At 42.6% G+C, this 144,011-nt stretch overlaps 1 protein-coding gene across 4 annotated transcripts; it reads right to left on the bottom strand.

The window, feature by feature from the left end:
- Positions 1-56,337: 56,337 nt before the first annotated feature.
- On the bottom strand, positions 56,338-121,575 carry HUNK (hormonally up-regulated Neu-associated kinase). 4 transcript variants are annotated; one of them, XM_063447873.1, is made up of 11 exons: positions 121,434-121,575; positions 96,838-97,081; positions 72,765-73,057; positions 69,336-69,391; positions 67,847-67,982; positions 65,919-66,046; positions 65,002-65,137; positions 62,911-63,079; positions 62,474-62,557; positions 60,193-60,364; positions 56,338-58,940 (listed from the first exon to the last, which is right to left on the bottom strand). In XM_063447873.1, exons 1-11 carry the CDS (start codon positions 121,532-121,534, stop codon positions 58,273-58,275), a joined length of 2,187 nt encoding a protein of 728 aa, XP_063303943.1. In that variant the 5' UTR covers positions 121,535-121,575; the 3' UTR covers positions 56,338-58,272. The 4 variants fall into 4 exon arrangements, with proteins under 4 accessions (XP_063303943.1, XP_063303962.1, XP_063303952.1 ...); XM_063447892.1 differs by lacking the exon at positions 121,434-121,575 and adding an exon at positions 97,496-97,593; XM_063447882.1 differs by lacking the exon at positions 121,434-121,575 and adding an exon at positions 97,496-97,591 and having other exon boundaries at positions 96,838-97,418.
- Between the last annotated feature and the right edge of the window lie 22,436 nt (positions 121,576-144,011).

The following is a 144,011-nucleotide window of genomic DNA, read 5'->3' on the forward strand; positions in this document are numbered from 1 at the left end:
ATAAGGGAGGAGGACCTAATATCCTCCCCCCTGGCCCCCACCCCTGAACGGTGGGTGGGGGCCCTAAATTAGAATAGGGGGGGACCTAATGTCCTCCCTCTTGGCCCCCACACCTGAGCGGCGGGTGGGGGCCCTAAATAAAAAAATAACCCCCCCCTCCACAGGTGACTAGGGGTCCCCAAACCCTTAGTCACCCCCCTCCCCCAAAAAACTAACCCCGACCTACTCCCCTCACCCTAAATATAATGAGGGGGGACCATTAACTAAGTACCTGTAAAAAACAAACAAAAAAAATGTACCATTTGAATTTTTCTTTCTTCTAAAATCTTCTCTTTTCAGCCCCCAAAAAGGCCAAATAAAAAATCCATAACAACTGACGCAGACTGAGCTCTGCAGGGTAGGGAAAGGCTTATAAAGCCTTGCCCCGCCCTGCAATTAGGCTCAAATCACTCTGATTGGTTGGTTTAAGCCATCCAATCAGAGTGCTCTGACAGGTAAATGAAGAGACTGACAGGTAAGTCTCTACATTTACCTGTCACAGCACTCTGATTGGTTGGTTTGAAATCCACCAATCAGAGTGCTCTGTGTCATTTTACACAGCGTGGGAAAGTTCTTTGGAATTTTCCCACGCTGTGTAATTTGACTCATAACTCTCTGATTGGAGCCCTCCATGGGTGAAGATGGATAATTTTTTTTGCGCTCGTTTTTTTTTTAAGTGCGCTTGTTTAATAGACATGCGGTATAGCGAGTAGGGGCAAAATTTACAAATACTAAGTAATTTTTACTTAGTATTAGTAAATTTGGCTGAAAGACCAATTTAGGTCTTTCAGCCTCTTGGTAGAATAATCCCTAATACCGTGGGAACTAGGGAGTTATCTACTAAGCGGCTGCAAGAGAAGTCACTAAGTGCCGAAGTTCGAAATTCCGAAATGCTGAAGTTCCAAAATTCCGAAGTTACGAAGTGTCAAAGTGCCGAAGTTGCTGAAGTTCCGAAGTGCCGAAGTTCCGAAGTGTCAATGCCGAACCGAACCGAAAACTTTCCCCATGCACATGCCTACTATCAACATGTTTCAATATGTGCATACACATATATAAAATACATAATGGCAAACCGTGTGTTACAATTTTTTGTGTATGGTGTAACGTTAAGCAGCGTGCAGTATGGGGATGAAACCCAATCTGGAACGCTACAGATATTGGACAATATTTATGTATATATGTCCACGGTTGACCACAGGTGTGCACACAAGCATTACTACAATCACACAAAAAATACTTTAACTAAAGGCTGGCTTCTCCCATGTTCTCGAAAATGCTGACAGTGTCTCCAGCTGCTTTCTGTCTGCCTACACATGCCTTCTTTCATGATAATTAACAAGATCTGCTTCAGCTTCCAACCTTTAACCTTATCTCGGAAATGTCTCCAGGCTTTGGCTAAGCCACTTCTATGATACATGAGGCACAGAGTCTACATCGTACTCTCATGTTGACATAGTTCCTTTCCTTTTTTACAGAGGTTCGATTTTCTTGCCATGAGGCATATTAACCAAGTGCCAGAAACAGTCAAATATACACTAATTGCATAGTTCAAATGCCATTGATACAATAAAGTCATTGTGATCATATTTATCTTAAGAAAAAACTTGAATTCGTATCTGTAGGGTTGTATATGTACAGTAGTGGTTATTGAATTTGGAGAGGGTGAGGATAGAACACTATCCCTGGTATTTGAATCTGCCTATTTAATCCTATGTTCTCAGCCTTTGACTCAACGATACATAATTCCTTATGTTTCCAAATTGAGGTATAATTCATTTGGTGGAATATGTATAGGATTTGGGACAGAAGGTGAATGGGTATTATCCTAAAAAGATATAAGATTATTGCAGTACTGACATTTTTGTAGAATTTATTCTCTTGATCCATGACCATTCTAGTTTGGACCTCGTATGCAGGGAGGTTTTACATTTGAGGCCCAAATATGTAATCATTGAAATTATCCAATCCAAATAGTCGTGGTGGCTAGCTTTGGGCTACGGATAGCCATAGGATGTCTTACTGACATTGTGCTTGTATTACAACACTTGGTCATATATATTATTCCAAACTGGAAATTATCATCTGAGTGTTACTGAGAGAGAAGAGAATGTCACCTGCAAACAATACAATATAAATGAAGGGTTCTATGCCTAAACCAAAAAAGTGGGGACAGTATGGCACCCTTGTATGGTGTCATTAGTTATGCTAAAAGCATTGGGAAAGAAACACGAAAATAAGATTTTTACACTGGGAGAAAAGTAGAGGACATGAATAGCTATTCGGAAGGATTGAGGTATACACAATATTATTCTTCCCATATGATTATATATCCTTTGTAGTTTGGAATTTTTTGAGAAAGTGGAGTTATTGCATGTTTATATGTTCAACAATAATTATAAACCCCTCATCATTTTCCGTGAGCTTATTTTAAGAGTAAAGACCCAGGTTTTTTGTATCAATATGGAGAACCCCATGCACGTAGAGGGGGCATAAGATCGGTAAGTATATGGGTACTTAGGAATTTAAAAATGAGTGTATTTCTTTTATTTTTTACACTAACATTTACACCAATGAAAAAAAAAAACTGCTATCTAGGAACAAACTCACTCCCACACAGAAGAGACCCAAAATGACAACACAAGTGTCCTATTTGCATATTTTGAACAGAATACTGAATTTGTTAATTCACGACTGTGTTTACAGCTGAATACAATGATATGCAGATATTACATCGCAGTGTATCACAATTTACCTAAATCAGTGTTGAAATCTGTCACTTGTGTTATAATACTTTAGCTATAAATTACATTAGTGATAGTTGTAACAATTTTTATTTTAATATTGTTGTTAAAGTAAAGACAGGAATTTTATGTAACTGTCAACGTGTAAAAGAATCTGCCTCCAGGCATGGTTGTAAGCAGGGCCGGATTAAGAGCCCAGTGGGCCTGGTGCTGATAATTATGATGGGCCTAATTACAAAATCTTATTGACCAACAACACTAAAACATTCCTACCTCCTAAGCGTCATGTATCTGATGGAGATGATGCTGTAGGGAAACTCATAGGATGCAACTATGAGAAAACACATACCCTTTGCTAATGCTCATGCTTTCATCTTTCAAGTAAACCCATACCCCCTAACAGCAGTGTCCAGTAAAGCAGGAAGTCTATGGATGTGGTAAAAGGGTGGGCTACTGACACAAATCACATAACCAGAACGGCCGAAAGGGCGAACATACACAAAAAGGGGGAATGCCTGTGTCCCTATGTCTCCCAGTCCCTTAGTGTTTGTGTCCTCAGGTCTCCCAGTGTCCCCATGTCACTAGGGGACATTGAGAGACATTGGGACACTGGGAGACATGGGGACACAGATACTAGGGAACACTGGGAGACCTGGGAAATCTGAGACTCTTGGGGACACTGGGTGACAGACACGAGGGGACACGGGGAGACATGGGGCACTGAGACACTGTGATATATAGGGGACACTGGAGACTTGATAAAAACCTGGGTACAGGTCAAAATGTTGCGGTGTCCAATAAACCTGCTTAAAGCTATCACAGTGAGTGCCTGAGATTTTTTCTTTTATACTAGGGGACACTGTGTCTCCCTGTGTCTCCATGCCTCTGAGTGTCCCCATGTCGCCCAGTGTCGCCTAGTGTTTGTATCCCCATGTCTCCCAGTGTCCCTTAGAGTCTGTGTCCTCATGTCTCCCAGTGTCATGATGTCAGTAGGACACTAGGGGACACTTAGAGACATGGGGACACTGGGAGACATGGGGCCACTGAGCCACTAGGGACAGTGGCTGGGAGACATGGGGACACAGACTAGGGGCCACTGGGAGACATGGGGCCACTGTGTCCCTAGTGTCTCAGGGTCATGGGCGGCCGAATGGGGAGGGTAAAGGGGGGTACTTGCCTCTCTCCTCCCCCCCCCCGGATTTTTCAGCTTGTGCTGCTATTTTTCGTTTTAGTGTGAGAATACAGTGCAATACCAGCGCTGGCCAGTAGGAAGCTACAGCTTATCCCTACTCTCTCATGACTAAAAGTGCAGGGGAGCAGCACAGAGGCAGCCTACAGAGCAGGTAAGTGAGGGATGGGGGGTGGGGGAGACCGCATAGAGGAAGGTAAAGTAGAAGGAGCAGAAAGGTTCTGCAAGGGGCATGAGGGGTCAGCAAGGGTAAAGTAGAAGGAGCAGCAAGGAGCAGGAGGGGTCAGCAAGGAGTAGAAAGGGTCTGCAAGAGGCAGGAGGGGTCAGCAAGGAATAGGAAGGGGCAGCAGGAAGGGGAAGGGACGGTCTGCAAGGAGCAGGAGGGGTCACCAAGGAGTAGGAAGGGTCTGCAAGGACCAAGAGGGGTCAGCAAGGAGTAGGAAGAGGCAGCAAGGAGTAGGAAGAGGCAGCAAGGAGTAGGAAGAGGCAGCAAGGATCAGGAAGGGGCAGCAAGGATCAGGAAGGGGCAGCAAGGATCAGGAAGGGGCAGCAAGGATCAGGAAGGGGCAGCAAGGAGTAGGAAGAGGCAGCAAGGAGTAGGAAGAGGCAGCAAGGAGTAGGAAGAGGCAGCAAGGAGTAGGAAGAGGCAGCAAGGAGTAGGAAGAGGGAGCAGGAAGGGTCTGCAAGGAGCAGGAAGGGTCTGCAAGGAGCAGGAAGGGTCTGCAAGGAGCAGGAAGGGTCTGCATGGAGTAGGAAGGGGAAGCATGGAGTAGGAAGGGGCAGCATGGAGTAGGAAGAGGCAGCAAGGAGCAGGCGGGGTCAGCAAGGAGTAGAACGGGTCTGCAAGGGGCAGGAGGGGTCAGCAAGGAGTAGTAAGGGTCTGCTAGGAGTAGGAAGGGGCAGCAAGGAGAAAGAAGGGGCAGAAAGGAGTAGGAAGGGTCTGCAAAATGCAGGAAGAGTCTGCAAGGAGCAGGAAGGGTCTGAAAGGGGCAGGAGGGGTCTGCAAGGGGCAGGAGGGGTCAGCAAGGGGCAGGAGGGGTCAGCAAGGAGTAGTAAGGTTCTGCTAGGAGTAGGAAGGGGCAGCAAGGAGAAAGAAGGGGCAGAAAGGAGTAGGAAGGGTCTGCAAAAAGCAGGAAGAGTCTGCAAGGAGCAGGAAGGGTCTGCAAGGAGCAGGAAGGGTCTGCAAGGAGCAGGAAGGGTCTGCAAGGAGCAGGAAGGGTCTGCAAGGAGCAGGAAGGGGCAGCAAGGAGCAGGAAGGGGCAGGAAGAATCAGAAGGAACAGAAAGGATCAGCAAGGGGCTGCAAGAAGCTGGAAGGGGCAGAAAGAAGCAGGAAGGGCAGTAAGAAGCAGGAAGGGTCTGCAATAAGCAGGAAGGGTCTGCAATAAGCAGGAAGGGTCTGCAATAAGCAGGAAGGGCCATCAAGGAGCAGGAAGGGATCAGAAAGAGAAAGGAGCAGAAGGGCGCAAAATAAGCAGAAAGTAGCAGAAAGGTAAAGGAGCAGAAGGAGCCTCAGAAGACAAAGAAGACTGTGTCAAATGAAGGAGGAGAAAATGAGATTGGAGCACTTCATTCTGGACACCACATCATAAGGCGTTGGTATCTGGGCCTGGCAGGGAAACTTTGTACCTTCTCATCTCCCCAGGTAAAAACAAACAATATCAGTGTTAATGTGTTCACTTTTATTTACTGAGTGTCAGGAAACACAGAAGGCCGCTGGGTAGGGGTGCCGCTGATTGGCTAGATTGGTCAGCTAGCACTCTAAGCCAATCAGTAGCTCCCTATTCATAAAAACGTAAAACATTTTTATGAATCGGGAACTAGCGATTGGCTTAGAGTGTCAGCTGACCACTCTAGCCAATCAGCGGCACCCATGCCCAACGTCAATCTGCACTTCCTGACACTCTGTTTCAGAAGTCGAATACCACTGAGCGACCTGGAGATCTGGAGCTGAAGGAAGCCTTTGGGGGTAAACCATTTGAGAGCGGTTTCCCCCCTTCAAAGAAAGAGCACCCAGGGGCCTCCTTGCATCACAGCATTTTCATTTAGATAAAGTTGTTATGGTGACCAGAATGTCCCTGTAATTTGATGAAAGGAACACTATAGTGTCAGGAATACAAACATATATTCCTGACACCATAGTTGTGAAAAAGCTATTCATCCTTGCTTTATGTGAAAATGACTATGCTCCTTCCCTTTCATGACACTGTCAAAAAGGGGCCAAGCATGGATGTCATTACAATTATGCCCTCCCCACCCCCCCACGGAAAAATTCCTGCGGACGTCCATGCTCAGGGTCCCCATGTTCCCCAGTGTCCCAATGTCTCAGTGTCCCCATGTCTTGGAGCTGCTGTCTGGACTCTCTGTGCAGAGCTGCTCCCCCGCGGATCAGTGAGTAGAGAGAGGCAGGGAGGGAGATGCCGTAACTTCTTATCACTGCCTCTCTCCACACAAACAGCGACCCCTACTGGCCGGCGCTGGTATTGCAGAATAATCTATGTTTATACTGAGACAGACATTTGTATTGCCGGTATTACTGCAATACCGGCACCGGCTAGGCAGCCTCAAATACCTGAGAAATACTTCTGAGAAATACCTGGCAACCCTAAGAAATACATGAGAAATACCTGGCAACCCTAAGAGTAGTGTGTAAAAAAAAAAAAAAAAAAAAAAAAATTTTTTTTTTTTTTTTAAACCAATGGGCCTATTCCATGGGCCTGGGCCTGGAGCTGCAGCTCCATCAGCCCCTATGTTAATCCGGCCCTGGTTGTAAGGCATTTGGCAACGTTGATAAAACATCTGTTTTCTGTGCATTATGTATTAGTTTTATCTATCAGTCCAATTAGTACTTCAAGTACTATAAATTCTGTATAAATTGTTGGCTCTATATACGGTACATAAATGTTAATTATTAATGAGACCCAAAGGTTTAGGTAGTGAAAACTTTCTTAAAAATCTTGAGCTTGCAAGACAAACTTGACTCTTGTTTAATAAAAGTCGCCACGAGGTGCGTTATGCAATATATTATGTAATGCATAAGCATTATCGTACGCCACTCCATTTTCTTATTTTAGAAGAAACATATATGTCAAATTAAACATAAATAGTAGATTGTAAGTTAGATCAGGGTTATCAAACTCTTGCCCCTCAGAGGATGATGGACTATACCTCCTAAAATTCTTTGGAAGCACCAAGCAAGGACAGAATTATGAGACTTGTAAGTCAACAATATCTGGGGAACTCTAGTTTCACAGCCCATGTTTAGATTCTGGTATTTTTTAAAGAATATGATTCTAAACACTGTCTGTAAAGTACTAAGACCAGATGAGTCAAAGGATAATGTTAGTGGACATTAACTGGCTGACTGGCTAGCATTTTTTTTTTTTATCTTTGTATTTCAATCAGCTCTGCCACTTAGAAGTAGGGCTTCAAACTCCTTTTCTATATCATCTCTCCTGATCTCCTCTAAATGCTCCATAGTACATTTGATCTCATAAGCTCATAATTTATAGCTCTGTTGAAAATTATACTATCTTTTACCACTTGTTGAATGCTATTATCATCCCCTTCTTCTCCTCCATAAAATATATGCAGTCCCTTTCAGTGCATACTTTTGCTAATTTACTCATACCTCACGTTGGAGGAATCTTGCTCCATTCTAAAATAAAGTTTGGATAGAAAAAGTAGAACAACTATGGGACTTGGATTTCTTTGTTCCACAACGCTCAAGGAGCCTCTTCTTTCCCAAAAATATAACTGTTCTGTTGGGTGGTATCCTTGTAAGTTACCAGTGGGATCTCTATCAGAAAAAAGTAAGATCTCAAGAAGGTAGAACATCACCATCGCTTATCCTTAGTCCTAGGCTGACTAGAAGGTGAGGTGCCCTTGATGTTACCCAGTGCCATGACTCTTCTACATAACTTTAGTTGGAACTTCTTAAATTATAAAAGGTCAATTGATTTTTATTAAAGCAAATACAGAAATGGGTCTGTGAGCATCAGATGAATGTATGTTGGGTAAAGTCAATTAAAACATTTAAAGGTGACGGGAAAAGTTCAGTGACAGCAAAGGTATTGCCCGGCCAAACTCTGGGGCTCCCAAAGAATTCCAATTTGCTCGCTAATGGAGTCAGAACACTGGATCTTTACATTGAAATGCTATTACCACAAAGTGTTAGAAATTAACATTGTTTACTTTTCTCATCTGGGCCTTACACTTCTGAATTGCAGGCTTTATGTGTTTTTCTTGTAGATTTATGAAGTTTTTCTAAATGTATCAAAATGGCATTCAGGCCTACAAAAATGACGCATTTCCCCCTATCCAGAAGTTTAACAGAATGTGAGGCTGCTCACTGTTTAAAAAAAAATACAAGGCCTGTCAGCTAGGGACTTAGCGGGGCTGCTAAAAGAAGGTGGTGTTCACTATAAGGTTCATGGTCCTTAGAAATGCAAGAATCTTCACTAAATTAACACTTTCTCTGCCAGAGACAACGTGCAATATGAGAGAATATCCTAATGCAGATCAATTTTTTACAAGGTCCTAATAGTGTTTTTGGGGGTGTTTTTTTCCAAGAACTATGATTTGTTTTTAACTTGATCCTCCCGTAAAGATGTTGAAATAATTAACTTATTATTGTAAGTAATTACTTCATATACTAAAAGAACTGCCAACTAAGCTGAGAATTTACATCCGATATGCCAAAGTAGGGTATAATAGACAATTTGGAGGGAAAAATCCAATTCAATTGGTTACTATGGAAATTAAGCTATTGGCCACAATCTTGCATGAAAACAGATTAAAATGTCAATTATAGGAATTCTGCTACTTATATATGATATCAAGCTGCAAAGGGAAATTCATCTGAATTTTAAAAGCAAAACTCACCCTAAGTTGTATTAATAGTCTTGTTGTAGATATCCTATCTTCTATATCTTCTATATTCTGTTTCTTCACCTGGACAAGAGAGATAATCCTGCGATAACCTTAAAATATCCCCTTAAGGACACAGGTATGTGAACAAACACTACAACACAAAGGCAAACCTTATGAGGGATCAAACATTTGTCACTAATGCCAGGATCAGATGTGGCTTGAAAGGTTAAACTGTCATTACTTGTAGCCATTTTACAGAAATATGTATAATTGCGACTTGGTTAGCATTGTTTGACTAAGATTCACATCAAAGTGTTGCAAATAAACAAGAAAAACAGGAGATTAATCCTTTATTGTGGCAATTACCCCAAAATACATAAAAAAAAAATTATTTTCATGTACTATTTCCCTTTTGTTCATTTCAAAATAGTAAAAAAAAAAAAAAAAAAACTCAAAATCAAGTGGGCTTCATATGGGCCCATTCAACCTGCCCATTTTAAAAACTAATATTGATCTTTTAAAAATATATTTGAATCATTGCTTAATGCATATTATAATACTTGCCCTTTGTAAAAAAAAAAAAAAAAAAAAAAAAATATATAGAACGATAGAGGGTAAGGTGTTTTTAGATTGTAAGCTTGTTTTGGCAGGGCCCACCTCACCTACTGCTCCAGCATGTCAATCATGCTTTGTTGGAATTTAGTGTTTTGTTTTTTTACCTTTTGTACAGCGCTGCGTATTATGTTTGCGCTTTCTAAATAATTGTAATTGTGTAATTTCAAACATCTAAGCTATGTATTAATGTATGCTTCCTTCTTCTACCTCTTCTTCTAAGTTCCACTTGTTATTGAACATGTATTGACATGTCACTCACACATTTGTCGATTATAAGATCAGACATCTCATAATTCTCTTTTTTAATAAAGCAATTATAAATCAGAGAAGAAGGTGTTACCAAGAGTATCATAACATATCTAACTTCTCAGAAAACAGAAACATAAGCGATACATAATTTTGTTGTGTTGTTATACTAAAAGATTTGCGTTCTATTACGCTAGGTAAAGACTGATAGACTCACTAAGTAGATAAAATGCTGGGCTGTAAATATATAGTGTGGTTGGCCCATCTGCAAATAAACAAATATATAAAGGGTAACAGTAAAGAAAATAATAAAAATCAACTGTTTAAGGATATACAGTGGCACCTCGTAATGACCCATGGCCAGATAATCCTGTTTAGTTACGAGTCCCTGCAGAGTTAGCCTATTCAACCTATGCCTGTGCTTGGAGAAAGTGTTGGGTAGATCCCAGAGAGGTGAATGACTCACAAAAGTTTTCTTCCCACCACTTTATATTCTCCTTCTCCGGGAGCACAACAGAGACACGTACATCATCCATCTTTGATGATCCACTTACCCCCTAAAGAACCAAGCTTCTGGTATAAAAGGGAATCATGACATGTCACACATGTCATGTGTCCTTAAGGGGTTAAAGGACCACTATAGGCACCCAGACCACTTCAGCTCAATGAAGTGGTCTGGGTGGCAGTTCCCTCTAGGGTTGACCCTGCCGGCTGTAAACATAGCAGTTTTAGAGAAACTGCTATGTTTACAATAGGGTTAATCCAGCCTCTAGTGGCTGTCTCATTGACAGCTGCTAGAGGCGCTTCCGCGCTTCTCACTGTGATTTTCACAGTGAGAAGATGCCAGCGTCCATAGGAAAGCATTGAGAAATGCTTTCCTATGGACTGACTGAATGCGCGCGTCTCTTGCCGTGCATGCGCATTCAGCCGATGACGTCTGAAGGAGAAGGAGAGTCCCCAGCGCCGAGGGAGTCCGGCGCTGGAGCAAGGTAAGTGATTTAACCCCTTCCTCCTCCTACAGACTGGCGGGAGGGGGGCCATGAGGGTGGGGGGTACCTATTAATACTATAGTGCCAGGAAAACGAGTTATAGTGGTCCTTTAAGTCCCGGATCGCTCAATTTTGCCCAAGAGCTGGTAAAAAATAAGAGCTTTATTGGTGGGGAACGGGATAACCCCACCGGTTCAAAGGGAGGAGTGCAGGGCCCAGCAGTGTGTCTACAAAGCCGTGGTTGTCCCAGTTGGAATGTTAGGCCACTTCTCCCCACTAGAGAGTATACTAGGCCACATGTACTGAAGACCAAATTTCCTCCGCTACAGTGTCAAGATGAACTTGACCTTGCAAGTCGGTTGCCTGGTGGCATAGTGTAGCGTAAGTCGATATGCTGCATAAAATAGCACTTTAGAAGCTTATATGTTGAGACTGCTTAGGAGCACACGCTTGCTGTGACTATTCAACATGGCGGTCTGAAAATACTCTAAATGCTTGACATATTCTGAACATTTACAAAGGAAACTGATACCTACCTGCGTAGAAACAGGTCTCGCCAATTATCTAAAAAAAAACCTCAAAACAAACGTGCTCTTATATTTGTTACTGTATATTAAAAATACAGACAAAAAATTCTTTAAAAAATTTAAATTGTAATCATATTATCACCAGTATTTATAAAACATATTCCGCATTGCAGTACAATGGGGTAAAAGAGACTGTAAAGTATAGACAAACCTATACAAAAGGAATGGAGGAGCCTGTATATTTTAATTGCAGTATCTGAAATAATGAGTATTTGATGGGTGAGTACATTTTTAAGTGTAAAAATTTTTTATTTCATTGTTGTTGGATCTAACCTGCTTTTCCTGGGCCTCGTCTTTGACGTGTACCTGATAAGTCTCTAAGCATAGTGAGCATGTTTTTGCTTCAATGTATTTGCACTGCGTCTTCCTAAGTTGAAAAGGGGTATCTAGAATCTAATCTGTGCACAGAGGAGTATCCGTCACTCAATGATGAGCCCCAAAGAAGTCTGAAATTATTATTTGGAGTTGCGATATCTCTCGTGCAGAGGAATCTAAACCACCCTGGTAGGAGGGGATCAGTCTAACATGCGTTAGGCCTAGGTTCTCTCTGTACTGGCACATGTAAGCTAACACAAACAATGTTGTTCTGTTGGAATGTCCTGAACTCTGAAAGGGTAAGAGCTTCAAGTTCTTTAAAGCCCAATTAAGACGTATTGTTCTGGATAGAAATTGTTATGTTGTGCTGCATAAATCAATACATTTTCCCCATACAACTGAACACGCAATATTTTTGGTGGCATTACCCACGCTTTATATATAGAATTTGAAGCTGGCTGTCATTCCGAGTTATCTTTTGCTGTGCAAGTCCACATGCCTCGCAATAGTCACTGTAAGATACACTCATCGAGCTGGTGGCATCAGTATTGCCTTAGGGAGACTGTAGTCCGTCTAATAAAGCATGTTTAATGGAAATAGACGGTTAACACGCAGTTTCATGCACTGAGAAATGTGCACTGTGAGAACAACATATTTTACAATTAAGACATGGACTTGGAGGCATTTAATGAGCACTAATGAGTTTTGCTCTTATATAATAAACTTATCACATTCTAAAACCTCTGATTACCTGTGGGTAATCAAGCAAAATTGTTTTGTTCAGCAAGTATTAATTGAATTTTCAAATAACTTGTGATGGTTTCAAGTTTGTTATAAACCGATCTAAATAAATTCTTCACTCACTGACCCTCAAATATTAAAGGACCAGTAAAGGCACTATACCCACTTCATCTTAATGAAGGGGTGGGGGTGCGGTGGTTCTGTAATTTTAACCCTGAGATGGAAAACACTGCAATTTTACAAACAACCACTAGAGGCGCTTTCTCTACAAAAACTTTGTAAAACTCTGTAACAGTGTAAGACACTTGCACCATATAGGAAAACATTGAATTTAATGCTTTCCTTTGAGAAGCATTTGGATGCTCACGTGACGCTCGCCATGAATGCCCATCAGTATCCAATAATCCTCTATGAAGATCATTGGGTTGGTCTTTGGCTTAGGAGCTGGATCACATCACAGTAGGAGACGCAGATGGCAATATTGAGGGAAAAGGTAAGAAAATGTAAAATTTTAGAATTTTACTAAAAAAAGGGGGGGGGGGCTAACACTAAAACACAACTACGGCACTGTAGCATTAACAATACAGGTTTGTACTCCTAATGCTACGGACTTTCTTTAAATGTAGCTCTTTTTAAGATTTAGTATAGACTACAGGAGTCTAAAGACTGACAGGGCAAGATGACCCTCTTATATCGCATATATTTCAAGTCAGAACACTTAGTTATTTTGTAACACACAGCAATGAATGACAGATGCAAAGGCCTTAAATAGTCTCTGTCCATGATATGGATTGTAAAAAGTGACTGCCTGACATCGAAGTAAAAAGGGAAGGGTGCAGATTAAGGGGCTAAAGGTCAGCGAGCCTGTTAAAAGAAAATCTTACCTCTAGCTCAGAAGAAAGAGGTAATCTCCCCCACTGCATGATGAGAGCTACAATTATATAAACGTTTGTCAAATCTTGGTTTAACAAAAAAAAAAATATTCACTAAATGATGAATTATTAAGAAACGGCAAATGAGAGCATACAAACTATAGGACAGAATACACAGTGCCCCAATTTTGTAGGGACAGTCCATATTTGGGCCGAAATCCCTATTGTTGGTGTCTGATTGTAAAATCCACCACAGCAATAATGCTCACAAATTGGGTCTTTAAACTACAATAAATGTGTTTAGAAATCAGTCTGTGTAAATAAGATACATTGTTCTTGTCAAAATTACATTTTAGTTGCATACATTTTTTTATTAAGTCACCTAAAATTTCCCAGAACAGCCCTACTCCTGGCTACATCCCAGCTCACATTCCTAAAATTAACAGGTCACTCCAGACTCCTAAACAACTTAAGCTTGCTGAAAAGCTTTATATGTGAAGAGTGTTTCCTCTTTTTTCATTTTGCATAAAGTGCAGATTTTAATAGAATTGACTTTTATAAATTAACCTGGTTACAACCCCTTGGCTCAATGCAGCTGACCTCAAGAGACAGCAATTGCCCAGAGCACCTGCCTTACAAAGACTTCTCATTGAGCTGTATTGGTAAGTCTGTGATTGGACAGTCACAGAAAGTCTGGGCGGAGTTAGAAGGGGAGGGCTGGCAAAGGCAGCAGACAAGAGAACTGCAGGTCTTGCAAGCTGATTTTAGATATAAAAGATGTAAAAAAAAAAAATACTTAAATGTATGCAAGGTTTAATTTGTGGTATATCTGCTAAACAGTGATTTTTATTTATTTTGTATTTGGGCAGTGGAGTGTCCCTTTAAAGTGTCCCTCTTTGTACATTTAAAATTTTGGGAGGTATGCACATCTGGAGTTTTTCCTAAATTTAAATATTGCTGCGTAAAATTGCATTTTTGTCATTCCTCCACAATGCGACTTAGTGAATATGCCACCATAACAACAAGCCTACATATTTGCATGCTTTTGTTTTTAAATGTATTATAGTGATGTCACATCACTTCCACCTCTGATGCTCGCCTTCAAGATTTCTCGAGGGCTGCACCGTTCCTGTGGATCTCGCTTCCCTCCTCCGTTAGTTGCTCACCCAGTCTCCACTCCTTCAAAAAAGGGAAAAATGTATCCCACACATTACAAATATAATGATTAGATTTCACTCAAATTCCACATACTGGATACAAAAACTAAATAGAATATTTAGAACACAAATACAATATGTTTTTCCTTTAGAAACCACATGTTGAAAAATAAAACACTTTTTTTTTTTTTAAGCCTTTTTTTTTATATTTAGGTCTCGCCTTTCTATTAAAACATTTTTTTTAAATTAAAAAGCAATTACACTTACCTTACGCCACTGCCTAGAGAGACTCCCCAGTGCAGTCATCCTACCACTTTGAAGTCATCAAGCTTGATAGCTTAAAGTGAAGCATTGAAAGTTACACTGAGCCCGCACATGATGTAGGTTTTCACATTTCAAACACACAAATTTACCCCCTTCTCTCAAACTCCAACTACTCCTGGGCAGCAGCAATGGCTACATTATTGACCCAGCAGTGACATCTCAGCTCACAGTTAATTTACAACATGCAGACGCTGCGTTGAACGCTGTCATATTGTCCTTGATGACGTTGAATGTGAAGTCCTTAAAAATTGAAGAATCTGAGGGAGAAAGCAGCACTAGTGACTCCCCGATTGACAGCCACTAGAAGTGCTCCCCCAAATGAAAATGTTCCTGTTTCTCAGAAATGCCAGTAGTTATTATCAATGTATCTAAGATGCAGTGGTTTTGGTGCTTAGAGGGTCCCTTTAAAAAAAATTAAAAAAATCCCTGTAGGTATTCCCATCAGGATATAACACAAGATTTACTAAAATACTATATTTACTTTATACTGTGCAATTTCATTTTCTTCTCAAGGAGGTTTGTATTGTAACAGAACTGAAACAATAATTACTACCCAGGTTGGAAATAGCAATGCGTTTTAAATCATTCCAGACGTCTAATCTAAACTACACCGCGTAGACCTATTGAGCATGCGGCAATAACAGCGAGAGGGAGAGTGATAATGGACCATATTCCCGGCTTTTATTCTGCCAGTTGAAACAATGTGAGGAGATTTCCTTGACAGTAAAGGCTACCATTTATATTACGCCCCTTCTTTACACCAAGAATACGCTTTTTTCTTCTATTGATAAGTAATGACATTTAACTGAACCGTCTCTCAGCCAAGCAATTAATCATCTTTCCTTTGCTGTCACAATACAATGTGACACACGCAATACTGTGACCATGCACTGAAATCGTTCTTTTAAAGAGAAATGCTCAAGGGATAAACACGTTTCTCTTTTATTCGGTAATTTTAGAATTGCCCTGCACGTCAGGAATGTACTGACCATTTAAAGAGATTCTGTCATTCAAAACTTAAAGTGCTTATCTCATACTGCTGATAAAGAAAGCCAATCGTCCTTCAGATAGATTTCCTGATTCTGTAGGTTAAACTATGTTCAGACTCTGCAAAAAGATAGCTCACTAAGAGTAAGTGTGATAAAGAGCTTCAGCAACCAGTAAACAGTGTAAATTAAATGAGCATCTCTAAAACCCGCATGAAGGGATACCTTCCGTCCCTTACCAGTAAAATCCAATAACAACAAGTGAAAAACTTATAAAATAAACAATAAAAATGCAGGCAAGGGATAGTCTTATCTCTGATTAGACATAGTGGTATAAAAGTCTCATAAAACATGTACGTCCGATAAGAACATAAAAAGCATACATAGTGCAAATGGTATTCAACACAGTGATACGCGGATGAACTATGGTATATAGCTCAATAATCATTAGGCATGTGCAATTAGTTTCGGTCCAAATTTAAATTCGGCCGAATTTCGGCAATTAGGACATTTGAATGCTTCCGAATGTCCGAAGTGGCGAATTTCAGAAGTGCGGAAGTGGCGAATTTCGGAAGTGCGGAAGTGGCAAACTTCCGAAGTGCTGAACTGAACCGAATTGCCAAAGTGCCGAATTTCGGAAGTGCCGAACCGAATTACCGAAGTGCCGAATTTCGGAAGTGCCAAAGTACTCGGATTTCTGAAAAGTGGCAAAACAGGAGAGGGAGGGAAAATGAAGGGAATGATGACAGGAATCTAGCCCTAACCCTACCCCTAACACTACCCCCTAACACTACCTCTAACCCTGCCCCCTAAACCTAACCCTAACCCTACCCCTAAATCTAACCCTAACCCTAACACTAAATAAGGGTCACTGGCCACCCAGAGCCCGGCCCCTTCAGGTGGTGTGGCCATAGCAGAGATTACATACTTCCTTGTATGTATACACTCTATACCAGCAATGGGCGATCTGAAAGCAGTCATCTGATACTCTTAGCCAATCACAGCTGCCCATTGCTGCTCAGGCTAATACTTCATCATTAGCCAAAGCAGCACAGAGGGGATAGGATGCTGGAGATGCTTGTTTAGCATTAAAACATAAAACATTAAAAACTTTTTAATGCTGAATGAAATTATGGCACTAGAGCACTCCATACACTATTACCAGTTCAATGAGATGAAGCAGATACATTGCCTACAGTGTCCCTTTAATTTCATCCCCCTATTAAGCAAAGTTAGTAAAAAAATGTTAGCTATTTCGTCAAAGACTGAAGACCATCTTATCATAATCCCGTTTTCCGTAAAGCTGAGTGCTTTGCAAGATTTTTATATGGGATATAATGCGAGCATTGCAAATGCATTAGTAGCAAAAACAGATGCCAGTGTTTCGAACATGAGTCGAGGGTCGCTCTAGGGAGAAATTACTGTATGTAATGAAAACATGAAAAAGCAATTGTATGCCCCTGCTTTTTACAGCCATGCAATATCCGAATGAGCAATGTGTTGGAAAATATTAGGAGAGTTAATGAAGTTGGATTTGCATTTTAACAGGTACCGTATGTCAAATTCAGCCGAGCACACACATACTAAATCCGATCTGACAGTAACAACAAAATTGGCTGATGCCCTGAGAGCCAGTGGGTAGATATGGGGATACACTGTATATCTTCATATGTAATAAACACACCCGTGGAAAAACAGAGAACAAAATCAGTTTGTGCTTCTTGAAATGAAGAGCTAGACAGAATTTAAATAATTTTATCAGCGTAACCATGACAACACATCGATACACGTGTTGTTTTAGGTACTGACCAGTGAGTCTGGATCCGCTGAATTCCCAACACAGATATTAAGACCATGAAGTGAAGTCTTTATGCAGAACAAGGAGGGTGCTTTATGGATAAAGTCTTGTAAAAAAAAAACAATATTTACAGTTAATAAAAATAAAAATGATTCTGAAATTATCAAAGCCAGCATTTTTCTGCTACTGCAATATGCACAATGGATAGAGTAGAATCATTCAGCAGGATAGATACACTAACCCAGACTGTTGTTTCACATACCTCCGAATATTTAAAATGAACAAAGAGAGACACTTTAATGTTAGAGGTGTTATTGGGGATGTAGCCAGGAAAATTGTAGGTGACTTTCTGATAACAATTTAAGCAAATCAAATGTAATTTAGAACAAAAAATAATGTATCTTAGTTACACAGACTGATTTCTAAACACATTTATTGTATGTATAACCCCTTCACGCCATTAGGGCTTCCTGAGCAGGCCTGCAGGGCTTTAACGCCGTTAGAGTGGCACACCCTTATGATCGGTAACGCCTCCCCGGCCCAGATACTTACCATCAGTCGTAATTGTGATCAGGGGGGACTGCCTGACAACCAAGACTGCCCCCCTCCAACAAATCCTGCCCATCTGCGCCATGTCATCGCAATGTCATCGCGATCAGGATAGTCAGGCAGATCCTCCAATTTTTACTTAAATGGACACCAAAACAAATTTAGCTTAATGAAACAGTTTTATTAAATTCTTTATTTTTGTAGTGCATATGAGAGTAACATACAGGCACATGGTACCCCAAAGGCAATCCACATGCTTATTTCAGAACAGAAAGTACATAGCATAAAGAGCATTAAGGAATGGTAGTACGGTGCACTATTTTTGTATATATAGATATATGGTCACGTTTAACTCACGCTGTTTATGCATTATGTAGATTAAGATTCTAGTAACATCAAGATAGTATACAGGAAGACAGCTTTACAATAGCAGTGTACGATTATTTTGCAGGAAATATGTTAGTTTAAGTAAGTGAAGGGCTTGCCACGTGTGTAGTCACAATGGATCTCATTAGCCCTCACATGCATAACATACAGTGGTACTAACATTTTTGATAACAAACGTAAGGTCTATTTTCTTAGCTCATGGTATTATCTTGCTTAAGAATTGTATTATGTATAAGAACTGAACAGGGACTGAACAAGACGTGCCCTCAGTGGTAGTGGCATCACATGAATAAACTACTCAGTAGCTCGAGCATAGTATGCACAAATGCTGTAGTTTCAAGCATGGTAAGCATTAGTGGTATTTACTAATTTATGAGGGAAACAAGCCTAGCATTCATTTTTATGTGAGTGTATGCCATAGTCCTCAGTTATCTCAGGTGGTCATAGAGTAATGCTTGTCATTCGCTTTACCCACTGCCTGCTTGCGTGTGTACAGTGTCCTGCTGCCCTGTTGCCTGCCGCATGTTGAACCGGCTCACAGTGAATCGGCCGGTGGGAGCTGTCGATGGATGAGTTCCACCTAATGCCGTCCTCTGTGGGGTCCCCACCGATGTCGTGCTGGTCTTTCAGGAGGATTCCCGTCTTTTGCTCCGAGTGTTTAAGCAGGGTTGCGAGCAGGCTGGGAAAGGCTTCAGCTCCGACGCCATTTTCCCGCACTTTCCGCTTAGTGATGTTTCGTCGATGGAGTGTGCTGGGTGAAGCCTGGTCAGGTAAGGCGGCTTTCAGTTTGCAGGGTTGTTCCTGTTCCAATCTGTCAGCCAGTTTCAGGGTCAGGGGGTGATTGTCTGAGTGGCTGATGTGAGCTAAGTTAGCGAGCGTCGTTTGATGACGGTCCCCTGTGGTAGTAGCCGGCTTGGCGCCATCTTCTGAGGCCTCCGCCATCTTGAAAGCTATGCCTCAATGTCAGCAGCGTCCAGAGCTCAAAAATACGGACCGGGATCACCCCCCCGGTCCAGATGAAGGGGGGGGGGGGGGGGGCCTTTTCGTCTCGGGTCTGGCCCTTGGTTGAGTACCGGTGGGCGGGATAGCGGAGCAGCGGCCGTCTGCTCCACTCACCGCCGGATTAGGCCCCGTTTGTGCCAGTGAGGATTCTTCCTCCAGGGGACTGAAGCCCTTCTGGCCAGCCTCACCCTGGGTCTGGTACTCTCCACCCGATGAGGGACACCGTTGCCGGTCGGTTTTTATGTCTAGTATCCCAGTCGCATGCTCGTTTTTTGTTGAGTTTTCAGGAGCTGGTCTTACATGCGACCGTCCTGCTCGGCGGTCCGGCCCCGCCCCCCTAATGAAACAGTTTTAGTGTATATATCAGGCCCCTGCAGTCTCACTGCTCAATTCTCTGCCATTTAGGAGTTAAATCACTTTGTTTATGAACCTTAGTTACCCCTCCCTGCATGTGACTTGCACAGCCTTCATAAACACTTCCTGTAAAGAGTAATCTAATGTTTATCCTTCCTTTATTGCAAGTTCAGTTTAATTTATATTATCTTATCCCCTGCTATGTTAATAGCTTGCTAGACTCTGTAAGAGCCTCCTGTATGTGGTTAAAGTTCGATTTACAGAGCAAGAGATAAAATTGTTTACGGTAAATTACATCTGATTAAAAGTGAAACCAGTTTTTTTCATGCAGGCTGTGTCAATCAGAGCCAGGGGAGATGTGACAAGGGCTGCATAAACAGAAACAAAATTATTTAACTCCTAAATGGCAAAGACTTGAAGTGAGACTGCAGGGGCATGATCTATACACTAGAAATGCTACGTTAAGGCAAAGTTGTTTAGGTGACTACAATGTCCCTTTAATAAAATAAGACAAACATGTTAAAGGACCACTCTAGGCACCCAGACCACTTCAGCTTAATGAAGTGGTCTGGGTGCCTGGTCCCTCTAGGACTAACCCTTTTTTTTTTTTATAAACATAGCAGTTTCAGAGAAACTGCTATGTTTATACTGAGGGTTAATCCAGCCTCCAGAGCCTCTAGTGACTGTCTGATTGACAGCCGCTCGAGGCGCTTGCGTGCTTCTCACTGTGAAAATCACAGTGAGAAGACGCCAGCATCCATAGGAAAGCATTGTAAATGCTTTCCTATGCGACCGGCTGAATGCGCGTGCGGCTCCTGCCGCGCATGCGCATTCAGCCGATGACGTCTGAGGAAGGAGGAGAGGAGGAGGAAAGTGCTGGAGAAAGGTAAGTGTTTAACCCCTTCCTCTCTCCAGAGCCCGGCGGGAGGGGGTCCTTGAGGGTGGGGGCACCCTCAGGGAACTATAGTGCCAGGAAAACTAGTATGTTTTCCTGGCACTATAGTGGTCCTTTAAGTACACATGCCGTCCCACTGCCTGCTTCGTGTTTTACAGATATTGTGGTATGCTTTGGATCATGGGCAGTTCCAAGCCTTCTCCATACTTTTTTCTTTCCATCATGCTGTTACTGGTTGATCTTGGTTTCATCTGTCCAAAAATGATGTTCCAGTACTAGGCTGATTTTTTAAGATGTTTTGTGGCAAAGTCTAACCTGGCCTTCCTACTCTTGAGGCTTGTGAATGGTTTACACCTTGTGGTGAACCCTCTGTATTTGTTCTTGTGAAGTCTTCTCTTTATGGTAGACTTTGATAATGATATGCCTACCTCCTGGAGAGTGTTCTTCACTTGGCTGGATGTTGTGAGTGTTTTTTTTTTTACCATGGAAAGGATCCTACGATCATCCACCACTGTTGTTTTTTGTGGATGTGGGGAGCGGAGCCTAGCTTTCAGGCTGAATGGACCTGCTATGCATCAGCTCCTGGCACAAACCACTAACCAAGGGGAAAACCCCCAGAAAAGTGGCACGTACACCGCCTGGAAGGTGATAACTAAGACGGGAGAACTGATCGAGACCAAAATCGCAACAAACGACAACCGAAGATCCGCAAACACAGCATGGGGCTGTCATGGAGCCAGGGAGAGGCGGCCGCTCTCCTCACCGGCAACTCCGGCAACTCCGCACTCCGTCCCCGCTGTGCACTCACCACCTACCCCTCCATCCCCCCTATGGACCGACGGGGGATATTTCTGGGGGATTGGCTAAAAGAGACAACCCACAAGCCCACAAAGCGCTCATCGTTCCAGTAATGAGCAGCTACTGCAGCTAGCCTACCTGAGAGGCCTAGCATTATTGTAATAATGTTTTAGCACTGTTTAGTTACCAATGATGTACAAATGCTATCACACTGCAGCTCCAGTACAGTACAGTAACCTACAGGCATAAGCCTGTAGCGTAGCCTGCATAGACAAAGCCTGATGCATGACAAGTTTAGCTAAATCTATGTTATTGTCTATATTCCCAGAACCAAATCGTATAGCTACCCTAGCGAACAGCAACAAGCTACAAAGGCTAACATATATTTACATATTTGCCATTTTGACATTAAGTGATATAATCTTTAAGTTGCTCTCAAGATATTAAAATTGTGCATGTTCCTGCAACTACCCTAATTGTACCACATGATGCACTACAAAAATATTAAATTACTTATTAGTTTTTTGTGGACGCCCAGGCCTTTTTGTGTTGTGGAGCTCACCATTTTGTTCTTTATTTCACAGAATGTACCAAACTGTTGATTTGGCCACTTCTAATTTTATTGCCATTTCTCTGATGGATTCTTTTTTTGCAGCCTAAGGATGGCCTGTTTAACTTGCATTTAGAGCTCCTTTCATTGCATGTTCATAGCAACAGCTTCCAAATGTGAATGCCATACCAGGTTTAAATTCCAGACATTTTAATTGCGTAATTGATGAAGAAATAACAAGGAATAGCTCATGTGGCGGAACCAGTCTCGCCACTGGGCATTGGAGAAGACTGATTGCCAGCCTCCTGCCATGTGACTATGTCCCCTCGGATGTATTGCCTGCTCTCCTGTACTGCTGAGGATTGCTACCAACTAGGTGGATTTGGCTATGGAGCTTGTGTAGTGCCCTCTGTTGGTAGCAACAGTAATATGCACTACCTGAATAGCAAGACTGGTAATTTGCATATTCAGGTAGATTTGCATATCGCTAATTCTGCATGCAGGAGAGACATTTTGTGTTAATTATGGTCTTCCCCACCCATTTATAAATATATAATTATGTTATATTAAGTCACTGTATGTTGCCTGCTATGATTTGACTGTTTGTAATTTTATTGAGATTTCACAGCAATGTTAAAGGACCACTCTAGGCACCCAGACCACTTCAACTTAATGAAGTGGTATGGGTGCCAGGTCCAGCTAGGGTTAACCCATTCAGAGAAACTGCTATGTTTATAAATTGGTTAAGCCTTCCCCCTAATCCTCTAGTGGCTGTCTCATTGACAGCCGCTAGAGGCGCTTGCGTGATTCTCACTGTGAAAATCACAGTGAGAGCACGCAAGTGTCCATAGGAAAGCATTGTAAATGCTTTCCTATGCGACCGGCTGAATGCGTGCGCAGCTCTTGCCGCGCGTGCGCATTCAGCCGACGGGGCGGAGAGGAGGAGGAGAGCTCCCCGCCCAGTGCTGGAAAAAGGTAAATTTTACCCCTTTTCCCCTTTCCAGAGCCGGGCAGGAGGGGGTCCCTGAGGAGTATGTTTTCCTGGCACTAGAGTGGTCCTTTAATGTAATGATCATATGGGCTAGTCCCAAGTAAAATAAAGTTTTAGTCAGTTCTACTTCACCCTCAATTTAGAGTCCTGTTTTTTATTGGGGGAATCGGCTACAAGGGATTGCTATGCTCTGCATATTCCCTTGCTATAATCACTCCTAAGCTCTTTTAAAAGCTCGTTCCTGCTTCCCTCTGAAGGAAGAGAGGTTTGTCCTGCGGTGGTTGTGGTGTCAGCTAGAGTGCTTGGAATCCTCAAGAAGCGCTAGGAGCATCCATCAACGAAGGTACCCAGTCGGGGTGCCAGGTGATCTGTTACAGCCCACGTCCAGGAAACAGCTTTTGAGTCAATTGTTCAATTACTTTTGGTCCCTTGAAAAAGAAGGGGCTACGTATTAAAGAGCTCTAATTTCTATACCCTTCCTCCAATTTGGAGCCCATTGTCATTATTTAACTGTAGCTTAGATATTGCTAAACAGTCGCAATCAGGGACGGACTGACAGTGGTTTGGGCCCCCGGGCAAAATTAGGATCCGGGCCCCCTGCAGATCAATATATGTGCTGGTGTAGATGTACCGTTTATCTGATTGTATGTGCATGTAACGTGAATGTATGCTTCTGTGTGTACATGCACTGTGAACCATGGTGTAATTATATATGTATGTCTTTGTGTGTCGTGTCAGGATATGTGGAATTAGAGTTTATTTAAAGGGAAACTATAGTGCTAGGAAAACAAGTTGTTTTCCTGGCACTATAGTTACCCACAGATAAAAAAAAAAAATCCTTCTGTCACTTGCCTGAATCCAGCGCTGATGTCTCTCGGTGCTGGTTCAGGTGCTGCACTCGCATTAGGACTTCCCACATAGTAAAGCATTGTATAAAGCTTTCCTATGGGGTTTTGTATGAAGCTAGATGTCCTCATGCATAGCGTAAGGACGTCCAGCGTCACTTAGGTGACCAAAAGTTGCCTAGCGAAGCAAAAGTCTCTAGTAGCTGTCTGGTAGACAGCCACTAGAGATGGAGTTAACCCTGAAAGGTAATTATTGTAGTTTCTCAAAAACTGCAAAAATTGCCATTGCAGGTTTAAGGAACCTGGGAAACTGCACTCAGACCACTTCAATGAGCTGAAATGGTCTGGATGTCTATAGTGTTCATTTAAATATATTTAAATGGATAAAAAGACCCCACAATCAAAAATGGGGCTGTAGCGTGTGCAGGGGACATGGGGGATAAACGCTGCAGTGGATGCCAGGGGCATAGAAGCTGTAGTGTTTATAGGGACTTTAGTGGGGACAGGGAGTGATAGAGCCTATAGTGGGGGTAGGGGTAATAGGGGCTATTGTGGATGTAGGGGAGGGATAGGGGCTGTGGTAAGTGCAGAGATCAATAGATGCAGTAGTGGGTGTAGGGGAAATGGTCTGTAGTTTGTGCATGGGGTTCATTGGGCTTTAGTTGATGCAGGGAATATAGGGGCTGTAGGGAATATAACAGTTGTAGGGTGTGCGGGGATTTTAGGGGCTGTAGCGTGTAGGGATGCTGAAGGGGCAGAAGGGCTGTAGGGGATAGAGGGGCTGCGGGGGGTAGACGGTCTGTATGAGGTAAGGGTCTGTAGGGGATGCAGATATTTTAAGGGCTGTAAGAGGTGCAGGTATTTTAAGGGCTCTAGAGAGTAGAGAGGCTGTAGGAGGTTTATAGACTGTAGGGGGGCTGCAGTGGTTAGAAGGGCTGCAGGGTTTAGTATGACTGCAGGGGATAGAAGGGCTGCAGGGGGTAATAGGGTGCAGGGGGTAGAGGAGTTATAGGGGCTGCACGGGAGTTGTAGGGGCTGCAGGGTGTAGAGGAGCTGCAGGCGGTAGAAGGGCTGTAGGGGGTAGAGGGGTTATAGGGGCTGCAGTGCTTAGAATGGGTTCAGGGGGGCTACAGGGAATAGAGGTGTTATAGGGGCTGCAGGGGTTAGAATGGGTCAAAGGGGTAGGTGGGCTACAGGGGATAGAGGGGTTATAGGGGCTGAAGGGATTAGAATGGGTCCAGGGGGTAGGTGGGCTACAGGGGATAGAGGGATTATAGGGGCTGCAGGGATTAGAATGGGTCCAGGGGGTAGGTGGGCTACAGGGGATAGAGGGGTTATAGGGGCTGCAGGGGTGAGAATGGGTCCAGGGGGTAGGTGGGCTACAGGGGATAGAGGGGTTATAGTGGCTGCAGGGATTAGAATGGGTCCAGGGGGTAGGTGGGCTACAGGGGATAGAGGGATAATAGGGGCTGCAGGGATTAGAATGGGTCCAGGGGGTAGGTGGGCTACAGGGGATAGAGGGGTTATAGGGGCTGCAGGGATTAGAATGGGTCCAGGGGGTAGGTGGGCTACAGGTGATAGAGGGATAATAGGGGCTGCAGGGATTAGAATGGGTCCAGGGGGTAGGTGGGCTACAGGGGATAGAGGGGTTATAGGGGTTGCAGGGGTTAGAATGGGTCCAGGGGGTAGGTGGGCTACAGGGGATAGAGGGATAATAGGGGCTGCAGGGATTAGAATGGGTCAAAGGGGTAGGTGGGCTACAGGGGATAGAGGGGTTATAGGGGCTGAAGGGATTAGAATGGGTCCAGGGGGTAGGTGGGCTACAGGGGATAGAGGGATTATAGGGGCTGCAGGGATTAGAATGGGTCCAGGGGGTAGGTGGGCTACAGGGGATAGAGGGGTTATAGGGGCTGCAGGGGTGAGAATGGGTCCAGGGGGTAGGAGGGCTGCAGGGGGTAGGAGGGCTGTAGGGGTTAGAAGGGGAAGGGGATGATTATATTAATCTGTTTATTTTTCCCTTACCTGTGGCATGCTGTATCACATACTGCTTGCTGTCTGTAACAGTGCAAAGGCAGCTCCGCACAGCTCAGTGAACTTATGACACATGATGTCATTTCCTGCTTAATGAGCAGTACGGAGCTGCCTGATCTGTTACAGACAGCTCTCGTGCTGTTTATATTTCAGGCACACTGAGAGGCAGCTTATTGGGGTCTTTGGAAAGACCCCATTAGCTGTCTCTCGGTGTGCCCTGCTGGGACCGGCAAAGGGGAGATTGTATTTTGTAACAGGGGCCCGCGGAGTGCCGTGCGGGCCCCTTGCTGTGTACAGGCTGGCTGGGGAGATGGTTAACTCCCCAGCCCAGCTGTTACTTCACTACAGAGCGGGCGGGCCCCCCAGAGCCTCGGGCCCTCGGTCCATGACCGATTTGCCCGAGTGCTCAGTCCGCCCCTGGTCGCAATAGCAATCTTGTATCGGTGTCATAACATACATTGAGATTTCTCTTGTTTTCAAGTATGTCCTGTACAGAATGCAAACATCACTAACCCCTTTTTTATCTTCTTGTGCCAAAACAAATCTAATAGATACCTTCCATGTGTCCCTATTTAGGAGGGACAGTCCCTATTTTGGACCCTAATCTCTGTCCCTCTTTTCTATCCTAATGTCCCTCTTTTCTAGTAGCTCCATATTGTTGGTGTGTCTGAGTGAATAACAGAGCTCCGCAGCAATACATATATGTCCTTTCTTCTACACATCCATGAGACATTTATGTATGTCCTTTCCTTATCCATGCCCTTACATCCATACTGCATGTTCCCTTAACTTAATCTAATTATCCATACCCTTTTCCTACACCATTTCTGAAGTCCCCACCTGCTTGCTTCCTAGAGTGGAAAGGCATTGTCCCTGATGTATGGTGGCATGTGGAAGCTGCACTTTGGCGGTTCTAAACACAGCTCCCTCAGAGCTCACTTTACTACAACAAGACCTGCTGGGAGCTGTGTTTACAGCCAGCCCAAGTACAGCTCCTGGTGGCTGCACTCTGTTTAATGGCGCGAGCAGGGGCTCTAGTCTACAAACTTCCAGAGCCCTTACCAGCTTCTCGCGGAGGCTCGATTTCCGCTCGCCTTGTGTGAGGAGGCAAGTGGACATTTTGAGCCCTGATATTATGTATACTGCAATTCAGTTTTCAGTCTACTAAACTTGACAAAGGAATTGTGGATTTTAGGACACAATAACTGAATTGGAAAAAAAAAAGACCAGTGTTTATACTTGGAAAATGAAAAAATAAAATAAAAATAAACATGTAAATGAGATGTTTTTTGGGCCAAAAATGTACATTCCCTTTCCATTCTCCACAATGTCTGATTTCGTTGTACATTTTAACAAAATTATTGCAAGCGCAGCCGAGGAGCAAGTTCTGATTCTTGAAGTTGTGCGCAGCCTTAAAGAGTTATGATCTCTGTGTATTTATGGATCCCAGACAGCTTCATGTCAGTACTCTAAGCAGGCCCTGATCAGCAACTCATGTGAACTTGAGGTTTAAATACCTTGAATCTGTCACCCACAACAATATGTGACATTACTGGGAAATTGAAAGGCTGCAATCCATCACGCGGACTGGATGAAGAACTTTATGTAACACTCCACGTTTATATAAATAAAATATAAAAGCAGACAGCTGGAAGACGATAGCACAATTACTGGAAACAACAGAGTTTTAACATATCACCCAAGACACAGTACAGAGTCAGACAGTCTGGGTAATGGAGCTGGACAGAAGAGACATTTAATCAGCCACTCCTCGCTTGGAAGTTTAACAGATGAGGGGGTTGGGATTCTAGCAGTTTGTACTGAGTTGTGATCCTCAACCTAGAGAGCAGAAATACATACATTTTATCTGTTTCTTAACATTTTGCCATAAATCGTAAATCAGGAGGGATAATATGTATGTGTCCATATTGTCCTTACTCTTCATAAGATAGAATGTAGCCCATGAAACAGCACAGCTAAGGGGAGTGGGCCTTGACAGAACTAGGAGGCTTTTTGTCTCCTCTGCAGGTTTGCAGCAAGATGGAGGATTAGCTGACAGGGGTCTGGGCAGCAGTGGAAGAGAGGGGCGTCGAGTGGCTGAGAGACCGCCTTGGTGAGGCCTTGCCGCCGGCTCTGGGAGCTCCCTGGGACAGAGGCCGGTCAGGAGGACAAGGCACCCCCCTCCCTTTCAGAGGTTGAGCCTCAGCGTGGTTACAGGCTCCCGGCATCCACGGAACCCTTCTGGAGGCGGTGGGCAGGAAGGCCGCAAGTGGAGGAGGTCGCGGAAGGTGTCGCAGGGCGGGCGTACGAACACGGCGTCGAGTGAGGTAGGAGTTGCAGGCTGCTGGTTCGGGAACAGAATCTGAAACTGCCGAACAATCGGGAAGTGAAAGTGGAGGTAGGAGAAGTAGCGAAGGGGCTAAAACTGCCAAATGTGGAGGTAGCCATACTGCCGACCGTTCGTTTGCCGAACGGGGAGGTAAGAAAACTGGCGAAGTTCGGTAGTTGAAAGTGGAGGTAGCCATACTGCCGACTGTTCGTTTGCCGAACGGGGAGGTAAGAAAACTGCCGAACGTTCGGTAGTTGAATGTGGAGGTAGCCATACTGCCGACTGTTCAGCTGCCGAACGGGGAAGCAGGAAAATCTGCCGAACGTTCGGTTTTTTGCTTCCTCTGTTGCAGGTACAGCAGGAGAGGTGGCGGATGGAGACAGGAGTTCGGGCAAATGGCCAGTACAGAAGGGGATCTACAAGGAAGGGAGGATCGGTACGGCAGGCTTGGCAGCAGGACCTGGGAGTGCTGGAAGTGCTGTTGGCAGTGGCGGAGTTAGGACAGCGGTAGTTCATCGCCCGGGTGAGTCGACCTCTGACACCATTGCCCCTCCGGTTATAGGATGATCCCGAAGTCCTTTGGCAATTGGTTGCGAGCATTCTGCATTTGGGCTCACAGCTCACAGCTCTTTTGTTATTTAGACGGCAATTGGGAGGCTCATAGAAAGTATGGGGGTCTAGCCTGGGGGCGCTATGACGAGCAGCTGCGGGAGGGTTTCCCACACGGTTTTGTTCCCCCCTTTTTCTGGATCGCCGTCCGGAATGTCGGTTGCATAAATCGAAATCGGTGGCGGAATTTCCAGAGGTAGTGCGAGTAAAACTTGCTAAGGAGGTCCAAATGGGTAGGATGGCGGGACCCCCTTCACCGTCCCGCCCTTGGTGGGTCTTTGGGTTCCCCCCCTTTGGGGGTAGTGCCGAAGAAGGAGCTGAGGAAGTTCCGGCTCATACATCACCTTCGTACCCAAAAGGGTCGTCAGTCAACGACGACATTGACGAGGGTTTATGCTCGGTGTCTTCTACATTATTCGACACGGCTGTCGAGTTGGTTTGGCACGCAGGGCAGGGGGTGGTAGTGGCAAAAGCTGATGGGGAATCAGCTGGCTGTCTGTTACCCATACATCCGGACTGTTGTCACCTTTTGGGTTGTTGGGTTGATTGGGCATTGACCTTTGTTTGCCCATGGGACGTTCCATCTCGTGTGTATTTTGAGAAGTTTAGTACTTTCTTGGTAGGAATAGTTAAAGTGGAGTCGGGTAGCAAGTTTAAAGTTCATTATCTTGATGACTTCCTCCGTGTCGGTCCCGCCGGTTCGAAGGATTGCCGCTTACGGTTGCGAACTCTGGAATGGGTCGCCCAAGTGTTTGGGGTCCCTTTGGCGGCTGACAAAACAGTGGGACCGACCTCATGTCTCAGTTTCTTGGGTTTGGAAATAGATTGGATGGCAGGGGAATGTCAATTGCCGGTAGACAAATTGGTGACATTACGTCAGGCTGTCCGGGAGGCTGGGGCAGAGCGTAAGGTGACGTCGAGATCAATGCAATTATCGCTCGGGCGTTAGAACTTTGCTTGTAGCATTGTGCCAGTGGGGCGGGTTTTTCAATAGGTTGTTAGCAAACATTAGGCGACATGTGGGTTTAGTTCCTCTCATCATTATTGGTGTTACGATCCCGATGTGGGATGATTTGGAAGTGCGGGATGTGTTCCTTAGGGACTTTATTGGCAGGGTCTCTTCCGGGAGCCCACGGGTCAAGCTAAGGAATTGGAACTTTTTACAGACGCCTCGGGGAGTGTGGGGTTTGGAGCGTATTTTGCGGGACAATTGGGTGCGCAACCGTGTCTGGAGGAGTGGAAGGCGGACCCTATAATTCGTAATCTGGAATTTTGGGATCGTCTCCCTTGGTAGTTGCGTTGGCACTATGGGGTCCTAGGTTACGGGATACTAAAGTGAGCTTTCTTTCAGACGACATGGCGGTCGTGTCCGCGGTTACTCATTTGTTGGCCTCATCTACTCCGGTTATTCGCTTGTTGCGACATTTTGGGTTGTTTTGCATGCAATTTTAACATTGTTTTTAGGGCACGTCATGGGCCCGGTTTCTTGAATGTTGTCGCTGACGCGCCGTCTTGTTGCAGTGGAAGAAATTCCGGACGACATGTGGCAGCTAGGGACCTGTTTGGACGCCTAATCAAGGAATCGTTAGCCCCGAGTACTTGGAAGGCATATGTTAAGGTCAGGTGGGAGTGGGAGGAGGTGTGCGGATGCGCAGGTGGCCATCATTCCGCTGAGGTACGGGCGGATACACTATTGTGGTATTTGCGCAGGTTGTTTGCTGCTGGGGCCTCTCATCTCATGGTGGTTAGGCACATGTCTGCCTTGGCGTTTTTGTTTAAGTTGAGTGGCAGGCAGGATATTTTCGTTATCTACCAAGAGTTTCGTTATCTACCAAGCTGTCGGAGGACGCCTGATCCCAGGAGGCCGGTGTCGATAGGGATTCTGCGGCAGCTGGTAGGGGTGCTCCCGGGCGCCTGATACTCTTGCCATGAAGTACTTTTAATCTCGCTAGCGTTTGCTTTAGCCTTCTTTGGGGCGTTCCGGGTAAGTGATTTAGTGAGTGGATGTCCAGCGGGTAGTGGAAGAATCCAGGTGGAGGATGTTGACGTGCGGCAGGTTCGCATTTGTCGCGAGTTTGAGGTGCTCAAAAAATAAAAAAAGATGTTTTGTACGGGGTGCTTGGTCACACTTTATGAGTTTCCGGGGTCCTCAGTGTGTCCGGTTGCCTGTGCAACTGCATATGTGCGGGCCCGCCCAAAGGGGACGGGCTCCCTTCTCACTCATGTCATTATCGGAGTACCAGTTTTCAGGGTTTTCAGTAGGGGTTGGGTCCTCGGCAGTTTGGTACACATTCGCTCAGAATTGGGGCTGCTGCAGAAGCAGCCAGGTTGGGCCTTGGTGACGAGCTGGTTAAGCGGATTGGACAGTGGGAGTCCATCAGGTTCCGGTCATATGTAAGGTTAGACCGTATTAAAAAAATAAATAAAAAACGAAATGAAAAAACAATGTTGGATGTAAATGGTACAGTTACGCTTACGGGTTGTGGTTACATGTGATTAAACTGTTGGGTCGCCTGGTTGGTGGGCAACTCATTCATCCATTGGGCGCACAAGAGAGCTGCAGTTCGACCCCAAGGAGGACAGCTGGGCTTTCCACAGGTTGTCAAGTTATTGTGGTTTGGCTATAGGGATTTTTGTTGGACAGAAGTCTGCTCAGAACTTTGCTGCTTTATGCAGGTGGTAATGATTTTGGGAGGGTACCCCAGAGGGAGCTAGTGCACCATAGGTAACAGGATTTAGACGGATTGAGGGCTCGGGTGCCAGGTGTAATCTCGATTTGGTCGGAATGGGTGCCCCGGTTCCTTGGGCATCGCGCTAGGGATCTGATGGCAGTGTCTGGGAGCAGGGGACAAGTTAATAAGCGGTTGTCCATTTTCGTGAGAGGTATAGGGGGAGTGGTTGTGCGACATAGAGATCTGGAAGCTAGGCTCCATGGTTATTATAGGTAGGATGGGGTGCACCGTTCCGATGTCGGTAATGAGTTTCTTAACTTAGGTTCAAGAAGGCCTGCAGCGTGCGTTGTTTTCTGCAGGAGGGGGGGGGGGGGGGGGGCGCTCAAATGGCAAAAGATATTGGAGGCTAGGTAGTTTTGCTAGCTGGAAGCTTGGTTGGTTAACAATATTTACATGGTTGAATTTGGTATTTGGTAGGTTGGAGCCCGTAGGTGGTTCTCAACCTGGTGGTGTAGGGGGTGTCTCGGTATGCCCCTGCAAGCAAAATTGGTAGGTTGGAACCCGTAGGTGGTTCTCAGCCTGGTGGGGTAGGGGTGTCGGCGGTATGCCCCTACTATCTAAATTTGGAGGTTGGAACCCGGAGGTGGTTCTCAACCTGGTGGGGTAGGGGTGTCTCGGTATGCCCCTACTACGAAAATCAATTGGTATGAGGCCTGTTGTGGCCATGTTGGTTATGTCAATTATGTATGGTTATATGTTATTGTATTATATGTTAGGGGTCATTGCCGGTGGGTCTAGTACTGTTAATAATTGGGGTAAAGTACAGATTATGTGATCTTGGGAATGTTTGGCAATGACCCAAATTATTATTTATATATTTATTATATTTAATAAAACCGTGGCAAAGTTTTCTCCACTTTAAATCTGTGTCCGTGTCTTATTGGGGGGTGTAAGGTAAAGTTTTGGAACATATGCCCAAAAGGTCGACTATGCGCATGTCATGCTCGCAGCTGACATTCTTACTGCTTGTTGAGAACTGGAATCCTATCTGTGCATAGAAAGTTGTGATCCTTGCAGTGTATAGAATGTAGATATTATTGCAGTGTATAGAATGTAGATATTGTTGCAGTGTATAGAATGTAGAGATCCTTGCAGTGTATGGAATGTAGAGATCCCTGTAGTGTGTAGATTTAGAATGTAGAGTTCCCTGCAGTGTATAGAATATAGATGTTATTGCAATGTATATAATGTAGATATTGTTGCAGTGTATAGAATGTAGAGATCCTTGCAGTGTATAGAATGTAGAGATCCTTGCAGTGTATAGAATATAGAGATCCTTGCAGTGTATAGAATGTAGAGATCCCTGTAGTGTGTAGATTTAGAATGTAGAGATCCTTGCAGTGTATAGAATATAGATGTTATTGCAGTGTATAGAATGTAGATATTGTTGCAGTGTATAGAATGTAGATGTTATTGCAGTGTATTGAATATAGAGATCCTTGCAGTGTATAGAATGTAGACATGGTTGCAGTGTATAGAATGTAGATATCATTGCAGTGCATAGAATGTAGATATTGTTGCAGTATATAGAATGTAGATATTTTTGCAGTATATAGAATGTAGATATTATTGCAGTGTATAGAATGTAGAGATCCTTGCAGTGTATAGAATATAGATATCATTGCAGTGTATAGAATGTAGAGATCCCTGTAGTGTATAGATTTAGAATGTAGAGATCCCTGCAGTGTATAGCATGTAGATGTTATTGCAGTATGTAGAAAGTATAGATCTTTGCAGTGGATACAAATGTAGATATTGTTGCAGTAGATAGAATGTAGATGACCTTGCAGTGTGTATAAATCAGTGCAGCACATACCCTGTTTTCCTGACAATAAGACATCTCCCATATTGCTCTTACAGCCATAATGCTGGCAAAGCATCAGGAGAGATATCGTCCACAACATCTGGAATGTCAAAGGTTGCCTATCCCTGGTATTGAACACAGTTACCCTTTCTGTATACAAACTGGGGAGCTTTCAGCTGTCATAAGGAGACCTCTTCAGACACTCTGCATGTTCCTAAGAGATTACAATAACATACTACTGTGGCAGCTGTGCCTATGCCACGAGCTCCTGGAGGAGCCTGCTAGCTAGCCTCCTGCCCAAGGACTATGGGCTGTATCCAAAGGCTGTAACCCGCCAGGAGAGAGCTTTTCTGGAGGGAAGGTGTCTGAGACTAAGGGAGACAAACGTTACCTAAGAGCCAGCCAGCCACAGTACCCTATATTTCGAAAACAGGAGCTCCCGAAAATTGACCGGCCAAAGCACCAAACGCCCTGGAACTGTTTTGGGCATAGGACCACGTGTGCGACCGATCACAACTGTATAGATCTGAGTGCTATTTGGAGAACTTGGGCGCTCAGATCAGGGCTATTTGGGGATCTATTATTTTTTATTTTATTTTATGTTTTATGAGGTTTGGGGGTATTTTTGTGTTTTATATTTTTAGGTTTGCCTCTCTGTTCCTGGGAGATAATTAGCTTACCGGTCTTTAACGCAATTATGTCCCAGGCTCAGAGATTTATGGTAGGGGCTTGTCTTGCATTGCATGGAGACCCCATGCTGGGGGCTGTTTATAAAAGCAGGCAACTTGGCCATAATAAACCAGCTCCTTTACACCCTTCACTCAGTCTCAACTAGTGTTTGGGTGTACCAGCTATACAGCTATACTCTCTGTAGGAGAGCTTTAATCACTAGAAGTTGGATCCAGGACCCTGTTCCAGGGTGGGGAGAGACGGCAATACCCCGGGCAAGCTGCGGTGACAAGGGGCTGAAGTGCTGATGGTGTCCCGGCAATAGCTAGGGAGCATGTTCGGTGAAGGTACCCAGTCGGGGGACCAGACAGTCCACCACTACTACACTACTATAACTTCTCCTCATCATCATGGAAACAGATATGTCACAACTCTTAGATCAGATCTGTAATGTGACATCTAACTTCAATTTCTGTTAATGAACTAGGGCATATTGCAGATAGAAAAGAGTGAATATTAAGTGAACAAGTGAGCAATGCAAACACTAATGTCAATGTGATTGTTTATAAACCATTACTGTACTGACAAAAATCTACCTCCCAAATCTTAACGTGGCCAAATCGGAACACCTCCTTAACTGTAACTGTGATTGTGCCTTTAAACCCATTTCTTAAAGGTGTCATGGACTGATTTACATCTTTTTTTTTAAAGCTGAATAGGTCATTTGTAACAAGGGGTAGTGTACTTTACTGACACATTTTCATTTAATGCTACATTTACTGCAGTTTAAACATGTATTTACTGTGACTTTTATTACCATTGAGCACAGTTAAAACCATACACAGTGCTGTATTAAACTTTTCATGATCCAGGAGATAAAAATGTACATAATGTGTCTAGTTATGGGACTAATCATCACATATGGCATTTGTTGTCATCACCTTTTTTGCAGTTAAATGGACACTACACAGCCCAAGTAAAAAAACAATACATAATACATAATCAAACTCACTCACACTACTAGCACTCACTGAGACCTGGCTTTCCCTCTTTGATAGTGCTACTCCAGCCTCTTTATGTTTCGGTGGGCTACAATTCTCCAACACTCCGAGACTCAACTGTAAAGGAGGTGATGTAGGCATCCTTCTCTCCCTTCAGTGTACCTTTCAACCAATCTCCACTGCCCCTGCCCTATCATTTACTTCATTTAAAGTTCACACTGTCCGCCTATTAAACCCACTCCTTTAAGAATTGCTATCATCTACCGCCCCTTCCCGGTCATCTAAGGCTATTTATTGAGCACTTTTCTTCCTGGATACCTCACTTCCTTTCCTCTATCACTCCTTCCCTCATACTTGGGGATTTCAATATTCCAATCAACAACTAGTGATGTGCATGAAAAAAAAAAATCGGTTTGACTTGGCACTTCCGAAATGCGGGATTTCTGAAATTCGGGACTTCGGTTTGGTTCGTCTCAGTCCACATCTGACTTTCTCCACTATAGATTTTTGCTGTACTCTTACAGCTTGGCTCTTTCCTCTGCAAAAGTAAATTACTTCAATACTCTCATAACCACACTCTCCCGTGAACCCAAATTACTATTTCACACTTTTAACTCTCATCTTTACCCCGTTGCTCCTCCTCTTCCAACTGACTCAACCACCACAAACTTTGCACTCTCACCTTCCCCTTACAATACTTCCACCAACCTCACTCCCTCTGCTGTTCTATGTTCATTTGCACCTGCTACAGCGGAAGAGGTTTCCGGTCCTCCCACCCCACCACCTGCCCCCTTCATCCTATTCCCTCGCATCTCATCCATACTCTGTCTAATTCTCTTGTTCTGCCTCTCACTAAAATTATCTCCCTCTCCTCTGGCATATTTCCATCACCCTTCTAACATGTAAGTGTATCCCCGATTCTAAAAAAGCCCAACCTGGGGCGGGGCTGGACCACCATGCTGAACAGTTGCAAAATGGTGAGGCTCCTGCAATCTCTCCCAGTTTTTTAGCACAAAAACGACTTAATAACTACCTGACAGCAGCAACCCAGTGCAGGAAGCCACCCTGGTTCCGAGGGTGCTTGCTGCAAAGTTCTAGTCCCTTGGAGGTGCGCTCTCCGTCACCCACGATGGGGACCGCTCGGGCAGTGAGTGGAGCGGACGGCCGCTGCCCTGCTATCCTTCCCACCAGCGGTATGAGCGAAGCACAAGACTAGGTGGAACTGGCCCTGTCCCCCCCTCTGGACCGGGGGGGTGATCCCGGTCCCCACCCTAACCCTGCCAGCGTGCAGCAACATCAGCACTCCAGGCTGTGACAGAGAGGCCCCAAACCTCGAAGGCCGTAATCAAAATGGCGGAGACCGCATGTCGAGTCACCCGAGACATACGGAAGACGGACGCACTCACCTCACAGTGGCAGCAGGCCGGCACGAGCCACATGGGAACTGGCGGGCACCTGCAAAGACCCACCCAGAGCCTGGCCAAACTGGCGGAGAAGCCGGAGCCACTTCAAGCCTCCCGCCCGAGACAGGCACTTGAAGGAACCGCAAGTACACTACGTCTAACACGGCGGTTCCCGGGCCCATGCCCTTCTGCCATTTTTAAGCTACCCAATCGGGTCTCCTGGCACAAAACCATCGACTATCATCTTGCTGGAATGGGGGTAACCCGGGGTGGAAAGACTCAAAGTGCAATCACACATACTTTAGCGAAGATACCTTATTACATATACCCTAGACTTGCTAGATAAATCAGTGCCTAGGCTATATTCTTTAACTGCATTAACTACTCTAAGGGATAAGCATTGTACTATTGGAACACTACTAGATCTGATCAGCTAAGATAGGACCACACACTACTTACTTACATATGGTATTGTTTAAACGTGATTGATGTTAACGCTTTCATGACTGAGCATGTTGATGTTTTAATGACACAAATGATTAAGCGTGTTTACACTGAGAACTTATTATTAATGTTGAAGCTTCTTCTTGTTTAAAATTGCATCTCATCTTGTGACTCAACCTTTCCAGTGCTGTTGTGGCATCGCAAGAAAATGTTCACTGTCTATACATGCACAAGAAAAATAAAGAATTAAAAAAAAAAAAGCCCAACCTTGACCCCCGTCCAACAACCACCCTATCTCGCTACTGCCTTTTGCATCCACGATCCTTGAAAAACTTGAATATGTGAGATTAACAGACTTCCTCGAGTCCAACTCTAAACTTGATCCACTTCAGTCTGGTTTTCGCGCTCAGCACTCTGTGCAAATGCATTTTTTCATTTAAAAATATTTACATATATTTTATTTAAAGTATATCAAAAATCAGCTTGCAAAACCTGCAGATCTCTTGTCTGCATCCTTTACAACCCCACCCCTTCTAACTCCACCCAGACTTTGTGTAGCTGTCCAATCACAGACTTCCCAAGGCAGCTTAATGAGAAGTCTTTGCAAGGCAGGAGCTCTGGGCAATTGCCTAATTTTGCTCCTCTGAGCTAAACAAACCAGGAAGTAACATGACTGGTTGTTTGGTTGTCAGCCAGGGGGGGGTGTAACCGGGTCAATTTATAAATGTGCCAATTTCTGTTGAAATCTATGTTACATAGGAAATTATTTCTTGGGAGGAAGCATGGACAAGCTCAAGGCCTATTGATAATATATCCTTGGCAACAGTGTACTATGTCTTTGCATATGTAGATAAAAGGCGTGAAACAATATAAAATCCTTGCTTCAGAAAGTTCTTTACAAGTCAAGACCCCTTTCGCCAGTACCAATCAATAAAATGAAATTGGTCAATTGAAAGTTGGACTCAAACATCTGCAAAGAAAGTTACAGCAAATCTATCATCAAAATGCATATTAGTATTTACATTTTTGACAGTGTGTCGGAAGACAGAGAATGAGTTAATAAAGAAATGGCTCAATAAGACGCTGACAGATCTTCGTGAAGTCGGCCTGGATCTCAATGGCACTTCTTCCATGTTTATGTTTGAGCGCCGTCTAATCTTCGTATCGGCGCCAATGTTCGTTCGATGTTATGTTTTTTTGCCAGTTATATGCTGGGATTTAAGCGATTCGTGTGGTGAAATTCACAATTTTCTGCATAGCACTTAATAAATCTTTCATTAGACTTACTTTGCAGTAAAAAAAAAAAAATAATAAGCAGTTATAACATCATTAATATGCTGTGTGTTTGGCTCCATTTAACCTTCAAGAGAGGATTATTGATTCAGGAATAGATTTGAAGCAGGAAATTTAGCTTCAAAGTTGGCAAATTAAGTACATAAAATGTGTTTGAAATGCACTTTAATTGGTAATTATGGTAGAATATAAGAACGGAAAGCTTCACTCACAGTAAACAGTGCAGGACAAATGGAAAACAATGGGTTACAAAAACCTGTTTATGAGACCAAGACATCACCTTTTTAAGTGATAAGGGCCACACTGCACATTACCACCTTAGCCCCTCTTCATCTGAAATCTATGCTGTGCATATGTTCAAGCGTATTTTTTGGTGGCTGACTGTCATCTACCATCCGAACATTGTCCTTACTTCTACTGGCTTTTATTTATTTATTTTAAAGGTAATGCTTTAATAATATGGATAAATGTAATTTAGAAAAAAACACAAAACAGATGCTCACCAGATACTGCATCTTTGAAAGGGGAGAAGGAAGGGGATGTACGTGGTCTGCACTGATCTGCCTGCCATCTCTTCCCCAGGTAAACACAACGTACACGTACCCAGCCATCCACCTGATCGAAAAGAAAACGTGATTCCTCAGATCAGGCAACTTTCTTCCATTGGTCCATGGTCCAGTTCTGAGCTCTCATCTCCAGTGAAGGAGCTTTGGGCGTTGGACAGGGTCATCATAGACACTATGAATGCTCCATGGCTATTCAGTCCCATATGCAGCAAACTGCAACGCACTGTGTTTGCTCATATCTTATTATCATGGCAAGCATTTCTTTCAGCAACTTAAGCTACAGTAGCATTTCTGTTTTCAAAACCCGATGCGCTAGCCTTTTCTCCCCACGTGCATCAATGAGCCTTGGGCATCCATGACTGATGCCAGTGATCCTTCCTTACACCAATTTTGGTAGGTACTAAACATTGCATACCGAGAACACCCCACAAGGCTTGACATTTTGGAGATGCTCTTACCCAGTTGTCTAGCCATCACTATTTGGCCCTTGTCAATGTCACTCAGATATTTTCGCTTGCCCATTTTTCCTGCTTCCAACATGTTGAATCCAAGAACTGATTTTTCACTAGCTGCCCAATATATCCCACCCCTTGACAGGTGCCATTGTAACGATATAATCAGTGTTATTCACTTCACCAGTCGGTGGGTTTTAATATTGTGGCTGATCAGTGTATTTACCTGTATGTTTTCCAAAAAGGCAGATGTCCCACATACATTAGAAGTCAACCTTAATGTAGCCCACTGCTTCCTTCTCCTAAAATCTCCTACAGGTTCCTTCTACTCCTTGGTTCGGAATCTCAAGCTCAATATAAAGACAACAAAGCAGCAGAGCATTTTCTGTCTGTTAAACTTCTTTAAGCTTCTTGAAATTAATTCCTTTTTTTAAAAGTAAGATCAATGCACATTTTATCTCCTGTGTAAATTCCTGCATGTTTTCCACCAAACAGAAATGTTTTTTAGAATTTCCTACAGATTCCTCTTACAGGGAAATTGATCATGCTCACATTTTTTAGTTTCTGTATTTGGCATGAAACTGTGTTTATCCTTATCCAATACCCTATCACCACCATTTATTGTAATTTCAAAGATTATCCTCCATACCGTTATGTGAACACTGGCATCACATGGCTTTAAAAAGGGACAATATAGGCACCAGAACAATAACTTTGACTTTATGGAGTAATGTTGGTGCATAGATCATGCCCCTGACATCTCATTGCAAAATTATTTGCCATTTTTCACATTAAATCACTTTGTTTATGGAGTCCTAGCCACACCACCCTGCATGTAATCTACACATTCTACCTACACATTTCCTGTAAATAGAAATCTAATGTTTAAACTCCCTTTATTGCACAGTTTGTTTAATATAGAATTTCTGAAAAGAAAGAACATTTCTAAAGTAAACACGCTTGCAGCGTGTAGGATTTGATTGAAAATTAATATATGCTAACCAGATTTTTAGTCGCCTGATTCAATTTTCTACATTATATTGGTGGACCTTCAAGTCTGGAAGCACACACGATATATGTTTGGTGGTAAGAGAGTATGTAATTTCCATAGGCGTGCGCAGCCTATTGCATTAGGGTGTGCACCCTAAAGCACAAACACACACGGTTGGGGTGGTGGTGGTGTGTGTGTGTGTTGGGCGGAGCTGAGCCAGCGCCAAGGGACCCAGGTAAGTGACAGAAGGAGTTATTAATGCTTTCTGCACCACGGGGGGGTGGGAGCCATGACAGAGGGGGAAGCTATAGTGCCAGGAAAATTTGTTTGTTTTCCTGGTACTATAGTTTCCCTTTAATGCAGTGGTGTGTTTTTACGGTAAAACAATGTGTGTGAATTCAGAGGGAGCTAATCTAAGATTCACAGCAACTACAAAGTGCTTTGCTTAGAGCAGGCCTTTAATGGACATCACTGTAAGAGTTCTCTTTTTTTTTTTTACTTTTTGTCACTTCAAATCTCCCTATTACAATAATTCACCTACCTACTTTTATCTCTGATTACCAGACCCACTTCTCTCTATCTTTCTTAGCTCTGACTTGTCTTTTTCTCTTTAGTAACTCACTTTATCAGCTCTCAATTTCTCTCTTTAGTAACACACTTTCTCCCACTGCAGTAACTCACTCTTTCTCTCTAGTAACTTATCTCTTTTAAGTAACTCACTTTCGCTCTAGTAACTCCATTTCTTTCTCTCTAGTAACTGACCTCTCTCTTTCGTAAGTCTGCTCTCTCTCTCTTTAGTAACCGTCACTGCGGTGTGTCTCTCTTTCACAGCCTCTACTTATGTCTCCTTTCCAAATCCCCTCTGCTCTCTTGTCTCCCTCACCATTTATATCTTTCTCCCTGTGTCCCTCTATCTTTGCCTGTACCTTCTGCATGGTGGCTGGGGGCTGCTGCCTGTCCTCCATCCTCCCTGCACACATTGCTGACGATCCCTGGAGGAGCGGTTTGTGGAGTGGGCGGGGCTCTGATGTCAAATCCTGTCCTCACACAAACAGCAAGTTCCTGCAGTACAGAGCACTCCCTGTATACCAGTGGGCAGGGTAAGCAGTGTGAGATAAAAGGAAAGAAGAGGGTTAGCGCTTTCAAACAGAACAGAACAATGCAGCAACTTAAAAAGGGGAATCCCTCAAAACCCTTAAAACACAATAGGTAAAAGAAAAGTAAAAGCTGCGCCAGACAAATCAATAAAAATAGAAATAATAAAATAAATAAAATAGTCCAAGTAGGAGAAATCCAAATAAAATAAGGTAAAAGTCAGTTTTGGCTGGGTGAATCTTCTTTAAATAAGATAAGTTCTACAATGGTGGTATCCTCGTAGTCCTTCCTCAGGTAAATCCAATAATATGAAAAGATAAAACAGATATCCAAAATAGTGTAATATGTTCTCTAAAATATAATATATAAAAAGAGAATGATATAGCACTCACATTTGATAGAGCTATAACCAGCTCTAGTGTAGAAAGCGTACAGCGGTATAAATCCCCGCTAGTGGGATACAATGCGATTTCCTTCTCTTCAGGGGTAAGTGCCACTCAAAGAGAAAATAAAAAAACAATAGTGTTCTCTGTAAAAAAGCAGTAGGAAAATAAAATAAATAAATGAAATGGTACTCACAAAGGTGGAGCAGGCAAACTGCTCCTTGATGACAGCGTAGGTGGAAAAATCCCCACCAAGGATTACTTGGAGTCCAGAAGTATAAAATGCCAGGTGATGAGGTGTATATAAAGATTCTTGGCACAAGCAAAATAGTGACCAAAAAAAACTTTAATATATAAAATGTACAATTAAATGTCCATAAACGCCACAAATAGTGGCCACAAATATTAATTAATCAATTAGATCTAAGTGATATTACACTCATGATAGAACAGTTATTTAATACTGTATATTACTGAAATAACATAAAATACAATAAAGTGAAATGGAATCCTTGCTAATACTGAGGAATGTCACAATCACAATTCAAAAATAAAGATAAAGGATATGATTGAACATTGTGATTGAATAATTAATTTATCCTTCTTCACAATATTTAAAGAAACTCGGTTACATTGATAGACATTAATTTTCTAACCTTTTCTAATTATCAATAACCTGGAGAGGTAATGAGCGTGACATTAAAGTGATACTAAAAAACTAATATATAACTCACATAGGCACAATAATGAAACAAATGGTCAAAATATATACCAAATCAATATATGAAATTCCCAATCAATCCTCCCTCACATAAGGAATCTAGAACTTAAAAAATCCTCCAATACACAATTATTCCAAAGTAGGGGATATACACTATAGATCAGATTTTAAATATTACATTCCACTTCTTCGTTTAACCCATAGGGAGTGAGAGTATTAAACCTGAAGAGCCATTTGGTTTCCGCAATGATCAGGGCTAATTTTCTATTATGAATCTTCTCCGCACGGAGAAGATTCATAATAGAAAATTAGCCCTGATCACTTCAGTAATATACAGTATTAAATAACTGTTCTAGGGGGGCGTGGTCTGGCGCTGGACGGTGATGGCTGCCTAAATACAGAGCTCCGTCCCCAGGTGCCCCAATACAGCGAAAATTAAGCGATAAATGCCATCCATGGGTCGCACCAAACGCACCCAAATGACCCCCTCGACTCCTCGATCCCAGGGGGGACCCCCATCGGCCTCGATCAGGGGCTACCTTCAGACACCGGCAATATTGGCGGCAAGCCTCGAGGCCTCCAACATGGCGCCGGCATCTCCCAGCTCAAGTGTGTCGGAGGCTGAATCCGTACCGGCAAACGACACCCTGACACCGCTGACACCAGATTGGTATGCTCTGTTTGCCTCCTTACCTAAGAAAGAAGACTTTCAACAGATGGTGGAGGAGGTGAAGGGTACGCTTCAGGCTGAGGTCACCTCGATCCGCACGTCGATAGCAACGCTGGAAACCTGCGTAACCGCGCTGGAAGACCAGAGGGCCCAGATACAAGGCCTGGAACCAGCTGCCGCCCGGCAACAAGCGGCGCAAATAACAGACATGCGCATGCATATAGAGGACCTTGACAACCGCAGCAGAAGAAATAACATAATGGTGAGATGCCTTAGGGAAACCCCTGAACAGGAAGACCTGAGAGGGATACTCACCCGGCTATTCAATAGGCTACTGGGCAGGCCACCGGAGGCACGGATGATAATAGACAGAGCACACAGGGCCCTGCGCCCGCGCCCACCACCGGATGCACCGCCAGGAGATGTGATATGCAGACTACAAGATTACCAATTGAAATCGGATATAATGCAGAGGGCGCGAACGGAGAGAACATGGAGATTCGAGGGCCACATAGTAGAGCTGTTTAATGGCCTGTCCCATCTCACACTCCAGACCCGAAGAGCGCTACGCCCGGTCACACTACTGCTGCAGCAAGAACATATCCGCTACCGATGGATGTTCCCGTTTGCCCTCTCGGCAAGTAGGGGTAATACAGAAGCCACTATCCGCACACCGGACGACGTCCGCCCCTTCCTAGAGGCACTAGGGCACACAGATCCAGAACTGGCTAAATTGCCCCTTAAACGAAAGGAACACGGGACAACCGGTGAACCGCAGATTGCAAGCAGAGGGGGTGAGTGGGACGGACTTCTCCTCACTCCCCCAGGCCAACCCGGAGGAATAGCCATCAGGATGAAGGCGGCGGACTGGTAAATGGACTGTGACTACCCGAAAACTGGCAGGGACACTGGGACATTATGATTGATTAAAAAATGTGACTTACTATATGATTCCCCTTAAGGCAAAACAAGTAAGGCTTATGCATATTATGTAACCATCAGCACCTGCCACGCACCCCTATAAGACATTAGCGCCACCAACACCAGATTACATTACGCCTAACCGGCTGACATAGCTAATTTACCTCGAGACCCATCAGAGGCCTACACGAAGGGAGGGGGGGGGGAGGGGGGAGGGGGGAGGAGGGGGGGAGGGGGGAGACGGGAGGGAGTACCATACACCGGAACCGGAGGAGTGGGAGGGAGAAGGAGGATGGAAATGTCCATAGGGTGTTACTACCACTGCTGTTCACTTTTACAAAGAAAATTGTCAAATACCTGAAAATTTAAGAGGGGACAGATGAATCTAAACAGAGGGTACAAAGGACACTTCTTAGTGGTAGGATCCTTAAATGGATGTTGCTATGAGGGAAAGGAATTGACCTGACCAGACATGTTTTAGAGCGGTTCACGGAGGGGAGGGACAAACATACACAGCCCCCCCCAGCAGGGTTCTGAGAGGTGGAAAGAACAGGAAGGGAGCGGGATAGGAGCGCAATATCTAAACCCCCAGATCGCACACAAGAGGACGTGGGGGGTAGGGGACAGGAGGCACCAGATGACAAGACATCTCGGGATAAGCTGCCAAGCCACGCAAATGACACTATAATAATAAAAACACATGCAAAGGAGATGCAACCCAGGGGACCTACCAGGGAGCACAGAAGCCAGCTCACGCAATACAAAACATCCTAACACCAACACTCAGCAGAACACCCTTAGAATGTACGCTAGCAGTGAGACTGAGGTGAAAAGGGGACTTCAGACTTAGATAGCATAGTCTAGGGGCCTTCCGACAAGAGGAGACACACAGGGAGACGGGGATGAGGGGGGGACAGAAGGGAGAGGGAGGACAGGAAGCGGAAAGGAGGAACGGAAGAGAGGAGGGGATACAGTTGTATACTCAGGGAGAGCAATACGGACACCAGACGGTACCGGACGGACTGCTCCGAGACGAAATGACCACACTATCCATGGATGGCACACTTAGGCAGAGATACGCCACAAGGGAACAGTTTTACCCACAGACCATAACCCAGTAGCAGGACACTCTGACTTCTCGAATCCGAAAGACAGGGCACGGGGGACGGACAACCATTACGGACAACACAGACACTACCCCACGGGCGTACTGCCGTATACCTGGACCTAAGTGTAGAGGAGGGACACACCTTAACCCCGACTCACACCGAAATTCAGAGGCACATAGCCCCTTTAAGGGTCGTAGGGAGACGACACATTATTCGACAGACGCACCACAAAGGGACCCAGGGGGAGGCGAAGTAGACACAGAGGAGGAATCGGACTAGAGGCCTCTACCGTCCCACGACTGCACTTGGCGTCCCCCCTTTTCCCCCCCCTTTTTTTTATTTTTATTTTTTATTTTTTTATTTTTTATTTTTGTTTTTTCTCTCCTTCCCTTCCCCTCCTAACTCTGCCACTTCTTCCCTCACTTCCCCCCGCCTACTGCCGCCTGGAGCCGCAACCGGGACACAAGCCAGCCGGCAGGAAAATGTCGTGCAGCGCTCCCAGGGTCCAGAGGAGGGGAGGGACTGAGGAGGGGATGGTGGTTTACACCATAAACGCAAGGGGACTCAACTCCCCACAAAAGAGAGCAAGGGCACTCAGGGAACTCAGGGCGCTGAAAGTGTCGGTAGCCTTTTTTCAGGAGACCCACTTCGTAGACAACCAAGCACCCAGATTCTCCGACCGACGCTACCAACAGGGATTTTTTGCCAATAACCCTTCATCCAAAACCAAGGGAGTGGCGATTCTCTTCTCAACAGAGACACCCTTCCAGATGGAGGCGGAACAGAAAGAAAGCCAGGGAAGATACCTGTTCCTCAGGGGAACCATACACCAGACGAAATTTACCTTCGCAAATATTTACCTGCCGAACAAAGGACAGAAGATCTTCCTGAAAAAGGCACTGGAATCATTGGATCGCTTTGCAGAGGGCACGTTAGTACTGGGGGGGGACCTGAAAGTCCCCTTGGTACCACAGATGGATACATCGTCTGGAACAACGACACTCCCAAGCCACATTATACGAGGCGTTAAAACCCTCCTCCATGAACACCAACTCATGGACTGTTGGCGCACACTAAACCACGACTCCAGAGACTACACGTACTATTCGTCGGCGCATAAATCCTACTCACGGATATATTACCTCTTTCTGCAACATAGAACACTGGACAACCTCCTCTCCGCTAGGATACCACCGATGACGTGGTCGGACCACGCACCGGTGCTCATTACCATCAAACACCCGAGACCTAACCAGAAGCAGTGGATATGGAGACTGAACGAAACGCTACTCGAACAACCCGCAATACAAGCCGACATCCTTGAGAACCTGTGAGTTCTTCCGGACAAATTCCACACAAGGATCGAACCCAACTATGGTGTGGGAATCCCATAAATGTCTGATCAGGGGCCTCCTGATCCAACACGGCGCATGCCAAAAAAAGCTCCGCGCACAAGAAATATCGGAACTCATCACAAAAGTAGCAGACCTGGAAAATGAACACAAAACAACGATGGATGACGAAACATACAAACGTCTGACGGCAGCTAGAGCGGATCTACAATCTAAACTCATGACTAAGATCCAATTCCAATTTAAGCTGGCCAGGAAATCATTTTACGAATACGGAAACAAGTGCAGCAAAATGCTCGCTAGAGCACTGAGAGCCAAACGACAAAAAAGCTGGATACACACCATTCAGTACGACAATGAAGCCCACCGGACCCCTAAGACAATAGCAGAAGCCTTTAGGAGATACTACGCCGCGCTATATCAACTACCACCAAAAGGAGGACACGAGAAAAGGGGAGCCCCAGACCATAGGGGAGAGGCAGCGGGAATATGTGTCGCGCCACACTGTCTCCAAACTGACTGCGGAAGAGACAGATGCCCTAGAGGAGCCCATCACCATGGAGGAAATACTTGGGGCAATTAAGATCGCCAAAGCAGGGAAGAGTCTGGGCCCGGATGGATATACCGCCAAGTACTACAGGACATACGCACAAATCCTGGCACCACACCTCACGGCGGCACTCAACTCGATCAGAACAGGAGGCTACCTGGAACCAAACACACTCATGGCACACGTGGTGGTGCTGCCAAAGGAGGGGAAGGACGGGAAGGACTGCGCCAACTATAGACCGATCTCCCTGTTGAACGCCGATCTGAAACTTTTCACGAAGGTTCTGGCGCTCCGCATCGAGCCACATTTGCCGGTCCTGATACACCCGGACCAGGTAGGATTCGTGCGAAACCGAGAGGCACGAGACAACACGGTGAAAGTGATTAACCTGGTGCACGCAGCTCAACGGCGTACTACCCCGGCGTTACTAATAGCGACGGATGCGGAAAAGGCGTTCGACAGGGTAGATTGGTCCTTCCTCATGGAGACGCTGACGCAAGTGGGCTTCGGACCATATATGATGGCTTGGATCAGGGCTTTGTACAGGAACCCGGCGGCGCGGGTCCTGGTGAACGGCGTACTGTCCCAGCCTTTCGATATACGGAATGGGACGCGCCAGGGATGCCCCCTATCGCCCCTGTTGTTCGTCCTCAGCTTGGAACCATTCTTAAATGCGATACGAGCCAACACGAAAATACGGGGCATAGAAGGGACATGGGGGGAAAGTAAAATATCGGCGTATGCCGATGACCTCCTATTCATGATTACGGAACCGCAGTCATCTCTTCAGGAGATCATGAAAGAATTTGGAATATACCGCAGTTACTCAAATTTGAACATAAATTACAGCAAATCTAAAATCCTGAACATAGGGTGTGACTCCTACATGGAAAGGAGGATCCGCTCAGCATTCCCCTTCCAATGGTGCACAGATGCCCTCGGATACCTGGGGGTACGCATACCAGAAAAACTATCCGACATATTCAAGCTCAACTTCATACCGCTCCTGGACAGGATCCTTAGGGACCTCCAACAATGGACACTTCCACATATCACATGGCTGGGGAGGATTAATGTACTGAAAATGAACGCCCTTCCGAGGCTCTTATACCTCCTACAAACACTACCGGTAGACGTCCCACGAGAGTTCTTAGACAAGGCTCGCAGAGCGTTTGTCCAGTACGTATGGGCAGGGAAGCAGGCGCGCCTGAACCATGGGATCCTGACACGTCCAAAGTTGAGGGGGGGGCTGGGACTGCCGGATCTGGCCAAATACCGGTGGGCGGTACATCTACAGAGGATAGTGGAGTGGACCCAGGCCCCACCAGGAAAGCTCTGGATAGCAATAGAGGGGAGCTTCTCATCAACCCCACTGACGGCGCTACCATGGGTGACGAAGGGGACGGAGGGAGTGATCCCGCGAGAACAACCAACTATTGTAGCCACGATAGCCATTTGGAGGAAGCTGGCCAAGAGGAAAAATCTAGCGCCGGAGATATCCCCACTGTACCCCATAGCGGGGAACCCGCTTTTCCCACCGGCAGAGTCACCGCAGTTTTTGACAGCGCTGGGACTTCCGACAAAGTGTAGAATACACCATGTAAACACGGACAGCGGATTGAAACCCCTAGCGGACCTGCCAGCCCCGGACCCTCAAGGATTCCTGACCCAATACCGATACCACCAACTGAAGAGTCTCATTAACTCCATCCCTAACAGCCAGGCCACTGACGGTCTATGAAACCATGTGCGACCAAGAGACCCTCCCGCCCCACTGCATCTCGGAACTATACCAAATGATACTCCCAGACAGAACAGACAATGCCTTACCATACTATACCAGATACTGGGAAAAGGACATAGGACACCCCCTGACGGAAGACCAATGGCAAAACGTATTTGAAAACACCCATAAATCTTCGATTAGTACGAAATATCAAGAGGCAGGGTACAAATTGCTGAGCCATTGGTATAAGACTCACAAGAGCGGGATGTCAATGTGAACCCGAATGCTGGAGATGTGGGAAGGAACTTGGCACTCAGTTCCACATATGGTGGCAATGCCAGAACATCCAGCCCTTCTGGGAACAGGTACACAGAGCCGTCATCCAGATAACGGAGGCGGACATTGACCTCAAACCCGAGGTATACTTACTACATATCACAGAACTACCGCCTACGAGGTATACAAAAAACGTGATTCCGCACCTGATCAACGCGGCACGCAGCCTTATCCCCAACCATTGGAAAAAGACGACAATCCCAACTATGAGGGACTGGATAGGACGGGTGGAAGACATTCGAGAAATCGAGGAGCTCATCATGACAGAGACAGACAGGGCCCAAAAATACCACCAAATCTGGTACCACTGGACGAGATGGCTGGCGGGAGTGGACGGGACGGAGAGACGAGGACCAACGGGGGCGGACGCGGGGCGGCAGGGAAGGAGGGACCGCCCAACTCCCCTGCCTCTACCTGGGGCTTCCCGGCCTATGGGATCTCCCTCCTCCCCGGCCCTGGGGGCGCGGGGGGGGGAGGAGGGCGGACGCTGAGATAAGATGGGACCCCCTGACTGGAACCCACCCAAAGGAGACAGAAAAGCACATACACCAACAGACAGACAACACAACAGCTACTACCAGACGGACGAAAAGACCAGAACATACACCCCACAGGAGGGGAGGGGGGGGAATCGGGAGACAACAAGGGGGGCGACGACCTGATAACCGGGGAAACTCCGCATAGCGCGAGAGAGACCGGGACAGACGGGAGAACAGGGGAAAAGTCGCCCAGATCCGCCCACAGAAAAAGAAAGTGGATTAGCACACTCTAGAAAAAGGAGGCATAGGTTATAACTCACAGGTCAGATAGTATTTAAGTTAGTGTTATCGTTATAGACTACAAAGATGAACAGAAATAGAGGAGTAAAGGAAAGAATAGAAGATTAAACAGGTAGCTCACAAGCACACCTAGTGGAAACAAACAGAAATAACAGGGACCAAAGGCCAACAGGGGGAGCAGAACCAAGGAACTCGGGCCGCTGGGCCGCACTCATAAATACAGAAAACAGTCCAGGGTCTAAGACAGGGGGGAGGGGAAGGGAGAGAAGGGAGGGAAACACATAAGACTCAAACTCACATCAGGAGAAGACCTGGATCAGTACTGAAGCGCAGATTTTACCTAAGGGTAACCAGGGGTATAAGGGAACGAAGAGGCGAGAAGCACTCCCAAGGGCAATACAGCAACGCACATATTTACCTCTCATCACGAGAATCACTACCAAAGCAATGAAACACAACTGACTTAGGGCACACATAGCCCGTCCCACTAAAGAAATAAGAATATCCATAGAAAGCATGAGAAATAAACTAAAAGAGGCAAGCAACACTGTGGGCATACTTGTAATATTATGAGGGCCTGATACAATTTCACGATAAGATAACTAAACCTCACCGCATTAGGATAACACACAAGCATTACACGGGACCTGAGTAGATATATACCACGTTGATGATGTTAACGCTTGCTTCATTTTCGTTACATGTACCAATCACTGATTTTGGTTACCAGGCCCTGCGAGGCCACCTTGTTACTTTTGGTTACAGAGACCTGCGAGTCTCACATATGCTGAGACCATATGCTGTTACAAAACTCAATAAAGCATTTGAAATACTAAATAACTGTTCTATCATGAGTGTAATATCACTTAGATCTAATTGATTAATTAATATTTGTGGCCACTTTAAGAGTGAGAGGGGGTATATATACTCCGCTCTTAGACAGCATAACTTCGTCTTGAGAAAGTCCTCTAGTAAGGACGAAACGCATAGACGTGCTGGTAGCTTCTTCACTACACCGCCGACCTGGTTTTTCACCTGGTCCTTCACTTACGGTCCGGTTTTGATTTTCGGCTGCTGGCCTGGCGGGAACGGCATCATCTGCACCTTCCACCGTTTGGAGTTGGCGTGCTCCCTTTACCTTATCCAAAGGTTGGACGAACAGGGTAAGTTGCTACGGTTGACCCCCAGAATATCTTGCACACATTGCTTTACTCTTGGGGATATCCCGATTGCAACCCCCTTAGTCCCGACCCGGTACTTTGGTTGGTTTACGAGCTCCCTCCACCTGAGACGGTGCATACATCTGGGTATTATTTACAACATTATTTTCTCTGGGAAATAATTTTTTACATCTGAATCTACTATTTTCATATATTTTTTATGTGCACATCCCCAGTTCCAGACATCATCTGATCGGTGTAAAGGGGCCCCATACCATCTACCTTACAGATATTTGATCTGGACATTTGATGTGTTCTTTGATATGATCTATTTTACTGTATCAATTATGGATTCTTTTTACATATAACAAATGATGTTTTATATATACGTTGTATATGGTTATAGTATATCTATTTAGGTGGATTAACCCAGTATTTATGCCAGTTCCTATACTGATCCCTAACTTGGCGGTTATTGTGGTGTTAATGCTATAGTGGTCACTATTTTACTATTATTTGTTTATTATTTATTGGAGCGCTCACATACCAGATATATATTTTTGGTAGAAGCTCTATGTGCATGGATTTTTTGTGGGGAATGGGAAACATTCCTAGATTTGGAATTATGGTAAAGAGAGGGTTGGTAGCTGGGAAAATGTGCGTCTGGATTACCATATTTATTTGGTTCATGATATGTGTCAATTCTGTTGTAGTTTTTTGATCTATGTGGATTGTAAGAGGTGTATTTTTTATTGAGGTGGTACGTGCGAACCTGTAGCCCACGGAGCAACGCAGGGGGGGAGTGGGCCTTGACAGGGCCAGAAAGTTGGCAGGTGAACTGGAGTTCAGGGGGTGGGCCTAGCTAGTGTGGGGAGGAGAGGGTTAGTTTAAATAGCGGCCATTTTAGGTTGAGGCCATCTTAATCTGAGCTGCCCTTACCTGTGAATTGTCCCTCCCACCCTCCCTTTGTGTTATGTTTTGGGGTAGTTCCCGTTTGGTCACAGCGGCGGGAAATAGGGCTTGGGTAAACTGGCTATTTGGGGGTTATGAATGTGTTATGCCAAGTTCTAGGCTGGAGTAGGACGGAAGTTAAAGTGTTTGGTAGGTTCTAGCCCGGAGGTGGCGACGAACCTAGGGGTGTAGGGGTGTCTGGGTACACCCCTGCAGGTAAACAAATGTTGGGGGCCTCTTTGGTAGGCCAGGTATTATTCGTTATGTATCAATTGTTATGTTTGTATTGTTTTGGTAGGGTCATTGTCGGGGGTATTTGGGATCGAGAGGAACGGAGTTATTACTGTTGACAATGACCCTAAATTGTTAATTTAAATAATTTTATAATTAATAAAGCTGTGGACGTTGTACTCCAACAGAATAAGCGGTGTCTGTGTTTTATTTATAATTTTGCACATGCCGAATAACGTCTGTGCACATGTCATGTTTGTTGGAGTAATCGGTCTTGTCTCTTATATATTTTTTTTATTTTTATATGTTTTGTATCAATTTCAACTTTTTCTATTTTACTTTGAATTAATATGGAGTTTTGTTTGAATGCCTTGGTCTCAGTAAATGGCATAAGTCTTTCTTTAAGATCATTCATTTCTGCATCCAAAAGGGACAATTTCCTTTTTATTTTAATTTTTTTAAATTAGAGTTTCCATGAGACCAAGGGTACAAAGTTCAAGTTTGCTATTCCATTCTGCCATGAATTCTAGATCATCTTGGTCAGAGGTAGGTAGTTTGAGTAATCTCAGACCACGGGGAGTTATTTGTTCGTCAATATAACTTTTTAAGGGTGGCTATTTCCCATTTAAGCTTAATTTCTGAGCTTAATACTTTTTCTAGTTGGGTAAATAATGTTTCTTGACTTAAGCTAGTGTAGTTTCTTTGGATAGGACTAATAACCTCTGTATCAAACACATTAGCAACATCAATAGTATAGTTATTTCTAAAGTCAAAAATAGACAATTGACGCGCGTGCCGATATTCTATTTACATATTACCCGCCCACCCTCTCCCTATTGGCGGTCGGCATCTGCATTACACTTTTTTTTTTATAATAGCCGATCACCAATGCGCATGTGCGCACGCGATTTCATTAACTACAATCCCCATAACCCATTGCGGTCAGCCGATCACGTGACCGCATATAACAATTATTTTTCAAGTTAAATAATGCTCGTTTTCAATGTCTGATACTCATATTAAAGTGCCATTAATATTTATTACTGTAAACTAACATTACATATGTATTTTAAGTATATTTATAAGTGTTTTATTTTATTTGAATTTTCTGCAATTTGATTGGCTAACCTCTGTTTTAGGCACCATTTACAAACATCTGTACCCCTATTTAAAGTCACCATGCCAGGTTATATGTTTTATTCCATATTGATAAAGCCATTATAGGCGAAACGCGTTTATGGACATTTAATTGTACATTTTATATATTAAAGATTTTTTTGGTCACTATTTTGCTTGTGCCAAGAATCTTTATATACACGTCATCACCTGGCATTTTATACTTCTGAACTCCAAGTAATCCTTGGTGGGGATTTTTCCACCTACGCTGTCATCAAGGAGCAGTTAGCCTGCTCCACCTTTGGGAGTACCATTTCATTTATTTATTTTATTTTCCTACTGCTTTTATACAGAGAACACTATTGTTTTTTTATTTTCTCTTTGAGTGGCACTTACCCCTGAAGAGAAGGAAATCGCATTGTATCCCACTAGCGGGGATTTATACCGCTGTACGCTTTCTACACTAGAGCTGGTTATGGCTCTATCAAATGTGAGTGCTATATCGTTCTCTTTTTATACATTATATTTTAGAGAACATTACACTATTTTGGATATCTGTTTTATCTTTTCATATTATTGGATTTACCTGAGGACTACGAGGATACCACCATTGTAGAACTTCTTATTTAAAGAAGATTCACCCAGCCAAGACTGACTTTTACCTTATTTTATTTGGATTTCTCCTACTTGGACTATTTTATTTATTTTATTATTTCTATTTTTATTGATTTGTCTGGCGCAGCTTTTACTTTTATTTTACCTATTAAGCAGTGTGAGAGGCTGTGTGTGGAGTGGGCGGGGCTCTGATGTCAGTTCCTGCAGTATGGAGCACTCCCTGTCTACCAGCCGGCAGGGTAAGCAGTGTTGGAGGCTGTGTGTGGAGTGGGCGGGGCTCGGATGTCAGTTCCTGCAGTATGGAGCACTCCCCGCTATACCAGCCGGCAGGGTAAGCAGTGTGAGAGGCAGTGTGTGCAGTCTGTGATGCCTGTAACTGGCACTCAGCTAGTATTGTGAGCTATTATGGAGATTTACCAATCTCCATAACTGACCCAATACTGCCCAGTCTGCCCCTGATTAGCCAGGGCTGTGTTTGAATTGTGCTGGCTCTGCCCCTGATCTGCCTCTTTCAGTCTCAGCCAATCCTATGGGGAAGAACTGTGATTGGATCAGGCTACCACTTCTGCTGATATCAGCAGGCAGGTCAAAAGGAAACCGTGACAAAGCCAGCAGCTTCATACTTGAATACAAGTAAGATTTACTATATTTAGGCAAGAGGGGACCAGGGTGGCTAGATGGTGGTTTTAACCCTATAGGGTCAGGAATACATGTTTGTGTTCCTGACCATATAGTGCTCCTTTAATTAATAAAATGTTGGCAATTGATTTTTGTATTGCCTATAAATGGGTTTTATTTCACTGTGGGTGTCATCTTGACAAAGACCCATTGAAGAGTCTAAACATTGCTGTAACCTTGTTCCAATAAATTTTGTCTTGCTATGCTTTAGGAGTACCTGGACCTCTTCTTTTCTTTGATTGAAAATGAAAACATTTTTTTCATGGAGGCCATGTGAGTCACAACCAGGGGAGGTGTGGCTAGAGCTGCATAAACAGAAACAAAATTATTTAACACGTATGCCTCGTTTCCACTGAGCGGATCGGTACAGTTTGGAAGGTTTAATATGCACCAGCCCATTCTGGTGGGCGTTTCCACTGCAAGTCAGACCTTTCAGGGCCATTCAGGGTTTAGAAAAAATGCTCTTCCTGTCCACCAATCAATGGATTGTATAGTAGCTCAGCCCTAACCGAACCATTCCATTTCCTATGGCCCTACATCTGAAGCAGGACCCTGAATGGATCGGTACGGTTCGGTTGTATGGGCCACTTTCATAATGGAAACACCCAAAATAGCGAACCCTACCGAACCGATCCGCTCAATGGAAACGAGGCATAACATGGTGGAGAATTGCGCTTTGAGTCTGCAGGGACATGATCTATACACCTAAACTGCTTCATTAATCTAAAGACGTTTTGGTGCTCAGAGTATCCCTTTAAAAGTCCAATATCTTACAAACAATGAAAACAATACACAGTTTTAAGGAAAATGGGACTTTTATGAAAAACAGATCAATTACAGTCAACACCCAACCCTACCTCCCAACAACTTTGTGACTTCAATATTAGATAGAGGGCTAAAAACGTTCTAAGTACATACAGTAAAGGAGGTAACCGACAGTTCATATGGGACCTGTGGCAAACAGCTCTTCTACAACTTTAGCAACTTCTAACAAAGAGGTATTGGACCCCTTTACACCAAATAACATTTAAACACAGCATGGCATAGGGAGGTCTTCTACTCCAACCCTTTGCAGACATGCTTCTCATCATTTTAATAACTTGCACATTTAAGGAGCTAGATACTGTATTCTGGCTTTACTATAACAAATCTGAGAGCTTTTCTAATACCACTAAGCAAAGGTTAGATAGTCTTTTTTTGTCATTAAATAAGGGGATACGAATAAACAGACATGACAAAATGTATAAAATTACTTTCCAGGACACAAAAACAACCCAATTCCAGTGGTCATATTTTTGTACATAAACTTGATGGTGAAGGAGTTAAATACCCTTCACATATTTATGCTGTAGATTGCTGAAAACTACCACTTCCTTTGGTTCCAATTGAGAACGAAGATTTACCCGTTAACAAAAGCACAGCTGACAGAGCCGATCTAATGTATAGGGTATTGGTATGCTACTTTATGTTGATGTATGATAAAATAAAAACTTGCGAAAAAGGGTGTTATTTGCAATGTGAAATTCACAAGAAAAAAATACAAATAAAAAAATAAATCCACAGCTGGATTTCAAAAGAAATTAGGTTGTATATAACATGCGATCTTGCTGCATAATTTGTCGCTTTTAAATGTTTTCATTGCATATGAAATGTGATATTTTTCTTTTGCAATTTTGTTTTAGTCTTTGTAACTAAGCTATTCAAAGTGGAAGAATGAGTGTTTTCTAAAGTGTTTATTCCAAACTCTATAAGTGAATGTAGAGTTAAAAATCCCCCCGCCTCAATCTTTTTTACTTTTCTCAAACACAATTCTTTTGGCTGTTGTATTTGAAGGTTTTATGTATACTATTCTCCACTATTGTATTGTAACTATTGTTCTGTATCAAGAACAATGTTAAGCAAACAGCACAAACATTATATTTGTTCCCATAGTGATTGCTCCACTTTTAGAACTTTGCCTCACAAATGCTCTCTTTTAAAACACATTGTATGGCTTATATTGCATTCAGCTAGATACGGAGAGAAGGACTCCTTTTAATGATCCATATGAATGGACTGGTAGTGTCTTTACAGCAACAGCTTGTAAGCCGAGGTAGCCAACTTCTGATACTATTTTGCGGAATTTGACTTCTGTCAGACTTGACCCTTGGCTGCATGAAAACTATGGTGTTTTTAGATGACCGCAGCAGGTGATCGAAGCAATGGTCTGTCATCGGGATAAGAAAATCCAGGGATTGGTAGAAAAGCCACAAATACCTGAATGTTTATTCAGGTAACAATGTTTGACTACAACTCCCATGATTCTTTAAACCACGGCATTGCAGAGCATTGTGGGAAAATAAGTGCAGTTTGCCATCCTGGTTTAGAAAATCAGGGAAAATATATCTGCAGAATTGGATAAATTGACTTGACATTAGGTAACCATTTTTTTTTTTTTTTTTTTTTAAATCAAAGGACTTGCAGCCATCGGTCATGACACTGAAATTGATGCATCATTCACATTAAGGTGTATAGTATTCAAAGTAATAAGTCTAGCTCTGTGTCACGACAGGTTTATATCTACTGCATGCAACAGTTTGTGGCACTGCAGTAACAAACTTGACGTAGAGTCCTATTATTTTATAAGGAAAACATCGGCAGGATAAAAATGAAGAATAAATGCAACCATTTTCCTGGCTTCCTAAGATCACAGATAAAAGCATATAAAAACATTGGAAAAAAGATTGTTATTTGACATGAAGATCATACATCAAAAAGACAGTCAAAAGAAAATAGACAGACAGACGCCAAAATACATTTTGATATTTTATAAAATGTGTAACAGAAGGTTGAAAAAAACATTTTAAATATCCAAGTTACTGCGGACTAATTCAATACCAATAATAAAATAAACTGGAGTAATGCTTGTCCCACAAAATTCCCAAGTACCAAAAGGGGCACAATAAGCAGAGGAGGGTAATGACTTACACACTCCACTAACACAGTGATTGCTAATCTGTTGGCTGGCAAAGCATCCCTGTAACTTATTCTCCCCCTCACTGAACAGAAAAATAACACAATAACCGTCTGCCTATTTTCCTCTATTCTATCTTACAGCTTTTCAGGCAGGATGCATTTTTATAGGAACGGAATAAACAATACGACCCGAAGACATTTAACCTGGTCAGTACAGTATTAAATGCGGACATTTTTCAGCTATTGTGTGAAATGACAAGGTTTCATGGTACTTGAAACCAACATACTGGTCAATCATTCCCAGAGTCAACATAGAAATCAAGTGATACAAGTTCAGTGCAACAAATCCGGATTTAGCAGCTTGACAAAATAGAACAAACAAAACAAAATATGAATGGTCCAAAAAGCTTAAGTAGTTTTAAAGACTCCAAAAAGAACTTCAAGTTCCAGTTCAGAAAGATGAGAGGTTCTTTACACTCCAACAAGTGAAGAGCATAAGATGCTAGGTAAGGTCTTTATGCCCCAAAATGTACAACATAAAACGTCTCTTTAGGTCAGAATGTTGCTGTAAACTGGATTCTATAATTTCAGAATGCTGATCTCCGAATGACATGGACCAGTTTTAGAAGGTAATGAGAAGAAGCTTTAGAAAAGTCATAATTTCACAGATATAGCAACACATTTCCTCGTAATGAAAGAATTAGCCCTCAGAGTATATGACCAAGACAAGACAACACAGCTATAAAAACCACAGTCCCACTAGCAAAACACATTATCACTGGAGTTAAAACTGGCATATCCCGGGCTCATTTGATGCAACTGGGGCATTCTAGATTCCAGAGGTTTTTCCATTTTGGGTGAGACTACTTGGCTCCTTTTTCTCAACATCTGTCCAATTCCCATCATAGGGAATCTACCTCTGCTTCGTACACAGTTCGGGCTTCCTAAGTTTCCAGGAATGTTGTTATTGCCTGACGGAGAATAAGGTGAAGTGGGAGACATAGATTCGGAACTAGAAGGGCTGCTTTTGTCGTCGTAGGTGAAGGATGCTTGGTTGGAATGAGTTTTCATCGGTGTGGTGTTGTCAAACTGGAAGATGGGGGAAAGAGTTCTTTCATTTGAGTGCCTTGGAGAAAATGATACCGGAGACCCCAAAACTCTGTATTGGTGAGAGGGAGATAAGGATTCGATTTGGTCTTCCCTGTTGACAGACTCAAATGAACGCACAACATTCAGATGTGTATCCCTCAAACGGCCTCCGATGTTCATGTTCACAGCTTCCTGTGAGTGGGAATCTTGACGTCTCATAATTTTGGGGGTTCTTGGATCAGGACTCTGCAGTTCCAAATATTCCAGAGAACACGAAGTTACACATCCCTTTTTAGGTAAACGGAGCTCATGGAATGGGCTTAATCCTCCAATGGACTCTGCCAACAAATAAAAATCATGGTTTTAAATAATAGAGTTCTTTTGCATCAGGTAATATATAAAATAATTCTATTAGAGTATAAATGCACTTTTTACACACGGGAGAAAAGTAGCTACTGGTATTGTATAGCAAACTGCATTAGCAAAATCCAAAGATCTATTTTTTGTTTGTGTGTGGTGTCTCTAACATGTATTATTATATTCAAGTTAGCTAATCCAAATGACTACTTCACTTAATTTTGTGTCTTCAGTGGGAGTTGGTTAAAATGTTTGACATTAGCAATTATCAAGCCTGGCCTTAAGGAGACCTGATCGAAATTTAGGAATGACTCCTCCAGTTTCCTCTCACCAATCATTATCATTTAATTTTACTAGTGTAAAAGCCAGTAATTATATAATACAGTCAGTAACTCACAGATAGACTAATAAAGTCTTAAGTAGGTTAAAAAAAAAAAAATTTTGTATCACAAATCAATTGCTAAGTAAACTCCCTCTTTTCAGTATGTAATACAGATTAGATTACGGTAAGTAAACGTATACATCTGTAGTGTTGAGATCAAAATGTCTCTAGGTTCCCAAATGAATTAAAGGGACACAAAAAGGTACCAAAATAACCAGCTTAATGAAGCAGTTTTGGTGTATAGATCGTGTCAAACAGTCTCACTGCTCAATTCTCTGCCATTTAGGAGTTAAATCACTTTGGTTATACAGTCCTGGTCACACCTCCCTGCCTGTGACTTGCACAGCCTTACTAATCACTTAATGTGAAGTGAGATTTAATGTTTAAAATCCCTTTATTGCACATTGTTTAATTTACAATTTATTATTACCTCCTGCTATGTAAATAGCCTTCTAGACCCCGCAGGAGTCTGTGTGTGATTAAAGTTACATTTACAGAGCAAGAGATTAAAAAAAAAAAAAAAAAATCTAAAGCAAAATGAATATTCCCCCCCACACGCACAGTGCAGGAACATAAACAAAATGTGATTTAACTCCTAAATGGCAGAGCCGTGACCAGTGAGACTGCAAGGGCATGATCTATACACCCAAACTGCCTTGTTAAGCTAAAGTTGTTTTGATGCCAATAGTAGTGTCCCTTTAAGCAAATTCTTAAAATGTTCCGCTGTACAGGTTAGAAAAAGCTACATATTTATCTTACAGTAAGTAGAGACTGCACAACAATATATTGGAGAAAAATATCTCTTTAAAACACATAAGAAGGGATCAGATTAGGATTCTTTAAGTGCTCACCCCTGTCTGATTTGGAAGAAGATCTTCTCTCCTTGAGAGGGGCCTTTGAATTTTGGGCAGGCATCATGAGACAGTTTGGTTGTCGGTGGGAGGGAGATCCTTTGTCTATTTTCTTCTGTGCTGCCCTCTGATGAAGATCTGACCTTTTCTCTGGGTCCTTAGCCTTTCTCTCCTAGCAAACACAAAATATATTTAAATATTTTTATTACATGTATATATTGTACACAACCAGTGAGGACATAGAGAAAATTTCTACACATTGCTCTTCATACATAACAAACCTCTTGAAAACGAGGACATACTTGACGAGAGAAATCTCAATGTATCTTTCCTGGTAAAATATTTTATAAATAAATACGTACATCCCTGTCAAAAGCTCCATGGCTTGCAATCCTACAATATAGTTGGTGTAGGAGCCATCAGCTCCGAGTTAGTGGTGCTGGTCTGTTTTATTCAGCTGTGCAAAGTGTATGCTCATTTAACCCCATAAGTACCAAGCATGTGATACGTTTTCAGCAAAGTCAGCTTCAAAAGCCATCCATGTGTCTGTCACGTGATTTGAATTGACTGCTACCTCAATGGAGGGAAGAGAGCGAAACAAAAAATGTTCATTTTTGTTTAAGGAGAGATTTAAAAAAAAAAAACTTTTTAAAGAATTTTTAATTAAATAATATTTAAAGATTTTTAATGTGGTGTAGGGCACCCCTCTTACTTTTCCAGTGTCATCTTTGTTTGAAAGGTAGAACAAGATAGGATCCATTATCGGGCAGATTGTGTGATCATACTGTCTGTTAGATGTAGGACAGTTTGCCCTATGATGGACAGGTGTCACATAGCGATTGTCCTGTAAATTGTTTCTGGTGATAGGGAGTCAGGCTCACACCAGATTCCTATCACTGTCACCCTCCAGCTCTGTAAATCAGTATCATGGAGATAACTGTGGGGATAAGAGGGGTTACCCAGCAACAGGATAACCAATAAGTAAAGACTTTGCATGCCAACATTGTAGCTACATCAGTGTAAACTGCAGGAGTACATTACTGGGGGGATGGTAAAGACACCAAGATAAAGCACTGTTAACTATTTATGTGACAGTTTGTTAGCTACATGACTAAGAGCCTGGCAGCTTAATCTAAGCATCAATCAACAGGTCCTACTGCTATACAGGCTGTCCTGCTATCTGAATTTTCACTTATTAGAAAACTTTATATATTATTTAAAAAAAAATTATAATAAAAAAAAAAAATCTATAACTACCAGTAGAACATCTGTGTGGTTCATTAAAATATATATATATAATAAAAAAATAATAATATTTTTAAAAAAATAATAAAAAGGGCATTTAAAAAAAAATAAAAAATTATATATATATATATATTTAAAAGAAATACATATTGACAATAGAATTTCTTGCTTTTGTGACGTTTTCCTGTGTCGTTAATCACAAGGTTTAGGTCATTAATAAAAAAAATGTAAGATTAGCTTTGGCTCAATTTTTAGAATGACTGAATGCAACTGAAGTCCGTGGCAGTATGCAAAGCGTTAAAATAAAAGATTGTTACAATGTATTATTTGGCCAATGGCAAAAAGGATAATGACTCTCTGCTTTGGCAAACTGGAAGGAATTCTAATCACAGGGCAAGCTATTGATTGAAAAGATAGCAGCTCTTGCAGGTCAGTGAAGAGGAGCAGGATGCATGGTTAGTTTGTTTGTATCACCCACACCAGACACATCCTTTACTTTCATTCCAACAGAAAGTGAAGATCTGTAGACTTCCTGTTCATTGAGAAGAGAATAGGGGACAGGAAACTGCTCCCCTGCCCATCGCACTCCACTGATTCCTCTGCTCATGTCCAACTATTGTGTTGCAGCCCAGTCAGCAGCACAAACCAGTTAAATAAATTCCGTCAAGCCTTTCCTGTATCCCCTATTCTTTAATTTATGGGACATACTAACCTGTGCACATTTTAAATGGGAAACACTTTTTTTTTAAAAATGGCTTATTCACTAAAGTGTGAATCACGGAGAACTGACAAGGGAATTGTACATTTTATCCCAAAATATTTGAGCCAGGAAAAAAAGAAGCGTTTGAGATTCCTTCCAAAATGACTATTTTGAACCAATATTTTAGATATTTTTTTTGGTCATCGACCCACAGTTCCTGCTTCAGTGTGATCCATTCACAACACAGTGCATTGTGGGTAAATGAGAACAGACTGTGCAAGAGTCACAGACAGAAGCAGGCAGGCAATGAATCCAATGGAAGATTTGGATGTTCACCTCATAGGAGTTCTTGTTGAGCCTGTACTTCTCAGATTGTTGCACCGGGCTCTTTGGGCAAAAGTTGTCATTAATGTCAGGTTTCTGGCAAGAGATTAAAAAAAAAAAAAAAAAAAAATGGTAATTACAGGCTGAATCACATTACAATGAAAAGACCAGCAACAAACTTTTCTGGACAATTCTGCTCAACTCTGGATCTACATAATCTCCTCTTAAAAGCCGCTATTATCAAACACCTCGGATTCTCCCTAGCAAGTTCCCACAAGCTAAACCCCCCTCTCCCCCACCCCCCAGCATTCCCTGAGAACTGGACTTAAATCAAAGGGTCTCCTTTTGGTAAAACAAACATAAATTAGTTATGTCCCCAGGGGTAAAAATGCTGTGCTTACTGAATCCCCCACAGCCGACAATTAATACACTAATTACACTGAACTTACTCTCATGGTTATTAGGTAACGCTCCAACTTTCGGTTTAGTAAGAAGTAGATGGTGAGGGTATGACACGCGCGGTTGGAGAGGATGACATTGATGACATCACTGTGTTTATACCCAAGCTTCTCTGACATGTGGAGTACCACGTTCTGACTAAGGTCTTCCAGGTGGATCCTTGGAGAAAAAGGACAGAAAATCAATTTACGTGATTAAAAAGACCGTGAGCCAATTTATCTACGCAATGTCAAAAAATAAACCACCAAACAGAATTAAAGCCAAAATGGAATCTGTATCATCTTTTTTTCTTTTTCACGGTTAGATCAACAAACGTGCCGTTTGTGCTGTGAGTTTTACAGGGGTGTGAAGTTTCCTTTAGGCATGTAGAAGCTGTAAAGCTTAGCACTTGAAACAATGTTATGTGCAAGTGAGACAAGGTTTAAACCAGAAACCATTGACTCCTAGGCAGGCTGTATAAACGAGACCATGCGCAAAATCCTGCTTTAAAGGGACACTCCTAGCAACCAGACCACTTATGCTCATTAGAGTGGTCTGGGTGCCAACTCCCACTACCCTTAACCCCGCAAGTGTAATTGTTGCAGTTTTTATAAACCCTTTATGCAGGGTTCAGTCCTCCTCTAGTGGCTGTCTATCAGACAGTCACTAAAAGGACTTCCGTGTTCTTAGAGGGTTTTAAACAGCGCTTGACGTCCTCACGCTATACTTGAGGACCTCCAGTGTCGCCGGAATCCCCATAGAAAAGCAATGAGTAATGCTTTCCTATTGGGAGGTCTAATGCGCCTTCTGACGTTGGCGGGAGAGGAGCGTGGGCAGAGCCTGACCCTGCGCCAGTTTTAACCCCTTCAGCAACATTGGATGGGGTGTGGGAGGGAGAGAGGCACTGCAAGGTCCTGCAGTGACAAGAAAACTGATATGTTTTCCTGGCACAGGAGAGACCCTTTAAACAATTTTACTGTGTTTTTCACTAAATAGTGAACTGGCAGAAAATTTAAACCGATTTCAAAGCAAATTTCTAACTTTAGCTAAATTGAGAAAATTCTAAAAGTCCGTTCTGCATTCGGTACAGCTATTCTGGCCCCAAATGTTTGTAAACTTCCTGCTGGCTTTTTTTCTTCTTCCTCTAGACAAGATTACCAATTTAGGGCTACTTTCTATTATGAGAGATCAGCACATATAGAATATTTGAATAGCAACATTCCAGTGATGTCAAAAAGGAAACTACTATTCATAGACCACAGTTAAGCTCATCTCTTAGTGGTCAGATTGGCCAGAGCACAAATTTGTAGAAGTTTATAAAAAAAGGCATAAACAGAAAAAAAAAAAATGCTATTACATATTTAAATACATCTTGGAAAAAAAAAATCAGTGGTCCCCTATTCTACACTGACACTGGGGGTGGCACGCCCAACACAAATATAAATATATAGAAAGCCAGATTGCTTCCCCATACACCATAATCAAAACCTCCTATTGGCTGCCTACGCATTACAATAAGAGCATTTTCAGCCAATAACAGCTCTCAAATCATTGAGAAGCTGTGAACATATTATTCATTGTATAAACCATACCTCAACTGGTTGTGAGGGTAGGGGAAAAAAAAAAAAAAAAAACGATAAATATACGATTTTAATTTTTTTCTAGGTTTCTAATACACTAGTCATTATATACACTATATCTCCAACTCATATGAGGGTTTAAAATAAACCCTGTGATTGTGTTGTAAAGGCACCCAAAGACCTACATTAAAAAAAAAAAAAAAAAAAAAAACATTGAAAGCATTCTTCCTGGTATGATACAAAGTACATAAAAGATAAATATTTCCTTGATTTGGTATGTTACCCAAAGACTCGTGTTATACATCAAACAAGACTTCCCTACTAACAATGATAAACATAGTTAATCTGATTAGTAGACTGAACGCGGTAAAAGGTGAACAGATATCGTGTACGAGATAAGTATCAGTAATTGAGCAAATCCCATTCGAGAGATCTGCTAAACGAATATTATACTATGCTCACAGTCCAAAAGGTCTACAATAGATGTCAGACTAAGGAAAGGAGTGGTACACAGGAACGCACCTGTTGGGGTAGGTGACTGTATGTGTGCCCTTGCCATGGTAATTCTCATTCAGCCAGCGATTGGCCAGCGCTTGCTGGATATTTGGTCTCTTTACTGGATCTGGTTCCAGCAGAGATCGGAGAAAACTTACAGCACCTGAGATGGGAGAAAGTAAAAAAAAAAAATTAAAAAAAATTAATAATGTGGAAATTGGTTAGAAATATTTCAGAATATTTAAGTTCCCATCCAGCAGAACATGCACTAAACACAGCTGGCTGAGTACTATGAGAACTGTAGAAAAACAGCAGGTTTCCCGACGTTGACATAATGATGCAGTTTACCACTGTCAAAGTGTCACTAACCACCAGACACTCCATCACATCATACAGTTTCATGATTCTCTGACATTATATGTGGTATGTGACCACCTCCTCTGGTGTATGAGATCCCTGTAACTTGTTTAAAGTTGTATGTGTGCGTACACACAGACCTCTCCATCATCCACTGTGGCTCTGGAGGCAGCCGGGCAGGGGCCACGCATATTTACTGTGCACCTCAGCTATGAGACAGTCTACAAACAGATAGCACCCTTGGTATTTGTGCTCAGATTATTGGGCAGTTCCACTCATTCTGTATAATGAACAGAACTGGGACTATGGCTAATGTACGAAACGAAACCAAACAAAAATGAGAGGTTCCTAATTGGTGGACTTTCTGCCTGGTCTGATAGAGGCCATACATGTGCTGCAACTTTATTCCTTTTATATTTTAAATGAGAGTATACAGAAAGCTTCATTCTAATGGGAATACAGCCTGCGTACTGTGTAATCTGGTCCTTGGAGCATGTCACACGTACAGTCATTGAGAAGCATGCAGCTACACGTGATTCATCCAGCTGACGGCTTATGAATGGATTAAGAAACGTGGCAATATTTACCAGGAGAGAGGTTGGCGGGGAGAGGATTCATGTCTTTGTCTACCATCTTCTGGTACAAAGCTCTCAGGCTGAAAGGCTCCACAGTAAATGGCAGAGTGCCAGTCAGCATGGCATACATGTTCACACCACTTGATGAAAGAAAGAAAGAAAAATACATAAATCAAAATCCTTGATTACACATACCACAGCAACCTATGCTAAATAAATATAGATTTTTCTTTTTCAGTTCGCTTCACGCTCTCCTCTAGCGTCTCCTTTGTAACCTGGCATCTGTTATGAAAGCTGCTGTGTTTCGCAGAGCGAAATGAAAACCGCAGAACGCATGACCATTGTTATGCAAACGCATAGAACACAGTGTTCTGAATAGTCAAGGATTTCTGCTTTGGATTACATAACACTTTGTGACCATGAAATATGATTACTGCAGTAGAGGACTTATACAGTATTATTTCCCATTTTAATATTCCTACACTACGAGAGTAAAATTAACATCAAGTCTGGTCATTGCGTCCGTAAATTTGTTTATTTCACCCTTTAAGTCCCCTACAGGTGTGATCCACGTATTACCAACCTTTCCAGCTACAATAACTTCATTAAAACAACAAAAACTCTGTAGAATTGTCGGGAACTTCAATTCAGCTTCATTAAAAGACAGTCATGACTGCTTGAGTTCCCAGCCATTTAGCAACATGTAGGTTCTCCAAAATTACTTAGCAGATATAGGGTACAAGATACAGGCCTCCAAATAGTTCCACTTGTGGGGTAGTCCTGAATTCAAGGTCCTGTCCCCCCGCCCTGCAATAGTTCCTTCCTTGGTGTAACCCATCTGGAGATACCAGGGAATTGTACCTGGGCAGCCAAGCGCATGCATATATCATCCTGTCAGTGGGCATGACTGCCCCTTTCCAAGTGTGCCTGCCAATTACACTCCATCCCAAATCTATCATCCCAATTGTTTCTAAGATTCTAAGCTTGTTTGAATATGCCCCCCTCCCCTCCCCCCAAATAGTTGGTTAAAATTTTACTTTGGCAATTATTTGCGTTTTTATAACGTCAGTGTAATATTATAACGTGTTGAGGAATAGGTTAGGGTTTTATAAATTATACACACACATGAATATATAAATATATAGATAGAACTACTGGGCGCTTCACATCTATCGCAACATTTACTACCCCTTCTCTGCAATACCGGATATAACAAATTCATTCTCATGTCAAAGTGTAACTGAAATCAGTAGCAGTTTAGTTATTAAGGTTGCCGTATGGCGACTTATGACTGCCTGGGCCCTGAGAGAAAGTAAAAGTTTAAAAGGCAAAAAAAAAAAAAATATATATATATATATATATCCATATCCTACTGCAAATGTGAAAAAACTGGATTCATCAGGCTTTCTACATCTAAGAAAGTGTAATGTTGCCACGGCAACCTCACCGTCTATGTAGTGCTTTAGAAATGAAATACGGACCATTTTTAAATGCTGCGCATACAGAGTAGCTGCTACAGTTGATTTATTTTTACGTCCCCCCCCCTTCTTATTTTGTTCTAGAAAAGAAATTCTCAAGTTCAATCCCCAGTGCAGTCAGTGAGAGAGTATAGAAAAATAATAATTCGAAAAGACGGGTCATGTTATTGGTCTCATTTTGTGGGTGTAAGTGGATTCCATTTATTCTTACACACGCTAAATAAAAAAAAAATAAAAAAAAAAGTGACAGTATTTGTCACTTTGCAGAAACCAAACCACACAACCAGGATTATCACAGGAAATTGATAAAATACACAATTACTATTAAAAACAAACAAAAAAAAAAAAAACATTCAAAAGGAGCTTAAACAAAAACAACTGAACAGCACAATGCCGGATTGATGTTTGTAATTTACAAATCTAAAAAGTCAGAGGCACTTGTTGTACAGTAGTGGTACTCACATTGACCAAACATCCACCTTAGGGCCATATTTCTTTCTTGCAAGAAGTTCTGGAGCAGCATAGGCTGGACTTCCACACTGAGTGCTGAAAGGATCCGTGTAACCCAATATACCAGCACAATTGCTCAATCCGAAATCTGAAAAACAGACACATTGTATTCAGAGTTTGAAGGAAAGGATATGCACAGACCAACAGTAAATGGATAACCTACATTACTGTGATCTATCCATAAAACAAAGGGTTAGTCACTTAAAGGGACACTCCAGACCCCCAAAGCACTTTTGCTTGCTGAAAAGCTGTGTGTGAAGAGTGTGCAGTCTTATTTAACATTTTACAAATGTTCAGATTTCAATAACAATTTTAACTTTTAAAAATGTAGCTGGTTACACCCCCCCCCCCCCCCCCCTGGCTATAACCAGGAAGATTTTTAAAAAATGTTTATCAGACAACAGGTTGTTTAGCTCAGTGGAGTTAAACTCAAGAGGCAGCAGTTGCTCAGAGCACCTGTCTTGCCAATGCACTGCATTGGAATGTCTGATTGGACAGCCACAGTAGGTCTGGGCGGGGTTAGAAGAGGAGGGTTTTCAAAGGCTGCAGACAAGAGAACGGCAGGTTTTGCAAGCTGTTTTTAGATATATCCCCAATGAAAATACACATAATTAATGCATGCAAGTTTTTATTTGGGGTAAATCTACTAAATGGAGATATTTTGTATTTGGGCAGTGGAGTGTCCCTTGGGGTGAGGATTGATAGGAATTCAAAGTGAATGGTACAAAAAAGGAGGAAACTTCAAATGTAACCCACTGACTGAAGCCACAGGCCTGAACCCACTATAGGACGAGTATACGGACAACTTTTTATATTCCTGGCATGGAGGAGACGGGAAACTAAGGCTCATTATTTAGAAGAATTGGAGGTTTTATTGAATTAATTTATTTCCCCATTTTGAGATTCTAATCGAATTGATTGCACTGAGCCAGTTTCCCAATATATAGGTCTATCTTGGGGTATAATGATCTCAATCTCTCCTTTACCGTTTAATGTGATTTTGAGGATTTTTTTTATATAAATAAATCAAATAAAAGTGAGGGCACTTCTTACCGGACATTTACTTCTTACCGGACACTTAACCTGGCTTTTTGTTAAAATGGGGGGTGGAGGGAATCAGAAAAACGAGTGGCCCTTGATCTGGCAAATCTGTTACTACAATAACTTCGCTGGAAACGTTGGGAAAACATGTCTAATCTGGTTGTAAATTTACATTCAATAAACTCCGGGGCAGGGGACTCCTTCTGCAAACAAAGACTTGCACAGTCAGCAGCAACGTTTGGTAATGGGAAATCCAAAAGGAAGACCAAAAACAAAAGAGGAAGGACACAGGGTCTTTTGAGGCCGTTGCGGACTCCAGCATGTAATCTCTGCTTAGACAGGCCCATAGGGAGCAGAAGGCACAATGCTAATGGGAGACCCAATTAAATCATCAACATACCAATGAGTTTGATGTTGTTGTTTTCGTCCAGCAACAGATTCTCGATCTTCAAATCCCTGTAGGAAAGAAAACAATTAACAATTGTGCAGGAACATGGGAAACGTAGAATCGGCCATCATTAGCGTAGGGTTAAATGTCAGCTTATTAATGGCGCAGTACTTCAGTGACTTCAGCTACATTAACTCCCAGGCTGCTGGAGGGCAGTGCAACAAAATATATAGAATGTTATACACTTAAAGGCAACACTGCTGCCTTATCAGGTTTACTGTGAAATAGATCTGACATATAATAGCTGCAAAACAAGCTTTCAAACAATATCAAATGTCAGTGTGCATGAAAGTGACAAATTGAAAAGGGGGGAGGGGACTACCAGGTTTTTAGAAAAATTACCTTGTTAAGGAAACCTGCTCAGAAATATTATATTACTGACTTGCAAATGATACCTGGGTCTTCAATTATAGTTTGTATTTGTCTTATTAAGTCAAAATGCTATGAATAAGATCTGCCCCCAGGTTCAATCTGTCCGGTATAATGCTTTCAGATAAAGAAAGCAAAAAAGTATGTATATACAGTAGATTTATGATATCGCCCTAGATAAACAGCAATCTTGATCAAAACAGTAGTGTACCTTTAAAAGCACACCATTCTCTTTTGTATATTTCATCTGGGATTCGCATCACGACCCAAAATGTTAAAGGGCTACTAAAGACACCAAGAGCAAATTATCTCAATAAAGTGGTCTGGGTGCAGTGGACCGGTAATCTTAACCCTGTAACTGTACTCAATAAAATGCTCCTCACAGAGAACACATGCATTGCGAACGCTATAGTGTTCCTTTAAATTCACATCACGGTTATAAAGATAATATCTTGTGACAGTTCTTACAGGATATTCCAGGATATTATTATCTGTTGAAAAGTGTAAGGTTCTAAGCTGCAGACATGTTGCAAAGAATGAGAGACTTTATAAAAAAAAAACAAGATTGTTTTTTAGGGTTGATGATCAAAGTTGCATTGATTGGATAGAAGGCAGAGAGAAAGATACCACTTAAAAAAAATAAACACACATTTGACATCTAAGTATTATCCCCTTAAGGACCAAACTTCTGGAATAAAAGGGAATCATGACATGTCACACATGTCATGTGTCCTTAAAGACAGTCAACACTATAATGACTGACATTGCCCAGAACACTGCAGAGCCTTCTGATAACAGGAACCACATAAACATAGTTGCTTATACGTTGGTGGGGCACTACGGGAGAATGACCCACAGCAACTAACCTAGGCCAAGTTCCCGTTTTCCAGAGTTTTAGGAAATTTCTTTTTATCGACATCTAGAATACGCGTTTTTTTTTTTTTTATGAAAACAAACACGCGCATCCATGTTTTAGATTTCTGAAGCACGACTCGGTTCCAGTATAGCCTGACAGTAATTACACTGAAAAGGATGCGTTTGTCAACTCCTATCAAACCGAACATATCCTGTGGGTTGTAGCAGCGCAACCAGCATTGTGTGGGTTTTGAAATGATCATTTTCTTTTTTTTTTCTACTATGCAACAATTCACAAAAACAGCAGCTATTGCAGTCAATAAAGTTACTGGACCATGAAAATAAATTAGAGATCTTCGTGACAAAAGGAAAAAAAAGTTAGCAAAATCTTGGATGGTGGGGAATGAGGGGGTAATTTTAAAAACCATGGCTCCTCTTTTAAAAATGTACTTCTACATAAGAATGCATTCTAACAAACCTAATCATTACCTTTATCTAAACGTTCACGAAGTGAAGGTCACATGACCATAATTCCGCACAAAAACAAAATACGGGAGCCTGCTCAGTTACATATCCCCAAACCAAAACACCTGTTGAGCAGAGGCTTAAGGGACAGGTGCAGTGATTTTATCCAACACAAGAAGACTACTATAAGTCGCTAAATAATTCTCAGCCAATTTCTCATTCCTTTAGAGGCTACAGGTTTGTAGCCAACAAGGGAAATTCAGAGGAGAGCATTTATAACTTCAATATCTATGATTTTTTGATGTAGACTTTTAATTAAGTATTATTCTTCATTATCTCCATGAAACACAACTTGAACATCATAACGTAGACAAGCCATGATGAATTCCTAAGAAATTTGGAAAATTGGTCAAGAAAAAAAAAATAATAATAATTATATCGATCTAGATCTATCTCCTTACATCCTGATGAAATTCCGGGTACGGACTGAAACATTGATGTGATTTAACCTAATCGCGGTAAATAAAGACACACTTGTTTGAATAAGACCAGTGAATGCCTTGCTTCGTGGATATAATATATATTTTAATGTGGATAGCAAAACTTTCTGGAGAAAATAAAATGTTTAAGAAGCCTGCATGCTTGACTCCTGGGAACGGGGAGCATTTATCTGGAATATGGAACATGGAACACAAAATCTATAGCGGGAACCATGACAGCCATTAATAATGATGATGATGATACAAAGTAATTTATACAGCATCGTGTTAATGTAACTTCTCTGACAATACTTTGGCATCAGCACCCAATTGGGGTCTGTGCACGTTCATTCACATAAATAGCACCCAGAGAATTTGCTGTATTGTTGAAAAAAGATTAAGCTTTTTGTGTTGAGAATATCAATTCACAAAAGCTCCCGTCAACGAATCTATTAATAACTGAGTCTCGTTAAAAAGGACCCAGGTGAATCCTTCTGCGCGGTGACTTATCTTTCTTTCAGTTTCTAGCTACTGACTTTTATTCTGCAGAAATTCATTGTCACAAAAGAAATCTGGGAATAATGAAAGCACACAGGTTGTGATCTTTCCTCTGACAAAAATGTTATGACACATCAATTGAAAGTTTACCATGGTTAGAAATAACGGAAAAATAATAAATCGCAACTATACAAAAATAAATAAAAAAAAATTTTTACAGAAAAATCACTCTGCGTCATAGTGTTATCAACTGATGTCTAACCTTTTAAAAGACCACTAATCTGTACTCCTAACCCTCCCCCCCGGAAACCTAAAGTGCAAGTGTGTATTAGGCCATCTCCAAGACACTGGACGTCTACATGCAAAGCGTGAAGCGCCCAGCGTTGTTTTATGCAGTTAAACTCAGTGAAACTGCAGGAAATGCCTCGAGTGGCCATCTGGTAGACCCTGAAATATAAACATGGTTCTAAAATTGCAATGTTTTACCCTACAGGGTTGAGGGGGCAGGGACACTGCAATCAGATGACGTGGTCTGGGTTACTTGGCCCATTACTTTGTAACAGGTCAATCGACATAACCCCGCCCTTTTTTTATTTGGGGGGGTTAGAAGGGTGGAAAAATAAAACACATCAGAAAACATCCAACATATGAAAAAAGTCTGAGTATTTTAAAAAAAGAAAAAAGAAAAAAAGAAAAAGAAAAAGATTTCAATCACCTATGAACAACTCCCGCCCTGTGCAGATGTTCCACGGCCAGAATCAGCTGCCTGATGTATTGGCGAGCCTCGTTCTCCTCCAATCTCTTCTTCTCGTAGATCTTGTGCATAAGGTTCCCACCACAACATAGCTCCATCACCAGGTAATAGCTGTTTTCGGTCTCTAGAATGTCGAGAAGCTGGGTGATGTTTGGGTGCCTAATCATTTGCTGGATTTGGCCTTCCCTGCGTAGGTTCTTGGTCACATATGTGTCCTTTTTGGCTTTCTTCTTATCTATAACTTTAACAGCCACCTGTGAAGAAAAGATACATATTGTTAGAGTTCCATATATGTTCAGGTGATGCATTCGTTACATTATTAGAAGGAAGAAGATTGTGAGTGATAATGTAATTCATATAGACCGGGATAGGGACTTATTTAAACCTTGGGTGATGTTTAGACAAAACTGTATAGAGGACAATTCTGTCAACCCCACAATTTCTGTGCCTGTTCAATAAGAACCAATAATTTTCTGGAAAATAAAAAATAAAATAAAAATCAATGTATTATTGTATTACATGTGATGCTTGAGAAATTGACATCTGAACCTAGCTTAGTCCAGGCACAGCCCGTTTCTTTCCACCTCCTGTCTGTGCAAAGGGCAGAGCTTACAACAATAAGTGATAGGAAGCCAAGATGGAGGGGCTCCGTTCCAACACAGAGGTCCTGCACCCTGTAGTGGTTATGGTGCTTGGAGTGTTCTTTTAAGAGCTGGAAACCGCTATTGAGCCTAACCATGCAATTTATTCCCAACCACATTACGTTTCCCTGTATAATGCCAGTACATTTTATTAGTTTTATTTGGAAAACATTATCAAATGGTTTTCCTTTTCATTGGTATCACTTGTGTGCACGTAAAAAGCAAAGTATGGAAGAGGAATAAAAACAACTTCTAAAAGCTGGACTCTTGTATCCCTTGAGCAAAAATGGTGTGGGGAGGGGGGGAGGGGGGAGTCAGAAGGAACGATAACAGAGAAAAAGACATTTCAGCTATTTACAGGCCTTCTCTCAGATATCTCCCAGAGGCCATGAACGGACCTAAATAGCAAGTCAAGGCGAATGTGGAGGAAAATGGTAAAAATGATATAAGATACAAAAGGAACTGGTTACCAAGCCCAAAGCATTCTTTTTGAGCATTACAGAGAAGGCAATTTACTAGTCACGGAAGAGGCCACGGCTTGGATGAACCCTTGCTCTCTTTTATCCCTCTTAACTAACAAAAATTGTTGCCTAAAGCCCAAGTAATCCTTAAAATCCATTTGTCGTTTCTGTGCTTTAAGGGTTAACAGTGTGCAGCATTAAACAAGCAAGCAGCAAAGTGCACTGGTCCTATCAAATGGCCAATAGCGGTGTTATATTTTTTAACCCCTTAACCCCTTAAGGACACATGACGTGTGTGACACGTCATGATTCCCTTTTATTCCAGAAGTTTGGTCCTTAAGGGGTTAAAGGACACATGACATGTGTGACATGTCATGATTCCCTTTTATTCCAGATGTTTGGTCCTTACGGGGTTAAATAACCTTCTTTCTTCAGTTTGGGTGGGGGTGTGAGAAAATTGGTCTGGCACTGACTGACATTAGGAGCGCCATCTTGGGGGTATATACTGGGAGATCTTATCTCTGTGTCCCAATTCTCGTCTAGAACACATCCTTTAAAAGTAGTGCATAATAGAACAGCACTAAAGCCATTGACCCCCCACAACCCATAATATCAGAAGCCATGGACTGCCAAAAAAAAAAAAAAACCCACTGCAAAGCAGCGTGGTCAAAATTGAATCTAGGTTAGGGTCTCTTGACCGCTTACATTGTCACTTATAATAGGATATCAAGTCACACAGCACCAATCAACTGCAGGCAATCCGGACTATAATTTTTTTTTGCAAAATTGGAGAGACTTGACTTCTGCATAAAATGATTAAATAACTTTCATATCTTCACTAGGCGTGTGTGTGTGTTCTTCTTAATAATTTAGTGGATGAGTTAAATAAACCAGTGGTTAAAGATAGAAATACACAAGACAATATTACTCAAAACAGAGTTTGTTTGAATAATTTAGCAGGATCTGCTTTTAACCTCCTGATAACCCCTTTTGCAAGGAATCTACAATTGGGTCATTAAATGGACACTATAGGCATTATAACCATTTCATTAAATTGGTAATATTGGCTAGAGCCCTCTGGAACTGTCCAAGTCAATTTTCAGGCGGTTTATTAATAAAATAGGCAATCTTTGGCACTACAGATGTTTTGGACTACACCTCCCGTGAAGCTTTGCCAGCATTTTAGGTATCACAGCATTATGGGGGATGTAGTCCACAATATCTGGAGTGCTGAAGGTTGCCTACCACTGGAATAGGGTCTCTGGCCACCCACAGCCCTTCTAGCCTTACCAATTCAATCAAACAATGGGAGCGGTTATAGGCTGAAAGCAATCAGCTGATCTCTTGTTCAATCAGTATTTCCTCATTAGCCTGATCAACACATTTAATAAGATGAACAATCTTCAGTGAGATGAAGCAGAGTGCTTACATCATGGTCCTTTAAACAAAATAAATTTTAAAAATGTAAAATAAATTGCTGAGAACGGCTATCACCTAGACCGCAAATACTATACCATTACAATGATGCACAATTCCGTAATTATACATACTTTAGATAAGATGGCCCTTAGAGAAAAAAAAATAAAAAAGTAATATACATACATATACACACACACACACACACAGTTTTCAAAAATACAGAGGCAGAGGGAACCGCATCTCTTGTTTAAAAACCTCTGTGTACATGAATGGACATATTCTGTTTACATCAGCTGGGTGGTTTGATAAGAATAGTGTTATACAAGAGAAATAAAAAAAACCTAGACAGAGGATTCTGCAATAGAGTGCCATGAGACAACCAGCCTACCATACCACCCAACTGTCCTTATTTAAGAGGGACAGTCCGGATTTTGGGTCCAAATCCCCTTGTCCCTCTTTTTTATCCTGTTCTATTTTTCCTGTGTATGTGTCTTTAAACTATGATGAATGTGTTTGGAAATCAGTCAAATAAACAAGATACACTGTTCTGGTTCTAAATTACATTTTAGTTGCATACAGTTATTAGCAAGTCACTCAAAACACTCCCCATTGTCCATATTTTGAAATGTTGGGAGGTGTAGTATCGAGGTTGGGAGGTGTAGTTCGCAGACATTTGAGGTACGCACCCAGGTTAGCCATCACTCCCTAAAAGACACTCAAGTATAGTTTATTCCAGTTTTGTGATGAAGTACTTTTTAATACGTCGGATCTTCCATCCCTACCTGATGTTCCATCAGGAGATTTAAAAAAAAAATAAAATAAAAAAAAAAAAATTTGGTGACATTTTAGTTAGAGTTACTATGAGATTGGAAAACTCCAAAACTTTTAAAAAAACAAGAGATTTTGCTCATCCTTAATTATGGCGTTATTGTAACAATAAATGCTGTTGGAAAACAGGTTCCTGGATCATTTGTAGATGTCAAGTTTGACAAACACAAAATGTATTCAGTTCAAGCTCAGGTTGAGAGACGAATAATGGACGTGGATTGTGCTTCAAGGTTAAACAGAAATGCTTTGATGGTAAAACAAAAAACACAAACAAACAAAGAACCAATTATGACAGTGATTTAAAAAAAAAAAAGTAATAATAAATTAAACAAATAAGATGCAATCATCAGAAGTAGAAACCACAAAAAAAAAAAAAAAAAAAACACAAACAGAAATTCAAACAAATTGTACTACATTTGTTGTGTTCTACAGAGCAGTGATGGTTCATCTCAATAACCCGAATAATTTATAACTAGGCTGGCAGAGCATTAAGGAATATTTGATAACAAATATCTGGCAATATATATTAATCTATTTGTCTCTGAGGGTGAAACATACAGGCAGTGCACAGCACCAGTCCATACGCCTTTCCAGCCTGTTAGAGCCAGTCAGATTTGATCACCAGGTGAGATGTGACAAGTAGGTTAGCTGTCTCAAACCATTATTTGTTTGGACGACTGCTGCCGCTGTAAAGTTCACAAAATATATCGAACCAAGTCGCGAATAGAAGCGGCCACTGAGTGATTTGCCCTTGGCTTTGAGAAAAAGAGAAAAACAAACAAACAAAATATAAACCAGCTTATAATTAACCTTTTACAATACAGGTTTGGTGAGGCATATTTGGCTTTTGTGCATTAAATGGGCATCAGAATGGAATCTACAGCTTTTTGAAACCATTGAAAAAAAGTGGGTGAAGAAAATAAATAAAATGTGTGCTCACTGCCTTGTGACTTTAAACCATGCTGAGCATTACAGCATTGGGATATTATAATTAACCAGGGTAACAAGCTTTCATTGTTTTCTGTGCATCAAAGAAAATCTTGATTATGTAAAGAGGCAGAGTAACTCAATCCAGTAGGAATCTCTACCAGCTGCTTTCCGCTACAGAGTACATTTTTTTTTTTTTTTGTCAATCTTTGTTTTTATTGAGGCATATGATGGTTCAGTACAGAAAATAAAGTGATGGGTTAATGCATGTAAGACATATAGTTTGCATAAGTGTACACAATAGTTGCATGTATTCCCAAGAGTAGCAGCCTCTTTTTTTTTTTTTTTTTTTTTTCGAAAGTTTAACAGTAGAGTTATCCGTACAGGTTACACAGATTATATAAACACGCTGGAAAACAAATTATATAAACACGCTGGAAAACAATAAGTTGCTTCACATTTACATGGTTTCATGCTAGGTTAATTAGGCTTTGAACTTCGGGTAACAGGAGGAGGTACATGTATGCTTACAATGCAGTTTGCAATCCTATGGTACGTCGATAGGTAGGGAATAAGATTAACACGCTTTACTCACAAGTTACAGACTGAGGGTGCAGACCCAGGAGAGAATTATGTAACTACTGATACATTAGTTTGCAAGGTAAGTAAATGTCGGTTATGACAGGTAATTTAGGCCGGTCTAGGGTAAATGAGCCTATACCATTATAATAGGAGAGACTAGAACCTGCTGATTTAGTTCTGTGCTGACTATATTTATCATGCTATGTTGCTAGCTTGCTTAAATCCGGTTAGGTCTCATGTTGAATGGGCCCTTGCTCTGGCACATATAAATTTAAGCTTAAAATTACAACGGCATTAGAAAAAAGTGATAAAAGAAAAAGGAAAAAAGTAAGGAGACACGGGCTCTGCTTTACGTATTGTGAGGTAATGTTAATCACAGTCAGCCAATGCCGCTCGGCCGTCGTTTGCCTGGTTCCCGCTGCTCTGCTCTCCTACCCTGATGTGTCCAGTCGCAGATTGAGGAGGGTGAGTTAATGTCAGTGTAAGTCCCAGGTAGGAGGTTGTGCTGGTCTGTAATCAGGGATTCGGCTCTCCGTGGCTTGCAAAGTTCGATGTAGGGCTGGGGTCTGTATCCCGGCAGTTTTCCCTTCTGTGTTGCTGGTGGCTTCGCTGGGCTCAGTGTTTTGTGCGCTGGAGGGGTTCTTACCACAGATGCGTGTTGCCGCGCCCTTTGAAGCTTGCGTGGGGTGGTATGGAGTTTGGCGGTCGGTCGGGAGCTAGTCGGTGGTGCCCTCCCGCTCCGGGCCCGTTGTAGAGCCGGCACCTTGCGGCCGCGGACTCGGGGGCTATGAAAGGCCGAGTCCTTCCCTTTCGGGGTAGGTCTGGAGATCCTGGGGTGGAAGGTGTGCCGCCTGCGGCGTACAGGTCTCCGCCTGCGTGGCCGATGCTCCGGGGTTGATCCCCTGGTGGCCCTAGGCCCAGATGGGCTGGTTTGGAGTGTCTTGGGCTGTGGTTGCACGGCTTCGCCCGAGGGCAGCCTGGTCTCGCTCCGGTCTGTGCCGCCATGTAGGCCCTCCGCATCACCGCTCACTAGTAGTTGGGTTCGCTCAGCCTTATGTCGGGCCGCGATCTTAGCCCAGAAGGCGTCAAATAGTTTGTTTAGGCGGGTATCAAGGGAGTCAGGCGTGTTGGAGCTTCGTAGTGAAGGCCCCGTTTGTCCACGAGGTTGCTTGTCCGCCATTTTAGTATCATGGATTGCTTGCAAGTTTGGTGCTGTTAGTTTCTTCTGGGTTTCGCCATTCAATGCGTGTGGGACCGGGATAACCCCCACCGGTCCAAAGGGGGGGGGGTAGTCGTTTGCTGCGGGTGCTGCGTGCGATTATGGGCTGGGAGAGCGGCCGCCTCTCCGTTGCCCTGCTTAGTATAGGCCCCAGTCCTCAGCTCGGTCATTCCTGCGAGTTTTCCTGGCATATAAGGTATCCCCTTGTTCGCCGGTGTCTGCAGAGTAAGAAGCGGTGAATGAGGGGCCAGTTTAGTTAAGTTTGCCCCCGATTTTAGCAAGTTATCTGCTTGAGGCCTGGGAGCTCTAGTTTCATGCGACTGCACTGCTTCCCAGTCAGGCCACGCCCCCCAGAGTACATTTTTTTTAAAGGAAAATTATGAAAGAAAATATTTGACTTGGTGTTTTAGCTTTAAATGGATATCACAGGGCTGGACTCTTTCAATCTCAGGATAACATGAAATACGCTACACATGGCTATTTCGTATTTTATAAAAAATGGTCTCGGATTAATCACTGTATAATAAAGACGCACAGGGGCATCTCTGGACGGTCATACTAGGACAAGGAACTAAAAACTACACTTATTGATAGGGAGGGTGGGGGAGAAGAAAATCACTAAAGTGAAACCTTTGGACATAAGATCTCATTGTTGGTGAACATTTATTTTTTAATAATATTTTAATAAGTGCAGAGAGGAAGGGGCAGCTCTGACACACCTATATGTACACATATTTTATTAGGAAAAACGATCAACATATGCCACTTTGCATCCCTTCACAAAAAAACAAACCCACCAACAAAAACCAAACTGCCTAACTCAGAGAAAGCCACTAATATTAACAATACATTTTGTGATGTACAAAAGGATATCTGTTGATGCACTCTCCTAAACAGTAAGACCAGATCATAGGCGAGGACTTCCATGTGCGCAATGACATGACAGAGCACGTAACGCTCGGGACATAAAGCACACCGACAGACCTAGCATACAATAATGATCATTTTCTCAGAAACACAACAGGGGAGTAGCCTTAGTCATGAGAACACCCAGTAAACAAACAACTGCCTAGAATAGGCCTCTGTTTTCTTCAAACACAACACAAATGTATTGCATCAATGTATCAACTGTAAAAGAATATGGCATCTCAAGACAATCATTCCAACATCGCTCGCTCTTCCTGGACTACATCTATGAGTGAGAGCATGTGAAGGAACTTCTGGTCTACGTGGTTGGCAGGAGATCAAGAGAGAAAGTCAATACAATGGGATGTACTTTCAGGGCTGGGTAGATTTTATTCTTGTCTTACGGGATTCACTGGGCACAAAAACCAACAATTGCTAGGTCTGCTTTCAATGTGTTCTACAACTACCCAGAATTACAAGGTGCCTGGAATAAAATCCCGCATTAGTTCTGCAAAGTAATGAATGCAGTGCTATTACACATTTTGTACAGACTGGAAAAAAGTCAGAAAAGCTCAAAGCAGATTAAGTTCAAGAAGATAAGGCGCTGTCTGCCTTCCATATGCAGATATTCTGGGGCTCACAGGCCTGAGCGCACAAAAGCCATGTCAGGAGATGCCAGCAGTGTGTGATGTCTGCACGAGACTTACATGGCGCAGTCACCTTAACTTTGGCCTGTGATTATTATATCTATGGCACCATCAGATTCCGTAGCGCTGTACAATGGGTGGACTGACAGACATGTAATTTTAACCAGACAACTGGACGTACAGGAGCAGAGAGGTGGAGGGCCTTGCTCAATGAGCTTACATGAAAAAAAAATCAAAAAGAAACACTCACTATAGGTGCACCACGACATTCTTCACTAATAAATAAATGGGTCATTCAAGCCACAATAAAAATAAATAAATAAATAAATAAAAACAGGTTATATCACATATCTCTACTATAAAGTTTCCCCGTTTTGTAGTTTTCCCAGCATTCCAGAGAGTACTACAGTTCTAAGGTTTCCTGAAAATCTCTCCTTTGTATGAGGAGGAAAATGGGAACCTGATAGCACCTAATAATGAGAGGGTTTTCTGCTCCAGGAGAAACAGAATCCTGAAGAAAAACAAACCACCGTGTGTCTACAGAGCTATTTCCTTCTGCAAGCAATTTGGAGAAGGCTCCTTTCCTCACACATTGAAATTGATTTTTTCACATTAAAATAGCAAAGAAGGTTTGTAATGGGGAAAAGATGTAAATCTGCATTAAAAGGATGGCGTTTTTCCATTGTGTTGCCTACATTTAATACAAAAAAAACCAAAAAAAAAACCTGCTGGCATTTCTGCAGTGGGGACTACAAACCACATCATGCTGAGCCAGCCCTATTTCAACGAATATCTAAAAAAAAATTTAAAGGCTAAACTATTGGGTTCCATTAGCATCTCACTGCATCTTAAAGGATAAAAAGGATATAAATCCTGCTATGAACCTTTATAAGTTGATCCACACTTTCCACGTGTAAAAAGAAGTTAAAATGTTTGTGATTTTTCTCATCTCTGGCCACATCATGCAATTACTTTTCTCTACCAAAAAAATAAATAAAAAAGAGTTTATAAAATTATATATATGTTACCAGGAAGAATATAGTGAGATTTCTCTTGTTGTCCTGGGCTCACGAACACTGTAACATTACAATTGGATACAATATAATATTTATTAAAAAAAAAAAAGTGTGTATATAGAGATAGATAGATAGATAGATATACACACACACATATTTAACAAAGAACAGGTAAGAAATAGTCAACCCTGATTACAGGTGCTCCCAATTTGATGTTCATCTTTCAATATAATCAATATTTTCTAGCGAGAAAGTCAGACAGACTATATACACTTTATGGGCTTGTAATAAGTAGCTTAATCCATGTAAAGCATGTTTCTCTATCATCGACAAACAGTTATACGTAATGGAACAGAATATAGAACTGCATTTCTACCACAATCTGAAGTTCTTATATGCTCTCCTACTGTTACCCCTTCCGTCTTCAAGATGGGCACCACTTCTTGGCAGTAAACTGGTAGTTCAGGTCTGCACCAGAAAGCCAGAATTTAAATAAAAAGGCATTCTTTAATTCTACCCAGTGTCAGAAGTTTGGTTCTGCCTCTACCAACATGGTTGTCACTGTAGAAACAAGCATCGACCAACCACAATCTACCCAATTTATGGACTTCCATCATTTTTAACATTCAGCAACAAGCTGAACTTTGGGGGGGGATAAATGACAAGGGCACTTCTGTTTTAACCGTCATATTTTTTCCCCTTTTTATCAAGGAGTATGGTGGTAATAGGTAAAAAAAAAAAAAAAAAAAAAAAATGTATAACCAATAACTAGCAAAGATATTGATTTCTGGGAAACACAGACTAGTGAGCTAGTGAGACGGTATCTGACCTATTAGTTAAGACATCTGCTAGTCTGTCCCCTGTCCTTAGCGTTACCTGCATTGCCCTGGGATTTTGACACTTTCTTCAGCCTTTATAAATCTTGTGTGTGTCTGGAACAGAGATCTGAGAGACTATTACTGGCACTGCTAAAAATGGCATCAATCATCTCCCTTCTAATTAGACACATGTCTCGAAAAAAAAACACGTATTTATGGGTTGTTTTCCCCACACATATTTCATGATTCTAAACGAGTAAATAGTTGTCAGGCTTTTTAAATGCAGCCTAGAAAAAGAAAAAAAAAAAAAAAAAAATTAAATATATATATCCTTAGACATTCTGTTTAAATTACTCCAGCGGATATTACATTATTAGCCATTGCGTTAATCCTCAGTAAATTGGAGTTTATTTTTAGAAGCCATTATAAAGATGTAAATGAGAACCATTTAAATTTCTAAACAGCTATTGAGCAGAAGGGCACATAGTGCAAACTGAGTGAGTGGTTTCCCTTTGTAGCATTTCAAAACAAAAAAAAATAATGGGAGCCATTAAAATGTTGCAGATAAATATAACCTATTTCATATGCAAAAAACATCCCTGCTTATTGACTGGCTTCACTTTTTCCATCAGTAAAAGTTTGGAATTTAATAAAAGAAGAAAAAAAATTTTTTAATAAAATGTTGCGTACTATAATTTTAACAGATTTAACAATAAAAAAAAAAAAAATATATATATATATATATATATTTTTTTTTTTAAACAGGATTTTTCTTTCTAGAAGCAATATTTGTTTTTAGATCTTTCTAGATGAAGTACATTTAGAAGATGCAATCCAATAGAAAATGACATGTTTTAACTATACTCCAGATATCTTTTAGAAACTGGGTCACTTTGGGAAACAAAGTATCTCAGAACTTGTTTCCAAAATTCTCTTGTAGACAATGTAAAAACACATTAGTCTATGGGCGTACAAGATTTAGGTTCCATAGAGAGTCCCAGGGATACTTTTATTTGTAGGATACCAGCATAAATGAGGCTAAAATCATGAGAATATGCTGTATGTAGCCAGGTTCACAAAACTGTGAAATGAGAATGAGACTATAATGATGGCAGCGGAGTAATGACTACTATCAGTTCATATATTAGAATATATCTAGAACGTAAGCTCATTGAGCAAGGCCCTCCACCTCTCTGTTCCTGTACAACTAGTTGTCTGGTTGCAATTACACGTCTGTTAGTCCACCCATTGTACAGTGCTACGTAATGTGATGGCGCTAAATAATATAGTATCTCCATTCAGTCTAAGCAACGACTGAAATGGTTAGATAGATGGTAAGCTACATATCTATGTATGTACATAAGCACAGGTTCTGTATTTTTTTTTGCCAAGTGTAGTGTTCCGATATATACCTGGCACAGTTATACTGCACTGCAAGATACAAGATCGGGAAGTTCTAAAATGGGATCATGCCATTAAAACAAAAGGGGCAAAGGGATTTAGGATTCTTGAAAACTGGGATCACTACCTTGATCACATGTTAAACTAAGAGGAGGTTTGACTTGAATTCACAACTATCCCTGTGCTTGAGTAATTTATGTTATATATTAACACTTGTGATTGCTTAGAAATCTTGACAGCTAAAAACGATTTTTAAAATATATATAAAAAAAAAAACACAAACACTTCAGAAAGCATAGGTATCTTGAAAGTCAGTGATCGGTCTTTCATATTACAAAACACATGAATAGTATCAGATGCTGAGGATCAGCCAGGGTAGGACACAAAACTCCAACTTGATTTTAAAAGGTTTTATTTTAAATGAAATAGAAAAATGAAAGAGTCACCTAGTTGCACCTAGTCGTAGATATCCACATACATCGTAGATTAGTTAAGTGGCAGACTAAATGTTTGCTAGTTATCGAGAGGATGATGGGATTAAATAATGACCAACAGGATGAGGAAGACATTAATCAAGCGGTTTATGTATAAATCTGATCATGAATACGTACGCATCTAGTATTACATAATAGGATTGCACTGCTTAGAATGCCAGGTGTATGATGTGTCAGCTAAGGAGTTGTATGGTTATGCAATTCGGAATGTTGTTGTTGTTTTGTACCGAAATTGCCAAAGGCAGAATCACAGTGAAGTAATGAAACCAGCATCACCGAAAGGTTAGCAATGGGGCAAATTTAAAATTACAAGGCAATTCGAACAATTCTTGAAGAGGTGAACAACCATTAACTACAAGGAAAGGCTGCATCGACCATGTGATATAAATGTATTTAGAGGAAGGATATATTGAGATTTCTCTCGTTTTCAAGTATGTCTTGTACAGCCAATCAGAGTCTAAGTTACAGTGGTTCCCACCATACAAGAAACAGGGAATGGTTGTTTGAACTTCATGTTAACACTGTGTCCAATATTTAAATTAAAAGCTTTTATTTGATATTTATAATAAAAACAAAAAAAACAAAAAAAACAAAAAACAAATGGCAGTAAAAAAATAAATAAATGCATGGTGTATAGTTTACTTCCGGTGAAAGAACTACTTTAATAGAGAAAATGGCTCTGTGAATGTAACGGCAAGTGGAGGCATCCACAGATATGCAAAATGCTTTTAAAAGGTCACTTCTCTAGACTTTACACATAATTAAATAAACAAGACAAAAAAAATCACCTATACCTGGGGTAGTCCACCCTCCCAGCCCCTCCCCTTTTATTTTGTAATGAAATGCTGCATTTTTTATTTTTTATTTTTTTTAATATTAAAGATTAGCAAATTAGATCATAACCTGGGTCGGACAAAGCAAAGCCTGGGCAAACATTGCAAATGAAAAGAAATAGAAACCTTGTTCCATTTCTGCCCTTCTTTATAAGGTTTCTCTATGCTTACAGCCTGGTTGAAAGGACAGAGCTTATAACAATGATTGACAGACATCCAAGATGGAGGCACACAGGTGCAAGATAAAGAGATGGAGATTTTTTAACTAAACTTTGTTTTTCACACCTCACAAACATATACTTGTTAAATATAGGGTAGCTTAAAGGGACAGAGTCACCAAAACAACTTTAGTTTAATGAAGCAGTTTTGGTGTATAGATCATGACCCTGCAGCCTCACTGCTCAATCCTCTGCCATTTAGGAGTTAAATCCCTTTGTTTATGAACCCTAGTCACACCTCCCTGCATGTGACTTGCACAGCCTCCCTAAACACTTCCTGTAAAGAGTCATCTACAATGTATCCTTCCTTTATTGCAAGTTTTGTTTAATTTAGATTCTCTTATATCCTGCTATGTTAAAAGCCTCATGTATGTGATTAAAGTTCAATTTACAGAGAAAGGAGATACACTTGTTTAAGGTTAATCACATCTGATTGAAAGTGAAACCAGTTTTATTCATGCAGGCTGTGTCAATCATAGCCAGGAGAGGTGTGACAAGGGCTGCATAAAAAGAAAAACTCCTAAATGGCAGTGAATTGAGCAGTGGGACCTGAGAGACATGATCTATACACTAAAACTGCTTCATTAAGCTAAAGATGTTTAGGTGACTATAGTGTTCCTTTAAACATAATATTAAAAAAATACATAGAAGTGACAGTGTCCCTTTAATAAAGGGAAACAATAAGAGGGGGGACACTATATATATATATATATTATATCTATCTATCTATCATTAAAAAAAAAAATAAAGCAAACAAATGGAAAAGACAATGTGCATCAAAGCCAGGTTTTGTATTATTTTAGATCGGTTTTCCCATGAATACTATTTAACAGAGTTCCACTTAGATATAGTTCCCATTTGATAACTCAGATACAAACAAGTTACGTATATACTGCACCTGCGTCAGTAAATTGTCAGTTGTACGTTCAACCATATAAAAAGCATGGAAAAAATAAAAAGTTATATTTAGATTCAATACATAAGGACATTTTTCTTTCTGCAATATCTGCACTGAAGATGCAGCCCGCTTATGTTCTGCGAATCCTATTGAAAAGAACAGTCCGTGTTTATTTAGAATTGCTCTTCTTCCGTGACACAATAAGAAAGGCCTTCTGCTTTTGTGTGGATCTGTACAGCCATCACAAACTGTTAATCTAATCTGTGCTTCTAAAAAAAGAATGTTCTGTACACTGATCTTGTCACAAGACGGAGTCTATTTTTAAGCATTTATTAAAATCAAGTATCAGAGAAGTATTCTTAGAATACATTTAAAAAAAGATGCTCCGGGGCGGGGCCGGGCCGCCGAGCAGAGCGGTCGCAGGACAGCTCAGCTCCTGCAAACGAGGACACTTTCAAGCTTAAAAGAAAGACTCCAAGCACTCAACTCACCCAGGACTGCGACCCACAATGGAGGAGGGCTAGCGGAACCGGGGAGAGGCTTACTCCCTGAGTTCAAGTCCCCCGGAGGGGAGAACTCTGCGGCAACAAGCGGGAACTTCCCTGGCGGTGAGTGGAGTGGACGGCCGCCGCTCCACTATCCTGCCTACCGGAGCCCAACAGCCACACTGCACACAGGCGGTCCCGGCCCCGGTCCCCCCCCCTCTGGGCCGGGGGGGGTGATCCCGGTCCACGCCCGGCGACCCTGATCGAGAGGCCGCAACTGAAGATGAGATACCCGCCCGCTGCCTCCAAAATGGCGGACGCCACGTGCGCCGCTAGCACGGGGAGAACCCTGCACCTCACAGTGCTTCCAGCGACAGCAGCCCCTGCCTGCAGATCCCTCCACAAAGGGCAGAGCTAACTCCCGCAGAAACTCAAATATAGGGAGGCACGGACGAACTGGGCAAGCAGGACTGCCGGGACAACGGTCTCTCCCTACTGAAAACCAGCGGGGGTAAGTGGCAAGTCAATTTCCCCAGAGCAGTGGCCCGGAGATACCCGATGACCAGAACACCACAGAACGAGCAAAGGGACCCGCTCTGACAGGCAATCTAACCTGCAAGCAGTAGACACCCGGGCGTCACCTGAAAAAAGCCCACACGCCCTGCAGGCCTCCATCTGAATAGGGCCTCAAGATGGCGCCGGAGGGGGAAACCTCTCTCCCCGGCCCGCAAACCGACACAAAAGACCAGAGCAGCAGCTCAAAGGTGACCACTGACACCATTTCACACCAGCAAGAAGCAGCAATCTGCTAAATACCTGCAGCGAAGCAAACCACATTCCCAACATCAGACCCTGACAAATCCACAGAGATCCCGGGCTCCACAGGCAAATCTACAGCTCAGTGTCCCTGGAGCACTAACCACGGGTACCAAACGGACACGCAGAATACCCTATCCAGGACTGACACACAAGGGGCAAAAGCTTTGTACTCCATAAGACTGGAAAGTATATACTTCTGTTTATAAATAACAACCTTAATGTCAATCTAGCAGCCAAATGTATCTGGTTTAGCCACACATTAGACTAGGTGTCTCCCATGGCACTTACAGCATGCAATCTCTATTAAGATAAAAATGCTTTTTTCTATTCTGTTTTGTTCCTCATAACTATGCCTAGCATAAACGCTGTTTCATACAAGATAAGCAGTAATACCTTTAAATATAAAAATGTGCTGAAGCAGCAAAATGAAACCAAAGACAACTCATGAAGACTAATACCGTATGTAACCTGTTTCATTGTGTTTTATGCATGGTCTTGCACTCGTTATTGTGACGGTGCAGACCGACTTGTTCACTTATGCACAATAAAAATAAAGAATTAAAAAAAAAAAAAAAAAAAAAGGATGCTCCATGGGGTTACAAAGAAAATAGGATTTTGTTACCTAGCGAGAATGAAAAAAAAAAAAAAAAAAAAAAAAAAAAATGAATATGAGCCATATATTAAACAGGGACAGATTTCAATAAAATTTATAATTAAAAGGGGAATGGCCACTTCTCTGTATTACAACTTTTTTTTTTTTTTTTTTTTTAATTCTTTATTTTATTTGTGCATATAATTAACATTCAGCTTTGCATTGCCACAACAGCTAGTGCAAGCATATGAGAAACATGCCGTGACAATAATGTAGCATAATAAACAGTGCACAGTTTTATATATATAGGAGTAAGTCACTATGGTCGGTACGTTTGAGAACATGGAAATAACAAGATATAAGCAGTTTCATAGGGACATAAAGCGTGGTCAACATGTAGTTTGAAACGTGAAACCTCTAAATAGTTATGACTAAGGCGGTGAGACATGATAGGGCTGCAGGTTTGTGTCGGTAGACAAGTGCGCCCCATCAGGTATGTGGATGTACGCTGTCTCGGCTATGAGGCGGCAAAAAGAGAATAGGTTGCTTGACTATGAAGCGAGATGGGCTAGTTGTGAAGATGGGTGCCGTTGTTGCGTAATGGAGAAATCATTAAGCAGTGAAGGAAACACACAGACAAAACAAGCAGATACTTGACTGCAGTGACACAAATTGCTTGTGTTATGCTATATGAGTGATATCGCTGGGCATTCGGGTTGACTCTAGAGAGTATTGGCAGACATGTATTTGGTAATTTTTGCAGGAGGAGAGAGTGTGCAATAAAAGGTTGCAAAACTTAAAAATAAAACAAAGACAGAAAAACACAGGACTATGTGGCGACACCAGAGAACAATAGTGCATGCAAATTGAACTGATTCAAAATTAACTGGCTGCGGCCACGCTTTTACATAGCTGCAAGTTCTGGGTGGGATAAGGCACTATGACCTTGCTCAGGGTAGCTTAACACTGTCAGCCAAAGTCTCAGTTCGGTGTAGCCTTACAGTCTCTGTGAGTCTACCGTTGGTATAGGTCAACCTACGCCCTGTCTGGACGTTGGAGGTGCTTTTCTGGGGTGATCATCCGACATGACCGTGGCGGTCTTGGGTGCCGCTTGGCTTGTCTGGTGGTGGGCTGGTGGTCCTGCAGGTCTTTGGGTGTGCTTGTCCGCCATCATTGTCTGACTGCCGCTGGGTAGTGCCCTCTGTGCGCTCCGGTTCCAGAGTCTCCGTAGTGGACCCGTGTTTGAGGTGCTGCGTTTTAATATACTGCTGGGGCCCTGGGAGTGTCCGTGGGTTTGGTCACCTCTAGTGAAGGTACCTGTGCCCGGTTTTGCGCGGTCTGTCTCCCGCCTGCGTGTTTGCCTGCGTTCGTTCTGTCGGACGCCCGCCTGAAATATCTGCTGTGGGACACTGTAGTAGCTTCGGCGGGTCGTCGGGCGGATCCACGAGGCCACTTTCCGGGCCGCTTGATGGCAGGGCATACCCCGCTTGCATAGCAACTCGTGGAAGGCCGAGCAGAGACGATCAAGGGTCTCTATGGAGGTAGGCTTATGTCTGCTGTTCGTGGTCCCTCTCTGTGGCTGCTGGCGGGCGGCCATCTTGGATGCTCTCCGACCGCTTGTCGTCCGTTTATGTGTGTAAAGTACAGCTCAATTGCTATCCCCGTTTATCCGCTTGTCTCACGGGGACCGGGATGACCCCCACCGGTCCAAAGGGGGGGGGTTAGGAGGTTAGCTGTAGTTGCTGGAGTGTGCGGTTTCGGAGAGAGCGGCCGCCTCTCTCCGGCTCCCGCTCCTGTAGGCCTCAGATTATTCACCCCGCTCAGAATGCCCCGACGGGCTCCCAAAGGGTATCCCCCGGGACCTCAGTGTACCCCCGGAGTGGGTAGCACACTTCGGGACGTTTTTGGGCTGTATAGCCTCCGTTTTTGTCCACCGTTTCACTTGCCCGCCAGGAGCTCTCACCCCGTGCGACTGTTCGGCATGGCGGTCAGACTCCGCCCCCCTGTATTACAACTTTTGAATGAAAAAATATGTACTAAATATTTAGTAAATTTCATCACAATCAAGGCACACAATGCAAATGATGTTGCGAAATATAAGCACTGGAGGGTTAGATAAAAAGTGTCAGCTCTGAAGAATAGTGCAAACATGGGAAAAGGGAGGATTCACCAATGCAAGGTGCCTGCCCCGCTTTTAGTATTTGAGACCACAACACTTTTTATACATAACCCCCATTGATTCAATTCTCCTCTTCCCTGTAGGCTTTTGGTTTTTTAATGCCGACTACCAGTTTAAAGGACAGAGCTTTTAACAATAATTAACAGGAAGCCAAGATGGAGGCACCAGGTTGCAGGATAAAAATACATGTAAATCTCTATATTTAAATTAAATGTTTTCACACCTAACAAATACATATTGGTTAAATATAAATACATGGGGGATGCACTAGGGAACTTCATACTTCCTTACCAATTTAGTTTACTTTTCTATTTTAAGTGTCTTTATTTTTGATTTGTTAAGCAATACCATGTGATTGTATACCGTAAGCTAAATATTTTAACATACTATTACCGGTAATTTCTTTTAGCTGTATAGTGTTAAAATAAAAAAAAAATTAAAAAAAATTATATATATATATACACACACACACACACACACACACACACACACACACACACACACACAGGTATATAAATGTATATTATAGCTTTAGATTTTTAAATTACACTTTCTGTTTAGATCTGAGCTTTCCTACAAAATGCCTTAATCAGTGAATTTTTAGTCTTTTCACTAATGAGAATTATGGGGAGAATTAAATACAAATTTTGGGCAAGTATAGCGGAATTTTAGAATTTCTCCAAATGCTCCTTTTCTAGATCAGCCATTTTGTCTTAACGATTCCCCTGTCAATTCCAATTATAGTTAGTAATAGTCCACGTGTATAACTCACAGCATGATAATAAGATTATAATTCATAGAACAAGTTCAGCATTAAGCACATGGGAAGTAACGTCAATTCTTTACGGAACATATCTGCAAACAGGAGACAGTATTCATAATAAAATCACTTGTTCTAATAAGTCAGCTATCACTTGATTGATAATTAGAAAAAAAAAACATAGAAAGTAATTTTGACAGATCTTTTGCAATAGGAATGTCTGTATCCGTGACATGAACAATTATTGCATGTTATCAAAGGGGATAAACTGGTGTATTAAGAAATTATTTTATAAAAAGTCTGCTCATAAAGATCAAATAAGATATTTATTTTGCTTTTATTTTGGGCTATTACACAAATCATGGCCTTTTAACACAGATAGGGGCTCCTGCAACCCTTGAACAAGAAGTAGCAAAAGATCAATTCTGGGGCAACAGAATTAAAGGTCAAGCAGAGAGAAGTATCAAGCCATGGTTTCCATGGTGATTGCTCCACATATAGCTCCAGAAAGGCTGCTTAAAAGAACACTATAGGGTCAGGAACACAACCATGTATTCCTGACCCTATAGTGTTAGAAATACTATTTAGCCCCCCTGGTGCCCTTAAATATAATAGAAACTCACCTTATTCCCAGCGAAGCGCAGGTCTTCCGCCCTGGCAGCGCCCCCGATCAGCCTCCTTGGCTGACATAATCAGAAATGATGATCTCAGCCAAAAAGTTGTGTCAGGGGGTGGTGCCAAACTCTACCCTGGCCAATCAGCATCTCTACATATAAATGCTTTTAATGTTATGCATTTCTATGGGAAAACTTAAGCATGTCCCTACATAGCGTGGAAACACTGAACGTCAGTGCTGCACACGGAGCAAAATTGACCCAGGAAGTCCCTCTAGTAGCCATCTCAGGAGCCTATTGGAGGTGTCCCTAGGCAGTAATATAAACACTGCCTTTTCTCTAAATATACTGTGTTTACACTAAAAGGCCTGCAGGGACAGTTTATAGACACAAGAACAACTACATTAAGCTTTAGTTGTTCTGGTGACTATAGTGTCCCTTTAAACTTCAATTCCATTGTGAGGGATAAAAAAAAAAAAAAAAAAAAAAAATTTAAATTATATCCATAAATAAATATGCACAATGCCATTTGTATTTATTAGTAATATATATATATATATATATATATATATATATATTGTATTTTTTATTTTTTCCCAGTCACGTTACGGTTTGTTGGTTCCAAGTTCGTTTTTAATTGCCTGTACACTACATCCTCAGCTGTGAGAGGAGGGTGACAAGGCTCCAGTACAGTAAATCATTAAGTACCGCCCCTCCCAGGCTGTCATGAACTTATGGCCCTTATTAAAGTATTAGTCTTAGGTTTATATTACGCAGTAAAGTATAGCTCAATGCAAGAAACACCACTAAGTCCTCCCAGGTGCTGGATTACTAGTGAGGTGTTCAGAACAGTTAGAAAATCTGCAAAACATTAACAAATAAGCAGGGCTGGAGGCATGAAAAAAAACTTCTACTGTGAGTTCCAGCAGACCCCCGACTATTGGATTCACACCAGATTTAACGTCACATAAAATGATTCCTTGTATATTTCATTCCACACGCTATACCTCAATAAAATGTAGTCACACCTGAGGCACACTGAAAAATAAAGGTCTTCTATCACGCTAGGAGTCACCTGTCCTGCTTTGTTTTGTTTAATATCAGTTAGAATTTGCTTTTAGACTTCCAAAATTGTAAAACCCCACCCTGGTCTGTGGTTAACTGTGAATGTTTCACATTGGTGAAAACAGTTACCGTAGTTTTGGACAGTTCCTCTGATTCTAATCCACAACTTATTTTTAAGCGAGCTCCCATAAGGCCTTGCCAGGTTTACTGCAGGCAAAGCATAATGGTGGCTGTGGTCCTACAACATCTGGTGGGTTTGCCTTCTGTTATTCAGCTGCTGCGAGGCCCACTCTGTATGGTACACACCAGGAATAAACTTTAATTCATAATCAATTTCTGTATCTACTCATTTTTTTTTTAAATTATTTTTAAAAATTTAACTTTTTTTGGGTCTGGCTGGGCAGCCATGTTGGATCAGACTCTACTATTATCGGACCAACTACTGCTCAACCTAACTTGCCTGCTGCGGGGGGTTGCTCTGGGTGAATCAGCAGCTGCAAGCAAGTTAGACTAAACCGCAGTGGATCAGAAAACAGTAGTCGTCAATATGACTGCTTAGACAGGTGAAACGAAATTTTCTGAAAAATAAATAAATAAATTATACACACACAAAACAAAAACTAAAAAGTTTTATGAAATGAGAAATTAATATTTGATAGCAGTTGTCTTTTAAAACAAAGCTTCACTTTAATCCACCTCTCATGGGTGGCACAGACATTTCTCTCCATTGTATGAATTTCCATTTATTACATTTCAATCAGCAATTTTCAAAGAAATGTAAAGACAAAAAACTTTTTTTTTTAAATTCATGTAAAAAACATTTGATCTCTTTTATAAAACCTAGTGACGGTCACGCAAAAGAGAAAAAAAAAACGTCACACTACGTAGATCGTCATAGTTTGTTATTACAGCTCAGGGGTGATTGAAAGGCACTCTGTAAGTACCATTTGGCTACCACCACTCTAGCCAAATGTCTAATTAACATTACAATCAAGGAGGTAGCTATTGATTTCCCATGATCCTTTGCTAGAGTTTTAGCTGTATCTGGCTAATTGCGGAGGAAATATGGGAGTTTCGCCACAACAGCCGCAAAAGCGCACATGCTTGGCTACCTCTGATGCAAGTCAATATATTGTGTGCTCACGGTATCTATGATTCTGTGCCAAAATACAATGGGGTGTAAAAACAAAATAAAGAAATGATTATACATTAAAAAAAATAAAACCAAAACATTTAAATTCTTGCAAGAACAGACTTGCCGCAGTGACAGTCTTGGTCCTCGAGGAATTAGTCGATTGGAGAGCTGTGTGTTTGCAATATATTGTTATAATTACATTTTGTTTAGCTTTTTTTTTTTTTCTTCTTTCTTTATTTTGTTATTGGGGGCGGGGGAGGGGTTAAACATTGTGCAGCTATAACCATGGGCTAAACTCATTAATGGTGTACACAAAAGGTTGCATTCACTAATCTGTGAGTTAATGGGAGTAGATTATGAAGTTGAAGAATTAAGGCCAAAATTGAATATTGGGCGGCAGGGGCGGTGTTTCCAATTCAGATAAAGATTTCTCCAAATCTGGTATTTCAGCCTAAATTATCCAACTTAGCCAGAAACTAAACCTGCAAGAGTTCACTAAAAACTAGATATAACAATAAAGTGATGCCTCAATACAAAAAAAAAAAAAAAATTTAGATATTTTCTCTTTTTTTTTTTCAGAATAATAATAATAATAATAATAATAATAATAATAATAATAATAATAATAATAATACACACTTTTTCCCCCATACATTTTAGAAGTCAACATCAAAAACAAAGTTGGTTAGAAAGACTATTTTGCGGTCATCGAGGGACATCTGACTGGCCTCCAGATGGTTTTACTGCCCTTTTTTGGCATCTCTAACAGATTCACAACCCAAAAAGTAGGTCTTGCCCTGTACATGCACTATATAAATCTTTAAACAGAGAACTTTAACACAACGAAGGAATAAAATCATACATATCACTCCAGCTTCTAAAGCCTGCCATTCCCATCATTATCAGCCACCAGTTGACAGGTGTCTTCAACCCTAGTGCAATGATGGCTAACAAAGCTAGCAGAATCACCTGGAGTCCAAGAGCTAGCTGTCACCAATTTACTGGTTTTAGGAATGCTAGACAACAAAGCTTGCACTCTTCTCAGCCAGCAAAACAACTGCAACCGACTATGCTCCCATAATGCTCTGTCATTACTTCCCATCATACACAGCCAACCAAAGCCAAAAGATTTGAGCTATTGTAGAGTACTCTAATCATGCATAACCAATGAATAGCAAGTGTTCAGAGAATTGTAGCCCACAGCAGTTGAGGGAAAAAATAATATTTTTTGCCCCTCATTCTCCCAGAATATACATTTGTAGAATGACATTCAAACGGTCATCGACTTATACAGCCATTGTACTGAAATTGGGTTATCACTTGACAAATTGGGAAGAAAAGGCGAGAAGGTGACAATTCTTTATATTAGGCTATTATAAAATGGCTTTTGCAAAGCTGGGGCTGGAGTCTATGTCTGATCATTGTAATTTCCCTCGGGGGCCAGGAACACAAACTTGAAAAATAGAGATCATTGAATCTGTCTATTGTAAGCGCAGCGAGATCATATTGCCAGCATGGCTGATCTGTTTATATATTCTTACATAGCAATATGTACCATTACTATGGAAAACAAGCGCCCATATTACTCAGCAAGCAACATCCCTAGGACTTTATCACTTTCTGTTGGAAATTGGAGAGTTTACCAAGAGCTCTCTAGGAAACAGGAGAAACCTTGCCTGCGGATGGGCTATATGTAGGAGTGCCACATATCCCTTGTCTCTCTGGATACATAACACTCCCTTTGTGCAGATGGGCAAAGTAAAAAAAAAGCTGCCCTGCAGAATATAGCATTCACGTGCTGCCCTGCAGAATATAGCATTCATAGGCTGCAAAGCAATAAATAAAGGAGAAATATCTTGATTTGCTAACATATCGAATTCTCACAGGGGAGCACTTTTCATGATCTGTCATCGAGTACAAAAATACTTATTTTTGTCCAGTAAAAATTATGGAGGAATGGGCAACCCTGCTTGTGTGAGACGTGGGAACAAAACAAAAACCTGTTAAATGTAAGAGTGCTGATTGTGTCCACATTGATGTCTGTTGATTAGGACCAATGAATACCTCCATCTTTTTGGACAGTTACAGCACCCCTGACATCCAGCTGTGTATTGTCTACTTTGTTTCCTCTATCTAAAACAGGTGTGAACAATTTGTAAAAGGAGAAGAAGAAGTTCACAAAAGTTTGTATATTTTTACTAGTCGTGCCCCCCCCAATGCCTAAAAGGCAAGCTCTCTCCCATACAAGAGGCAGATGGACCACAAGTCAATAAAGTGTTTACTTTGAAAATAATCAGTAAGAAGATTTACTCTAAATAAAATAAAAATAAAAAAAAGACTGTCTGGGTGAGGATGCAGATATTTCCCCTGGATGATTTGGGGTCATCACAAGTGTTTTTGCCCCATCAGAAACACCAGCTCAATAATTTGTAATCAGCTGCTGCAGAAGCTTTTTGGGAAATCAGTTAGTAGCACTACTAGTTGCCAATCAGCTAGCCTGTGTCTAGCAAAGCACTTTAGGAGTTAGGGGGATCTACCTTTTGGCCACACTAGATAATGAGTTTGCCATATTAATTTCAAACGATTGAGTGGCTAATGGGGGCTGTGCACTGCATTACACTTGGCACCCAAATGGCTCTGCTGGTCACAGCATGCTGAACTAGCCAAGGAGGTTTGCTTTACACATTGTATTGGTCAGTACTAGGACTGGGCAGATAGAATGTTAGCTCGAGGGGCAGAGTAGCAGGCACAGGATGTCAGCCAGCCATTCAGAACCTGGTGTAAGGTAACAATGTAGCAAACATTACACACCATATACACACACAGGGCTGGCTGGAATGTTGCAATGCATTAGTAGAGAACAAGCAACTCATATTAACCTCAGCCATGAGTCTGGATGAACCTTATGAAGATTTAGCTTTAAAAAGTTCAGAATTTAAAAAAAAAAAAAAGATTTTTGCAGGTACAACAGTCATCAGCAAGTTTATTTAATATTTAAACAGCATTTCAATGAATGGGAAATTAAACTAAATTAGATTTAGTGGCAACACAATGAATGATAGTAAAGTTGAGGTTACCTTCTCTCCAGTGACCACATGCAGACCCTCTCTGACCTTGGCGAAGGACCCTTCCCCCAGTTTCCTGCCGATCAGGTAGTTGCCCACCCTCTTGGTGTGCTGGAAGGTGCGGAGGGCGTCCCGGGACACGTTGCTCACACAGGGGGGCAGGAAGCTCTCTTCCAGGAGCAGAGGAGGCGGCTTCTCCCCGGCCAGGAACCTGGAGGGCGACTCGCCAAGCCCATCGCCCGCTGCAGCCGGCATCCTGACAAGACAAAGACCCAGAAAGTGGTCAGCACACAAAGATCCAGGCTGGGACTCCCATCAATCTCAGCAGCCCCCCGCTGCCTGCCGGTCTGCAGTGCTTGTAACTCCTAAGCAGCATGCAGGGGCAGTGCCCGGTGTTATCAATGGGGGGGTCACAGGGTGACTGAGTATCTCAGGGTGGGGATAGCAGACAGCCCCCTGCCCATACAGATACAGCACAGGCTGGGACTGAGCTCTGTGTGTAAATGCCTCTTTCACTCAGAATTTGCAGTAATTTAATCCCATCACAGGCGGCGGGAACAGATGTGATCTAAAACTCAGCACTAGACACAAACCTTCAAACACTGATCCCTCCTCCTGTACTCACTGACTGTTTAACCCTGTGATATAAAGCTCAGTACTAGACACAAACCTTCAAACACTGAGCCTCCTCCTCCTGCACTCACTGACTGTTTAACCCTGTGATATAAAGCTCAGTACTAGACACAAACCTTCAAACACTGAGCCTCCTCCTCCTGCACTCACTGAGTGCCTTATGCACCAGAAATACTATAACAGGTTGACATCTGGCTGGCAAAGGACAATTTTTTAAATTTTTAAAACAAAAACAACATACACATATCACACACACACACTTCTCATGGGGAGGGTGTTAACCTCTGTCTTTGGTAATGTTTATATTTATTTATTTATTTATTTTAAAGGGTGGCTAGATGACTAAGAAAATAATGCAGCCTAGTGGTCGCAATCATGGCTAACCCCAAAGTCAATTTCTGATGCTATTTTTGGGTGGAAACTAAAACAGCCAACATTTAGCCAACCACATGGTATTTGTTACATCAAAATAAATCTATAAATATAAACTAAATACACACGTCAGTAAATATAGTAAATAAGGCGGTTTTTATATAGGACGGGCTATAAACGGATGTAAAGGTTTATTCACTAAACAGTAGTTGTGGTAAATAGATAAGCAGAGGTCAAGTCCTGGGGGAAAAGAGTGGGAAGTCACCCAAGATCCACCTCCCCCCCAAAAAATGTATACGCTCCTATACATATTACATAGTTACATAGCTGAAAAGAGACCTGCGTCCATCAAGTTCAGCCTTCCTTAACATATGTTTTTGCTGTTGATCCAAAAGAAGGCAAAAAATCCAGTCTGAAGCGCTTCCAATTTTGCAAAGAACTAGGGGAAAAAATCCTTCTTGACCCCAAAATAGCAGTCAGGTATCACCTTGGATCAAGAAGCTATTACCCCACTAATTAGAAATTATATCCCTGTATGCTATGTTTTTGCAAGTATTTATCCAATTGTTGTTTAAACATCTGTATGGACTCTGATAAAACCACCTATTCAGCCAGAGAATTCCATATCCACCTCTTACTGTAAAAAAAAGCCTTTTCTTTGCCTTAGATGAAATCTCCTATCTTCCAGCCTAAATGCGTGACCTTGTGTCCACTGCTGGACGGGCTGTTTGGACAGGAAGGCAGGCGAGCAGTCAGTTGAGGTCCAGGTGTCCAGCTGACTTCCAGGTGGGCAGCGATGGAGTGCTGATGTCACATTCTGGCTGCCGGCATCACTCTGCGGCACGCAAGGAAGCTGAGCAGGGAGAGCTCACAAATCAGCGCTCCCTCGTCACCCGCCTGGACTTCAACCGGCCGCCTGCCCCTCGCGGGCAAACAGGTCCTACAGGACCACTAATGGAAACAGCGTTCCTGCTGTGGAAAAAGTGCAGGAACGCCATTCCCACGCGTTCCTGCAGTACTCGAGCCCTGTAAATAAGTGACTTTAAAAAAACTAAGGCAAAATAGCGGTTTGATTAAAAAAAATGTATTTGTCTTGCTTTTGAAAATATGTCTAATTCAGCTATTTCAATAAATGAAACCAAAGATGGCTAGGGCTGCACTCACCTGAACATGCATACATTATAGGTGCTGCTGGGGCCAATATATACAACAAACAAAATACACAATCCAGCGCACTCGCTTATTGACTAAACAATGATTTTAAATCTTACAGATTGTAAGAGTTTTATTTAAAAACACCTTACCTAGGCAAAAAATAATGGGGGTTTAGTTACATTATATGATCATATATTGCATAAGCCTGCCACAACGTCAATGCACCCTGTTCTTGGCAGGTACTGCAGAGAGTCCCAGTAAGGAAGTATTTCCCAAGTAAGTGGATTAATCTCATAAGAGCAAGCATTATTCTGCTAGAGTAGGACCTGCCAACAATGGGGTACATTGACGTTGTAAGATTTTAAATCATTGTTTAGTGACTAAGCGAGTGCGTTGGATTGTGTATTTTGTACATCTGCTATTTCGACTTTTGTTTTAGAAGTACACTCATCATAACTCGTAGCAAATCTCTAAATGCTCCTTATTTTCGGGCAGCACTTTACATGTCTTACCCAACAGTGTGAAGAAGTGATGTGCTTATATAAAAACATAGTGGATCTGGTCGCTGATAGACTGGGCACTTCCTTTCTGAGAACTCTTGTTCTAAAAGATACTTGGCCTAAAATCAGATTGTCTCATTTTCATAAATTATATTTTTGAAAAGAATGTCCCTCCCTCCCTTCACCAGCTTGGAGTGGACGCATGCGCACTGAGCCAGCAAAATGGTCCAATCACAGTCTTCTCTATGAGGGAGCTTCACCCGCCGCTGGATTTCAGGTGAGTAAAGCGTTTTTTGTATGTTTTTACTGCAAATTGAGAGGGGGAACCTTCTCCACAGTGCCCAGTAGGGTATATTACACCGGAAAGGTTCCCCCTCTCAAAAGGGATAAATTAACCCTTTGACAGTGGTGCACCAGGGGCCTGCAAAGCATTGTTTGGAATAAAAACCACAAAATGCTAAATTTAGGTAAAAAATGATGAGTTGAAAAAAAATCCCCAACTTATCTATAGACATGTTGGCTATTGTACCCCAAATTCTAACCTTAATTTTAAAATCTGGTTTTCAATTCACTTCAGTTCAGTGTTTAATTCATAAGCTGAGATTGTAATTACATAGCTACTTATTAAAAACATACAATAGTTAAAGGGCCACGTCAATCACCATAACCACTACAGAGCATCAGCTGACCCTCTGAGCCAATGAAAGCTGTTTAAAACCTTTAAGAGTTGTGCTGTAGTAGTTATGGTGCGTCAAGTGTTCTATTTACATTAGCAGTTACTACATAGATGCAGAGAGTGAGTAACGACAATATTGTCTCTGTAATAAGCTTCTGAGATTTTAGCAAGCTGCTAAAGACGCCTTTGAGCACTTAAATAGTTAAACAGCTCGTCCTGATCTATATACTCGACAATTTCAGTATTTCTTCACAAGTAGTCAGCTAAATTCTCAGCTTTGAAGCTTGTGACAACGACTGAAGGAACTCAATCGTACAAAGTCGTTTGAAATTCATGACACGGCACCTCTATAATTAGCCTACAATGCTCAAGAGACAGACAGCGTGTGTGATTTCAAGTCAAATATCCTTGTTAATATATTGTTTGGTTTTTTTTCCCTAAGTTTATATATTTTTTCATATTAACTCCGTCTTTGCCAGAACGCCGCATTATTATAGTTTATATTATGGCGAGTAAAAAGAAATCACTACACATCATTTTTAACAACACGGCCGGGGTGATTTAATCTTGTTGACAATGCATTCACGCTGGTAAAGTTGTGATTTTTTTTTTCTTGGTGTTTATCATAATACCTATACTTAAAGTCATAGAAGAATTATTCCTGAAGCAACAACTTTCAAAGAATCCGTGCATTGAGCGAAACCTCTGTTAGAAAATAGCTCTTATCTAAATTATAAGGGATCCTGTATAATATAGGAGGAAGGGAGGCCAGCATTTACAGCTTCTGCCGTATGGAAAGAGACTGACCGGAGTACTGGTAGAGACCTTATTATTATTTTATAATTTATATAGCGCCATCAGACTCTGTAGTCTGGACTAACAGACATGTAATTGTAACCAGACAACTGGACGTACAGGAACAGAGGGGTGGAGGGCCCTGCTCCATGAGCTTACCTTAAAGGGACACTATAGTCACCTGAACAACTTTAGCTTAATGAAGCAGTTTTGGTGTATAGAAAATGCCCCTGCAGCCTCACTGCTCAATCCTCTGCCATTTAGGAGTTAAATCCCTTTGTTTATGAACCCTAGTCACACCTCCCTGCATGTGACTTGCACAGCCTTCCATAAACACTTCCTGTAAAGAGAGCCCTATTTAGGCTTTCTTTATTGCAAGTTCTGTTTAATTAAGATTTTCTTATCCACTGCTATGTTAATAGCTTGCTAGACCCTGCAAGAGCCTCCTGAATGTGATTAAAGTTCAATTTAGAGATTGAGATACAATTATTTAAGGTAAATTACATCTGTTTAAAAGTGAAACCAGTTGTTTTTTTTCATGCAGGCTCTGTCAATCATAGCCAGGGGAGGTGTGGCTAGGGCTGCATAAACAGAAACAAAGTGATTTAACGCCTAAATGACAGTGAATTGAGCAGTGAAATTGCAGGGGAATGATCTATACACTAAAACTGCTTTATTTAGCTAAAGTAATTTAGGTGACTATAGTGTTCCTTTAAGCCTCCCTTGTTGGATTACCTTTCCAAATGCTTTAATATTTTTGGATAAACTTTTAAATCATCTAATGTTATGAAAAATAGTTACATTTTTCAATATTTTTATATTTTTGGTATATTTATATTTGTTTTATATATATATATATATATATCTAAAATTGTTTGAAAAGTTTAGCCAAAAAAAAACAAATATTAAAACATTTGGAAATATTATCCGTCAATATTAAATATTAAATTAAGACTGGCAGCGTAGGACAGAGAGAAATGTATCTAAACTTAGTGAGCTAAATGTAATTTTTTATTAATTTGCAAAGCAAACGTTTATAGTTTCATTTGAAATCTGCTTTTACTTGTCTTTTTTTTAACAAAGCTAATCCCACCTTTATGGTAAAAGATTAGAAATATAATTTTATATCATGACTTCACTGGCGTGGCCCCTGCGATAAAGGATGTCAAAGAAGACCACATGCTGAAATTTAGGAGAATATTGAACATTTAGAAGAAATGGTCCCTAACAAAAAGTTTGGGTATTGATGCAAAATTAAAAAAAAGTGAGAACCTAGCTTAAAGCTCTAATTTGTTGTTCAACTTAGAGCCCAGTAAAATGAGCACTTACTTAAATGCTTCAAGGTGGAATAGCAGTTGTTTTAATACAGACTGTATAATGTATACATTGTATACTAATCCTCTGTAAAAGGGCCTTGTGTCACCTAAGCTAGTGCTTTGCGGACTCTTTATCTGATCATTTGCATCTCACCTAATTTACCACCTGCTGCAGTGTCAGGGAGTTAAAGCTAACCTCTTCCTTTGATCTACCCCATACGTGATTCCCAAAAATGGTTTACCTTTCTACTTTACTTTGAAATGTATTTTCTCGCTGTTGGATATGGGTGAAAAAGATCTCCCCACCTTCAGTTGGCTTGAAGCATGTTAAAAATAAAGCCACATTTTTAACTGGGCACTTTTTTTTAACTTAAATAAGTGCCATAGTGGGGTCTCATAGCAAATATTATACATATTAACTTTTTATTACTTTGAATGACATTCCATCTGCAGGTATGTACACTGTGTTAAGTGTGTTCTGGCTATAGATGGGAAGAGACTAGTTATGTTTGGCCGAATCATTTTCCCAGATTTGAAATTTTGTTCTGGATTTCTGACGCTCGTTTCGTTTTTTTTTTTGGTAATTCTAAATTCATCTATGGAAAAATATTTAGGGAATCATTCAGACAAACCAAAAAGGGGTGTGAAAATGGACCAATCAGTGCACTGCAAAATATATACATAACAGAGGTAACCAATAGAGGACAAGGAGGAGGTGGAGTAAAAAAACAACCTATATTTATATATTATATTAATTTAACTTATAAGTATAGATTTATTAATTTATCTATTTTACTGCTCCTTTTTTTCCTTTCGGTTGGTCATTTCTCACTTGATCTGTGAATAGAATCAACATTTAGTGGCTATCTATTTAGTATATCTATTGTAATTTGTCCCATAAATTATTTAGTTTTTAGGCTGCACAAGCAGAACTCAGAATACCGAATGTCTGGGCATCACGCTAGTCATGTGACACTTCTGGAATATGGAATTCAGCTATAGAGCCGATCGGCTCGAATATGGCCAAATCATAATTCAGACGACTGAATGCACAGATCTAGCAGAGACCGTTGAGATAAGCCTCATTCCATATCTATTATTTATTTAAATAGAAGTGGAAGTCTGGTACCTGTTTACACCTCCACATAAAAAGTGCTTCTATACATTTGACACTACAGAGCATTATGCTTATCTTGCTTTACCTTGTATTCTGGAGCTACAGTTTAAGCTGCGGTGGTTATGGTGCATCTTTCTAAGAAACCCAGGTCCACATATTCACATTCCCTTTACTGTGCTGTAAAGAGAGATCCCTCAGGGTTGCACACGTTATAAATCGTGATCATGAGCTATTCTAATTGTAATTAAAGGAAATAACACACACATTAGAAATAGTGATTTCTAAAAACGTGTCGAGTGCGGTAATGCAGTAAGCTTACAAACAGCCGCGGTAACACAAGATCCCATTGTCACACAGTGGATATCGATACATGTGCAGATAGATTGATACCGTATCAGGTTCCTCTCATTTGAGAATTACAGAAAATATTGTTAGTCAGACGAAAGAAACGTGTCTAGCGTACTCAGTTGAGAAGCGTGGAACCACATATGTTTATTTGGATTTTAACTTCAGAAGTTGAAAAACTTAAAAATAAAGTATAACAAAATCAAAACATATGGGACAGCGTGCCAGTGGAAGGAACGTTACTGCACAGCCATATAAGAGCTGCCATGTTTCTCTAGAACACGCAGCCTCTCATGTTTCGGAGGGGCTAGATGAGCATCTGGAGTTGGGTTACCAGCTCAACTATATTTTATCAGGCACCAAAAATTGTTTATGCTGTAGGTGTGGGTGCGGGGGGGAACAAACAAGTCTAGAATTTTTCTAGATCCACCACTTCGGCTATTCCTACACTGCCTTGTTGACACTATTATTTTGGTGTGCCTGAGAGTAATGGGTGTAAGTTCTTGCATTCCTTTCCCAATCTTTAGTATATTTCCTAACACAACAGCCTAACGTCTTGCACTAGTACTTACCTGTAACCCCAGTGTTTACTTTGATCCCTAAACTGAGTGCCTAACTCTATCCCCTTACATGATTACATAAACCTCATAGAACTGTTTATTGGATCTGTACAGTAACGTGAATCTACACCCTGACACTGGGAACGTGCGTGAGAGATTTTACTCTACATTGCGCAATCTAGTTTCTGGAGAAGTCGCAGGCGTTTAATGTCTGAAATTTTTACATTGCGTTCGAGTTCAGTTAGAGTGCAAGCTAAACACCTGCCAGAGGAAACATATCTAGCATAGCTTCTTATCACCAACAGGGATGTACACATTTACCCAATGTAGGGTGGATTGTCAAAATGTAAAAAAATAAATAAAATTTAAACCAGATTTGCAATTCTTGTCTTTAGTAAAAGTAAATCTGGCTGATATTCAAATATTTTATGAGTTTATCTCGTTAGCTACGTTCCATAGTCCAATTTAAAAATCTGAAGTTCTCATGTGCAACTCATTTGAAAAAAATAAGGGTTCCAGCATTTACCATATAGAGATTTATACTGGATATTTCCTGGAACCAACTTGGCAAAATAGATTCACCTACTTTTACCAGGGGAATCTATACAAATTTGGACTTTTTGCCAACTGGCTAATTAGCAAACAGTGGGCACATGGTTAAAAACTCCTAGAAGTGCGAGAGTTAGCTAACACTTGCCAGCTGCCCAGATTTCAGAGATCCAGTCGTATCTAAACAGGTGGAAATCCAGTGGAAATTCGGAATCCAAAATTCAAACATTAAAAAATAGTGTGAGCTATGTCCAGATTTTGACTTATAAATGCCCCCAGATGGTACTTGATTATTTTATTGATGGACTTGTGAATAAGCCTAAGTGGTTAGATTTGCTTATATATTCATATAATACCTCTCTTTGCATCGTACTACCACTTACGGTATATTTAGATGACATTCCAATGTAATCCACTCTACCCCATATCTACAGGTCCTCTCTATGGTTTCTCCGTGCTGGTGGAATATCCTTTGTCACAGTGCATGCCTCCCAGCTATCCTGATATCGGCAATATAGTTCATATTTTCGTGTCCTGTCCTGTTGTCCCAACTTAACACAAGTATAATAGCGCTTGCACTATGTTTAGAGCCCTAGGGCATTAAACACCATGCTCCCTGCAGGGCCTCTCCTCAGTGGCCTGACCTTCCGTGATTAGAAGGCGGCCTGGTGTGTTTCATGCCAGGATGACTTGCCAGTAATTTGGGCGGACTCACGTCCCTTATTGTCAAGTCCACCCCTTTGGGCATAGCCAGTGACACGATTGCATCACTGGCCCACTCCTGTTACATCTCCCCCACTGAGAAGCAGGATGCCAGAGTTGGGAGGTGTGGCAGTGCCTGGCCTATAGTGCACAGTATGAGGTCAAGATAATGGGGTCATATGTTTTGACATGTTTACTTCTTAATTCTTAAATTTTGCACAAGGCCATGTTTTTAACCCCTTAAGGACCAAACTTCTGGAATAAAAGGGAATCATGACATGTCACACATGTCATGTGTCCTTAAGGGGTTAAAGTACCATGCTGTTGTGTAATCCAATAAATCCAGCTGTTCAAAATAGTCATAAGTAAAGTAATTCCCTAAAGTGTGCCTTGTCCGGGATTCAAAATAAATGTAACATTATAGGTCAAAATAACTCGAGTAAAAACAGAATTCTGTGAGTGGCTTAACCTAGCACTCTCAGCCATTCAGTGTGGCCCAGACTGAAAGAAATTGAAATTGCTAATGCAGAGGTGTTAATTCCACATTATTAATGTGACCAAGATGGTGCTGGGAAAGTCCTTTTAAACCGAGAAAGGACATTGGTGAATTCTAGAGCAAGCTGTAGTCATTCTGTTGCTTAACGTGTCCTTAAAGTCAATGTTATCTGCCAACACATATCATTTATGCGTGACCTTTTTGATATGGCCATCACGGTAACCCTGGTTCCAAGCTGGTATAGCCCTAACTACATTGGGACACTTGGGGACAATTTTGATTCCTAGGAGTTTTGACAGAAGCCGCAGGCTTTACTGTGCAGTCTGTGCTTGTGACAAACAGACTCCCAGCCCGAGACCTCCTCCCCCACCAGCCTTTACAAAACATACATTGAAAGCACATATGTCTCTCGGTGTCAAGTTAGTGCATGTGCTTACAAGATTTTAATCTGCTTTCTGATGTTTGCTAATTGAAACAAATAATATCCATACTTCACCGAGAAATCTAAGAAACAAAAATATCACCGTTTTGTCTCCATAATAATATCGACTATTGATTACATTCAATGAGAACTATAGCGGTAAGTATGTTTTGTTACCCTGCATACTTTCCTACGCCGATGTATCACAGTAAAGTACTAACTAACACAAACACCTGCAGGTGAGAATTCAGTGTGATTTACTCTGTGAAATTCCACTATATAAAAATACATCAACACAAAATCAAGACTCAACTAAGCCTCCAGGAGGGGAGAGTTACATTTTAAAGCAGAAAGTTTTTGTCAGTGATGATGGGGAACACAGTACAATCTCAACTTTGTAATAGATGGTAAGTGGTCAGAAGCAGTTCTAGTAATTCCCAATGGTCTGAAGGGTTGATGGAAGCCCTAACACTGTTACAGTATGTATACCGACAAAACCTAGACTGTTCAGGGTCTAAAAGTAAATATTTGGCAACCCCTAGTCTAGGGTAGACACTCTAGTCTAGGGTAGAAATCCCCGTAGTCAGCAGAAGCCAGATTTTCATTGTTATTTATTGTTTAATTTTGACAATTGTTATACTAGACAGAGATATAGTGAAGCCAAACATGAGCACAAAGCAGAGACACAATAACAACAAGGTAACAGAATCCTAAAACTGGGGCAGTTTCAGACAGGTGGAAGGGTTCAGACAGGTCTATTTATTTTGAGCAGCACATTTTTTTTTTTTTTTTTTTATTCTTTATTTTTAGCGTGCATGAAAAAATAACAAGTGGGCTCGTCATGCCCCCAACAGCTTTAACAAGCATACAAACAAACATTTGACAGTTGGTTGGCATGTAGAATATTTTGCACAATTTTTTTAGAGATTAGTAGTTGAGTAAACTATACTTCGTTTTCATATTATAACAGGCTAAGCTAGACACGCATAGAACAATGCTGATTGCGCTGAAGATATGGAGCAGGCTGGTCCTTTAAATGTATGTCTTCGTAGCGCGTTGAAAATAGAGATAAGGGAGATTAGAGATAAAGTATGAATACAGAAAACAACAACTCAATTAACTAATAGGCTTGGTCATGTATGTGAGTGGCTTGGCAGGGTATACTGCAATTTTCTATAAGCACGTCACACACGGATGCTTAATAAAGTAGAATATATATAGCTTGGTGTTGGGCACTTTAAGACACGTTTAAGGAAGTCTAGTTGAGAGTGACAGCAAGCACTTGAGGGTATGAACTCTTGGTTGTGAGTAAATGTGGCATAGACCTGTAGGTGAATGCACAAGTGTTATTACACAGAGGTTGCAGCAAGCTAAACTAGTGTTGCGTAAATATGAGAGTGCATGAGAAGTCACGGATTTGCTAAGTTAGGACATGCTAGGTTATACAGTAATATGAGGTGGATGTAGGAGACAGAGCCTCAGGCAGAGCTTTAGTCCTCAGATTGTTACAGTGTCCCTTAAAGTGGTCAGTTGCACAGACATGTCCCCAGCTCCACATAACTCACGGCCCGTCTCCTATCAACCTATGCCCGTAGGATTTACCAGAGTGTCCAGCATGGCGGTGGTCTGCCAGTCTGTGGCTCTCCCGCTTGGTGAGTGGATGCTTAGGCCCGGTCTGTAGGTGGGGAGTCCATGGGGTGACCCCGTGCGTTTCTCCTCGTGGCTGTGGGCCGACGGTGGTGCGCTGATGTTTGTTACCTCCCTGCTGCTGTGGATAGAACATCCACCGGCGGCTCGTTTTCTCTGTCGGTATCTTTGTTTCCGCCGCTTTCTCCTCTGCAGCACTGTCAGGTTGGTGCAGTGAATTTGTTGGCTTGTAGGAGGTTTCCCAGGCCGCTCCCCGTTGCCAGCTCGATGTTTCTCATCGGGTTCCGCTGTCTGTCCTACTCGGTTGAGCAATAGTGTCCAAAAGCAGTCTAGCAGGGCCCCCAGTGCAGCGGTCGTCGGGCCTGCTGAGGCAGTGTGCGACAGAGATAGGCCTCGCGTCGCTGAGCCTGGTGCAGTCGCCATCTTGTGAGGCTCCTTGCCTGCGCTTGTGCAGCTCAGCGTTGTTTTGCGCGGCTGCTGGGTTTGGAGCTGTGTTCGCCGTCTCTCCGTATAGCACGGCCGGGAGGTTTGGGCCACCCTGTTGGTTGTGAGCGGGAGATGGGAGCAGATCTTCCCTTTGCCGTCGGTACACATGGCGTCCGCCATTTTAGGTGTGGCGGGCGGGCTCCCTGGCCTCAGTTGCCGTGTCGCAGTCAGTGCCACAGGGTGAGGACCGGGATCACCCCCCCGGTCCAGAGGGGGGGGAAACGGAGCCGGACCCGCTCCGATCTGCACCCGTGGCTGGGTTCCGTGGCGCAGGATAGTGGGGCAGCGGCCGTCTGCCCCACTCACCGCAGGAGAAGGCCCTGGATGGGGCAACATGTTTTTCTCCCCCCGGGGGACTGAAGCCCGGTAAGCCAGCCTCTCCCCGGGTCCAGCAGTCTCTCAGTTCCGGGTAGCTGCTCTGGTGGTCTGATTTTTAGACGGTGAGACTTGGTTTTAGGGGGTAAATTTCCCTGATTTGCAGGAGCTGCTCAGGCCTGCGACCGTCCAGCTCGGCGGTCCGGCCCCGCCCCCGAGCAGCACATTTTTTTACTGAAGTTATATTCCCAAAAATGTTTTATTCTGAGAGCAAAGTTTTATTGGGCCTGTATTTTTGGATACTTTGTAGTCCGCTCCTGCAAGCCTGGAGTCTGGTTTCCTTTGTTGACATTTTAAAAGTTTGGCTGGAGAACCTCAAACTGTTTTCTGGTGGACATACTTTGGATCGGCCCTGTTGCTGACCTTTCTGTACTCCATAATTTGGACCAGTGCTGGTTCATAACACCTTTGAGAGATATGTGGAATTATATTTTTAGTCTTATGTTCTCTATTGTTGCTCCTGAATATTGTTCTTTACAATGGCCCCCCTGACAGGTGACCAGAGCAGCCCTAGCATGGAATCCATTGAGTAGTTGAGTTGTTGGAAATACTTTTATCCCATGACTGTGCCATGCTAAAACACTGACCTTTGCAGTAAGTACCATTCACCTACCAAGGCTTGCTCAGTGCATGTACATGTCTCTGTGCTTGATTTAATACACCTGGCACCTACAGGTGTGTCTGAAATAACCAAACCCATTAATCAGAATGGTTATATTTCAATTCCATCATTAATTCCACAAACTGTAATAAGCTTTGGACTACAGGGAGTTATTAGAATATTTTCCCTGCAGCAAAATCATTGCTGAAACATTACCAGCTGTTAGAAGAGAACTGCTAGTAAAATAAATCCGTTCAGCAGAATATCCGGTACTCATTCAATCAAAATTGTGCATTTTCTTCGTTTATCTTACTTTTAACCCATTACATCATGGATTACCGAGCCATCTGGCATTCAAATAGTTATTCCTACAGAAGGTAAATGTGGAATGTGGAAAATCCCTTGGACCATATTTGTGCTGCAAATGTATTCATTTATAAAATATTTTATTTTAAAAATATTTTTCTGGAGCACTGGAGCACCCCTAACATTCTCAGCCATTTTTACGTGAGCTGTAGTTTACAGTGTGTTATTCTTGATTTTTTAAAGAAAGTATTTTTTTCGTCCCTGGTCCATGCTGTTGAGGCCTTTCTCTGTGTCGAGCCACCTCCCCCATCAGATGTCTGCAGGAGTGTGTGCTCTGGGACCCCACCATTTGTCAGCTGCTCCGTTTATTTTTTTCTTTGTCATATGGTGAACATATTGACGAATACAGCCATTGACATCTGACATACAGTACGGCAGACAGTACGGAAGTCTTTGCTTTTTCTTGCTTGGCTGTACCTGATATTGTGATGCGATAACGTTTGTGAGCCCTTCAGAATTCTTTCTACAACTTATCTAAGTCATGCGATCTATATCTAAGCACCAAATCTAGATAAAGAGAATCTCATTAAAAATATACTTTAAAAAAACTGCAGGGTATTGTAAACTACATTTCCCACAATGCTCAGTTACCTTGAAAACAATGCAGTTCAAGTTGCTCTGGAAATGTATATATTTAAATCTCTGCTTAGGTTTAAACGTGAGCTAGTTTTGGGGTAGTTTTAAAGGGAATTTATGTTCGGAATGTTTAGAGTTAGGTTGGTTTAGGGGCGATAAAGTTTCGTTTAAAATGGAACGTAGTCTTATGTGTCTGACAACAGGATTCTGTGGACTGGAACTCTCAAGATTCAAACTTGGATTGTGGTCCAAAATGTGTCAATATTATTATTATCATGTATATAGCACCAACATATTCTGCAGCGCTTTACAATGATAAAAATGAAGATATTTGACAATAGGCAATTTACATACAGAATATAACAGAGGCAAAGAGGGCCCTGATCAAACAAGCTTACAATCTAAAAAAGATCACTAAATGCATTTAAAATGACGTCTTGACAGATTAACAGTGATTGTTAATCCCTTCATTTCAGGGTGTGGGGTCATTATTTAAATTATACCCTCAACTGACTAACTCATTTGCGCTTTGATTATTGGATGAAGTTTTGGAAGGTAAAGGTGACTGTTCTGGCTATCCTTCTCCTCCCTTTCTTATCCCATTTCCTCTTCTTCCCCTGAACCTTCCATTATTCTGTCAAACTATTGTTTGTGTTCTGTTTTTGTAAAAATATTAACACTGACACACAGATTGTTCCTAGTAAATCATTAAACCTTTAAAAGTCAGGTTTTAAATATCCCAATAAATAGCACAACACAATAATGACAATGTAGCATTGCAGTTAAAGGACCACTATAGTGCCAGGAAAACATACTCGTTTCCTGGCATTATAGTGCCCTGAGGGTGCCCCCACCCTCAGGGACCCCCTCCCGCCGGGCTCTGGGAAGAGTAAACGGTTAAAACTTACCTTTATTCCAGCGCCGGGCGGGGAGCTCTCCTCCTCCTCTCCGCCTCCGATCCTCCCTTTTGGCTTAATGCGCATGCGCGGCAAGAGCTGCTCGTGCATTCAGCCGGTCTCATAGGAAAGCATTTACAATGCTTTCCTATGGACACTTGCGTGCTCTCACTGTGATTTTCACAGTGAGAATCACGCAAGCGCCTCTAGCGGCTGTCAATGAGACAGCCACTAGAGGATTTGGAGGCTGGATTAACCCTATTATAAAAATAGCAGTTTCTCTGAAACTGCTATGTTTATAAAAAAAAAAAGGGTTAATCCTAGAGGGACCTGGCACCCAGACCACTTCATTGAGCTGAAGTGGTCTGGGTGCCTAGAGTGGTCCTTTAAGAGCACATTGAGGGCCAGTAACCCAAAATTGCCTTTCTAGGGGAGAGTAGTTAAAATTAAGTGGTAGTAAGGATACATTTTTGCATCTATCCAAGATTTTAAATTGAATTTTTCCACTCTTTTTAGAAAAAAAAAAACTTTTTAAAATAATTTGTTGGGGTTCGGGTTCCTGCTATTGGTAATTTCGGAACCTAAATTCACACATGTTTTATATTAGATATTTTCTTTGGAAAAAATGAAGGGCAAACCTCGTGCAAATCTATGTATATCGAAAAAAGTTCCAAGGATTCCCTGCACTAATTGTCTGTGCAGCTGTTGTAGTAAAACATCATTGTTAGTTTTGCCGTATGTTTTATTAAAGGAACACTATAGGGTCAGGAACACAAACATGTATTCCTGACCCTATAGTGTTTAAACCACCATCTAGACCCCCTGCTGCCCTTGCCTCCCTAAATATAGACAAATCTTGCTTGTATTCCAGTCTGGAGCTGCTGCATCTGCCTCTGAACTGCATCTGACCTGTGACATCATCAGAAATGGTGGTCTGAGCCAATCACAATGCTTCCCATAGGATTGGCTGAGACTGTCAAGGCGGCAGATCAGCAGCAGAGCCAGCATGATTCAAACACAACCCTGGCCAATCAGCATCTCCTCATAGAGATTAATTGAATCAATGCATCTCTATAAAGAAAGATGAGTGTCTCCATGCAGAGGGTTGAGACACTGAATATTGTGATGTATACTAGGCAGAACTGCCCGAGGAAGCCCCTCTAGCAGCCATCTGAGGAGTGGCCAGTTGAGTTATCACTAGGCTGTAATGTAAACACTGCATTTTCTCTGAAAAGACAGTGTTTACAGCAAAAAGCCTGAAGGGAATGATTCTACACACCAGAACAAATTCAATAAGCTGTAGTTGTTCTGGTGACTATAGTGTCCCTTTAAAATATATATGATCAGCAGGACTTTTATAAGAGTGGATAGAATTAACATATTATGTTCCTGTCTGTCAATTGTGATTCCTAAAAAAAGATGTAACAGTAACAGACAAGATTGAGATGATTTCTCTACCCTGGAAATTGATTCCACATTTGCGTTTCCTATGACCTCTCCATTGGGATAGTGTCTTCCTTTATATAACCATCAATCATTCCAAAATGTCAACATGTGTTTTGTAGAGCTGGTTACATAGAAGGAAAATAAATTGCAGCATTTGCTGAACCTTAAAGAACACTCTCATCACACAGAAGGGTGTTACACCAAAAAACTTTTTTTTTTTAAATTTAATTTTTAAAATAACACTAATTATACTGTAGGTTAGAGCTTTCTACACAAACAATATAAAACTTCTAAAACTATATTTAATTAATCTTTGCACTGTTCTCAGATAGGGGAAGGGTTTCTTATATTTTGTTTTTATTATCGTTTAGAGGCCAAGTTACTTACCAGTATTTTACATAACTTTCACCCTAATTTGCTGATTTTGAACTTTGCATTTTTTTTATTTATAACTTGTTTGATAGTGTGTTTATTTTTACTAGGATTAGAGGAACACTCTTTCCTTTCTTCCAGTCTGCTGGTGCTGGCTTTGCCCCTGATCTGCTTTCTTGGCTGACATCATCAGAAGTGATGATCTCAACCAATCACAATGCTTTCCCATAGGAAAGCATTGGATTGGCTAAGATTGTCAATTCTGATGATCCCAGCCAAGGAGGCAGGCTGGGGGCGGAGCCAAATGCTGTCCTGGTCAATCAGCATATCCTCATAGAAATGCATTGAATAAATGCATCTCTATGAGGAAAGTTCAGTGTCTCCATGCAGAGGGTGGAGACACTGATGTCAGTCACACTGTGCAGCACTGCTCCAGAAAGCACCTCTAGTAACCATCTGAGGAGTGGCCTGTGTAATTCATGGGCTGTAATGTAAACACTGCCTTTTTTTCTGAAAAGATAGTGTTTACTGGAAAAAGGCTTCAGGGACTCACTATACTCACCAAAACAACTACATTAAAGGGAAACTCCAGTGCCAGGAAAACGATCCGTTTTCCTGGCACTGGAGGATCCCTCTCCCTCCCACCCCCCAATCCCCGGTTACTGAAGGGGTGAAAACTTCAGACTTCAGACTTACCTGAGGCAGCGGCGATGTCCCTCGTCGCTGTCTCCGCCTCCGCGATGCTCCTCCTCTTCATTGCGTCGGCCGGTGGGCGAGACTGATCTCGCCCACCGGCCGAGGGGACCTAATGCGCATGCGCGGTAATGCCGCGCATGCGCATTACGTCTCCCCATAGGAAAGCATTGAAAAATAATTTCAATGCTTTCCTATGGGGTTTTGAGCGACGCTCTAGCACAGGTTTCCTGTGCTAGAACCCAGGAAGTGACCTCTAGTGGCTGTCTAATAGACAGCCACTAGAGGTGGAGTTAACCTTGCAATGTAATTATTGCAGTTTATAAAAAACTGCAATAATTACACTTGCAGGGTTAAGAGTAGTGGGAGTTGGCACCCAGACCACTCCAATGAGCAGAAGTGGTCTGGGTGCCTAGAGTGTCCCTTTAAAGGGACACTATAGTCACCTGAACAACTTTAGATTAATGAAGCAGTTTTGGTGTATAAAACATGCCCCTGCAGCCTCACTGCTCAATCCTCTGCCATTTAAGAGTTAAATCCCTTTGTTTATGAACCCTAGTCACACCTCCCTGCACATGACTTGCACAGCCTTCCATAAACACTTCCTGTAAAGAGATCCCTATTTAGGCTCTCTTTATTGCAAGTTCTGTTTAATTAAGATTTATTTATCCCCTGCTATGTTAATAGCTTGCTAGACCCTGCAAGAGCCTCCTGTATGTGATTAAAGTTCAATTTAGAGATTGAGATACAATTAGTTAAGGTAAATTACATCTGTTTGAAAGGGAAACCAGTTTTTTTTCATGCAGGCTCTGCCAATCATAGCCAGGGGAGGTGTGGCTAGGGCTGCATAAACAGAAACAAAGTGATTTAACTCCTAAATGACAGTGAATTGAGCAGTGACATTGCAGGGGAATGATCTATACACTAAAACTGCTTCATTTAGCTAAAGTAATTTAGGTGACTATAGTGTTCCTTTAAGCTGTATAATGTCCCTTTTACAAACAATTTAAGTTATTTTATTTTTTTATTTTAAATCTGCAGTGTTTTATGACCTCGAATTAGTAAACAATATATTTGTTAGCAGGGATGTCATAAGCACTGGTTTATTTATTTATTTTAAATGGGGTCACATGTGGCAACAGAGTCTGCAGGCAGGAGAATTCTGAGGCACTTCCTACCTTGATATAGGGGCCCTAGTTCTGTGTTACGTGCGCCATGCGTTAGATGGGGTTTGAGAAATATAGTAAGGGTATCCCTAAATCTCCCCTCACCAAAATGAAATGTATGGTTTTAAAATTTCAAAGTAGCAGTCTTCGGCAAAATAAATAAAAATACATTCATATTCATACAGTATGTATATCTGTGTGAACGTAACATACAGTTTGGTGCCCCTAACAGACACGTGCCTTCAGATTAGTGGATAGTCTACCTACTCAAGTATCAATCTCTGCTCTCAATTATCTGAGGTAAATCTATTAAGTTCTCAGGAAAGTATGTAAAAACAGCTAAAACTCAGCGGTTTTATTTTTTACGCTACAGTAGAGTGCACGAAAGGTAGATTATACAGGCTCGCCTTTACTGGATAAAAAAAACCTCAGGCTGTTTGAGCGGACTCTTAAAGGAAATATCTCCCTTCATTCTAGTGATTTGCAGTTAGGCTTTTCAAATTTCCTCTTAGCCCTTGGTGTTAATAAATCTATAATAACGTCAGTTTTGGGGCCAGACATGCTAATCTTTCATCCTGAGAAACACATGTAGTGGACAGTGGTTTCAAATAGCAATGCACGGCCAGTATTATATATTCCAGACTGTTAAGTCAGGTAGAGCAGATGCAAAGACTTAAAAATGAAGTCTAGATCAAGTGATTTAAATGTTGGGTGGGGATTGGTGTGCCAGTAATCATTCTTAGCCCTTCTTTGTGTAGGTTAACACATGGCCTGCGGAACCGGACATTCACGAAATATACACAGGTTTCGGACAGAAAGACAAAATGAAATCAGAAATCCCACACTTTTGGAGTTTTTACGTTTTTGTTTTGTTTTGTTTTTTTATTATTCATCACATAAAATCGCAACTTTTTGTTTTTCTACACATTTTTTTAACGTTCAAATATTTCACTAAATAGGGTACCATTGAAACGTATCGTTGAAACGTATCATTAAACTTAGTTCCGGAGTAGCTAACGTGAAAGCAAAGTTCACTTCGAGAATTTTTCCCACTTCGCTGTTTGGATTTTAGATTTGAAACTCACTTTGAATTCTCATTTCAGTAAATAAACCTTAAACGATTTACTAGGTTACATATTTGTTTTGCACTAAATGTTAGCTCGTCTCTACTGTCATCTAGTGGTCATCTAGTGGTAAGAATGTAAATTACACTATATTTAAAGGCATATATAAATGAGTAAGGTATCGGAATTCTGAGCACACTAACTAATGATGCTATTTGTTTAATAAGGGATAGCTCAATGGTTAGTCAGCGTATTAATCTTGATGAACTGCCAAGAACACATTAGACAGCACATTATTATAGAATGCCAGTAGAGTGAACAGTACAGTTTACAATGTAATTAATAAATAAATATATATTGGGATTACTAAGTGCACTGTCAACAATTGTAGTCAATTTTACACAGCTGGGCTATATATTAGGCCTTGGGGTAACATAAGAAGATGTCTCTTATAATTTGCATTATTCAGCGTTGCCTGAGTCTTCATTGTAAAAATATTTTAGAATATGGACTGATGTGTTCACCTGACCTGGCTTGCGTAAAGGAATGTTTGATGTCACATTGATATGGACAGCCGACTGTGTTTAGGCTTAGTACAGCTGTAGGCAGACTACACGATTTATTACAGGAAGGGGGAAATCCAGTTGAATATGTTAAGACCTTAAGATCTATTTATTAAACCATTGGGAGTTTATTCTCTGAACTGGGAATTATGAAGACCTGACAAGGAAATTGCAAATGTTAGGCCATAAAACCTGAGCTGCAGAAAAAAAGCTAAGCTGGGGATTTTTTTCCCCCTGTTTTGGCTGTTTTCGAATAAATTTTACCATTCCCTCTTTATGTCTCCACAGTTTCGCATTTAATCAATAAACCGCTTAGCTGGTGGCCGCAACATTTAGATGAACGACAGTAGAACTATTATCTGTGTTGCCTGGATACTGTGTGAAATCCTTATTTTCTATACTTTAGCACTCCGGTTCCTGTGGACCACATTTCCCATCTGAGCTGCAAAGGTTGGCTGTCAGTGGTCTAGCGTTAATTGAGAAAAGGATGAGAAGTGTGTGCCTATTTTACAGTAGAAGCTTATTTTACGTAACTATCCAGCTATTTGATGACAGCAAATGATACGTAGTAGAGACTAGATATCCTGTAGGAATGTAAAAAGCCAATCAAAGCCACTTCTAGCAAACTAAAACTCCAACCAAAGGCTGATTAACCTCTCCTGAAGCCCACTTTGGACTAGACTGCTGTCAGAACAGTCTCTCCACAACAGCAAATCAAAGGAGGATATTAAGAGAAATGTTGTGTTCTAAAACAAAATGGTGCAAATTTGAAAATGAGCAATCACCAATGGAATTTGCATGTCGACTTGCTTGACTGCTTGTTTCTACGGTGACTGCCCCATTTCAGGACCTTGAACCACTTTTCAGAACACAACACTTTGACACATCCTACTTAAAGTCTCCATGACATCGACCTCCCTGTATTAATCTTCATCACAGTACCACTACAGAGAATCTCTTCCTGGGCATATGGTTTGTTTAGCTGTCTCAAATAAGTTTCCAGAAACTGTGCCACCTGGTGGAATAAATACAATATGCAGTCATGTGTTAAAACAATCACATTTTATATCTGTTAAAGCATATGGACAATTCTACACAACAATACATGCATGCATTAATTCTTTTTCAGTTACAAGATGAATTCTATCCACATTTAGTAGCATAGTAACGGCTTAAACCATTTGTTTGCTATAACAATGTTGTTCTAACATTGATTACAAGAAAAATGGCTTCAAGTTTAATTTTATGCATATACTAACATTAATTTAACAATAACAATATTATTTTGAGCATATTGACTGATGTCACCTTCTGTCTGTGATTGTAAAAGTATCAGAATGTTCAAGCTGAGTAAAAAGTTAAATGAGAAACTGTGTTTATTTTTGGCATGTCCCATGTCAGTGCAGCACAGGATTGTTACAGTGTATGTTCCAAGTATGAAATGTTACAGTTTCAATTCATGTTTAAAGGGACACTTCAGGCACTAGCATTACTTCAGCGTATTGTAGTGGTTATGGTGCCAGGTTTTGGCCAAACTGCTTTCAAAAAGGGTTTAGCAAAAAACAGAGGGACTGAATCCAAAGACCGCAACCCTTAGAATAAGCTGAGCTGTGTATGATGCTTAAAGTGGCTATTTAACCCCTTAAGGACCAAACTTCTGGAATAAAAGGGAATCGTGACATGTCACACATGTCATGTGTCCTTAAGGGGTTAAAGGGCAATTGTCACTATCCTTAAAATGACACGTTGAATAAAACATTGAAAATCCCCCATAAATGGTGCTACCTTTTTTATCTGTTGTTTTCTTTGAAATGTGTTTGAAAGATTTAGTGAATTACATCCAAATCCAGTCCAGTGAAGGCATAGCTAGGGCACATTATGCAGATGAGGAGAAGAAATAGAAACATTGTTTCATTTCTCCTCTTCTATGTACATGTTTTATTTGCTGACTGCCAGGTGCAAAGGACAAAATGACAGGGAGCCAAGATGGAGACGTCCAATTAAAGGGACACTATAGGCACCTAGACCACTTCATCTCATTGGAGTGGTCTGAGTGCATTGACCCTACCCCCTTAACCCTGCAATAAAAAAACCAAAACGCAGTTTAGAAAAACTGCAATGTTTAAAAAGCAGTGTTAAGACTGCCTCTAGTGGATGTCTACCAGACAGTCACTAGGGGCACTTTCTGCTGTTTCACTGAGTTTAACACGAGGTCATGCATTTAGACTAGAAGAAAGAAGATTTCGTCTAAGGCAAAGGAAAGGTTTTTTTACTGTAAGAACAATCAGGATGTGGAATTCTCTGCCTGAAGAAGTGGTTTTATCAGAGTCCATACAGATGTTCAAACAGCTATTAGATGCATACTTGCAAAAACAGAATATTCAAGGATATAATCTTTCAATGTTGGGTAATAACTGCTTGATCCAATGATAAATCTGACTGCCATTCTGGGGTCAAGAAGGATTTTTTTTCCTAGCTTGTTGCAAAATTGGAAGTGCTTCAAACTGTTTTTTTTTTTTTTGTTTTTTTTTGCCTTCTTTAGGATCAACAGCAAAAAACAAATGTGAGGAAGGCTGAACTTGATGGACGCAAGTCTCTTTTCAGCTATGTAACTATGTAACTATGTAACTATGTAACTCCATGGAATGACGGTGGGCATTCTCATGAGGATGTACAGCATCTTCATAGGAAGTGGACACAGAGCTGGAATAAGCTAAGTGAAAAAAGTTTTCTTTAATCCTTTCAACGTTGCAGTGTGGCTAGGGTCCGGGGACAGAGGGACACTATAATGTTAGGAATACAACTTTTTATTCCTAAAACTATACTGTTTTTTTAAAGAATAAAGAGTGTTGATTTCTACATTCAATTTTATTTTTCACACCTTGCAAATAATATTTGTTAAATATAAGGATAAGTAAACATACATTTAAACATTCTTAAAAGTGACTCTTCCCCTTTTATAATTTTAGCTTGCCAGGCTAGAGGTGAATTTTGAGCAGCTCCCAGTGCGGCCAGATAGCAACACGGGAATTAAACAATTTAAACAATCCATGCGAATTGAACAGGAACAAAAGAAACGTTACTGTGTCAAGTTAATGCAACACATGCTGGAAATGAATAAAATCATTGCAACGATGTGTATTGTGTAACCGTATGTAAGGCTGGCATTATTGTGTAAATAACACACAGTTAGACAGACCCACACAACTAATCTAAACGGGTTCTGATCTGGATCATTTCCACCTAACACTGATCACACAAATGACAGAAAATGCAATCAATAAAGGAACAGCTTCACGCCCTAATCTTCCCTTCATGTTCAAATCTTTGTGTTGAAGAAAATATTAATTTAAGGATAAGGATGTCGGGCCAGCATTATTAATAATGTAATCCGTATTTTATATCAGACAGATCTGATGAGATCATGTTTTAAAAATGGAATGAAGGAGAGATGTAGAAAAGGCAACAAAACGATTTCCAGGATGGAACTTGTGCCAGTGTTCTATTCTTTGTGAGGAACATGAAAATTATTAGGGAGATAGAAAGGCCTCCAGCAAAGGTGATAGAGATTAGTACAATGGTAGTGATCAATACAGACTGGGATAGCCAGACTACTGTAAACGGAATCAATACTACCTACCTCCCGTGCTTTATAGGAATGGGTTAATTGGTTTTACCCACTGTACAAAATGTGTTTCCAGAATAGGGGTTTGGAAGGCTGACAAAGCATTATGGGTGTTGTAGTTCTGCATTAGATTGGGGTGTCTACAGTTTGCCCATTCCTGCTCTATCTGTATCATTGTTTTCCACAAGATGTTAAAAAGTGATTGCTATGATGGACACGATGGGCTGGATTATCTTAGTGTATGGGAAATTGCTATCCAGCCTCATTGGTCCTAAACAGGACACAACCCAAAAAAAAAAAAATCTGTGTTTTTAAATAGGAAATGGGAATCCTTGATGGGTCAATTGGCTTTTAATTGCCCATCATTATGTTACAAATTATTTTTAAAAGCAGCAGTTCTGTATCTCAAACACAGCTGGAGCTGACTTGCACCCGGTCTCTGAATTTTATGGATATAATAAATTAAAAAGTTACCTATACACATTCTAAGAAAAAGATTAAACTAAAGTCTAATCAAAGCTCATTGCGTATGCTGCCATTGCAATAAAACATGATTCATTCTGCGTGTTTGTATTTTGTGTTTGTTCTCTTTCTGCAATGTCACATTTCTCTGTACTATAACACCATAAGTAAAATACTGCAATTACACACACATGGTGGGACTGCATGCTCAAGCCTTGCACCGGAGGAGGCTAAAACCATATAATTGTAATATGAAAGCACATTCTGAGTGCCGCCCCTGTAAACTCAGTGCACGTTGGAAAAACGTGCAGCTCTGTCGCTTCATTCTGTGTAACTGAAAACAATACTACCGCCTCCTATTGTTATGATCTTACACCATAGCTAGCATCACTAATGTCTGATAAAAAAGAGTGATAAAATGCATGCACTCTGAATATTATATATATGCTTTAAAAATACTGCACTGTTGCATGTAGTCTCCATTTTACTGCGCTACGGAACTTGCTGGCGCTATATAAATAATAAAATAATAAATAAGAGTTGCACAACATACCTCGCACAATGTGGCACTAAAAAAAAAAATACGCAGTAAATTTAAAATGTAATAATAATAATACAAATAAATATCTTTACCTGATGTCAAGGGTATCATCTTTCTCAGTCCATTCTAAAGGCTGCTGCTCTATGTCCCCTTCACTAACGCACGGTGATCTCACGGTAGTTAACACAACCATTTTCAGCGATGTTACATACACAGTTGCATCCGCTGATGTGCAATCTTGTATCCTAGTATCTTCAGATATAAGAAAATCGGAGGCAGAAAGCCATGGGGGAAAAAAAACAAAAAAAACAGCTAGATGGGTTTTGGTTGGTTAGAAATAGTCACGTTGTCAACTTAGATTGCTCGGTTTCCTGCATATTAAAAGAGGGCACATTATAGATCAGGCAAGTAGACATTAGTATTTAGTTGCCTAGCAACTATTGGATGGGAACCAAGGACCGAGACAACAAAATAAGGGTTCCATGCACATCGTGATTTGCAGTGACAGGGGATAAAGGACGGCTCGAAATCAAAGCAAGTCACGATACGACGCCCAGCTCTATTGTATGTTACTAAGTCAGTGGGAAATAGATGGCTAGACTGCCCATGCAGTATGGAAAATTAGTACATTTCAGACCTGCAAATACTCAAGCACTGCATAAGGAAGAGTAAATTCAAAACACATGTTATGGGTGTGTTAAAAAAAAATATGGTCTGCCCAAGGTTAGTGGGAGTGACACTCCCAAGCATCAGCTGACTTAATTGTTTTTAAAATTGTCTTAATTGACTTCCAGTTGTTTTTAAGCTGAATTATTGGTGGCAGTAGTAAAACACATTAACCTTAAACGGACACTCCATTGCCCAAATACAAAATAAATAAATATCACGGTTTAGTAGATAAACCCCCAATGGAAACTTGCATGCATTTAATTATGCTTTTTTTTTTAATTGAGGTTCACCTAAACCAGCTTGGAAAACCTGCAGTTCTCTTGTCTGCTGCCTTTGCAAGCCCTCCCTTTCAAACCCCGCCCAGATTTTCTGTGGCTGTCCAATCAAAGACTTCCCAATGCAGCTCAATGAGAAGTCTTTGCAAGGAAGGTGCTCTGAGCAATTGCTGTCTCTTGAGCTAACCAAACCAGGAAGTAACTGGACCGGTTATCTGCCCCCAAAAATATAAAAATATTTATATATAAAACATTGTTTAGTAGATATACCCCTAATGGAAACTTGTATGCATTTATTTATGAAATATTTCATTGCAGGTATATCTAAAAACAGCTTGGAAAATCTGCATTTCTCTTGTTTGTAGCAACCCCTCCCCTTCTAACTCCGCCCAGACCTTCTGTGGCTGTCCAATCCCAGATTTCCCAATGCAGCTCAATGAGAAGTCTTTGCAAGGCAAGTGCTCTGAGCAATCGCTGCCTCTTGAATTTTGCTTCACTGAGCTAAACAAACCAGGAAGTAACAGGATCGGTTATCTGCTTGAAAGCCAAGGGGTGTAATTTGTACAATTTATAAACGTGCCAATTCCTATTGAAATCTGCGCTTTTTGTAAAATAAAGAAGAGGATACATTCTACACACATAAAGCATTTTCGCAAGTTAAAGTGCTTTAGTAGTCCGGAGTGTCTCTTTAACCCCTTAAGGACCAAACTTCTGGAATAAAAGGGAATCATGACATGTCACACATGTCATGTGTCCTAAAGGGGTTAAAGATTTGCGCTGGGCATTTTTATTCTTTCTATATTCTTTGTTTTAATTCATGCATGCAAAAATGGCTTATTCACTAAGCTAAGAATTGCGGATCGATAAAAAACACTGTTTCTGTCTGTTATGGATTAAAATTCCTAGCACTTCTATGAGTTCTTCAAGAAACACACACATCGTCTCTTTTTCTCCTATATTGTGCACTATCCTGTTTAGAAATCTTGTGCCCTCTAATTTTAAAAAAGCAGGCAGTCTCAGAGTTAAATGTTTTTTATTCTGTATCTGTGCAACAAAATGTGCCGGCTACCAGATGGCTTCTTTCTCTATTGTAGAGGAACAGAACCGTTACTTTTTTATAAATACATATCATCCATCTGGTAAAAGCAACAGGATTTAACACTCCTATCTTCAGTAAATCAATAATTATGTTTAATTATCCAATGTTTTATTCCCCTTCTGGGAATTTTTCTTGTATTATATGTCCTGTTTAGGTCATGTCAGACAAACTAGACCAAACATGTCACAAATTCTAGATAAAAAAAAAAAAAGTGACATTTTCTCAATTAAATCAGTATATATTATTTAATTCTTTAGCATAAAGTGACAAAGGGTGTTTCACCCAGCTAACATTGTCAGCCTGGTGTTTATGTGGACTTAAACTGACACTTGTCTTGTTATGTATTTAGTTTTTAAGGGAACACTCATGTTAGGAAACAAAAACTGTATTCCTAACGCTAGGCGCATGGGTAGGCAACATTCTGCACTCCAGATGTTTTGGACTACATCTCCCACAATGCTGTTACAGCCATAATGTAATGTAGCGGCTAGAGTGTTATACTAACTATCTCCCCCTCACCCCATATCCAATAAAAAAAAAAAGTGTTATACATACCTTTATTCCCCTGGTGCACTGATGAGGCTCAGCCAAGCCAATGCTTCCCTACAGGGAAGCATCAGGAGACTAGTGCGCATGTGAAGAAATCAGTGTCTTGCACCTGTCACCAGCTCCTCAATTGAGTCAATTCATCTCTATTATCTGCTTTCAGTGTCTCGATGCAAAGATTGCAGGACTGAGACCAGGAAGTCCCTCTAGTGGCTGTCCGAGTGACAAGTATTGGAGGTGGCATTAGTCAGCAGTGTGAACACTGCCTTTTCTCAGTTTGCTCCAGGATCATTACATAAAACCACAGTGCTTCTGTTGCCTAGAGTGTCCCTTTAACTATTTTTTTAACACTATTATTTTTTTTTTTTTTTAAAATATCTGAGTATGCTTGGATATAGAATCCCACTCCCGTCAACAGGATACTTCATAGAAGCTAGTAGAGAGTTATTAGGGTCATTGCTAAATGTAATTTTTTGTGTAATATACCTGTTTAAAACAGAGTGCTACATGGATAATGTAACTACACGACTGCTCCTTAATACGCACAACCTGCTGGGTGCCATAGTAATATAGGAACAATATAGTACAGGTTTCTCTGACAACAAGAGATAAAAAGGAAAGTAGGAAACATTTAGCAGTTCGCTAAGCTAAATATAACTGAATCCACTTCATGTCCTTGAAGATTTAAAGTAGGTGTAAGTCAATCACTTTAAACATCCATACTTATATATTTATTTCAGCTTTTCCATCAGTATGAGTTACTTGCCACGGCAAGCTTGGAAGGTCCATAGCACACTCATCAGGTGGGAATATGTACTAGCCAGACTGATGGATAGTGGCAAAAGGCTGTGCACGGAAAGAATTTTCCTTTACGGTTACTTTCTGAAATATTTTTGTCCAATATTCATTCGCATTTTTATTTGGTCTGTCCGAAATTCAATTCATTTTTAAAAAAATTTCCTAAGGAATTTCGGGCAACCATTATTATCAACGGAAATGAATGAATCACAACGGTGGCAGTCACACCCCCTAGAGGGGCATATTTATTCACTTACAACAGCAGCATTTGCTCAACGAATGAATGAATAACGCCAAATGAAATTCGTTCAGTGGAGCATTCATTCATTCAGTTGTTCCTTAATATTTCAAGTGCAAGAGAGATCGCACATGCTTTATTGGACCAACTCAAGTGCAATTAGGCAGCAGGGGCTTAAACCAGGTACAACACATGGAAGAAAATGTGTGTGCACTTAAAGTTGTGTTCATAAGGACTTTATTAGTCAAAGCAATGTTTGCAAAGTCTGCTCATGAACACAACTTCGAGTGCAGATGTTTTCTTCTGTTCGTTAATATTTTGTACTTTATTCGCTTTGAGAGGAAATTAACACATTTTTGTTTCCAATTCGCCCAAATATTAAAGGGATAGTATAGACACTAAAACAACTTTAGCTCAATGAAGCAGTGTTAGTGTATAGATCATGCCTCTGCAGTTCCACTGTTCAATTCTCTGCCACTTAGGACTTAAATCACTTTTGTTTCTGTTTATGCAGCCATAGCCACACCTCCCCTGTTTGTGACTGACACAGCCTGGATGAAAACAGTGGTTTCATTTTCAATCATATGTTAACTTGCATTTGACGTTTTTATCTGCTACTCTGTAAATTAAACTTTAATCACACACACAGGAGGCTCCTGTGAGGACTGGCAGGCTATTAACAGAGCTGGAGATAAGATCGTCTAAATTAAACAGATTGTGCAATAAAGGAAGTTTGAACATTAGATCTTACTTTACAGGAAGTGTTTAGAAAGGCTATACAAGTTGCATGCTGGAGGCGTGACTAGGGCTACATAATCAAAGTGATATAATTCCTAAATGGCAGAGAATTGAGCAGTGAGACTGCAGGGGCATTGTTTATACTATATACATAGTGTGTCTTAGAAGTTCCATAGATTTATACACACACGCATTAGGGCTTTTCCATATAAAAACATAAAATCAATCCTTTCCCATGAGGATTTTAAAGATGCTGGATGTCCTTAGGCAAACCATGAGGGCGTCCAACGTTAAATTCCACGAGAAGCCAGGAAGTGCCTCTAGTGGCTGTCAAGTAGACAGTCACTAGAGGTTGTCTGAAGTTGCTATCTAAACATTACAGTTTCTCTGAAACGGCAATGTTTTGAGCTGTAGGGCTAAGAGGACAGGGACACTGAATGCAGACCATTGACTTCAATGATATGAAGTGGTCTGGGTGCGTATAGCGTCCCTTAAAGAAACAGTAAGTATAGCAACAAGTACAGTTTGCATGATGGTACTTGTCTTCACTGATTCCACACTAGTGCCGCAATCGTACTAGATATTTTAAATGTACAAGGACATTCCAGATTGGAGTAAGCTCCATTTTCTAATAGTTTAGATAAGTAATGCAACTTAAAAAAGGCTTTGGGAGCCACGGACCGGCAAAGACGCATGGTGCACAGCTCTGCACCGACTAACTAGGAAAAACGCATAAAACGGACGAACCGGGGCACCTACCTTTCCCAAACTTCACCCACCGACTGAGGGAAAAACGATGGGAAAGAAAAACAAAAATTTAAAGTCGGACAAAGCCCCTTTCAGCCGAGATATCGGCGAACTCCTCCGGAACTCCCAAAGGGCCGCATGGGAGAAAATGGCGCTGGGGGAGGACGAGCTCTCTGATTCCTCTGGAGACTTCTACCCGGACCAGGGAGAGGGGGCTCCGCTGAGTCAGCCCTTGATGCCTCAGGCTAAAGCACCCCCAGCGGCAGGAGAACCGGTAACGGCAGCCCTGCTGACCAAAATGTTTGCTGAGCTCAGGCAGGACCTTGCGGCAGACCGGGCATACTTTAAAGAGGCCATAGAGGGGGCCACCTCGAGGCTCACCCAGCTAGAGGCCAAAACAAGCTCCCATGACACACGCTTCCACGACGTGGAACTGAAAATTGCAGACCTATGCAAACAACAACAGGGCACAGAAGAGAAAGTGGAGATCCTGGAGGAACAAAGGCGTAGAAACAACATTAAGGTTAGAGGGATACCTGACAATATCGGGCCTACTGACCTCCCACACTATATGAGGCGCCTGATGGCGACCCTCTTGCAGCCCAAGCAGGCTAAATTAGTGAAAATTGACGGAATGTTCCGCTTGAATAAACCACCAAATGCACCCCCGACTGCCACAGCCGACGTCATTATAAAATTTCAGCCGCACCAAGACAAAGCCACCGTCCTGGCAGCAAGCCGACAGAAGACCCCTCTACCATTTGAGGACTCCCAAATTGCTTTCTTCCCTGACCTCACAAGAAGCACATTAAGTTGGAGAAAAACACTGCAACCTAGCCTACAAATGCTGAGAGATCATAACATCCAATACCGCTGGGGCACACCGCGATTACTCACATTCACTGCCAAGGGTACTACCTACAGGGTGAAAAATCCTCAGGACTTGGACACTTACCTGGGCCAACTGGGCCTGAAAACCCTGCATGCGGCATCCGCGACCACCGCCACCAGGCTGGACCCCACCAACGCCAAAGAATTCATACCCAGGTCATCCCGCTACGCCACGCTAGCAGGCAACACAACCTGAGGGGCTCACACTGCCCAGGGACTCCTCCACCGCCCTGAACCCTGCGGTGCCTGCCGCCCTCAACCCGAGACAACGGAATCACATCCACTTTAAGGGTGTTCTTCTCATATGCGCTGGAGAGGACTGATATTTCACCCTAACCGAACACTAACTTTCTTTTCTTTATTTTTTATGTTACATGTTTAGAATTGCTCTCCTCGTCACCTTTATGTCAGTTAGACTAATTTGTTCTTCCACTCTTCGTAGAGAAGAGCACACTAGCACCATTGGGACTCCCCCCCCATACCAATCCAACAGACAGGTACAGCTGACGCAGTATCCCCCCAGGGAGGGCATTTCCTCCCCCCCTGGGCAGAAACATCAGAAGGTGATAGCCTGCCAATACCTTATCCCACGGGTAAGCACAAGCCCAGGGACCGTTCTAACATTATGGGTATATTACTATGATATTAATGGGATATTTTGTTATACACAGGATGGGGGACCATAAAGCTAAACCTAAAAACGTACAACACCTGCATAGAATACAGACCTGTCAGCCTAACCCGGGCTCACCGGTTAGTCTCCCACAAACAGGGCTTCCTGCAAATTAACCCACCAGTAGATATGCATTTGGACATAAGCAGAATCCCTACAACACATGAATAAATATAATGTTGGGATCTTGGGCAACATGATGCCACATAGCTTGTTTTAAATGGTTTTTATTTTTGTGAACAGTGCGTATAGTCAAGTACTTTACATTTATGACTGTGTATGCCTACGTAGAGGCTTAGCTCAGATGGAAAAGCGTTGTATGACGGTGAGCCGTCCAGTGCAACAGGTCTAATCAACAGTTACAATATAACAGTAACAAAGCGGTAACAAAGTGAACTCTGTACAGTTAACAATCATATGTTGGCTGATGACAATGCTGTGGAAGTTAGTAGTAAAAGCTCTTTGAGCATAGGTTGCGCGAGAGCATGTGTTCTCTCAGCCCCCTCTAGTGAGCAACACAGGTAGAGTCAGGTACTTGTATTCTGAAACTTGCCATTGTATAAGAGCCTTATAGGTGATCATTATATAAACAAAATGAGAAACGTTTGTCTTGTGTGTGTCTGTGTGTGTGCCTTAATCATACGTAGCATAGTTGTCGTAGAGTTCGGTTCCGATTCCAGTATCTGGGCGGCTATGTGAGTCCAAGTTATGTCGTGTTTGTGGGTGTGAGGGTCTGGGATTTGGGAAAGGGGATGGGTCGAGAAACATAGTGAAGTAGGGAGGCAAGGCATGTGGGGGGGGGGGGGGCTGGAAGAGATAGTGGCATCAGGGCGTGCGGGCGTCCCTGCCGCCTCGCCTATCTGTATCCCCATTCTCCGCCCCCGACCGCCCCGCCCCGTCCGCATCACCGGTGGCCGGCTCTCCTTGGTTCCTTGTCTGCTCCTCCCTAAAGTCTGATGTAGTCAAAAGGGCTACGAAGTCGTCTGAGGTGACATATTTCATCCAGTAGAACCACCTCTTCGTGTACCTTTCCTTTGTCGCTGCTGTGGTTGTCTTCAAGTCTTCATATTTCCGGGTGTCCTCCACCTCTTCCACCCATCGTCGGAGTGGGGGGGTGCGTGGTTGTTTCCAAAAGATAGGGACTGTTGTTTTCGCTGCATTGAGGAGCCTGGGTATCACTGATCGTTTATATACCTGCATGGGCATCGTCGTGTGGTGCAGCAAGAAGGGGGCCGGCGTCATTGGGAGGCATTCCTCCGTAGTTTCGGTGATCACTCGTCCCACCGTTTCCCAGAATGGTCTAATGAGAGTGCAGTCCCACCAGAGGTGTAAGAACGTCCCGGCCTCTCTTCCACATCTCCAGCATGTGTCTGATTTTGAGCTGTCTCTGGTGTGAATGTCTGCTGGAGTGACGTACCACCTCGTGAATATTTTATATGAGGTTTCCTGGAGCCTCGCTGAGCCGGGGGTCTTCTGGATGAGTGCAATTATTTTATCCCAGTCTGTGTCTGTGAGTGGCTCCTCAAGGTCCTCTTCCCATCTCCTAATGCATGGCGGTGCCAGGAGGTACCGTCCGGTTGCCAGCGAGGTGTATATTTGAGAGATCGCCCTGGGGGGCGGTGTGTCCGTTCTGCATAGGGTTTCGAACTCCGTACATTCCCGTATAAGGCTCGGTTGTTGGGGGATTGAGCGTGTGTAGCGCCGTAGTTGTTCACGCGCCATAGTGTGCAATAGGGTATGTCTTTGGTCCGGAAATAGGGTGGTTATTGGGTGTATTGCGCCCGTGGATGTTAGCACATCTCCTATCCGAGGCAGCGCATTATTGAGCCCTGATTGCAGGGTTGGGCCCATGTCCCCTGCTGGGAAATCCGGGTTACCTCTGAGGGGAAGTAGGGGACTCGGGTCCGTCGTAAGATAGAATTTGGGCCCTGTCTGGTGCCAGATCCTGAGTGTGGTCTTCACAAACGGGTTCACGTGTTGTACGTGTCGGCTAGCTTCCTTAGTGAGCCAGGGTAGGGCTCGCAGGTCGCAGTTAGTGCTGTCCTCTTCCAGTTGGATCCATGGTTTTCCTTGCGGCTTGGTTGACCAGTTAATGATCCTTGTGAGGTGGGTTGCGATGTAATACTTCTTGAAATCAGGGAGGGCTAGGCCCCCTTTGAGTTTCGGGAGAGTCAATTGGGAGTGGGCTATTCGGGGGGTTTTGCCTTTCCAGATGAAGTGCCTGACTGCCGCTTGGATGGATGTGAAGAAGCTGTTTGGTGCCGCGACTGGTACGGTTTGGAAAACAAATAAGAATTTTGGGAGAAGAGTCATCTTCACCGCGTTGATGCGGCCAGTCCAGGATATGTAGTATGTGTTCCAGGCCTGTAATTCTGCCTGCGCAGTCTGAAGGAGCGGCAGGAAATTGTGTGAGTACAGGTCTGCCGGGTTCTGCGTGAGCCACACCCCTAGGTATCGCATCTTGGTGGTGCACCAGCGGAAGGGAAAGCGGCGCCTGAGAGTCTGCGCTTGGGTGTGTCCAACGTTGAGGTTTAACATTTCTGATTTGGTATAATTGATACGTAGGTTGGAGACGTTGCCGTATGTTTCGAATTCCGTCATGATCTTTCGCAGTGTCGTAGCCGGGTGTTGTACGATGAAGAGGAGGTCGTCCGCATAGGCCAGGACTTTGTGGTGTGAGCGACCAATGCTGAGTCCGCGTATCTCCTCGTTGCTTCTGATGTTGTTAAGGAATGGCTCCAGGGTTAGCGCGAAGAGCAGGGGAGATAGGGGGCAGCCTTGACGTGTTCCATTGCGTATTCGGAATGGGTCCGTGAGGGCCCCATTGATGCGGAGTCTCGCCGTCGGGTCACTGTATAGCGTCTGAACCCATTGTATGTATTTGGGGCCGATGCCTAGGCCGCGTAGGGTTTCGAAGAGGAATTCCCAGTTGACCCTATCGAAAGCCTTTTCGGCGTCCGTGGAGAGGATTAGGGTCTGCTGTTTGGATCGCGTGGCTATGGAGATCAGGTTCAGTGCCCGTATGGTGTTATCTCTAACCTCTCTCCCTGGGATGAACCCTGTTTGATCTGGGTGGACCAGGTCCGGAAGCAAAGGCGCCAGGCGGCCAGCCAGCACGCTTGCCAGGAGCTTGACGTCCACATCCAGGACTGAGATCGGGCGGTAGCTAGCACATGATGTCGGGTCCTTACCCTCTTTTGGGAGGAGGGTGATGTTCGCCGCCGTGAATTGGGTTGAGGGGGTTGCCCCATCCAAGATCGAGTTTAGAGCCGAGTGTAATTTCGGTAGGAGATCCGGCATGAATGTTTTATAGTACAGCAGAGGCAGTCCGTCTGGCCCCGGTGCCTTCCCCGTCTTGGCCTTTCTGAGTGCATAGGTCAGCTCCTCCACGGTGATAGGGGCCTCCAGCTCGTCCCGTTCTGGGGCTGCTATTTGTTTCAATCCTGCTGTGTCAAGGTATGCGCGGATGGCCTCCCCCTTGTGAGGCGTCGCATAGGCCTGTGTGTCTGGTTTCAGATTATAGAGGTCCTCGTAGTATTGGGTGAACGCTGCTGAGATCTGGTTGGGTAGGTGGCATATCTGTCCCGTGGCATTCCGAATCTTGGGTATATACAGGTGGTTCCTGCGTTTCTTTAGTAGCGTTGCCAGGAGTCTCCCACATCTGTTTCCATGTTCATATATCCGGTGTTTGAAGTGTTGGTAGGATCGTTGGATTGTTCGGTTCAAGTGTTCGGTGAGGTGGGTGCGCTTGAGAAGGAGGTCTCGATAGGTCGATGGGTTCAGTGTACGCTTATGATGACATTCCAGTTCTGCAATGTCCTTATTGAGGTCTGTTATCGTCTGGTTGTATGCCTTTTTCATCTCCGAGCATCGCGCAATGAAGTGTCCCCGGAGTACCGCTTTATGTGCCTCCCAGCATAGCAGGGGCGACACGTCTTCTGTTTCATTTAAAAGAAAGTAGTCTTGGATAGTTTGTTTAGTCTCGGTAACCAGGTTAGGGTCTTTGAGGATTGATTCATTGAGCCGCCAAGACACCTGACGGGGTCGGAACAGGGGTGACTTGATTCGTATGCGGATGGGGTTATGGTCCGACCACGTCATGGGCAGGATTTCCGATTCCACTAGAAGAGGCAGGTTGTGATACTGTAGGAGGAAGTAATCGAGCCTGGTGTAGGTGGCGTGCGTCGTGGAGTAGAACGTATAGTCCCTCGCGGTGGGGTGCAGCGCTCTCCAGCAGTCTGTAAGTTGGTGATGGTGCAGCAGTTGTACCGTCCGTGAATGTCTATTGGGTGTCCGCTGTGCTGGGTTTGCTGTGGAGTCCTGATGATGGAGCGGAAGATTAAGATCTCCTCCTATGATCAGGGTGCCGTCCGCGAATCCCATCAGGGTCTTCAGTGCCGAGCGGAGGAATCCGAATTGGTTGGTATTGGGCGCGTATAGAGTCGCGAAGGTGTATGCCCGATCCTGGATGGTCCCCTTCGTAAAGATGTATCTGCCGTGGGGGCATCTAAGCGTGTCCTTTTCGACGAACGGGATCCTTCTGGAAAACAGGATGCCCACGCCCAGTGTGCGGCGGTGTGGATTGTTGCTGAAGAGTCCTAGTGGGTAGTTATGGTCTCGCAGGGATGGTGTTCGGTTCTCTTGAAAGTGTGTCTCTTGTAAGAAGGCCACCGATGCGCGGTATCTTTTCAGGTCCCGCAAGAGTCGTGATCGCTTCTCTCGAATATTGAGGCCCCGAACATTGTATGATAGGATGTTCAGGTCCTCCTCAACGTAGGGAGCGTCACCTATAGCCGGCGCGGCCCTCCGGGGCATCTTTGGCGGGCGGTATATGGGGGGGAGACCGGGGGGGAGGGTAAGAGGGGGGGTGAGGAGAGGGGGGGTGAGGAGAGGGGGGGTGAGGAGAGGGGGGGTGAGGAGAGGGGGGGTGAGGAGAGGGGGGGTGAGGAGAGGGGGGGTGAGGAGAGGGAGAGAGAGAGAGAGGGTGAGGAGAGAGAGAGAGGGTGAGGAGAGAGAGAGAGAGAGAGAGGGTGAGGAGAGAGAGAGAGAGAGAGAGGGTGAGGAGAGAGAGAGAGAGAGAGAGAGGGTGAGGAGAGAGAGAGAGAGAGGGTGAGGAGAGAGAGAGAGAGAGGGTGAGGAGAGAGAGAGAGAGAGAGAGGGTGAGGAGAGAGAGAGAGAGGGTGAGGAGAGAGAGAGAGAAGAACACAACCCAAGGGGAGGGGGGGGGCGGAATGAGGTGTGTGTGAGCGTGTGTCTGTGTTGTGGTCTCCAAGGGACCTTAGGTATTGTTGGGTCGGTGGACTGAAGTCCCGGTGGTAAGGTCCGTGGACCCAGAAAGTCTGGTGTCCGGGGCTACTCCTGGACGGGGGTACTCTACTCAGTTGAGGGTACCTTTTAGTCCTAACCCTTCGGGGTATGCGGGTATCCCCCGTTTGCCACCGGCTGACGGGAGGGATTGTCCAAGCCGTGCCTCAGTGGCGCCGGGGGGTAGCCGTCTGTCCGGCCGTCAATGACAGGGATCGGTGTCTGTCAGGTAATGTGAGAGTGCGGCCCGTGTAGGCCCTACTTCTATCTGGGTAAGCTACCCCTGTGAGTGCATGTAGTGGGGCAGGTCTCGGTTTGCCTGTGTGTGGGTAGCCTAGTGTTTCATGTCGCCCCTTGATCTGAGCACAGGTTGTGGGTTCTGCGTATCGTGCGGTGCCAGTGCGTGTGTGAGTAGTCTGCGAGGTATGTCGGGGTAGGGTGCTTGTTGTCTTGCGGGTATCGAGGTTGCCCTCCCAAGCATGGGTGGGTCTGTGACCTGGGTGGTCCTATTTTCGTGCAGGTGTGTGCGTTATGCAGTAGCAGTATGTGGGTGTGACCTGGGCGTCACTGATTGCTCCTGAGCAGATGTGTCTGTATTGAACTCTTACAGTCGTTCCCATGCCCTGTGGGCAGTACTTCCCCCCCCCCCCCCCCACCTCCCCCCTATATGTCCGACCTGGGTGCCTTTATGGATATGTCTGCATACAGGTGCCCGTGATGTCCCACCTCCAGCAATTCCCTCCTCTAGCGGGTGTCCTTTCTCCCCCCCCTCCGCTTTGTATCCTTCATTGTTTCTTACCTCCCCCCACCCCCCCCTACTCTCTTCCATCCCCCCACCCTCCATTCTGTGGGTCTTGCTCCTTATCCCCCTCCCCGCCCGTCTCATCCGCCTTCTCGTCTGCCATTGCCCCCCTCCCTCCTCCCCCCCCCCTAATCTCCCAGGCGTATGTTTGTCGCATCCTTGCCCGTTTCCTGTTGCCCTCCCTCCGTGTGTCCCAGTGTCCGTAAAGTGATGTGCAGATGATGGGCCATGTGGCCTATTACCTCGCGGTGGGGAACCAGAATGACTATGCGACTGTGTGACACCCTCCCTCCCCCCATTGTCCTGCATTGTCCTGCATTGTCCATACAGATAGGCCATATTTGGGCGGCCAACTACGCCAATGACTTCGATGGTATCAGAGCACCCTACGGTGGTCGCTGCTGGTCTGAATTGTAGTCGTCCTGTTCGCGGTAGCACAAGTTGCTCTGTGTGAATGTCCCAGGTCTCAGGACCCCATGTGTAGCAATGTCCCGGTCTCCCATACGACCCCCTCCCCAAGTGGAGGATACACCCCTCCTGTTATGTGCGTGTGGTCAGTGGCCCCTGGTGTTTAATAAAGTACTCACGGGCGTGCTGGATAGATGTGTTAGCGGTTCGTCCCCTCCCAGCATGTCCATGTGTCGCTGTTGCATCCTCTATTCCTCTGATCTCGTCGGATCTTGGTGCCACGGACGGTTGCGTTGGGGCCTATCTCCGCCCTGGCCTCTGCCCATAGGTGGTGGTGGCGGGCCCGTCGCTTGTTGTAGAAAATGGGGGTCCAGCCAGTTCGGTACCTGGGTCTGTGGGAGCCCCAGGGAGCGCTGGAACACCGGTACGTCCACCGGGGCCCTGATGACATGGATGTTTGGGCCTCTGCGGGCGGATAAGGAGAAGGGGTATCCCCATCTGTATGGGATACCCGCCGCTTGGAGTGCCACGGTGACCGGTCTGAGAGCCTTCCTAGCTTGCAGGGTGTAACGCGATAGGTCTTGGTAGATGGATATTTGCTGATTGTCAACGCGGATTGTACCCATGCGGCGCGCATTGCGCAGTATATCTTCCTTGAAGGCGAAGTTGTCTAAACAGCAAACAATATCTCGTGGCTGTTCGCCAGTAGCAGGTGGCGCGCGCAGGGCACGGTGGGCTCTGACCAGGCCTAATCTGTTGATTTGTTGGCCTCCCAGGGTATTGCTGAAGATTGTGCGCAGAATTTCAGGTATATTCTCCCCTGGGCCCTCTTCTCTCACTCCCCTCACACGGAGGTTTAGCCTGCGCCCCCTGTTATCTAGGTCATCCACCCAGGTGGTTAGATGGGCCAGGCTGGCTTCACAGCCCTGTATGGTGTTGCGTGTTGTTGCTATGTCTGACCTTATTGCTCTGGTGTCAGCTTCATTCACTGTGAGGCGTGCATCCATGCCAGCTACATCTGCCTTCACCTGTGTCAGCTCCTCACGGATCGCTTTGCAGAGGCGGTCGGAGAGTGCCTCCAGGTCTGCCTTGGTGAGTAGATTGGGCAGTAGGGCGCGCAGATCCCCATCCAGCGTCCCCCGTGATGCAGGTGAAGCCGATGGGGCCGGGGAGAATTCCGCGGGAGTCTCGGGCGGGGAGCCCGTCGTCTCACTTAGGGCCTCCATTTCCGGCTGGGAGGTGAGGTCCTTCGGGGTGGTGAGGTAGGACCGGATGGTCTGCTCGGTCCTGGACCCCGATTGTTTAGGGGTACCCTGGGGTTCAGTGGGCTTCTTTGTGCGCCCCATCGCGGGATGTAATGTGCGGGGTATGCCTATTGTAGCCGTGTATTGCTTCGGGCCTCGAGGAGCTTCTCTCTCACGCGGCCATACTTGTCGGCAGCCGGACACGCCCCCATGCCACATAGCTTGTATTACCTGAATGTACCTGATAATATGTTACGCCTGTCTACGTTTAAGTTTACTTTTGAATTCCTAATCAACAAAAACAAAAACTGTGCATGTTAATCCAGACCACTGTTCAACATATTTATGTTATCATATTCATGAACGCTGTTGTGGCGTAAGTTCATATTTTGTACTCATCTGCACTACAAAAATAAAGAATTAAAAAAAAAAAAAGGCTTTGGGGTTCCTGTGTTTTCTTCAGGAATTACAACTTCCAGATTAAGTCCTATACACACCAGGAGGCCGCTGGAACCTGACCTCTAATCCTGCCATTATTTTGTTTACGAGTGCTTGGAATACTCTATAAATCTCAAATCAGTCATGGACCAAAGGCCCTAGGCTCTTTGTCCAGCCTCTATACTGAAATAACACATTGTATGGCTTCTCAGATTGGACAATTTCATCTTTGTAACATGTGTCTTGATGCCCCCCTAATCAATCTACAAATAATTTTAGAGGAATACTATAGTGTTGGGCAATTAAACTCAAGGTGATTAAACCTACCTTCTCTCCCACACCGTGTCAGTCTTGCCAGTCTCCATGGTTGAGATCATCAATCTTTTCAGGAATACACTATAATTTGGACAACATTATTTAGGTCCACAGCCCCCCTTGTCCTCCGCTAAAATTATATAAAACATACCTTTTTCCAACGCCATGCGGGTCTGGTTGCTGCTCGCTCCACCTCTTGGCTGGGATCATCAACCTTGACAAACTCAGCCAATCCAATGCTTTCCTATAGGAAGGGATGCTATTGCGTATGAGTATCAGCATCTCCTCATAGAGATGCCAATCAGCATCTCCTCATAGAAATGCACTGAATCAATGCATCTCTACGGGGAGTGGTCAGTGTCTCCATGCTAAACGTGGAGACACACTGTGCAGCACTAGACTAGCAAGCACCTCTAGTGGCCGTCCAAGTAACTGCCATTAGAGGTGTTACTAGCCAGGTGTTACTAAACACTGCCTATTCACTGCCTATTACGGTGCTAACACTGCAGGGACAGGCTATAGACACCAGGACCACTACATTAAACTGCAGTGGTTCTGGTGACTATAGTGTCCCTTTAAGCACTCTTTTGAGTACAGAACATCCATTCATCAATGTATTCACCAAATTTGTCCTTAAATAATTTGACCCCTTTATTGCTGGGTAGACCCTAATAAAGATGTTCTGAAGAATCTCTATCAATACATACGCTATAACAGTAAAGTAGTCGGTCACTTGGTTCATATTATGATTAGAGAACAGGTAGCTCGGATAGACTCGAGTTTATAATTAGGGTTATTGTGACAAAAAAACTAATAGTTGCTGTCAATCCAGCGCTGATTGTATCATTCTTTTTCCACCGTAAAGACTGAAATATGAGAGAATTAATTTTCTCATTCTTTCGTACGGACAATTACCTTTCAATGGCTCTTTTTCCTTTTCAAAGCAAACAATGGAATAAATAACAGCAATAGATTAAATTGGCTATGTCCTAATGATAGCAGACAAACACAAACATATCCAGGGCCTTCTTAAAGGTTTTAGTGAGCAGAGTGTTGCCATGGAAACATGCGACAAGGAAGGCGTTCTTTTTATTTAATTACTCCCTGTAGTTTAAATCCTCCCTTTTCCCTTGCAGAGCGCAGTTTTTTTTTTTTTTTTTTGTATCAACTACTGACTATCTTCTTTGCTTTCTAAGGGTTGCGGATTTGTGATTTTTAAGCATTATTTGTGTTGTGGAATTTCACTAAACAAAATAATCAATCAGGAGTGACATTTAAGAGTGTTGGGATGAGAGAGGCTGTTATGCAGATCAGATGTTCTGATCAGTCGTTTCTGGACTGCAAATCCTATTGATCTCAGTTTCACGCAGACAGCAGCTAGGTTAACGGAATTTATGCAAGTTATGTGTATTAAAACAAAAGAGCATTTTTTTGCTATAATAATAAAATGGGAAAATATCAGCATTTGCGCAGGCACACATAGCCGTGGTTGGTTCCTGGGCTGGTCCCTGATGTGATGATGGTGATTTGGTATTTAGCTCTGGCCAAATCTTATCCTCACTCCCTAATTGTTACCCTCTTAAGTAAAGACAGGCAAGCTTCGGCACTCCAGGTTTTGTGGACTACATCTCCCATAATGCTCTTACAGCCATAATGCGGCAAAGTTTCAGGAGAGGTGTAGTTCACAGTATTTGGAGTGCTGAAGGGTTAAGATAAAATTCTCACATTAGTAAATAACCCTGTCAGCCTGTGAGTGCATTGTGTTACTTCGTTTGGAGTATGTGACACATACAATGATCAGCCACAACATTAAGACCTCGGACAGGTGAAGTGAATAACATTGAATATATTGTTACAGTGGCACCTGTCAATGGGTGGAATATATTAGGCAGTCAGTTCTTGAATTCTATGTGTTAGAAGCAAAGAAAATGGGCAAGCGATAAGATCTGAGTGACTCTGATCAGGGTCAAATAGTGATGACAACTGGGTCAGAGCATCTCCAACACCGATGGGGTACTCTGGTGAGGTGTTCCAGGTATGCAGTGGTTAGTACCTACAAAAGGTAGTGCCACAAAGGACAACTGGTGAACCGGCATCACACAGAAGATCTACTGTAGCTCGAACTGCTGAAAAACAACGTTGGCCATGATAGAAAGGTGTCAGAACACACAATGCATCACAGTTTGGTGCGTATGGGACTGCGTAGCCGCAGACCGGTCAGAGTGCCCATTATGACGATTGTCCACTGCCGAAAGATGTGAGCCTCAGAGCTGGACCATGGAGTAATGGAAGAAGGTTGCCTGGTCTGATGAATCATGTTTTCTTTTAACTAAGGTGGATGACTGGGTGCGTGCAGGATGGGGAAGAGATGGCAGCAGGATGCACTATGGGAAGAAGGCAGGCTGGTGGAGGCAGTGTTTGCTCTGAGCAATGTTCTGCTGGGAAACCTTGGGTCCTGGCATTCATGTGGGTGTTACTTTGACACATACCACCTACCTAGAGATTGTTGCAGACCACATACACTCCTTCATGACAATGGTGTTCCCTGATGGTAGTGTCCTCTTTCAGCAGGATATTGCACCCTGCCACACTTCTCAAACTTGTTCAGAAATGGTTTGAGGAACATGACAAAGAGTTAAAGGTGTTGCTTTGGCCTCCAAATTCCCCAGATCTCAATCCGTTTGAGCATCTGTGAGATGCGCTGGAACAACATAGCCGATCCATGGAGGCCCCACCTCGCAACTTGAAGTACTTAAAGGATCTGCTGCTAATGTCTTGGTGCCAGATACCAAAGGATATGTTTAAAGGTTTTCTGGAGTCGATGCCTTAATCCATCAGAGCTGTTTTAACAGCACAAGGGAGACCGGCACGATATTAGGTACGTGGTTTTAATGTGATGGCAGTGTATAGGTCTATATATTTATACATAATATGTAACTAATTACATATATATAGTTATTTGAATAACGGTGAGGGTGGAGAAGGAATCCTGCAGATTTTACTTTCTCCTAGTCTTCCAAATGGTTAGTGCGTTCCTGATTCTATTAGTAGACGTGTGCAAGTCCTTTCGTTCCAAATGCAAATTCGGACGAATTTCGGAAATTCGGACATTCGGATGCTTCCGAATGTCCGAATTGACGAAGTGACGAACCGAATCGAAGTGCTGAAGTCCTGAAGTGCCAAAGTTCCAAAGTGCTAAGGTCCTGAATTTCGGAATGCCGAACCGAATATTTTTCCCATGCACATCCCTATCAGTGCTATAACTTGTCCACCTGGAAGTAACCACTTTGTCATTTCAGAGCAATTTACTTGGTCATGTTGTGACAACATGGGGAGACTTAAAGGGTTGTCACCATAACCACTACCACTCTTATCTTAATGCTGCTTCACTACACATGCAGAGCTGCAGTAGCCAGATGCCAATCCCGTTGTTCATTCTTTGGCCAGGAGTATCATCTGAGCACTCTAAGCCAATGAATGAACCTCTGTGCAAAGAATATGGTCAGAACTGACATTAACCTGCCCAGAACTATGTCAAGTTACAATGAACAGCATCTCGAAGTCTGGAACCCGATAATGTTAAGTTCCCTTAAACCCAAACCCCCTAAACGTATATCATCTTAAAGGAACACCCCAAGCACCGTAACCACTGCAGCATATTGTGTACTCCCAGAACTCCCAGTGTAAGTACGGTAATCAGACTGTTTGCAAATGGTTTGAAAACTTACCTGGAGTCCACCAGGAACCACTTACCTCCTTCATGTAGAGCATGAAGCTCTCTGTTCTGAGGGCCATTGGCTGAGAGGGCTCAGTTGATTCAGTCAGTGCACTTTTGACATCAAAACTGCTACAGCACGATACAGTAGTAATGGTGCTTGGAATGTTCATTTAACCCTGAAACCCCAAATCACCAAACTCTCCCACAACACTAAATACTTCTCATCCTAAGCACAAGCACATGGCCTAGACCTAGAAGAAAGCTGTTGCATGGATAAGGAAATGTTTTTGGAAATGTTTCCACATTAACTGTCTGAGATGTGGAAGTCACTGTATCTTTTGAAGGCCTATGCCACATAAGGTGAATTTGCCAATTAGAAGTAAAAAATTTTTTTTATTATTATTACATATCGTCTCCTTCAATATTTATAAAATGTGTTTTTCTCTTATCGGTGTAACAGTGATCTCACACCTTGTTGTAAAGCAGGGCTCAAAGCTTTTCTTTAGTGCGCAATTAATTAGAATATACTGCCACCTAGAGGCTATCCACAATTTTAAATAATTTGTAACACTAGCCAAGTTCTAAATATCTTCGACACAGTTGTTTAAGTGTCATTTTACATATCGTTTGTCTATTGTCTCTCTCTCTATCTAAATGTTTGTGGCTCACCAATGAACACTGGAATTTTAAAATGCACAGTTATTCACTATAGTGAGAATGCAAAGTGAATTTAAGGTCAAAGTAAAGTGAATTTAAAAAGTTTTGATTTTCAAAATATGACTAATCGTGCACAAAAAAATGTCTTCTATATAAGGATAGTGATCATATGAAGCCATTTATTATCACATAGTTGTTTGGCTCCTTTTTAAAATCATAATGATAACAGAAATCACCCAAATAGCCCTGATCAAAAATTTACATACCCTTGAATGTTTGGCCTTGTTACAGGCACACAAGGTGATACACACAGGTTAAAATCTCAATTAAAGGTAATTTCCCACACCTGTGGCATTATAAATTGCAATTAGTGTCTGTGTATAAATAGTCCATGAGTGGATGCACTGAGCAGGCTAGATACTGAGCCATGGGGAGTAGAAAAGTACTGTCAAAAGACCTGCGTAACAAGGTATTGGAACTTTATAAAGATGGAAAAGGATATAAAAAGATATTCAAAGCCTTGAAAATGCCAGTCAGTACTGTTCAATTACTTATTAAGAAGTGGAAAATTTGGGGATCTCTTGATACCAAGCTAAGGTCAGGTAGATAAATACAAAAAGAAAGGATCAGCACTCTCTCTCTAAACAGCACACAGTAAAGATAAATATGGAGGTGGCAGCACACCCAAATAATAGGGCTCCCTTCTAGGCCCTATAGCATAAGTAGTAAAAACAGATAGAAGGAAGGTAGCGCCACTAAAAACAAAAGGAAAAATAATGAATCTAATATACAGCAATACACCAAGCTAAGGGATAAAGAAAAAGTGTACGTTTAGAATCAGAAGTCCAGGGTTAGAATGTCTTTATGGTGGATAAATTCAACACCAAGGGGTTCTCTGTGAAGGAGGATACAGTTTTTGATAGTAGATGTATTCCTCAATGTTATATGGGTACGTCTTGGTGGTTCATATGAAAAAGATAAATAACAACTAATGGTGCAGTAAGTCCCAAATAAGGTAGAGTGCAGTATAAAAAGTATGCGATCCTACTCACATTTCTTAGAGCTATGAACTTAGCTCTAGTGTTGCTAGCATACAGTGGTACAATCCCCACTTATGGGATACGTGAGATATTTGTAGTATCTCTTGATTAAGGAACCATATGGGGAATAAAAGGAGAAACAGCAATGGTGCTCAGAGTATAAAAACCAGAGATAAGAAAATAAATACCAAGTGGTTAGTCACATTTGATTGAGCAGGCTAACTGCTCAATGGATTCAGCTTGAGTGGTATAATCCCCACCTAGGATTCTTTGGAGTAATAACCTCACTGGAAAGTAAAAGCTTCTGGTACCGGATAAGAAGGATGGCAATACTAGTAATAAAATAAAAAAAATAAAAAAAGGGGGGCGTGGCCGGACCGGGCATGGAGTAGGACGCATCTAACCGCAGCTCCGTGGCCCCAGCACACTGTAGCACCGATATTCGAGCCGGAATTGACCCACGATGGGTAAAACAGGAAAATTGCTCACCCCGGGACCCTCCCAGACGGGCTCGCCGAGCCGAACCGCGGGACCCATGGACGGGTACCTCGGAACTCCGAGAGACTCGCCGGCCCACCAGGCCGCGGCCAAAATGGCGCCGACCTCGCCTGAAAAGTGCAACACTGAAAGCCCCACGAGCAGCCCGGCCAGAGGTGAATCCCTCACGCAAATGGCGGCGGACATAGCCACAATCACAGCAAACATGAGGTCCAAGTCGGACAAAGCTGAATTACTGGCAGAAATCCGTACTGCGATCAGGGAAGAGGTCATGGAGGTAAGGAGAGACCCGACAGCCCTGGAACGCAGGGTGGAAGAACTAGAGGCAGACAGAGCCCAAAACATACAGCAGCACCAAGCTACCGAAACAGCCGCTACCAGGCAGGGCAATGTCCTGCTGGAACTAAGAAGAAACCTAGAAGACCTAGACAACCGCGGACGCAGAAATAACATCCGCATACGCGGGCTGCCTGAGTCCGCCGGGGAGGCACTGCCGGAACTCCTACAAGGCCTGTTCACTCTCATCCTAGGGGACAGGGCCCCGGCGGACTTTGGCATTGAGCGTGCCCACAGAGCTCTACGCCCTGCATCCACAGAAGGCCCACCAAGGGATGTCATCTGCTACCTGCTTTCCTACTCGTTGAAGGACGACATTATGAGGGAAGCACGGAGTCGGCAAAACCTCACCTACATGGAGGCCCAAATCTCCCTATACCAAGATCTCTCTGTGCTCACGCTAGAAGCGAGAAGGGCTCTGCGCCCACTCACCACCATGCTCCGAGACCAGCGGATACAATACAAATGGGGGTTCCCCTTTAGTCTGCAGGCGAAAGTGGGCAACACATGGCACATCGTGCGCTGGCCAGCGGACGTCCCACGATTCTTACGGGCCGCAGGCCTCCCAGCAGTGACAGTATCAAACTGGATCCTCGAAAGGCAACCAACGCGCCAGAATGCACCACGTGAAAGGCCGGGCACCGGCCTCACAGGAGCTGGATTCCGCCGGGGTGGCCCGGACAGCCATGAGGAATGATCTACCCTGGGGCCGGGACCTGGCAGGGTGGGGAACCAGCTGTCGGCCCGACACCCCAGCTCTACACATTGACACACCGCTGCGCCAAGACAGGCAACCTTGCCCCCCCCCCCGGGGTCTACGTCGAAAGCCAGCCTGCCTATGCAGCACACAGCCGTTTGATCCGGAGATGCTGCTAACCCACTGGGTATGTACTTGACCCCTTACTTTGGGCCCCTACTGTTATGGAACTGGCCAGAAATGCATGACGCTGAAACGGGAGGGAGTCACACGACTGGGGCGGGGGGCTCTGGTGGGTTCATGGATTACCCGGGGAAGCATGAGGGAGGGGACACCCCACGCTATACATGATTGAGGCTTGATAATGCCTGAAGCCCCCCCTTTTTTTCTTTGTGTGAGTGGGTGGGATATGTGGTCGCCCCAGCAGTCAGCAAGGAGCAGTGGCCCGGGCGGACCCTGGGCACACCCCTAGATGAGCCCTTCTACGCCTGGAAGTGCATCACCCCAGACCCTGCCAAACCCCGTGATGGTTGCCCTGC

The sequence above is a fragment of the Pelobates fuscus genome, chromosome 1, assembly GCF_036172605.1.
Source record: "Pelobates fuscus isolate aPelFus1 chromosome 1, aPelFus1.pri, whole genome shotgun sequence".
Lineage (NCBI taxonomy): Eukaryota > Metazoa > Chordata > Amphibia > Anura > Pelobatidae > Pelobates > Pelobates fuscus.

Bases quoted from the DNA above. Each gene is read 5' to 3' on its own strand.
- HUNK (XM_063447873.1), bottom strand. From the start codon at position 121,534: ATGGTTGTGTTAACTACCGTGAGATCACCGTGCGTTAGTGAAGGGGAC. The intron at 65,138-65,918 runs GTAAATATTGCC...CTCCCATCTCAG, and splicing joins CCCCGCCAACCTCTCTCCTG to GTGCTGTAAGTTTTCTCCGA. The intron at 60,365-62,473 runs GTGAACATCCAA...TGTGTTTGCTAG, and splicing joins TCAACAAGAACTCCTATGAG to GAGAGAAAGGCTAAGGACCC.